A 144,179-nucleotide genomic window follows, 5' to 3' on the forward strand; every position below is an offset into this window, starting at 1 on the left:
TCCAGGCTTTGCATTCATGTGATGCTGTGAGGGTCTCAGATCACATGGTTCAAAAGGAAGCTTCTTAGTCCATGCAGCTTTAATGTAAAACTGGAAAAAGTAACACAGAAAAAAATTACAAGGAGTTCCCTTAATGATTGTAGAGAAGGGGCTGGGAATAGAGCCCGAAGAGGATGAGCTGATTTTCCTCTGGAGAAGCACTTCCTGGGACTGCTGCAATGATTTTATCTGGGAATCACCCCTGCAGAAAACTCACTCTGGTCCTTATGAAGCAGGGATGGTGCATGGCCTGTTCAACATCAATCAGGAGAAGTCTGTCCAGCAGACCCAGAAAGGTTTTCCTCCCCATCTCCTCTGCCCTGATGAGACCACACCTGGAATACTGGATCCAGTTTTGGGCTCCCCAGTTCAAGAGAGACAGGGATCTACTGGAGAGAGGCCAAGGGGACTGAGATGAAGAGCATTGAGCTCTCCTATGAAGAAAGAATGAGAGCCCTGAGGCTGTTCAGCTTGGAGAAGAGAAGTCAGAGAGAGGATCTTAGGAATGTCTAAAAATATCTGAGGGATGGGTGTCAAAGATGAGGCCAGTCTCTTTCCAGTGGTGTCCAGGAATACGACAAGGAATAATGGGTTGAAGCCAGAACATAGGAAGTGCCACATCAACATAAAGAGAAACCCTTTGAACTTGAGGGGAAGGGAGCCCTGTCTCAGTCTGCAGAGGGAGGTTGTGGAGTCTCCTTTGGAGGCTTTCCAACTCCCTCTGGATGTGTTCCTGTGTGGCCTGACCTGGGTGATCCTGCTGTGGAAGGGGGGTTGGACTGGATGATCTCTAGAGGTCCCTTCCAACCCCTGATATTCTATGATTCTCTGAATATCTCCCCAGCTTGCAGCCCCACTGCTGTAATACATGCTGCCTGGCTTACTATGGGATGAAACAGGGCAGTCCTGAGCAGATCCTGAGCAGATCCTGAGTAGATCCTGAGTAGATCCTCTCACTGAGCAGCCAAGTGAGAGGAGCAGCGTTCCAATGTGATGCTTTGCAGCACGTAGGGGTGAAGGGAGACGTGCGATGCTCTCACGGTGCCACGTTCCTCACCTGTCAAGAGGCAAACACCTCCATGTGGTCATTTCCAAACAACTGGATTTTAATCCACTGAGGTGCCAGCTCAGATTGGCCTTGACATAAATGCTGAGAGAAGATAAAAGCTTCTAGGAGGACAGGCCAGATGGGAGGATTATCTCCATTGTTTTGGGAAAGCCTCTGACTTTACAAACATTCACTCACAGAAATGAACAAAAACATCTCTTGCGGTAAGTGCTGCCTGCACCCAGCCTTCTCCCCAGCTCACTGATATGCAAATCTCACCACACGCAGCTGGGCTGGAGCTTTGTGGTTGGCAACCTTTCTGTACCAATTTTGGTAATAGCTTTCTACGTGACTCGGGTCTGACTAAGCAGAAAGGAATCAGTGGGGACTCTTTGTTCTTGAAGCTCAGCCGAAATATGAACGTGCTGGCCTGACAAAAGCCAGCTCTTTGCATAAAGAAAATACAGAGGTCTGGAAGGTTAATGAGTGACATAATCAGCTCTCTGGGAAATGGCAAGGAATGAAAACAATGTGCAATGGAGATAATTGATTACCCACAGCCTGCACTCACCTGCAGCAGCCCGGACTCCCCAGCACGCTGGATGAACACAGCCAAACACCAGGCAAAGATCCTCAGCACCTCTGTCCTGCTGGGAGCAGGTGGGAAGTGGTTCTGAAGGTGGGATTTTGCTCTGAAGGTTGGCTTTTGCTCTCAAGGTGGGCTTTTGCAAAGAGGCTGTTGAGGTGCAAAGTCTGCAGGTAGGCAAGGTGGGCAGGAGGAGCAGGGAACGCTGTGCCCTTTTCCCATCCTAGTTTGAACCTAGGTTGTAGGATGCTGTTGGGGATGAAAGAGATGTGAATTGGTTCCTTCTGATCACCAAGTGCTGAAGCAAGTCTTTGAAGCTCTGAGTTACTTCCTAAGGCTGGAAAATAGCTTTTCACTAATTCCTCCGAAATTAGCCCTTGTTCTCTGTTTGAAATAAATCTCTATTTGAAAGAAAAGGTGTTTGCCTAATTTCCTGTAACTTTCCTGCATCCTTATGGTCAGTGAGCAGCAAGAGCTGAGACACACTCTTCAGTTCCCAAGTGGTTGGCTCTAAGCAGTCTCAGCCCCTCAGTTCCATGATGGAAGCCAACACCTGAATGTGTGATGTTACAACACTCAGTGGTTTCAGAGCCTGAATACCATCGCATTACCAGAGCCTGGGATATCTCTGTAGGGTGAACAGAGGTAGAAGGAAGATGACCTGGCAGACCCTGTGTGCAGTGGGATGCTGTGGGATGCATGGAGCTGTCACACAAGGGCATTGAAATTTGGTTCCAGGTCGTATTACTACTCCATGTCATCTCTCTTGAACATGAATGCTTATTTCAGCATGACCATGGTGGATGAATGATTACTGGGACAGATCTTCAGCCTTGCTGCTGAGAGGAGATTGTTGAAGTCCTGTGCATCAACTCCTGAGAGCTCTGCTGAGTGACCTCCTTGAAACAGGTCCTCACAACTCTGGAGCCTCTGCTTGCTCCAGCCAGGCAATATGCATACAGGTCCCTTCCATCCCAGCTGTGGAGTCTGCCAAGGATCAAAGAGGTTTATGGAATTATTTTAGCCTAAATACTTCAATCAGAAAGTGGATTTCGCTGTCAGGAACAATACTTGCTCAAAGGGCCAGGATGATCTCAGTGGATTGCAGAAGACACAGGCCTGTGACTGCATGAAGGACTTGTCTCCACTGCCATGCAATGGGCAGTGCACAAGAACATGAAGAGTCATGTCCCTAACAGCAATAAGTTCCTGGGAGACTGGAAGCAGGACACTATTGTTTTCACCCTGACTTAAAGGTTTTTGTTTTGCTGTTCTCACAAGGAATGAGTAACAGATCAGGCTTGTTTCTTAAAAGGGAATTAATCACTTACGGCTCTTGCCCCACCGTCTGTTCTCTGCCGTCCCTGTAAAATGAGCTTCCAGGTCTGGGAAGTACATAACTGGGCTTTATTTACAGTTATCTCTGCTGACATCAGTTAAAGATTGCCCAGGAAGCCAACCACTAGTTTTCACCTCTCTGATCTGCACAGCACTGCTGGAGAGTGGCTCGCACCCAGCATCAAAGAGCGGGGCAAGGGAGGGTGCTGAGGGTGTCAAATGGAAATACAGCCAAAACAGAAGGGCGAAGTGTCTTCATGGGGTTTGTGTCTGCTGTCTGTAATGAGCTTGATAATTAATCTTTGTGACCAGTTGCAGTGTCAAAGAGGGACATTAAGATGCTCATGTGCCCCTGGAAGCCACCTGTGAAACCCATTCATCGCATCCTGGAAAGCCCAACCCTCCCTCCTGCCCTTCCTGGATGCACAGGTCCCAATGAACATTTCTTGGTAAAGGCTTCAGCTCCTTAAGAAGATGGCTCATTTATGTGAAAATATGTGGCAAGAGTCTGCTCTGGGGACCTGTGGAGATGAGGTTCCCAGCAATACAACCAGCAATTAAACCTTTTAGATGATCAGGCACAGGCAAAAGTTTTAATATGAAGGAAGGAAACAGTGATTCCAGTCCCATTTATTAATGTCAAGAGGAACCATATCATCACCACTGTCCAGCTTTAGGCCTGCTTGCACCAGGTGGCAAATCTCAACCTGATTCTTTATTTCATCCCCTTTTTCCCTTTTTCCTGTTTTGTATGTGGATAATGCCATCTGCAGAAAACACCCTTGCTCTTTGCCTTTGGCTGTGCCTCCTCTTACCTTGATGAGCAGGTTTCCAAGCCCCGACTTCCTTGTGCCTTCCTGTGGCTCTTCAGTTCCAGCAGTGGTCACCTTTATTAATACATCAAAATGTGAAGGTCAGTTAGGTTGGGCAGCATCCCCTTCAGCACAAGATCAGAGCATATCTGCCTTGTCCCTGAGGAGGACTTTCTGTGCCTCTGACAGGCATTCCTCTGACCTACCTCCACTCTCTGAAGATGTCTCCTGCACACCACTGAAGCAAAGGTTGACTTGTGTGGGCACAGACACCTGATTTTCAAAAATCATGCTCAGGTGGGTGAAGCCCAGAGCTGGTAACTCCAGAATGGAGAGGAGAACATCTCTGGGCTCGTGCTCTTCCCATGGCACGAGAAGCCTCTCTGGGAATGTCAGATTTCCCCTTTCCAACAATCAATAGGTGAAAGCTATTTTCCTGCAGATATTCCTGTCTCACGTGGGCATAATCTGGAGGCTTCCCTGCGCCACTGGAATTGCAGACCATGGGGTAGGGATTCCTCTGGGCTGCCCTGAGACACTGTTCCTCTTCACCTCATTGCACCAGTTAGTGGGGAATTCTTTGGAAGCTGATCTAATGAGTCCAAGCCTCATTAATGCCTGAGGTCATGAGAAGCTCAGAACAGCAGCTTTGGCGGAAGAGATCTCATGAAGATAAATATCAGTCCCCAGGAGATGTCTAAAGGAGACATAAACCCACTGGGAGTCTCATAAATGCTTGTCCAATGTTTTCTTGGCTTCTATTTGCATCCTGCTGCTGGGACAGTCACCGTGCCCTGGAATGTGGTCACACTTTGTTCCTCAAGGGAGCCTTCTTGCCAAGATCCTGATGGGCACACTGCTCTCCTCCACCTGGTCAGTCAGGTGTGGAAGTGTGAGGGACCAGACAGGAGAGAAAACGTGCATGTTGCAACTCTGAACCCAAATCATCTGTCACGATCTGGGAAATGTATTGGCAAAGGGTCAGAGAAAACAACATTCAACCCAGTGGCCTCTCCCATGGCTCCTTGGAGTAGCTCCAGCCTCACACCTTTGTGAGGCTCTGAACAGATTTCAGTTTTGTCTCTGTCAACACTTCCTTTCTCTCCAGCATTGCCCTCATCACCTCAATCGATCACACTCAGCATCTCCTCTCACCTGCACAGGGGCTGGCACCGTCCTCATTCCCCAAATCAGCACCTCAGAGAAGTTATGGCCATGTCTGTAAACAAGGCACAGGGCTTGTGGAGAGAGGCAAGGTCTCCCTGGAACACTGCAGTAGGGAAAAGTTGGCTTGCCATCACTTGGCATCCACAAATGAAGCCAGAGTGAATCCTTTGGGGTGGTTTGGAGCCATGGACAATGGAGAAAAACAGCAGAGCAGAAGAGTCTTCAACCTCCTACTCACACAGCACACTGCACCCACGTCCTCCACTCCAGCTAGCCTGGGCAGCTGCCTTTCAGGAGGTTAAACCACGACTTGTCTTGAGGTTGGACTGCATCATCTTGCCTTGTCTTTCCATGTAGGAGTTGGAAAACAATCTCTGCTTGGAGGAGATTAACCATCACAGACTCCAGGAGATCTTAATTGCATCTGCTTTGTCATACATGACATGACATGACATGACATGACATGACATGACATGACATGACAACCAGCTTGAGCCCTGCACTGACGTTTCCAGAAGTCCCCATGGGGAACACAGTTTGTGTAGAACTCGAATGGGTCTATTTTTGTTAAATCAGTCTCAAACATTCCTTCACTACCAATCAACTGCAGGAAGCTGTTATCATAGAATCATAGAATGGTTTGGGTTGGAAGGGAAATGAAAGACCAACCTGTCCCACTCTGTCATGGTCACACATCCCCTTTTCTGACATCAGTAGCACTTTTCAGCATTTAGTTAACGTGCAGCTTGTTGCTGGGGTTATCTCACTGCTGGTCACCTTTGCCAAGGAGCCTGTGGAGTCTGACAAGCAAAGGGATCTCCAAAACCAAAGGTAAATTATCTTCTCCATGCCAGCTTCTGCTAGAGCCAGACAACCTGGGGGTCTTGATGCCAGGTTGGAAGGATGGAGGTGTCAGATGCTGGGTTTGAAGCTGTAGCATGACCTTGGTTCAGCAGTTTCCCTGGATGGAGTAAGGGATTTGTTCAACGTGCATGAGATGGGGTAGTGAAGGCTGCACTGGAGGCTGTGGCTGAGAGTGACTGACTCAGATGGCAACAAGTTGGCAGTCCTTCAAAGAGGCTTTCTTTGTCTTCTTTGTGGGAGGTGTAAATGAATGGAGACACTGCAGGCTTTCCCGTGCCAGTTATTAGCAATCTCACTTCTATATATAGCTTCTGCCTGCCTTACTCCAGGGTGAGCAAGCAGAGTGGCATGTGAGTTATCACTCCTGTCACGTTCACCTCTCTTGATTACATGCATTTTGTTTGCTTGCTCTGTCGTGGTGATGTAAGGAGAGCCAGAAGAAGCTGCAACACCACAGAGCTTCACCGGGCTGGAGCTACAGGATGGAGCTGGGAGCTACCTGGAGTGTTGGTACTTGGGGGCATCACAGCCTCTGGACAGGGAGCTGAGCTCCAGCTCATCCTCCATGGGAAGCTGGACAGTTTCCAAGCTGTTTCCCCTTGCAGGGGGTGGACTGGCAAAAGTGGCCTGGAGGAAAGCAGTGAGACTTCTTCTTGTGCCCCCCCCCCCCCGCAAAAGCCTATCAATCTGAGGTTTGGGTGAATTTCTGCACTCTTTTTCATTTCTCTGCATTCTGGACTGGCACCAGAATCAAGATGACAAAATAATTAATAATTAATAATACAAAATTAAACATCTTTCACGGGGGGGGGGGGGGGGGAAGCACATCACAAAAAAGAGAATTTGGGGGGAGGGGGGAGTCACAAACACGAGGCGGGGTCGTGTCATCAAGATGACACGATGATGACAAGATGGTGCTGTTCAGGTAGCACCATCAAGCTCACCAGATACCAGCTTTCTCAGGGGAGATGGGGAGACTGGGGAAAAATATCCTCTGCTCAGATTCTGCTCTTATTATTCCTGCCCAGTACAACGGTGCCCACTGCACACAGATAGCAATACCTGTCTGCCCTCTGAGCTGGTTCATTCCCTCCACCAAGATCCCTGGGGTGAAGGTCCTTTCCTTCTGGGCTTTTTGAGGTGCAGCAAGTGCAGCAGCAGCCGTGAGAGCAGGGATGAGCCAAGGAAGTTGATCACAGAGAGTGAGCCTTGGGACCTGAGCCCCATTTCTCAATTGGAAGAGAGTCCCAGGCAGCCTGAGGGTTGATCCTTCTCTGGGCCATCTGTGCCATTGTGAAATGGCCACAAAATGTTTCCGTGCTGAGCTCAGGGTACCAGGTCCCTGTTTGCACTCACAGGGTCCTGAGGATGCTGGTGTAAAAGAGCCAGGGATGTTGATTAGCCACATCTGGTGATTTCATCTTCTGTAGGTCTGGGAACAGCTTTCCCCAGGCAGTTGGCCCGTGGCTCTGGGCCACCACTCCCACAGAGGCAAAGCCAACAGCATCCCCACCATGGCCATTCTCTGCAGATCCCACCCAGATGCTCTGCTCGTTAGATGGGAGCAGTCACAGGCATCTGGTGCCAAGCAGGGTCCCTCCACCATGGTCCCACCTAAACCCTGGTGCTGGGTGCTGAGCATGCCAACAGTTCACAACATTATCAGTCCCCCAGGGCAAGATTTCATGCACGTGGGCCAACACTGAGCCCCTTTGAGGGCTGAGGGTGTGTGTGTGTGTTGGCAGAATCAATTAAAATTCTTGGATCCCCACCAACAGCTTCGACTCTGTTTGGGCCAAATTCCCAAAGGGGCCCCTTCCCTGCTTCCATGTTGGCTGCAGCCACGGCCTCTTGAGAACAGACTGGTCCAAGTTGGAATATGTTTTAGATAAACAGCGTGTCAAGTTATGGCATGTGCCCAACAGCCTGAGCCAGCCTCAACTGCAAACCCTACCCTCAAGCCCAACTCTCCTGGAGAGACAGCAGTGGACCAGGAAGATGTCTCGTGCCTCATCATGGATGGGGTACACCAGCAAGTCCTTTAATCCCAAAAGAAACCTCAACGGCCAGGATATTCTCCCCTTGATTGTGGCATCCCACTGGGTGTAATTTTAAGAAGAGGCAGGATAACTTCAGGTGCTGACCTTTGGAAGCACAGCTGGCATGTCCCAAAGCAGTGGGCATGAGAGGTGACTCAGAGCTGCAGTACGTGGCTCTGCACTGCTTCATGGTGTTGTTATCATCAGCCTCATTGAGAAGGTGAACTCACTTGGAATAAATTAAACAACCACTCTTTTCTTCCCCTACAAGAGAAACATGATCAGGAATTGCCTGAGTGGAGCAACAGGCTGATCCAGTGAATAAACACGGAGCCTTTTCACAGCGAGGTTCCTCCAGGCATCAGGACTATCTGAGGATGAATTACAAATAAGCTGAGGTTGTTAGAGAGGTTCCTAGCAGCCAGAACTACAGAGACAACAACCAAGCTGAATGTTTCCAAGCCCAGGGATCCCACTTGGGAATCCACTTGGGTCTGAGATTCAATGGAGCCTTTTTCTCTCTGCCATGCACGGGGCCATCCTGGGTTGGGGGCACAACAGAGAAATGCCACAGAAAACACATCTCAGGTTGACCTGGATCAACCCTCCAAAGCCTCACCGAGCTACACTGGGGGCAGCCCTTGTCCATACCTTGGGTCCAAAGCTGGAGACAGGTGTTCAGTGTGCAGTAATCCTACAAATGTAGGGGGTTTTGGGGATATCCTGATGGTGGGTGTGCAGATAAGGCCAGGGAGATAGCTGGGGATCTGCCCTTTTACACTGACAACTTCTCAGGGCTTTACTCAGCTCTACCTCAGACAAGTCAGGTAGTGATTTGAGTAAAGGATGAGTAAAATAGGATTAATGTTCTCTAGGGCTGGCACCCTGACAGAGAGACTCACTGGGCCCACAAAAGGGAGCATCCATAACACCACTCTGACAGTCCCACTTTTAGCTGTTTATTTAAAATAAATAAATAAATTTGGGGATAAATTTGACAATATGTATCAATACATGGTTTTGATTTTTTTTTTTTCAGATTCTTAAGACTTCAGTCAAACAGACCATCTACACAAATAGGGGGTGAAAGGAGGAACACCTTTTTTGCCAACTCTGATCCCCCTCAACAGCCACCTACCATACTGCTAGAACAGGCAGAATAACTCAGTGTAGAAGTTATTCTGCTATATATTTTTTTAAATATCAGAAAAAATACTATGTATATGCATGTCTGAGCCTCTGGGTGGTGTCTCTATGTGCTATATATGTGTGTATATGCATCACATGTGTGTGGATACATATACTTATATATGCATTCAGTGCTGAGACCACTGTTCCCTGCTTTCTACTGAATGCATGAGGATGCTGGAGCTGCCATGGCTTCCCCTCCTTATTCACCCACAAAAAGAAATGTTTTTCAAACCCAGGGATTTTTCAGCACACGAAGCCTCTCCCCACTGCTCTGTGACATTTTGTTTCAAGAAAATCCCAGCACAAGTGAGTTCATTCCGTGGTCACTCAGATGCAAAGAGCATCAGAGATCTCTGCTCTGGGGGCTGATCCCTGGCAGGTGCATTCCCTACATCCCTTCTCCAGCATTTCTTTGAAGGAACATTCTCACAAACACACACTCACACACACACACACACACACACGTGTGATGGGAATTTGCACCAATTGGTTTTCTTCTCTCAGACATGCATCAAACCTATGCACAACGCCGTATTTATTTATTTATTTTTTTTTTAAAGGAAATGCAGCTTTCTAAAAGGCAATAGGGATGATAAAACCAAACCCCACTAGGTGGCACTCCGTGGCCGTGTATAATCCACTCTCCCGCCAGCTCGGAGCCCAGTGCCAGCTCCTTGCCGCAGAGCTGATGCAACCCTGGGACTGCTGTACCCCCAGCCTGGTCCTGAGCACCCCAAAGCTCTCTTCCCCCCACCTCTCCGGATCAATCACCTGGGGGCTCTGCTACCCCCTCTGGAGCCAGGGAGGATGCGTTTGTGGTTGGTGGGTGGGAAACTGAGGCCCGGGGCAAGGAAGGGAAGGGCAGGAATGAAGGGGGCAGCGTGCTGGGGGTGGCATCCCCAGGGTGTCCTCTGTAGCGTGACCAGCACCCGACAGCCTTGTGTAAGGACAATGGAAAACTTGCTCTGACCCTTGGATCTGTAGCTCACACCAGGGCTGTGTAGGACAGAGCCAGGGAAAAGGAGAATGTTCCTCCTCCTGTCCCCCCTGGGCCACCAGCTCCCAGCCTGTCCTTCCCAGGGAGGTGACCCATGTGGGGCACTTATCCCGAGCAAGACCAGGCTGAGCACAGCCGGGGATCACTGCTTGGGCTAAAGGGAGCTGAAAAAGGTCTTGTTTTTCATGGAGGAATAGAATTAACAATGAGGAGCAGGGCTAGGGGCTTCCAAACTCACAGAGCTGCAGGCAAGGGCAGCCAGGAGAAGCAGAGCCCATTAGAGAACTCTGCTGAGTGCTGTGAAGACGTGGCTTAGGCTAAAGGAACACCAAGCAAAACCCAATCCTTTCTTCCATCTGGCCTCACACCCCTTGCTCTGTGTGTGCCAGGCTCAGGGATGTCCATGGGAGCAGCTGAACCCACGAGGGTCTTTTCCTCCCCAGGGTGATGCTGCTCTTCCTCATGGGCACCTCTCCCAGCCCCAGCACTGAGGTGTGGGGACACATCCAGACAGCTCTGCTCCTCCTGCCACCCCCGTGGGGGCTGATGGTGATTCTGGCTCCTTCACAAGCATCACGAGCACAAAACATTCATTTGACTGAATGGCTGCTTGGCAGCAGGATTGAGTCTTGCATGGCTTGACTGACAGCTTCCCCGGGCAAATTAATTAGAGACAAGAGGCTGAAGGAAAAAAAAGAACAAAACAAAACAAAACATTAATTTCTCTTAAAGAGAAATCTTCACCCACCACACCTGCCTGATGTGGGGCTGTGAGGAGCAGGGTTGCACTCCGAGAGGAATTGGCACCAGCACCCACCCCTGTGCTAATCCCATCTTTTCATGTTTGGTTCCTGCAAGCTCATTTTAATACCATCTGTCAGCAATCTGATCCCCTCTTATCACCACTCCAAGCCCATCCAGCCATCAGACAGGCAGCGCTGATGGGGCTGGAGGGTACAGGCAGCCACCTCCACGCAGGCTTCAATCCCTGCTGAGCCCTCCAGGATCCCTTGGGGCTGGGACAGCAGCAGCCAGCCCCAGGACACAGAATTATCAGGGCTGGAAAGGAGCTCTGAGCTCACTGAGTCAACCATAGGCAGAGGCAACAAGCAAGCAAGCAAAACTCCTACAGTCTCAGTCCCTGGAGCGTGCCCTGAAGTGCCACAGCTACACATTTCTTAAATACCTCCAGAGATGGTGACTCAAGCACCTCCCTGGGACATGCTGGCTTTTGAGGTGACAATGGTCCCAACTCCATCACCACTGCTCTGCAGAAACCAAGGCAAGTATGTCCAGTACTTAAGGAGCTGGATGGACACTGGTGGCACTGGGATGGCCGTGACTGGTTTGATTTCAGCTGTTCCAAGTGCACGGCTGGTGGGAAAATGGAATTTATTGCTAAGGTGATGCTGCCCAAGGGCTGGCTGAAGGTGAGAGCAGGGCCAGCAGCTGCTCTGAGCTCTCGGTGGTTTCACAGCAACAGTGGGAAGGGTTCAGAGCAAGCTGGGTTCAGCCACAGCCTCTGGGGTTCTGGGGAACAGAGCTTTAATGTCTGCAAAAGTGCTTTGAAAGCCAGGAAGGAGAAACGTGGAAGGGGAAGGCTTGGTGGTTATTGCTGACACAGTGGGTTGTGCTCCACGTGTACCCAAATGAAACAGGGGAGAGAAATTGTGCCTGAAGAGCATCAGAGGGAGACAGACTGGATTGGATTTCTCCCGACTGAGAGAGCTGAGAAATATCCAAGGAGACCCCGTGAGCTGCATGACCCAAAGGATGCTGCAGGTGGGATGAAGCCAGCCACAAAGCAAAGAGGCAATTCCTGAGAGCCCAGCAGTGCTGTCAGTGCAATGCAAGGGAAGAAAAACCTCTTAATTATCTCACTTGCTGAGCAGAAGGAGGTTAAGAACAGTAATGTGCTTTAGGCTCCATACATCACACCCTGTACGTCCCCAGAATCATAGAATCCTAGAATGTCAGGTTGGAAGGGACCTCAAGGATCATCCAAGGGTCATCCCCTTCTCATATTCTTGATTATATGACATCCCCAGAAACTTCTGTCCCCATCATCCCCCCAAAAAAGTCCCCCAGACCTCTAGCCATCACCTTCTGGTATTTTTGCCTCAGCTTTTCTGGAAAGCAGAGTGGGTTTTGTGGCCATAATTTTAACTCACAGGAAGAATCTGGGTTAGGACAAGGTCATTGCTCCCTCGTGCACAATCCTGGATTGGGAGGTGGAGAGATGAAAGGCCAGCAATGATCCACACTGCCTGGATGGGATGAACTCTGCCATCCTCAGAGCTTCTGTGGCTCCGTCCCCCTGGATGCTCAGCACCTCCCAGGGCTGCATCCTAGAAACCTGCAGGAAAAGACCCAGTGGTGCCATCCTTCTGTTCCAGCAGCTGCTGGTACCGTTTGGAAGTGGAGCCTGGCTGACAATACACAGTGCTCCACTGCTCTTACTTGACAGTGGCATAAAGGGCTGAAAATGTTATAATGGGACCTCTGGTATCCACCCCAGCACTTCATTGGAGGGACTGTAGGATTTCACAGTTTCTCCTCCTTCCTGAAGCAGTACCCCTGGGTTATTGCACTTATTAAATTAGGATCTGTAAAGCAACTGAGTAAATAATAAATCACTAGAAGGAAATAAAAAAAAAAAAAAAGAAAAAAATGCCACCCATTTCAGTTATTAGGCCAGATGAGTGAATTAGGTGTTGAAACAGCAGCTTTGAAGTTCGACTCATTAAATCACACACCAATTCAGCACTTATTAGGTCTCCAGTCAGATACATAAAAGCACCAGGAAGATTGGGTTGTTGTTAACCATAGCCATTTACTTTTTCTGCTGTGAGCAGCCTGTGAGTCTCAGGCTGTTTGCTGGGCTGGGAGAGAAGAATTTAAAGCCCCAGCTCCTTGTGCTGCCTGGGAGTTTAGGGACTGTGGGGTTTGTTTCTGAAGATGGAGTTCAGAAAGCAGGAGAGAACCACCCAAACATTCACAGAGTCAGGCTGGGAGAGAAGAATTTAAATCCCCAGCTCCTTGTGCTGCCTGGGAGTTTGGGAAATGTGGGGTTTGTTTCTGAAGATGGAGTTCAGAAAGCAGGAGAGAACTACCCAAACATTCACAGAGTCAGGAATTTGTATCTTGATGGGTCACAGAGATCTTAAAATTGGAGCTCTCCTCCATGGGATCTCAGTGTTTTCAGACATGGCACTGCTGGCACCATGTATGGTGAAGTCCTAACTGAGGTTTACAAAGTTAGAGGTTAAAAGAATAATGCATTTTGCATTCTTCATATTTGCCTTATGCTAGGAAATATCAGGTCACAGTTTCTAGCTTTTTCCACAGTCTTTAGAAAGCTATTTTTATACTTGTAAATTTGGATTCTCAGTTAATAACCTGATTCCAGGAGCAAAAAGCTGAAAGTGAACTAAATTGCAGGACTGAAGAATCTGGAGCTAGTGATGGCATGTGAGTGCCTGGGAATTCCCAGTGCTCACACTTATAGGACCAAAGGTTTAACCAAATGTTCAGACCATGAATCCAACCTTGCTCTCTCTGGGAGTTTAGGATTTCATCTCCTAACCCAAATGTTCCAGCTAAAATGCATTTCCAGCTACAATGTTCCATAGGTCTGGAGCAAATGGGCATCTCTGTGGCCTAAGCTGCCTTTCAGCTTGCAGCAAACATGGGGAAGGACCTTCTGAGGTCAGGAATCCATAGAACATGCTCTCACTGACAGCCCCCTCTTGCCAAAACAATGTCCTTCCTGGAGCTGATCTGTAATCCAAGGAAGAATAAAGCTAATTCATCTCTTGGGCTTTTTTCTTTTGAGGTTTAAAGTGGTTGCTGGTTACCTGGTTAAAGATATGCCCTAAGGTAAGTTAGTTGTGTCCTTTGGACACTTGGAGAGGGCAGGAGCTGTAGGATGGGGCTGACTCTCAAATCCCAGGGGAACAGGAGCCAAATCTGGCTGGTGTTGCCTTCACCATAGTTTCTGAGCACGTGGAAGGCTTTTACCCATTCGTCACACATTGAGGTACACACTTAGGACCACAAGGTAGTTCAGATTGGGCTGAAGTTGAGAGCAGGGCCAACTATCAGCTCAGACCAGGTCACTCTGGTCTTTATCTACTCTGGTCTTGAAAATTATTGTGCTTATGCTCTGTTGGGAAATGTCAGGGCCACACTCACAAAATCCTAAAACCATGGAATCATTGTGGCTGGAAAGGACCTTCAAGATCATCAAGTCCTACACCACCTTAACCCCTAAATCATCTCCTAAAGAGCCATTCCTAGGGGTTGTGACCAGGTCTCACAGGAAGGCAGTGACAGAGCCATGGATGTCCCATGGTTGTTAATCCCCCTTGGCCAGCACACAGGTGCCACAATTTCCCTCTATGGTGTCATGAGCAAGGTGGCCAAGAAGGCCACCAGCCCCCTGGCTTGTGTCAGCAGCAGCGTGGGCAGCAGGAGCAGGGCAGGAATCATCCTCCCCCTGTGCTCCCAAGGAACAAGGGATGGGACAAGAGGAACTTTTGGCACAACTCAAGTTGTGCCAGGGGAGGTTTAGGTTGGAGCTGGGGAAGAATTTCTCCCTGGAAAGGGTTGTCAGGGCCTGGCCGAGGCTGCCCAGGGCTGGGCTGGAGTCCCCATCATCCCTGGAGGGGTTTCAGAGCCCGGGAGATGTGGGGATGAGGGACATGGGGCATTGGTGACCCGGGCAGTGCTGGATCAGCTATTGGACTTGATAAGGTCTTTTCAAGCCAAAATAATGCTGTGATTCCATGGGAGAAGGTGCAAAGCCCAACCCCTCCTAATGCCACATCCCTGGTCCTCCACACCTACACCAGGAATGCTAACTCGTGCCTCTGCCTGAATCCTTTCTGGTTAAGACTTTCTCCACTGTCATCCCTTTCCCTTCCCTCCCTCCCCTGCTCTGCTCACAGCAGCCTCCTCCTGTTGTCATAACAACAAGCATCAGCCCGTGGCAGCCATGCCAACCCTTCCAGCAAAAACATCTCCTTGTGGGATAGAGCACCAGCTCCTGGCCCCAGCCCATCTGTGACCCAGCCCTACCACAGCTCCCTGGAAGCATTACTTCATCCCCAGTCCTTTACCTTTTTCTTCCTCCTTTTGGTGCAGCTTTGTGCTGATTTTTTTTTTTTTGGTTACACCCATCCAGCTCCCCTCTCCTCATCAACTCTTCCTGGTGCTGGGCACACAGTGCAGCTACAGCCACCTCTCAGCTGGGTAATTTGCCTCCGTCTTCAGCCTATAAAAGGTTGAGGAGTGAAGATTTCCAAGGGTGTTTTATGCCTGTAAAGCATCCAGAGGTTTAGCTTTAATAGGAATTCATCTTTCCAGAAGGATAGAAAAAAATTCAGTCTCCTAAAGCAAGGTATTGCTCTGAACTTCCTACAGTGCTGTCCCCACCTCCCCCAGAGGGAAATAGTCTCTGACACCAGCTGAAGGATTCTTACTATTTTGATACTATGTTTGGCTTCCCAGTGGAGGAAATGTCTGGTGTCTGTGTCTAGAAAACAAAGACTCTTCAGGGGGGAAAGGAATTTCTTGGGACACCTGATTAATGGGAGCCACTCTGGAGATGGGTGTAAACCAAATTGGTTCCAGGTTTGGGAGCTCAGCAGAGCTGCAGTGCTCTCCAGATGATAGCTCTGGCTGCCTCTAAAGATCCTCTGGCTTTAAGCATTGGAGAAACAATTATTATTTTTTTTTAGTTTAAAATAAAGGAAAAATTATTCCTCCCCTCAGTGGCTCAAGAACACAGCGGAGGGGCTGGCAGCAGCTCTGGAACAAACCTCCCCATCCTGCAGCCTCCAGCCAAACCTCCCTGATGGGCTGGAAACAGGAGGTGTTCCCAGGGCACTGAAGCCTTCCCTGAGCCCAGCTGCTCACCCAGCACCCACAGAGGCTCTTTGGGTGCAGGAACCAAAATGCTGGATCCACAGCACCAAGAAGATCTGTGTGGGTACAGCAATGAAGCTCCTGGAGCAGGGGGGTGTGAAGCATAGCACCCAGCACCCAAAGTTTTCCAATCTTTCCTTCTCATCCCTGGGGACATGCTGTAACCACTGGAGTTTTCTCAGCCTTACGAGGTGCCCAGGATTGTGGTTGGGGAAACCCAGTCACGGAGCACTCACCCTCATAGTGAAGAATTTCTTCCTAATATTTCATCTCAATCTCCCTTTTTCCAGTTTAAAGCCATTCACTTCTGACACCAAACTCAGGGACACATCCTGCAGCTGGGCTCTGAGGTCAGCCAACCACCCACCTTCACAGAATCCTAGAATGGGCTGGGGTGGAAGGGACCTCAGAGATCATCAAGTCCAACCCTTGATCCACTCCTGCTGCAGTTCCCAGCCCATGGCACTCAGTGCCACATCCAGGCTCTTTGGAAAGATCTCCAGACACGGAGAATCCACTACTTCCCTGGGCACTTCCAGAGTAGAAGTGTAGCAGGAAAAGCCTTTCTTGCTCCAGAGGCTCGACGAGCTGCTGACCTCTCCATGCCTCGCACCAGAGTGAGCTGAGGTGCCTTCTGGGGGTGTGTGTCCCACCTTTATTGGCCCCCTGGTCTTGCTCATGCCCAATAGGGGCCTGTCCTGATCAGGCACAGGTGGACTCACACCCACTCTTTGGCAACTCAAGGCACCTGGTTGACAATATTTCTCTACAGTCCCTTTCTGCCACTCTGTGCCCAGCCTGGAGCTCCCCATGGGGTTGTTGTGGCCAAAGTGCAGGACCCGGCACTTGGAATGTTGAACCTCATCCTGTTGGAATCATCCCAACTCTCCAGTCTGTCCAGGTCCCTCTGCAGAGCCCTCCTGCCTTCCAGTTGATCCACACTCCCCCCAGCTTGGTGTCATCTGCACATTTGCTGATGATGGACTCAATCCCCTCATCTAAATCATCAATACAGATATTAAATAGAACTGGGCCCAGAACTTCACACCCTGCTGTGCTGCAAGGAGGAAATAAATACTTTTAAAAATATAAAAAAAAAATTGAAATATTTGGGGCATTTCTGTTCTGGCAGCACTTGACGTGGAAGGGGGGTTCTGGGCAGTGGGGGTTTGGGAGGGTTTGGAGCTGACCCCTCCTTGATTGAGGTTTGTCCCTGGCATTTTACAGCCCTGGGCTAAATCCAAGGAAAAGGAAAGACTGCCAGTCATACCAGTTGTAATATGTTGGGACTTTAAAAATTTATTCCAACATGCTGTTTTTTTAAAAATACACCCAGACTGAGCAGACAATCTGAGCTGTAGTAAAGGCAATATTATACTTGTAAAAACTTCTCATTCACAGTACAGATGTCATTTACAATAAGGGTCACAAACATCAAATACTGAGTATTTTTTCTTACTCTTGTAGGTTTTTTTTTTCTTGTTTCACTGTTTTCCCTTTTTTCTGTTTTTTTTATCTTTTTTTTTTCATTTTTTATATCAGACTGTGCTTTTTCCTTTTTTTTTTTTTTTTTTTTTTTTTTTTTGCACTGATATAACCATACAGACATTGCAAGATGCAAGTGTAGAAACTGGAATTAAAATAAAATTACAGGCAAAAACTACCAAATTACATTGTACTCTGTACATATTTACAGTACCTTTTTTTGGAATGTATTGCCATTTTAAGAACATATAGAAACTTTCTACAGACTATTCCACTTACAGGATACATACACCTTTTAGAAAAAAAGGCAAATATTTATCTTACATGAGACCATGTATATTAAATTTGCGTACACATTATTATTATTATTAATTATTATTATTATTATTTTTACATTACATTTACTAAAGTGATCGTAAGTGCCATCATATCTCAGTAATGAAACCAGATTGGCTTTAGGCCATCAGGACTGATTTTTTAAAAGCTTTTTTTTTTTAATTTTTTTTTTTTTTTAATAATTTACAATAGGGTTTTATTTGTAAATACTGTGCAAGAGATGGAAATCTTCAAAAGAAGAAGAAAAAAAAAAAAAAAGATCACATGACGAAACCAAGTCAGCAAATAAAAAACTATCAGAAAGAACAGCAGAAAAGGGCTAGATCAAATTGTCCAGGATTTTGCATGGAAATTGGAATAGTTTTAATGACCAAGTATATTGCTTGTTCAGGTGCTGTTTCCATGGATTCAAACAAAAACCAGGTAAAAATGAAAACTGGCTTGAGGGGAAAAAAAACCAAAACAAAAACTTTTTGCAGATTTTTTTTTTTCCTAGGAATGAAAGAAAAGTGCTGGGGGGAGGTGGTGGATGTGTTGACATGGAGGGTCAGCAGCACCCAGCACCCTGCTGGCATCTCCTGCCACCTCCATCCCTGGGGCTCAGCAAAGCCACCAAGCTGCCACAGCAACCCTGGTGGCTTTGAGAGGGCTGGGGACAGGAGGGTGGCTTTGATCAGCCCCCCCTGAGCACTGGCCAAGGGGTAGAACTTTATAGAGAGCAGGGCTGAAAGTGTCAGCCCTTGGAGCAGGTGGTGAAATACATTTCCCAGTCATCTGCTGTAAAGTCCCAGCTACTCCATCAGTATTTTTAAGAGTTTTCCTGCTGCAGCTCCTGGGTATCCAGCCAACAACCTGTGAATAATTAGAGCCCAAAGGTCTGCTTCAAGGCACGGGGTGATGGGGGAGCCAACTGCCCCCTCTTCTCCCATGGTCTGCAAGCTCTGGAACCTTGGTACAAGAAGCTGGATTCATCCTTAGGACAAAGAAGTTACTGAAACTCCAGAGGTGCTCGAGCTTAAGCCCAGGTCCATGTGTTTAATTAGCTCTGAGTATGAGGGTTGGCACCTGACTGCTTTCAGGAGTTAATGAAGAGCAATGGCCCAGCTCCCCCTTGCAGAATCATTTGCCATTGAGTGGCTGTGTCTACAGGAGCTCCACAAACAGCTCACCAGGGGAGGGGACACCAGAGCAGGGCTTGGGCTGATGGACCAGGTAGATGACAACCAGGAGCAGTCAGTCCCTGGAGGCCACCTGCCTTCCTGGACTATAAATTTAAGAAGCTCTGCCAGAAGAAAAGCAGGGGATTCTATTTCCACCCACTGACGGAAAGGAAAGGCTGGGCTTTGGTTTTTAATTTGCTTATTTGCATTATTAATACATTCTCCTGTAAATAATACTGCTAACTGCTCTGCAGAGCATCTGCACGGGCACAAACATTCCCAGCCCTGCAGCCCCTGGGGAAGGCAACCCAGGATTTATCCCCCCAGCTCTGCAGACAGGACAGACACTCAGAGGAGTAAAAAAAGCTGACATCTACAACCAGGTTCCACTACGTGTGACAGAGAGAAGCCCAGGGCTGCTCCAGAAGGGAAGGGGCTGTGCCTGCAGCCCCCCCACAAACCGCAGGCAGCTCCAGGAGCTGGGTCCTGCTTCTCCTTAGGATTCCAGGATCCATGGAAGATCATGCTGTGGTTCCTCAGCAGAGCTGTGTCCCTCTGCTCCTCGGCCAAGGGGTTCCAGGCTCCACGGGAGGTGATGCTGTGGTTCCTCAGTAGGGACTTTCCCCCCGTGGGGACACCGAGGGAGATGCTGGTGCTGGCGTGGAGGAGGACACCCTTCCCGCAGAGCTCTGAGCTGTCACCATGATAATTAGCCCTTTAATAGATTTATTATTATTATTATTATTATTTTGTGATCCTTTTTGCCTATGGGCTAGGCCACGTTGTGCCCATGACAGCACCAAGCACCATTGCACCCCAGCCAGAGCCTCCTGAACCGGACCCGCAGCCGCTGAGCTGGGTCCAGCCCTGGGGGGGGTGGGGGTGGGGGGTTTATTTTGCCCATCTCCTGAGTTTTCAGCTGTCCCTGCACCCACCCGTTCCGTGGCTGCTGGGGGTGGGGAGCACAGCCCCTGCCCCAACACTCTCCCTGTGTGTTCTTGGCCACAGGTGACAACATTTGTCTGGTCCCCCACCCCGCTGCCAGCCCCGGGTGCTCTGCAGAAGGGGTGCAGAAAGGTTCAACTCATCTTCAGCTGCTGGAAAAGCTTTAAATAATAATAATAACAATAGAAAAAAAATAGACAGCAGTAAGAAAATCATGAAACCAACTTAATGAGTTCTGGGGTTTGTTTGGCTTATTGGTTTTGGGTTTTTTTTTTTTCCCCTCTGTCCAGAAATGACAGAAGGAGAAAAGAAAACCAACCCCAGAATGCCCCATGCAAAGTATCAACAAGTCAAAGACTGAAATCTTGTTATGAAGCTGAGCAAATTTGATCTAGCCCAAAGCTCACGTGATATGCACCTAAGAAAACCAGGACGCTGAGTGCACAACTGCTGCATCGTTTTTATGTACAGTTAATATATATATAAATATATATATATATATATATATAAAATTAAATACAAAAAGCTACCTTGGAATAATGTTAAGAGCGTGACCAGGGTGAAGAGAAAAATCGTGGCAGAAGCCAGGAAAGTCAAACCTGTGGCTAGACTTGGAGGATGGTTTCCAGGGATGCTCACACCCACCAGAGTCACCTTGGGTTTAAGCAGAAGCTTAAATCCTGGGGAGAATTCAAGTTGGTGCTTCAAGACTTTCACTGAAGGAGGTTGCTGAGCTGAACTGAATTCCCAGTCCCTGCTCCTGCCACGGAGCTGGTTGGCTTTGGAAGCAGGACCAGCTCCCAGGCTTGGGGCCAAGGAGAAGGGAAAAAGGGAAACTTGATAAAAGTGCTAATTAAGGTATAAATGGGTTCTGGATGTTGTTTTGGTCAGTGTCACAGCCTTAATGTTATTTCCAGGATATCTTCTTTTGTACTTAATTGCCTTTACAAGAAAATAAAAAATAAAAATAAAAATCACAGAGGATTATTAAAAAATTTATATTATTTGCCCATGAAAGGGGAACAGTTCATAGCTCATCACATCTGGCAAGGAAATAAGGAAATATGTTGTCATTCAAGGTTTTATTTGATTTCTTTTTCTTTTTTTTTCTTTTTTCTTTTTTTTTTTAAATTTATTTTTAGTTTTGTTTTGTTTTGTTTTTTTTAAAAAAAAGTGTATTACGTACCCGATACACTGGAACAGCTCTGAAAGAAGCAAGAACTGGTCCACTGGTTAATTATTATTATTATTATTATTATTTTAAATTATAAAAAAAAAATTAAAAAAAAAAAAAAAAAAAAAAAAGAAAGAAGAGGTTTGTCCAGATTCCATAGACCAGAAAACCCTCTGAAGCAGTCAAGAGCCTGCTGTCTGCTAGGGCAAACATGTATCCAACATTTTTATTTTAAAACCTGTGTTGATGGCTCCATCAGGTCTCTCTGGTTTTGGTGTTGTCTCTATTGGCAGTAGAGGCCACTGCTCTGCTACGGGTGGTCAGAGTTTTAATTTTGCTCTGGAAAAAGTTCCTGTCCACGTGTACCAAGTCGATTTGCAACCATCAAGCACTCAGCATCATAATGTTGGTTGGGGTTTTGGGGGTTTTTTTTGTTTTTTTCTTCCAAGATCCCAACAAAGGGCCCACCTGCACAACCAGGACTACTTCTGCCATTTCTGTTCTGCTTAAATAAATAAATAAACTAAAAAAACAAGACACAGAGTTAGTGGTGAGTTACAGAGCTGGAGGTGTGCAAAGGAACAGACCAGGAGCCGCTCCTGCATCCCCGAGGCCAAAGCAGCCAAAACCCTGCGGGGAGGGGAGAGGGGGAGTGGGATGGAGGGAGTTTGGCCGGAGGAAAAAAAAAACCAAAAAAACCCCCAAAAAAACCCAAAACCGAGATTAAATGGTGGTGAGGCTGAGTTTACTTCCACTGCTACCCCAAGGGAGGGTGGTTACAGAGGGCTTCCAGACCCCAGGTAAAGGGGTGCTCAGGCACAGGCACGGCTCTGCCGGGGCGATGCGGGATGGAAGGGAAGGGGTTAAAGCAAGCAGGAGGCTCGTCCAGCGAGAGACACCAGTGCTGGCCCGGCTCTACATTCGATACATTCCTATGTTCTTGCGGTTAAATCTTTGAAGGAGAACCTTTTTTTGTTGGTTTTTGTTTTTTTTTTTTTTCCTGTCCTTTTTTACAAAAGTGCTTTGACGGGTTCTGCAGGAGGGAGGGATACTCAGGCTGCGTTTTTCTCTCTTGAGTGATAATTTCTCTCCCTGGGAACGAATCTCCCCCTCCTCAAGGAAGTGCTAGTTTCATTTACAAGTTCAGGGTAAACACATTTTGTTCAAATGTAAAGCAGTCTCAAGTGTTTAAAGCACAACCATAAACAGAGGGATGCGAAGGAAAAAAAAACCAAAAACGAGCACTTTGCGAGAATTAAATAAAGCATGTAATAAATACAAATGATAAACTTCTGTACACAGGAGCAAGGGTTTGGTTTCTTTCTTTTTTTTTTTTTTTTTTTCCTTTTTTTTTTTTTAATCATTTAATCAATATAAAAAGAAGTTTTTCTGTTTCGTTTTGTTTTCAGTGCATCTTCTTCCTCTTAAAATGCTCAACCCTTTCCTTTCTGCATCTCTCAGGCCCACAATAACGTCCACCTGAATGGCAAAAAAAACAAAACAAAAAAACAAAAAAAAACAAGGTCTAACAAACCCCCTTTCCAAAAAACTCTAAAAAAATATTCACAGCCTCAAACATTTTTGTACATTTCAAGCAACAAAAGGTATAGAAAAAGGCACAAGTAACTGCATACATGTGGAGATAATACCAGACTGGGACAAAGAAAACCAGGAATCTTCCATGGGTTTGGTCATTCACTGGAGTGCTTCTTACAGCGATGATTATAGCAAAGGGAATAGTGTTGAAAATGTCTGCTGATTTTACAGAGGAAGCCTGAAGGTGGACCAGATGGTGGAGGCTTTAAGTACTTCCCGTGTTTTCATCCACCTTCTTCTGAGTTTGACCTAAATCTGTGTGCTCTAGGTGTGGACTGCTCTTCCTGGAGGTTTGCCCCGGGCAGCCGGGCTCTCCGGAGAGGTTTCTCCTCCTGGCAGGGATGGGTTGGGAGTGCGGGAGGTTGGGGGAGGGCTCCGAGAGGCAGCCGGTGCTGCAGCTCCGGTCCAGCGGCTGGGAGGGGAGATCTGAGATGAAAGTGCAGGGTGATTCAGAAGAAGTGCTGGAGCTGCCGGATTGCTTCTTGCCCGCTTTTTTCGAGGGTTCTTCCCCGCTTCTTGCCGAAGGCTCCGGGGAGCGCTCCTGGGTTGTGCTGGGGCTGGCTGGGGATGCTGAGCAGCCCTCCTGCTCCCCGCAGCTGGGCTCAGCCACCAATTTTACCCTGTATTCCTCCTGGTCTGCCTTTTGCTGAAGCTCACTAGTCCTCGTTTTGTCTTCTAGGTGAGCACTGCTCGGAAGCTCTGGGGACAGTGTGTATTTAGAAACCTTTGCGACCGGGGAGACGGATGCTGAGGATGGCTCCGGGGGGACTTGTGGTTCCTCATCCCTCTCGGGAGCACGGCTCAGCTCCACGAAGCCACTGCCACCAGAGGCAAAGAATTCAGTCTGTAGGGATACAACTGAGCTGGGCACCAAGCTGGGATGGGTGCTGGGCCTTGCCTGGACCATCTGGATGCCCCCAATGGGAATCATTGGGTACGGGGTCCTCGTGAGCTGCTGTGAGTGCAACGGGAGGTGGCTGAAGACATTTTCCTCTCCTCGGCTGGGAGTGTGGAGATGTATTTCATGAGGTGCCTGCAAGGGTCTGGAGCAGATGGGCTGCGTGATGCCAGGTGAGCACGTTGGGCTCCGGGGTTCGATCTTCTGTACCAGAGAGGGAAAAGAAACAGTTCAATGGACAAGGTACAGCACCAGCACCAGGAGTGCTCACTATAAGGATTGGGTTTGCTAGTATTTTATTCTAATTTGAGGGATCAACCAGGGAAGATTTGGACCCCCAAACCTTTAAGGTAGGGAGGAACACAACCCACCATGTTTGCCTTCTGGGTACAAATACACCCATGGTCTGTTGGGGGCACAGATCCAGGGCTTTGGTTCAAGCTGGGATCGTTATAGAACCACAGAATGGTTTAGGTTGGAAGGGACCTCTAAAGGTCATTTAGTTCAACCCTGCTGAAGCAAGCAGGGACACCTTCCACTAGACCAGGTTGCTCAGAGCCCCTTTCAACTTGGCATTGAACACTTCCAGGGATGAGGCATCTACCACCTCTCTGGGCAACTTGTTCCAGAGTCCCAGAATCCTCATTGTAAAAAAAAAAAAAAAAAATTCCTTCTATCTAGTCTGAATTTCCCCTCTTTTAGTTTGAAACCATCAGCCCTTGTGCAATGATCAGAGTTACCTCTGAAAGCCTGGCAGAGGATACCAGTGTTTCCTGCCACCCAAGCTGCACTGGATCCCCTTTTTTACACAGGATTTCTGAGAGCCCAGAATGATGTTTTTTATTTTTCCTCTATTTTGTTAAAGCAGGATCACATCCTTACAGCTGCCAATCGCAAGGACGTTTTGGAATGAGTGAGAGAGAACTCCCCTTGGACACACAGCACACCCATCAGTGTGGTCCCCACCACCACCCTCATGGTGTGGCCTGTAGAAATCAAGGGTTAAGACCCTACCATTTTACCTTTTCCTCTTTCTCTCTTGGTGCTTCACATAGTTTCCTAATGTACATCATGGAGAGATATGTGGCTAAACAGAAATGGATTAATTAGTGATGAGATTATAACTAAATCCCTAAGCAGGACTCCCAAGAAGAGGAAGCAACAGAAACTGAAATCAACTTTCCATCAGGATGGGTTAGATATAAAATTGGAGGATTCACTAGGGGACATATTTCTTTGCAGGGTTATGGAGAATTGCCTGCCCCTGAGAGGTGGATCTCTATGAGTAGGAGAGAGAGGAAAAAGGGAACATAAGAAAGAGAAAGCAAGAGCCATTGAAGACAGTGTACACATGGTCAGCAGTTACAAGGCAAAACATTTGCTGAAGCTCACTTATCCACTTGAAGTCTTGGCAGAATCACTACAGGGATGCTGGGAAACCCCCAAACAAATCATCTCCATGGTGCAATAGCCACCAGGAGACACTTCCCCCTGCAAGAGCTAGAGGGAAGAGGAATGGTCATGGTCAAAGCTGAAGCCAAACTAAGATCATTGCCAGGCTCCTAAGCAGCAGCAGGGGTATCAGTTTTGAGCACAGAGCTCTGTTTGGGATTGGATAAATCCACCTCTGACCTTCCTATCTCCTGTAACCTTACCAGAAATGTAATTTTGCAATGAAAGCCCAGCTGTCCATCTTGCTGATAAATTGAACGTTTCCTGCTCAGGTCATGATCACTGTTTTGAAAGCACATGAGAAGAGCAACAGTGGTGACTTTGGGTGCAGAAAAGGAGAGCAGAAGTTGGTGAATGGGCAGGTAAGGAGAGGTGTATGATATTGTCTTCTTCAGTGGACAAGGGAGCTTGGGGGATTTTCTATGGGAAGTGGGCAGTTTCCTGACAGAGATGCTCTAGAGTTGAAGGATCTGGGTGAGATGCACCCCAAGATGTTAATAGACAGGAGAGGAAAAAAGCATTAAAGTAAGCACAAGTTTGGACCTAAACCAAAGGATAGCCTCTGAGAAGGGAAGACAGACAGTGGAAAGAAGAAGGAGGGTGGCACCAGAAGACGTTATCAGAGACGTGGATGAAACGCACACTGGGCAGCGTGGCTTTTTCTGGAGAAGATCTGGGTCAGCATCTGCCATGACAGATTCTCCAGGGGTTGTATAAAGGCCTCTCTCTTTCCAGTGCAGTCCCTAAGGGCTCGAGTCTCTCCTCACACCAGTTTCACAGCAGAGCAACTCCAGCAACTGAATCTCATGTTCATCAGCACAAATTACAGGAGAGCCAGGCACTTCAGCAGACATGGGAAATGTTCCACCAAACCCGACGTCTAATTTGCCTGCAGCAGTGGGAGGAACAAGCAATTTTCCTTTACCCATAGGATTTGATATGTCCAGCAGAGAGATTAAATATTTTTCTGGACCCAGTGGGGAACACCTCTCTGTGCTGAAGAGAGAAGCGAGATGAAATCAGAGATGTCCAAACAAACATTTCTCAGCAGTTAATCTAACAGAGGAGTCAGCAGTACAATGGCTACTTCAGCTCTGGGTCAGGTCCCTGACCAGTGGAACTGGTCACAGCTTCACCCCAGCTGGTGAAATCTCAGAAATGGGCATGAAATTCCCAGGGAAAAAAATTAAAAGAGGCTCTTAGAGAAAACCAGTCATTATTAAGGGGTCACCCTGACTGCTGGTCTCAGCAGGAGACCAGTTGGGTGACAAGTAAATAATCCCTTGGAGAAGGGCCAACTACTTTTTTATTTTTCCTCACTGAGATGGGCAGGACCAAAATGGGTGGAAAACCCATTGCTGTCCGCTGGCACTTTTCCCTGGGTTACCTGTGACATTGGTCACACTCAGAGTCACTGTTCCCTTCTCCATTGCAACCCTCACTAAAAAAATGTATCAGCAAACATACTGCAGAGACCAGAAGGTAAGAGGGCTTTGAACTTACCAGCTTGGACTCGTAGAGCTGGACATTTTTGCCAAAGAACCTGTGAGGTAGGGGCATCGAAGATAATATCCCATGCTGGGCTTGATATGAGCTTTGAACTTTGTCATCTGCTGCTGATTTGCTAGAGCCAGGCAAGTCCTCTTTCCCAGGGGATGGATACCTCGGTGACTCTGAGCAGCCTGGAGACAAAACCTTCTTCAGCGACAAAAATCTGACTGATGACATCTCTCTGTTTGGTGACGAGTGCCTCACAGGGGAGGCTTCTCCTTCCTGTGGAAGGTATGTTCTTGGGGACAGCTCTCCTCTGGGGGAAAGATGCCTGCTGGGCGACAGCTCGAGCCTCGGTGACACACATCTCAGAGGAGATGCCTCCCTCCTGGGAGAGACACGCTGGCAGGGAGATAACCCTCTCCCTGGAGACAGACACCTCAGAGGAGACAGTTCTCCAGTTGGAGAAAACCGTTTGGGTGAAGTTTCATTTTTGGTTAATAGGTGCTTCCTCGCTAGCATTGGTCTGCTGCTGCCACCACCTCTGCCAGAGTCCTGGCTCGGGGACCATCTTTTTCTTGGGGAGGTGTCTTTTGAGGCTGATAGGTCCTTAACTAAGGACATTTGTGGCCTTGTGACAGATTCTCTTTCAGCAGAGGCCAATTTTTCAGTGGAGGTCAAAGCTGGTCTGTGGAGACTCAAGAAGCTGTGGCACACAGCAATGTCACTGCTGTCTGCTGACCACTTTGTTTCCAGCCCCGAGGAAGAGGCCTGTTGGCCTTCACCTACTTTTTGGCTGCTAGAAAGAGTTTCTTGTCCTAAGGACAATGCTGTGTCAGTGCCTTCCTCTTGAGAAGATGGAGAGCCACCTGAAGAGTGCATCAGGAGGGTGGTATTTTTGCCTTCTGGCAACTTTAAAGGTGGCTCATCTTGGCTCTCCTCTTCCTCCTCGTCTTCCTCATCTTCATTGTCATCATCATCGTCAGATTCCTCTAGGTCTGAAAACTGGTGTTCCTCAATTGGCTCAGATCCCTCCCGCCCCTCAGAGTCCTGGAATAGGTCTTCACTGGTTCCTGAAGGGGTGGGAAAACACAAAGCAGAGTGTGAAACACACATGCAGGGATTAGTTTTGTGCCAAATCTGCTCAAAAGTTGTAAGGGGAACAGCAGACAGAGGGTATGGCTATTTCCTAGATCTGATCACCTCGTGCTCTGAAATCTGCAGCCCTCCCCTCTGGGCCAGCTCCACTCCTGATCACCTCAGTGCATCCCACCCTTGGGACCTCCCATTCTACCCTAATTTTGGTTCCAGCCATTGTTGTCACCACCCACAGTCATCGGTCCCTGTGTCTGCTGTGTTCCCTGTGTCTGCCCTCCTCCAGGAATGCAAAAGGCTCTTCCTGGACGTGGAGAACAGCAGCACTACCACCCCTCTGGTGGCTTTTCATGACTGTTGTGACGGTGCCTACAAAACATCTGCAGCTGCCAAGGTACAGCAGAAAGTTGCTGGGATGACAGGTCCCATCCTCTATGTGTTGGGTCTCTTCCTGCCTAGGTTATGGACAGTTAAACAGCAACAGGACTCTTATTATAAAGCAAACAACAGGGTTGAAAGAACCACTGTGGATTGTCCTCTATTTTAATACATTCTAGCTATGATGGAGATGGTTCTTTTTGGCAGAGGTTTTTGCTGCCTGGCCGTGGAAGGCCTTGCACAGGGACATTTAGTTGATAAGAGCTTGTAAAGAGTGAGGAGTATGCAAAAAACAAAACCTAAAGGATCTGAAATACATCTGCAGGTAAAACAACAGCATCTCCCTTCCACTTTAGGGGCCAGTAGAAGTTTTCTGAGATCCATACCAAGCTCCCAAGCAGACCACTGCTGGCTCACCTGCTACTCTGCTCTGCATTGGGAAAAAATCTGCCTTCCCCTCTCCAGATGTGCAGTGATCCTGCAGGAATGGCAGCTCAGCCTGGAGAGGTCCATCGGGAGCAGCCACTGGATGTCACTGCAGCTCAACCCAACCACGCTCTCGGGAGGGATTTACAAAATCCCAGTTTCTCAAACTCTGTGCCAAGCACCCAGGTGATGGGGGCAGAGCTGCTGGGATGTGCTTGGTCCCTGGCTTTGGAAGGATGCTGGATGCTGCTTTGACACCTGGGCTCTGACCTGGCTTTGACACTACTGGAGGAGGAGGAAGGGAAATGAAATGGAGCTGAGGCTGCTGGAGCACAGATGCCTGCAGTGGGCAGGGTGGCTTTCAGAAGAGGACAAGGCCACACAGTGAGAAGTCACTGTCACCTCTGGATAAAAAGTCTAATTCTATTTACTTGGAATAACAGGGCCTTTCTACTAAATGTTCATAGAATTGTTTTGGTTGGAAAAGACCTTGAAGACCATCCAAGCCCAACCCTTCCCCCAGCCCTGCCAATGCTACCCCCACCCCATGTCCCTCATCCCCACATCTCCAGGGGTTTCTCTGAAACCCCTCCAGGGATGATGGGGACTCCAGCCCTGCCCTGGGCAGCCTGGGCCAGGCCCTGACAACCCTTTCCAGGCAGAAATTCTTCCCCAGCTCCAACCTAAACCTCCCCTGGCACAACTTGAGTTGTGCCCAAAGTTCCTCTTGTCCCATCCCTTGTTCCTTGGGAGCAGAGCCCGACCCCCCCTGGCTCCAACCTCCTCTCAGGGGGTTGCAGAGAGCCACAAGGTCTCCCCTCAGCCTCCTCTGCTCCAGGATCAGCACCCCCAGGGCCCTCATTAAGTATTTGTCACTCCCAGTGAAGGGACACAGCTGTGTCACCATGGCTGATTATCTACCCAAGTGTCAGCCTGAAGTGCATCTCATTTTCTCCCCACCACATTTCAGAATTATCTGGAAACGGGTCCATAAAGCAGGACCTGCTGCCGAGCTCACGTGGCACTGAGCTGAAGTCAGCAGCTCCCCAGCAGGAGCCCTCCCAGCACTGGGAAATGCCTCTGTAATGATGGGGTTTGCTGGACACAGCAGCCAGTGCTGGTTTGTTTGCCAACTCCCAAAGGAACTGAGTTCAGAACAAATATTATTCCAAACCACCCAGTTCTCCCAGCTGCAGGGGGATCTGTGCAGACTTCTTGCTTGGAAAAGGAATGTGTTCCCTCACCAGAGCTGTGATCCAGTCCCTGCCTCTGGTTTCAGGCTTGGACATCTCTGGGCTGTGGGATGGCTCCCAGCCCGCCCTGCATGGCTCCCACAGCCTTGGCCTGGGTGGTCTCTGGTTTTTCTGGCCCAGTCACACAAGGGACAGATTCAAGGGACAGAGAGCAAGGTCAGAAGTGAGGGGGATGTGAAGGCAGCTCCATCCCGGGAATTCTTGGCATTTGCCACCGAGGGAAATGCTGCAGCCAGCCCTGGGCCAGCACAAAGGGAGTTGGATTTGGCCACCTCAGGGCAGAGCTCAGCCCTGGTGCCTTGACATGAAGTTTGCTGAGCTGATGAGCAGAGAAAGGGCAAGTCAGGAGAAGCCAGAGAGGGAGGAAGGAGAAAGGGCTTTTTCCAAGGGCTGCATTTCATTACACGTGTGTTATTCTGAGGTTGTTCTACCAATGCAATCACACCGAGCAAAACCAAAGCAGGAGTGAAGAATTACACTCCCATCTCCTTTTATAGTAACTGCCCTTACTTTCTCCTGCCCCTTAAATAGTAATAAAAACATTCAAGTGAAATATAACTCTAGTTTAAAATAATCCAGGGAGTTTTAGGAACTGCTGCTCCCTCCCTGCCTGCCCCCAGAGGAAAGCACAGCAATCTTCCTGGGCTGGTTCATGTCACATGGAAATAATCTCTCTTTCTTTTTCTTTTTATTTATTTATTTTTTTAAATTAAAATAGTCCTTGTTAGGCTCTGTTCTGAGCCTCTTCACAAAGAAGAGAGAAGTCACTTGGTGGTGACACAGGAGAAGGCTCTTTTCAATCCGTGGCTCTGAGAACAGGGGTGATACAGCTGTGGGCTCAGACTCCTCAGGCACCTTCCTGCCATTTTTATGTTATTTTCTCATCCATCCAAATAGCCCCAAGCATTATGGTACAAAATATGATTTTCTGACCATCTTCTGGCCTGCTTTATTTAGTAGTTACTTGGCATTTGTGAGCAATGGGCCTCCTGACTAATGGGGCAGAAATTTCAGCAGAAGTCCAGGGTTAGCTTTAACCAGGTGAAAAAGAAGCTGGAAGAAAAGAAAGGAAATGTCCTCTGATACCAGGCCTGCCCATTTTCACCTTTCTGCATTCCTGCCTGGCAGACCCTTCCCTTTACACAAACACAAAAGGTCTTCATCAATGGGAGGGAACAGGGACTCTGTATTTTCTGTCATTCTGAAATTACAGAGCCTGCACAGTGCAACCCAGCCCCATGGCCCACAGCCATCAGAAGATGATCTCTAAGGTCCCTTCCAACCTAAGCCATTCTATGATGTTGACCAATGATTTAATGATGGTCAAAACCAAAAGTCCCCCAGCTGGTGGCCCCATCCTTTCCGATGCAAGCCAGACCTTCCCTGGGTTCTTTTTAGATCTTCTCTTTCCATGAAGCCACAGGATGAGACCATCTCCAATTCATCTCTGGTTTTGCAATGGGGTTTCAGGACCTCAGTGCATTAACATTAACCCTGTAGGATGCCAGGGATGAGTGACTGAAGGAAACCATAAATAAGAGCATTGCCCTGGACCAGTGAGGTGAGTCCTTGCTGTTCTGTCCTCAAGCCTGCAATTCCATGTCTGATAACTCAGAACTCTTATGTGCAGGTTTCCAAAAGTGGCACTCAGTATGATTCATTGGTCCTAATTGACTGGAATGGAAAGGTTTAAGATAACAGTTGTTTTCTTCAGAGTCATGCAACCAACTCTGCAGGAGCACTTCCCTTCTTCCCTATCAAGCTCTGACCTGCAGAAGCATCACTGAGAGGTTTAGAACAGCAGGGAGAGATTTTTTTTTTTGGAGTCCACCAGTTAATCGGTTATTTTAAGTTTGTTCACAATCCCACATGGGAGCCACCTCCCCCTGCTCACCCCACGCCAACTTTTTTCCCTTGGGACAGCTACTGCCAAATCCCCATCCAGTTTTCCTTTGGCCATGCCCACTTTTGGAAAGGCCACGGCCAAGTCCAGGATGTCTCCTGCCTGCTCAAAAGGTTCCATTGATGAGCTGGAGAAAAGCCAAGAGGTGGAAGATATTTAAAGGCAGAAAGGCAGCCCGGGTGGCAGGGTACCTGGGCTGGATGGTCATCATTGTCCATTATTGTCCATTCCTGGACACATCAGGAGAGGCTTTGGGAAAGGGGACAGATGGCAATGCCATCGAGATCTTTCTCCCACATCCTCCTCCCCTGACCAACACCTGAGCTGAACCAGAGCCTGAGCTGAAAGAAGGCAGTACAGCTGCACTGAGAGGTGACTGGGGTTTGGGACTGGTTAATTGGTTAACCAGGGGGACTTCCCAGATTGTCTCCTACTGCTGGCAAGTTTAGACCTGGTCTGTTTAGGTCAAGGACAGCCCTTCAAGCCACGCTTGTCCCAAGAGAGTGACATAAGCCCTGCAGCCCCATCAGATGGCTCTGCATCCAAACCTCTGTGCCTACAAACCAGGATGGACACATTCACTCTTTTCCTTGGGAATAATAATCAGGACCATGCTAATCCTGTGCTCAGGATTTTTTTTTCCAGTTCTGGTAGATGGCCTGAACCACAGATCTCCTGTTGACAGCTCCTGCAGTTTAAGCTGGGACAATGGCATGCCAGTGCCTGCAAATGTCCCCAGCACTGTTCAATTAGCCAGATATTCCAAGCTGAGAATTAAAGGCTCTCAGAGGTCGCCACTGGCCAGGGCTGCAGGGGGGCACAGTGTCCCTAGCCCTGAGACCCATCTCCATGGGTAATTCCCTTCATGGCAGGAAGGGCTGCAGCCTGCAGCAGAGCAGATCCCATCCCACCCCACCCATGGGCTCATGGGGAAATACATATCAGGATCATTTGATTCCCTCTGGAGCAGGAAGCCTGGGACACTGCCCATATCCCAAGAACCATCCCCTTTCCCCATCAAGCCAAGGATGGAGCTGACCTCAGCAGGGGAGCAGGGTGACAAGCACTGTTTGTTGTTCCTGCTGAGTTTAACATTCCCTGGCTCCCAGCGCCGTCTCCAGAACTTGCTCAGCTGATGTTCACTTTATAAAAACAACCCTGGCGCCGTGTGTTTTATGAAGTTCATTTTAACCCATTGCCAACAAACCCAGAATGGAGTTTGTCCATTTGGCAGAATGGAGTCCAGGGCTGGGGGAAGCAAAAGTGTTTGGGGTGAGGCAGAGGGGTGAAACTAAAAAAAAAAAAAAAAGGGGGGGGGGAAATGTTAAAGGCAGCTACAGGGGCTGATTTCACTCTGGGATTTCTGGGGTGGCAGCCAGGAAAGGTCAACAGTGTCATGACCAGCCAGCAACACAATGCAAACAGAAACCACCACCCTGCTCTGAGGCACCAAGAGTTATATCTGGGAATAAACACACTGTGACCCAGGCAGCCCTGTGCTCCCAGAGCTGGCATGTGCCATGATTCCTATAAATGCAAACAACCTGCTGAATGCAACTGCAGATGACTCAAAATTTCACCAGGACTTGAGACCTGCAAACCCCAAAGCTTCTTCCCCATCCTTTCCCTGCTGCAACTCCAGCTCTGAACACTCAGGATCTTGCTAAAGGCAACAGAATAACAACCATAAAAACATCTAACTGTTCCCTGGAGACTCATAACCTAAACCTCCACAGCTGTCAGAGCTCAGCCTCCAATAATTTGAGTAAAAATATCTTTGTCGAGCTCAAACAGCAAAGTCTGTATGAGACATCCCCATGTTCCTTCATCTCAGAGCCTGGAGATCTCCCTCACAGAGTGCTTATGGCCACCACGCTCCTGATGCTGCCCAGGCCCCCAGAAGGATTCATCCCTGCTTCTCGGGGTGACTTCAGAGAAATTCAGCTGCAGATACTCTAAACCAGACAGGAAATTACTAAACAGGAGAGTCATGCATCCTCCTGCTCCCAGCACAGGCAGAAGCCTGAATTTGCAGAGCCTTGGACAGTTTTTCTGTCTGTTTGTGCATATGGAGATGAAAGAAATAAGCAGGTGAGTCAGGGGGAACCTGTCTGCTTCTGAAGAAGAATAATGCCATGAAATGTCACAGCACATGGTAATCCTGCTGCCTCCTTCCCTGCTGAGAAACCTTCCAGGTTATTCCTGACCTGGGTGATTCACCTGCACCCAACACACTCAGCAGCCCCTGGGATGGGTGAGGGATGGGGGAAGCAAAATCCCCATCCTGCAGAATCCCCACCCTACAGAATCCACACCCTACAGAGTCCCTACCTTACAGCATCCGCACCCTACAGTATCCCCATCCTGCAGTGTCCCCATGCTGCTCCCCTGAGGTCCCCAGCAGTGGAAAGGGGTCTGGGCTGGGTTGGAAGGAACCTTAAAGCTCCCCCAGTGCCACCCCTGCCATGGTCAGGGACAGCCCAGGGTGTTCCAAGCCCCATCCAACCTTCAACACTGCCAGGCATGGGGCAGCCACAGCTTCTGGGGGCAACCTGGGGCTCAGCACCCTCACCCCAAAGAATTTCTTCCTAATATTTCATGTCAATATCCTCTCTTTCAGCTTGAAACCCTTCCCATTTGTCCAAAGTCCCTCCCCAACTTCCCTGGAGCCCCTTCAGCTACCGCACGATGCTCCAAGGTCCCCCTGGAGCCTCCTCCAGGCTCTACAATTCCAGCTCAGCCTTTTTGTGCGTGCATCCCACACCTGGAGCACTGAGCCAATGCAGGATGCTCCCAACTCATCTGTTTTCCACTGCCTCTGGCTGAATCCAGCCCAAATCCTCAGCCAAGGATGCACAACCCCCAGCAGGGACACAGGGGCTCACAGAGTGTCCTGTGCCCCCTCACCCACCCCGTGCAATCAGAAATCCCCCTTTGGGTGCTGGAAGGAGTCTGGGGTGAACAAAACTGCTCCACATCTTGGAAGGGATGCTCTGCAGAGCACGTCTCCTGCCTAAATTGGGGCTTTCCCTCTCCCAGCAGCAATAGCAGGATTATCACAGGAAAGATTTTACCTTCTTCAGCTTCCGGATCCACCAGTGAAGATACCAACACGCCCATCTCCTGACATTTTTTGCTGTGGGCTTTTGACTTCATATGTTTAGTCAGATTCCCTGAAAAGAAGCAGAAAATAAAAACTTGGTCACTAGCTCCATATGACTTAAAATCATAGAATCCTAGAATGGGCTGGGTTGGAAGGGACCTCAGAGATCATCAAGTCCAACCCTTGATCCACTCCTGCTGCAGTTCCCAGCCCATGGCACTCAGTGCCACATCCAGGCTCTTTGGAAAGATCTCCAGACACGGAGAATCCACTACTTCCCTGGGCAGCCCATTCCAATGCCTGATCACCCTCTCCAGAAAGAAATTCTTTCTCATCTCCAACCTAAACCTCCCCTGGCACAACTTGAGACCCTGCCCTCTTGTCTTGCTTCTTTCTTTTTGTTTTTTAATTTTGTTTACTTATTTATTTCTTTACTTTATTTTCCCCCATTTCACAAGCTCAGCAGTAACAAGTTTATAATTTGGCTCTGAACCCAACAAAGGAAACTTCTAACTCCCCCCAGCTCACTGGCCCTTGCAAATACCCCCTTGCCTCACTCAAAGCCAAAGTTCCCCTTTTCTTCCTTCACTTCTGTACTGGGGTGGAACAGGAGGAGCAGGGAGGGTTTGTGCCCCCTTGCTGGTCCTGTGCCACCTGAAAAAGCAGTTAGGGTACATGTTTGGGACTGGGAGGAGAAAGAAAAGTCCTGGATTAATTTCAGGTGTGATGGTGTAGCAAAGAAAAATGGGAAAGTTGGGAAGAGGCCCATGGAGGTGGCTGAATCACCACCATGATTTAAAAGCCATGGAGATGTGGTGCTCAAGGACATGGTTTAAGCACTGGGCTTGGCAGAGTTGGGTTAATGGTTGGCAGAGCTGGGTTCTATTTGGACTCAATGACCTTAAAGAAGGATTCCCTGACACATCCCAGTGTAGCATCATCAGAGAAGCTGTGGCTGCCCCATCCCTGGCAGTGTTGAAGGCTGGATGGGGCTTGGAGCACCCTGGGCTGGGGGAGGTGTCCCTGCCCATGGCAGGGGTGGCACTGGGTGGGATTTAAGGTCCCTTCAATCCCAAACCAGTCTGGGGTTCTGTGTAGCACAGGGAAGTTATGAACTTGCTGTGAGGATGTGGTAGCACCAAGGTGCCTGCTGGACCTCCCAGCCAAGTTCCTGAGGTGCCACAGACCATGGTCTGACCAACAACCTCCTGAAAAAATGAAATGATGCTGTCCCTATTGAGCTTACTCCATGCTTCCTGCTCCTCCTATGAAATGTGGAGAGTTTAACAAAAAAATACAACAGTAAATGACCAACTGCATGAGCTCAGCCTCCAAGGTGATGTTGGGATATAAACATGCACTGCTTTCCAGGGCTGCAGTATTTTCATATTCCTCTCTTAAAATAATATGGAAGGAGAGCAACAGCTGCTTCACACCCCCACCACAGGACCAGCAACAGGCTCGTGATTATAATTATTATAATACTACATGTATAATATAATACTTTTCATCTCAGACAAACCTTTGAAGCAGGTTTTATGTGTGCATTAAATGATGGACAGACCTTGATTTAGGTCTCTGCATGGATAAAATATTCCCAAGTGGGACTCTACAAGGAGGAAAGCTTAAATGGATCTGATTTATTGGGAAAAGATTTATTTTAAATTTTTTTTTTTTTCGGTATTATTTTTTGTATCTATTGACTTAAAGATTAAAGAAGATAACTGGAACATCAAGCCTGCCTGTCTGTATTGATACAGCCAATAAATTATTACCCATCTTCTGGATCAACTCCATCAGCTTGTGTTAGCCAAAACTTAATCTTCCAGAAAGGTTTTCAGGCTGGATTTGCAGAGTTCAAAATATAGAGAATTAGCATATTTCCCATTGAGTCTTGTACTGAGATTTAATAGCTGTACTGTTTAAAAAAAAAAAAAAACACCTAATATTTCACTTGAGTTTGCCAGGTTTTGACTTCCAGCCCTCAGTCCTTTTTTTTTTTTTTTTTTTTAATTTAATTTATTTTTGCCTTTCCCTGGTAAGTTCAAGAGCCCTTTTGCTCACAGTGTTTCTTCTCCTGCTTGGACCACTGGGCTGTTTTCTGTTCCCAGCCTCCTGCCACATAACCTAATGGAACAAGTGGCAAAGTCCTGAGGATAATTCTGTCCTCCTCCCATCAGAGCTTTGGGACATCCCGAGGAGCTGGGGACCAAAGCCTCTTCCCAGCAGTGGCTCCACGGGGATGCTCGGATCCTTTCCACCTCCCCAGGGCCCCAGCACTGAGACATTTTGCAAATCCATACATCTCAATCTGCCCTGCTCTAACAACAGTTAATTCTGTCCAAGCTTACCAGCAGTTGGACCTGCTGGAGAGTTCCCAGAAGAGGCTTAGGAGAGCACTGAGTCTGTGGGAGCAGTAGTAATAATAATAATAATAATAATAATAATAATAGTATTAATAAACTGTGCAGCCATAACCTTGCCTTTAGGGGTTGAGGGGGTAATGCATTTAATATATTAACATTTTCAACAACCTCAGTGCCTGCCATGTGCTGATTTAAGGAACAGCAAACTAATTTATTAAAGGAGGACTACAGCTGAGGACATGAAGGAGTCTGGTGTCTGGGAAGTGTGAGTGGCCCAGACTATCAAATGGGTATCTTCAGCCACCAGGCACTGATGTCCTTTAAACCAACACCTTTTAAATGAATATGAAGCTCCTTGTCCCTGCTGACCTCCAAGCAAAGGCAGTGGCACAGACACAGTGAGCTGCTCCACACACTTTATCCAGAAATCTTATGAAATCAGGACCTGGGAGTCTGCTGTGGGTCTGAATGAGAGCAGAAAATAGCTGTGGAAAAAGACCACGTCTGCACAGGAGGGGAATGAATGTGTCACCCACGTCCCCATGTCACCCACATCCCCATGTCACCCAAGAGTGAGGCGAGGGGCTGAGCTTCCCTCTGGGTGCTGGGGCTGAGTGCCAAGGGAAGGCTGGGGGGGATCCTGGGGCTCCTCTGGGGAGGTGGTCAAGGGAAAATCTCTCCCTGACCTTCCTGAAAGGCAAAATGGTTAGAATTCAACATTTTCTTCATTTCCTTCCTGGTAAGAAAACACTGAAGAAGCTGCCTAACTTCTTTTAAACAAGCTCTTGGAGGCCAGGGTAAGAAAACCTCTTAGGAGAGAGCTACCACAGAGGAGGTAGAGACACCTCATTAAAGAGGCAAGTCTATATCTGGTCCAGAAACATAAAATCAAATCATTCTTTTCAAACCAAATCTCCAAGACTGCTCTTTCCATCAGCTAAGTGAGCGCACAAAAATCCCATGGATTTGCTTAAAAAAAACTTCCCTGCAGTTCTGCAACCCAAAGGAACAGCTTTGGTAACAGCAACAGAAACACAGTAACAGCAGAAAACCAGAAGAATTAGTGAAAAAAGGGGAGGGTATTGAAGGCTGTTTCTTTTTGAGAAAATCTTTTCAGTTCTTGGAACACAGATATGGGTTTCCAGGGGAGGGGAGTGAGGCAGAGGTACATTTTAACCAGATAAAGATCCTCATTCAAACTAATAATAAAAACAACAACAACAAACAGTTTAACTGCTTCCAGCCTGCTTGAGAGTTTAGAGCATTACATCATGCTAGAGAGATCGACCACAGCCAAAATGTATGAAGACAGCTCCACAGATACATCCCCCTTGAGTTTACACTGACAGCTAAAATTAACTTTGGAAAGATGATTTCAGTTCAGTTTATGTTTTTTTTTTTTTGCAAGTGCAATCCAGCAGTGAGAGCTTCAGCTTCTCCATTCTGCAATTAACCGTGGTTGCAAAACTGCCCACCAGAAAGGAGGATCCCAAGGAATCAGGACACAAAAGAACTTATTCCACATGTCTGCAAAATGAGCTCTGAAACCTCCAGTTCTGCAGACCTCCTGGACCTGGAGCTCGCACTCCATCACCACCAGCAATGATTCTGTCACTGGACTTGAACTGATGATTTTCTCAGCACACAAGGCTGAGCTTTTTCTCACTCTCCAGTAACTCTTCCCAAAGGTCCTTGTGTCCCCATCAGCAAAGCAAACAGTTTTACAAAAGCTCTGTGGATATGAGCATGCCCACAGGACCCAACCAGGCTCTGACTGTCACCTCCCCAGCACTGAGCCATTTTCATGCAATTCCAAGTTACCAGCATGCAACTATTTGTCCTGGAATCACTGCTCTGGAGTCTGCTCCCTCATGCACCCACAGGCAAACAGAGATTTTTGCATGAAAATCCCAGCCCTGGGGTTTTTTTGGAAGGAAGTGTGTCCATGCTGCCTTCCTGGTGCAAGGTTTCTGCAAAGCTGAAGAAGGGAAGTCCCTTGGAAGCAAACATCTGTGTGCAATGTGCAACCAGCACAGCCTGTGCTGACACTTTGGGTGCTTCAGGGGAGCAGAGATGAAGAGCGAAGCAGCTAGAGAGATGGTGAGAAGGATGGTTTGATCTCAGCATCCTGAAGAAAAGCCTAACAGAAGCATGGTGGAAAGCAAAGTGGAGTGAGGGAAGAGGTTGGATGGATTCACCTTTCAAAGGCAAATCTCAGAAGGAAGTAACAAAAGCAAGAAGGAAAGAAAGAAAATGAATCAGAAGTAGCTCCAGGATGGAAGGTACAATAAGAACCATCACTTGGATCTGTTGCATGTGTCTGATGGGAAGCTGGCCTCAAGTTCAGTATCACTTCCCCATGCCCCATCCACCTAGTGACAACCAACACCTTGTTACCCAGGAATCACCTCCCAGTTTCACCAACAAAGCCAACAGCTCCAGGAACAGCCCACCCTACATCCCTCATCTAGCACCCAAGCACAGACACAATGTCCCCACCTCAGCACCCTCAGGTGAGTGGGGGGCTGCACAGCACCCACTGCCCCCTTCCCAGCCCCTCACTGCACCACTTCCTTGAGTAGCAAGAGCTGTGAGGGACAAACACTTTTCTGGAGTAATTAACCCTCCCAACTCTGTCATTTTCTGAGGTTTGCAATGATGGATCTACAGACAATGGATATTTTATATTCATGTCCAACTAGAATCAAGAAACCAAACTCAACATCTTTATTGCAAGACTTGCTGCAACCAAAGAGGGAGGGGAGAGCTGACAAAGCCAAGGTGCCAGACTCCTGTGAGAGGTTGTTAAAGGGACCTGGGCATCTCTGGCACTTTTGAGAACCTCACCCACAGTCCCTCAGAAAATACTTTTTTTCTTTTTTTTTTTTTGCATATGGTTTGGCATGTTCCTGATAGAGGCCACTGAAGCAACGATGCAAGTTGCTCGCAAAGAACATCTGGTGGCTGTGAGGGTGTGGATCACTCAGGGTAAAATGTCCTGGAATGGAGGCCTTTAAAGAAAAAGTCTATTGACATGATATGGAAGATGTCAAAGCTACATGCAGCTGCCAAGGATGGAAAGGTGTAGCACAATCAGAGCTCTGGAGAGCACCAGTACAAAAGCCACCCAAAGACTGTCTCCAGGTGCTCGGTCAGGGCTGTTTGCCTGTACCCAGGAGCTCCTGCTCTCATTCTAGGGTGGTTTTCCTTACAAATCCCTGTTGGTGAGGCTGTATTTCAGGATCATTCCCTTTAAGAAGCAGAAAGAGGATGGTGCCCATGCCCTCCTGGGGCCTGGCACCTGCAGCCAGCGCTCTCCACTGCCAGCATCACGCAGGGCTCATCCTCCTCCAAAAATTTCATCCAGTTTCAAATTCCCTCATCCCCCTCCCTCCAACTCCTGGAGTTTTCCAGACCCTTTGACTCCTGGAGTTTTCCAGACCCTTCGACTCCTGGAGTTTTCCAGACCCTTCGACTCCTGGAGTTTTCCACCAGACCCTGGGAAAGCTTTCCCTTCCCCTTCGACAGTGCCCCCGAGAAGGCTTGGAAGTCAAGATACTAAGCAGAGGAGCCAGGAGCTGACTGTCTCTTACCTTTGGTTTTAAAAGCAAAGTTACAGTACTTGCAGACATATGGCCTGACGTCTGTGTGCGTGCGAATGTGTTTCTTCAGCATGCTGGGTTTCTTGCAGCGAATTCCACACTCCTCACATACATACTTCCCTCTTCCACGGCCTCGCACATACACATACTCTTCGTTTGATTTGTACCTATGAGCAACAGGTGTCATGATAATAAAAAAAAAAAAAAAAAAAAAAAAAAAGAAGATTCCCACCTCAAAAGTAATCACAACTCATCCTGGGTTAATTCAGCATCTTGTTATTGACACCACCGGTCTCGTTGTCTCATTTACCATTTGGCTCGTGCTGGATAATTAGGCTAAGTTCAAAATATCTTCAAAAGCTTTTGCCCAGCTGGCTACCTCCTCTGGAGTATGTTCTTACATCCCATAGCTGCTTCTCTGTACAGAAAAACAGCTCAAAGTCTGAGATCAAGACACAGGGTTGCTCAAATATCCTGATTTTCCCCATTTTCAAGCACAACCTGTGACACTCATAGTCGTCTGAATAAGATGTTCCACAGTCCCTCTGCCTGAATCATCTCTCTCTCTCAGCCTATCTTGTGTTTTAAAATACACCAAGTCTGTCACTGGACCATGCAAAGTACTGAAAAAATACATCCTTGCTAAACCTCCTGTGACCCACGGGGGCAACAGCAAAAACCACCTGAGAAGACTCCTGTGCCACGCTGCAAGTTGTGGCCCCTGCACACAGAATGAGAGACCCAGAATGGACACATAGATTTTTAAAAAAATATATTGTGCTAACCCTAAACATAAACACCACAGGCTCCAGGCCCTTTAGCTATGGCACACACCATGACTTGGGTAACCCAAGAGCTTGAGGTTGCTCATCCTTCCTTCTCATTGTATATTCATTTAATTTCTGTCCATGCATTAGTGCACAGGGAAGGCTACACGATGGGGGGTTGAAAAATATTTCTGTGAGAGTGAGACAAATCCTTCAGCCTCCTGCCATTTATAGCAAATGGAGTCTGGAATTTCCTGTACTTGAAGCACAAGAAGAATAAGGTAACACAAAATTGGTCCCCACAGATTTCTAGGAGTCCAAATTTTTAAAGCATGGTTCTTCTTGTGACTCTTTTTCTTTTTTTTTTTTTTTTTTTTTTCCTATCCAGTATGAATTACATCTGGCCTTCAGAAATCTCAGAACATTCACTTTTGAAAATCAGACCTTCTAAAGCATCTTAATAGGGGACCCAAAGACACACATCACCATCAGTCACCTTCTAATATTTTCCCAATGAAGCTTATTCCAAACCTGAATGGTGAGAAAACAGCAGCCAGCTTAGCAAAGTAACTGAACAGAAACAGCAGCACTAGGGATTTGAGCACCTAAATAACTGAAGATGGAGCTAGACCTAAAAAAAGTATTTAGAATGAAAAAAAACCCAAACAAAAAAACCCATTTAAAACTAAGTAAAAAATACAAAGGCTATGAATTCAGCCCTGAACTGCCAGGATGATAATGGCATGGTCTGCACACAACAAAGTCCATCCTAGCTACTCACAAGTGTGAATTGTAAAGCAGGGAAATTATGAGCTCCTTGATCTCCCACTCAGGCAGATCCCACCTGGCCCTGGCTCCATCCTGTTCCATTCACTTCAGAACTGTGCTGCCTCATTTCCAGTCCACGTGGGGGTTTGAAGGACAACAGCAAGTAGGTGTACCTGCTCCACAGCAAATTCAGAACAATTTTCCTTGTGCTACCAGATAGAGGTGAGTTCTGCACTAACTCTTCTTCCTCTATTGCCAAGTCCAGGGCTTTCTGCCCCAAAATTTTATCTCCAAGAAGCTGAGCCCCTGCTTTGCTTCACAGGAGGGATGTGAGCAGATGCTTGGAAAGATGAGGAGCTGCTCATGCATTAAGGGGATGAAGTTGTAGATCTCCTCTGTAAGTTCAGACAGAGACTAGAGAAAAGAGAGGGAAAATGGGTGTCTAGATAGCCCCAGTCTAGCCTAAAATACCAGTAGCAGCACCAGTATAACCAGGTCTGGGTGTCCAACAGGGAGAACATCTTATATTTCTGTCCTTGAAGTTGTCCAGACCATAACCAGGATCATCTGGTAGCCCAGACACACATTTTACCTCTTGTAACTGAAGCCACAGCAATGCCATCCACACCCCCTCCCTGAAAAAACCACCAACCCAAACCAACCAAACCACAATAAACCCACCCAAACCTCCATCACAGGCTCTCATTATCTGTGAATGGGACTGAGCTGGTGTCTGGAGGGCAGAGTCTGTCTGCCAGCCCCCACCCCAGCAAGCCCAGCTATCCCCAGACACCAGGTACACAGAATTAATTGCTAGGGGCAGCCAAGGTCCCACCTTGAGTCAGTGACTCAATGGGAAAGCAGCAAAAGGAACCCAGGAATTCTGTTTTCTCTTTTCCTGATCAAATTTGTATTTGAGGCTTCCTCCTCCCTCCTTTCTGTCATTATGCTGGTAATCACCGGGTCATTTAAAAAATGAAATTGCTCCTTTATCAGCTTTGTAGCTGCACTACCCTTAATTACACTCTTACATAGAAATCTCTGAGCAGGTTCTTTGTGTCCAACAGTCCCCCTTGTCAGCCTCATTAAAGCCACCAGGCCTGCTTCTCCCTGGAGGAAAAGGGACACATGATTTAATCTGAAATTAAAGCTTGCAGGTTATCTGACACTCTGTGAGGCTCACCCATCCTTCAACACAGATATTTTTCTACAGCTCCCTGAGACTACATGGAAAACACTCAGGGAGGACAGAAACAGAAAAAGAAAGGTAACCTAGAAAGGCACCAAACCAAACAAGCAGAAAGCCAGGGAGGTGACACATAACCTAGAGATGATTGCTGGAAATGCCATCTGCCTGAGTTGAAGGCTCGACTGTGTTTATGGAAATAATTAGTTCTATATGGAGCTGGTTTCTCTGTGGATCTAAGAGGCTCACATGATATGCAGCTGAAAGACAAATCCATGCCAGCTCACTTGACAGGAGGTTTACCCCAGCCAAGGGACCTTTCTGCTCCATAAGGTTTGCTGTAACCAGACCCCTCTAATACCCACAGCTGGAGTTTGTGTCAGCAGATGAGGGCTCCTGTTCCAGAGCATTGTGGAGTTCATACAGCTGGAGTTAGCAGCTCACTCCTCCTACAAAGCCTCAGCTCCCATATAATACCAAGATGATTTGGAGGTTGGCCATTATGAGCTTGAAGACTCATTTTGGAAATAGTTCTTTCAAACAGACAAAAAGGTAAAAATTTGGTCATTTGATGCATTTTTGAAAAGTCATTTGCTGTGTTCTACTAGTTAATGCACAACTGTTGGATTCTGTGCACTTTTCACAGCCCGAGGAGCTGGCACAGCTGTGGCAGCACCAGAGCTACCACAGGCAGAGCCACATTCAGAGACTTGATGGCCCCAAAACTATCCATCACTGTCAGAAGCCAAAAGAAACTCAACAATGAGAAAACGTGAACCTGGAGACAGCTTTGTCTCAGCTCTTTCCCTTAAACCAAAAAAATGAAACCTAAACCCATGAACCACTCTCTCCCCTGCAGGCTTTAGGAAGCTGAGGTCTCACCATGTGCTGTTACCAACACCTGATTGGCATTTTTAGCCACAGACACTTTTTTTTTTTTTCCCTCAGTGCTGTGAGCCACATCTCAAACCTTCATATGGCTGAAAACCACACAATTAAACCTCGGAGACCAGCAGGGGAAGGAAGTTTGGTGGTTGACAGGCAGGAACAGGGCAGGTTTCTGGGGGAGCCATCGCTTTGTTGAGAGACACAATTGGACTGAACCCCCCTTCCCTCCTGCTTGGAGAATCCCCAGGGATTTACCCTGGCTTGGGAAGTCTCTGCCAACCTGACCTTGGGGCTTACAGCCTCAGCACAGCAGCTGCACTTACATTATTTACAAGCCACATGCACTGATTTTGTGCATTTGCAGAATTTGCAAGCTCAGTAATGCCTCTTGCTAAAGAACAGCCCTGCTCAGCTTTGCACTGACTGAACAAGTATTTCCTCGACTGGTTTTGACATTTGTTAACCTCACTTGTTTGTCTTTTGGATTTCTGGTACAAAGTAATAGGAATCAGATACCTGATCCCTTCCTGAGCTGCTGCATTTAGTTCCCAGTTGAGTGAACCCAGCAGCTCCAGTTGTTGCCTTTGGAGAATGTCTGTTGGTTTTATTGATGGCACATTGTACCTGTCAAAAGGCTGCCCATTCATCTGGCTTGGATAAAGCTTTTGCAAGTTCCTGACAGTCTGCCCTGGTACTAAACAAACCTAATTTATGTTTTAAGCCACCTCCAAAATTTGCCAGCTCAATGATAAATGTGGAACTCTTAGAATGTCACTGATTACCAGGAAGTTTATTGCCTTTCTCCCAGTTCCTTGTGAGATGATTGGTACACTTCTTCCCCCAGGATACCTGTGATACCCACTGTGACACCACATGCAGCAGAAGTCCTTGTCCTCACCCACTGCTTGTCCAAGGGTAAACACAGGGTGGGAGACAGGACAGGGCTGCAGCCCATGTTGAGGGTCACCCCAGGCAGAAGTGTGTCCCCAAGGTCAGACAGTTACTCTGAAATCTCCCTTACCTCAAGCCAGGCTACAGTAGAACAAACACAAGGATTTCTTTCCAAAATCCAGACCAGACAATGTCATTTCCAGGCTCATAAAACCTTCTAGTATCCCCATTTACCAGACAGGGTTATTGCACCAACACAAACAAAGGATCTTCTGAAGAATGATACAGCAAGGCAGGGAAAGAGCTGGGGATGGATACGGGGGGGACCTGGCACAGGAACCTAATTCCCTGGCAGCAAGAGTGGATGTTTTGCAAACAGCACTTGACAATCTCCAGTGAAACTGCAGAGGAGAAGTCTGAGCTGGATGAGATGCTGCCACCCACACCAGACCTACACCAAGAAGTCTGCTACGAAGGTGTTACTATGAACATCATCTTGTTCTTCAAACAGAAAGCACAAGCAGCCTCATCAGCATCTCAGATAGGGTTGAACACTGGAAGATTTACACTGTCCAAGACGAGCACCTCACAGGCAGCAAACCCAGGGCTCCTCCTGCTTGGTGGAACACTGGTTAAGGACAATCTTCAGGCAGAGGTACAACACAGTGCCTGCAGCAACAAGACCCTCGTTTGGGGTTGATAATAAATCAGCATAAACCAAAAAATCAATGGCCAAGCTGGCTTGGACTGGGGGACAACCCCACAGGGGCTGAGCCACTGCTCCCATCCCCACGTGTGTGGTGTCTCCAGTGCATGGATCTCTTCACCAGTGCAGGGGAGGGGGATGGAGGTGCCCTAACAAACTCCTCCCTCTTATGCTGAGAGTGGACAGCAGGCTAAAATGTTCCAAACAAGTCACTGCTGCTGGCTGCTAAAACTAAAGAAGGCAAAAGTGCAGAATTGCCTGTGCCAGCACCCACATTACCAAAACAAATAGAATTAAAAGTGTTGCTCAGCTTTTCATGGCAAGGCTCCAGGTGGGATTCAGGTCTTTGCAGAGGACACAACCACCAGATCAAGCAAACCAAAGCCAAAATTTCCCTGTGTGAACCCCTTTCAGCTGGGCTGAACAACTGTAGAAGTGTCTCCTGGACTCTGAAAGTCACCCTGGTGAGACTATGAGCCCACCTGCATGGAACAAGGCATGGTGTAAATAAACCTGCTTGTGAGCTTCTGTTGTCCTTCTCCCAAGCCCTGTCACACTGAGAGGACATCACTCCATGCCCCTGTAAAGCTTTCCAGTAGTTTTCATGCCCTCCAGCCCCCCAGTAGCTTCTTCAGGTGCTGGAAGATGCTCTGAGGTTTCCCCAGAGCAGATCAAACTTTTTCAAAGAAACCCTTTGAAGCATTTTGCACAGGAACATCTTCAGCCTCACCAAAGTGCAGCACTTGGAGGATGAGGGTGTTGCTTATGATGCTCTTCAGATAAAAAGAGTGATCACAGAATCATGGAATCATAAATGTCAGGGGTTGGAAGGAACATCTAGAGATGATCCAGTCCAACCCAGGGCAGCCCACACAGGAACACATCCAGGGGGGTTGGAAAGCCTCCAGAGAAGGAGACTCCAGCACCATTCTGGGCAGCCTGGGCCAGGGCTCCCTCACCCTCACACTCCAGAAGTTTCTCCTCATCCTGATGTGGCACTTCCTATGTTCTGGCTTCAACTCATTATTCCTTGTCCTATTCCTGGACACTACTGGAAAGAGATTGGCCTCATCTTTGACACCCACCCCTCAGATATTTATAGACATTCATCAGATCCCCTCTCAGCCTTCTTTTCCCAAGGCTGAACAGCCCCAGGGCTCTCAGGCTTTCTTCCCAGCAGAGATGCTCAAGTCCCTTCCTCATCCTCTTAGCTCTTATCCTGATCAAAGAACCATCAGGTTTCTTGCAGGTAACTCCCCTCTGTGCTGTGTTCCTGGAGGCTAGGACACCACTCCCACAGTCACTAGGACAGAAGAAGTAATGCCAGCACCTCTGCTCTCATGGAAACAGCTCTGCTGAGGAGCCCCGTGGAGGAAAATGACCCCGTGCCTTCCAGCAACACTGCTCCCCAGGATGACCAAATGCATATTGAGTCCATAAGGAATTCTAAAAGGCAATTTCAGGAATAAACTCATCACCCTTGTTTCCCCTCTGAAGGACTCTGAGTATAGATAGGAGGAATGTTATGGTATTGCAAATAAAAAATAAAAAAAAACCCACAAAAAAAACCCCCACCACACAGGACAGCTCAGGCCTAAGTTACCCTTTCTGCTTTTTATAATATCCCTGGTGGGTCCACTCATCTCAGATTTAACCTAAGGCAAGTTTCCACATTTCTTTGAATGGGAAACAATGAAGTGGGTGTACCCCCACCGTGGGCTTCCTGTGATCCCAGCTCTGTCACCACGACCTTGGTGGCACTGGGGCTGTGCAGGACATGCCAAGTACTTCAGAAGTGATGTGAGCACCATGGGTGGTCAAGGCACTGTCCAAAAGGAGATCAGTGATTGCCCAGCAAAAAAAAGAGCACAGGCAGAGCCCACGGATCATTGCAAAAAGCCACAGGAGTTGCTTCCTATAGCAGTGCCCTGTGACCAGGCAGCCAGACCACCAGGATGTGGGGAGGTCTCTGTAGAAACATCAAGTCAAAGGAAATCTCTCTTGATGTCACCACATCTGGGACATTGTGAGCAGGTTTTTGCAATTCAACATCTGAGGGACGCCAGCAAACCAAAAGGAAAAAAAAAAATGGGAGGAAAAACAACAACTCTGGTTAAGGGGCTGGATGCAAAGCTGACTTTGGGAGGAAAGCATACAAGAAGTGAATGATTCAAACATAGAGAACCATAGAGAGTAAAAGATCTAGGGACAGGCTAACAACCTGGAAAGATACACATGATGGTCAGGATGGAGAGACACATCTTTGCTAGTGACAGTTCTCCTAAGAACTACCAAGAGAAACCAAGAAATGGGAAATTTAAGCAAAATGTGAAAAAGTATGGGCATTGTCTTCAAGTAGGCTTATCCTGCACCCAAGAGTGGTGTGGATGTGAGCAGTGTAACATCTCTTGCATGATCAGCCTTCAAAGCACCTTTCACTGGGCACAGCTTCTTGCTGTGACTTCATTGGAAGAGCTGCCAAAAAAGTTGACACCTCTGTAACACCCAGAGTGGTCTCCAGAGAGCAACCTGAGTGAAAGCAACACAAAAAATATGCATAAACAACCTGAATCCACACAAGAAGCCTTTACTAACACAAAAACACAGAGCAGAGAATGGTGTTTAAAGGCACTTCTCCAAGAGGAAAAGCAAATCCTTTTGCCAGGAGAACCTATTTTGATGGAAGATATGTTGTGGGCTACAGGGACAAGAGGATCTGGAACTGCATGATCTGGTCTGCTCCACCAACAGATGCAGCATCTGATCCCTGACCCTGGAGCTGGCCCTTGAGCAGTGGGGAATGTCCAAGGCAGAGACCATGGGACTTCCTTTGGTTAAATTCATCCAACACAGAGCAAACCAATCCATGGATGTAAAAATGTAAAACCAGCACAGCTTTACATTACTCTTCCAAATGTTACACTTGAGTGAAAGTTTGATTCAATTTTGGGTTGTGGCACCAGGCCTTTTCTAGTCTATTAGGAGAAAAATTACAGTTATGCTCATTATGGCTCTAGCTGCTGTCACACAGCTTCACCCTCCCAAGGATTTAATCATTTAATTCTCATTGCAAGCCACTATAAAAACACATCTATTTCAGAAAACACATCTATTTCAGAAAACACATCTATTTCAGGCTGCCCAGGGCAGGGTTGGAGTCCCCATCATCCCTGGAGGGGTTTCAGAGCCCTGGAGATGTGGGGATGAGGGACATGGGGCAGTGGTGCCCCTGGCAGTGCTGGATTAACTACTGGACTTGATGATCCAGAGGTCGCTTCCAACAAAAACAATTCTATATGATCCTATACAACAGAGCCACAAAACCTGCTCAGACTAAACTTGTTCACTGCTGGATGTCTGCTTTGTGATATCTGTCTTGCACTTCTTGTCTCACGGGGCTTCAGCTCATCTTCTTTAATTGTGCACTTATTTCTGAAAGTCTTTGGCACAGCTGCCTTTACAGAGACCTCTCCATCTCCATTCCCACGGCTCAGTCTGCAGTGGACTTGAGGAGCATCACAGAAAAAACCCATAAGGAGAACAGGAATGGTGAATGAAAGCTTCCTCTCAAGTTCCTTTGCCATTACGTGCTGCAGAAGTTCCTTGGGGAACACCATCTCCCTCTCCAGTTTGGAAAGACACTGGAGCACTCAGCTCTCCACGTAGGTCCATGGGTCTTGGGAGGGGTGTGCATGGGCTGTTTTTATCCCCATCCTTTTGTTACTTAGCAATAGAAACCCAAACACTTCTCCTCCAAGTGTAGAAGGCTTCCAGCAGCTCCAGCAAAGGCCCTGAAGGGAGTATTGGGTTTCATTCACTTCTTCACCAGCGACATGAATACCCATCCATTTGGCACAATAAAAACTGAGTGTCTAAGGCTGCCTGCTGGTAACAATAACACAGCCCCCATCCAAGCAGCAGCCTGGTTACGCTCAGAAATAACAGGAAAGGCCTTGATTTCAAAGAATCTTGGACCTGAACCTGATACCCTGCACATTAGGAAGAACTCCTTGAAGACAAAACCACTTGATTTCCAAATGTCTTCACAAGACAGCCCAGACAACCTCACTGCCAATCCCATGTGAAGCTCCAGGAGAAGCCAGGGAGCTGGTTGGAAGCAGTAAGGTGTTTTGGCAGGAGAAAAGGTCCCTTTGGAGTCTGAAGCCCTTCAGAAACACTCAAACAAGAAGGTGCTATGAATGGTGCTGGTGTCATCTGCCAAGTCCTTCAAGGTTTCTCACCACGTGTGTTTCCCTGGGCTAACTTGCCCACACCTCCAGACATCAGAGGGTCTCTCCTTGCTAGCAGAACCTCGGGGGTTCCAGCCTGCTGACTTCCCAGGTCTGTCCCTCAGCTCTGCTGAGCACAGACTGCTGGGAGGTGGAGTGGAATAGTCTGGTTACACCAAATCTAACACTTACCTAAGTGAGGTCCAGCTCCCCAGTGAAGGCACTTAATAAATAAAACCACTGAATAATAATAATAGACTAGATTTACTTCTATAGCATGGGAGCCAAAAAGCCTCAGGCTATATTGAAATGTAGTAAACAAAAACAAGACAAGCTGCCTTGTCTCTTTTTTCCCCAAAGATAACAAAATCATATATAAAAAAAAAAAAAAGCCATAGTAAAGACAGCCTGAAAACCATTAGCAACAAAAATACTCAGTGAGTATCATTTTCTGGTCTGTTCTTTCCCTTATCATCAGTGGGTATTGATGGTTGATGAATTTCTGGTCTCCAGATATAAATACCACTGACAAAGTACCCAAAGCCACTCAGGTTATTATGACATCTTGACATCCTGGAGGATCCAATGGATTTGGTTTAGATCATCACCTAGGAGCAGACCATTATCAGCCCCCATTCTGCTCTACAAGACATAGGGGTTAATGAAATTCTGTCCACTGTTCTGTGAGACAGAGAAATGCTTCAAGGAAACACAAACCTCAGACTCATCCCAAGCCTTTACCCAGGCTTCAAACTGGATCCGAGACAAACCAATTTGTAAGAAGGGATTTAATTATTTCTCATTTCCCATGCTTCCTGTCTCCTGTCAAGGCCAAGCAAGGAAATGAGGACTAATCCCAAAGAGACCTAAGACACCATCAGTCCAACTGCACAGCAGAAACACCAAGAACTGCTTAAGGAAGTTTTGTCCTACCAAATCTCCAGACAGGTAAGAGATTCCAGATGAACTGGAATGAAGTGTCTTGAGCCCCAGGCACCCATCTGGAGAAGCAGAACCAGAAGATTTTAAGCCCTACTTGTCTCTAAAAGTGATGAGGTATCACTCCCCCCCGAGGGGAGGACCTGTTCTGTGGACCACCTGGCAGGAGGAAGCCATCAGTCCTGCTGAACCCATGAACACCAGGCTGCTGGGGAGATGTTGGTCCAGTGTTTCTATAGCCCAAATCCAGGCTGTAAGCCATCTGTCCTCAAGCCAGTGCAAGAGCTTGGACAGGGGCTGAGAGCAGGGTTGAGCAGAGGGCACGAGCTGGGTCCATGCATCAGAAACAAATCATTGACCAAGGCACTGAGCTCTTGCCAGCCAGGCAGCTCAGTCCTCCAGCCCTGGTGCTCTGAGTTTGGTGATTACTGTTCCCACATCTGTAAGAAATCACAGATCCCTGAGGACCACCCTCCACCAGCCATGCAGCACACAATGTCAGCCATCCCGTGGCTTTCCAGGGCTGCTGACTGCAGGCTGAGGAGTGCCTCTGGAAGTGCCCCTTCCCATCCCACTGCTCCTCCCCAGGGCATCTTCAAAGTCAGAATTTCTGACTTCAGCAACTGAAAAAAAAAATAAAAAAAATTCCCATTTCCTTCTTCTCCTGCTATTACTGCAAAAACCAAGACATCCCAGAGAGAAGGAGCTGGATCCTGTTCTCCCTTGCACATCATCACCACAACAATTTAGGCAGCTCCAATGGCACACACAGAGCAACTGGGGCAGCAGAAGGGTAACTGGGGGTAGAGCCTTCAGTACTCATGATGATGTGTGAGGAGGTAAGCAGAGCCAAAATTGTGCTTGCAGGACCTCCAGTTAAAAATTCTTTTAACTTGGAACCAGAGCACATTAGATACCACAATTATTCAGGAAAAAAATCTGGAAAACCTATAATGCTATTTTCCCAGTCATTTTTCAGAAGAAGAAGGAAGAAGAAGAACGAAGCAGAAAGAAGAAGAAGAAAGAAGAATAAAGAGTAAGAAGAAAGAAGAAGAAAGAAGAAGAATGAAAAGAATGAGGAGAAAAAGAAGAAGAAGAAAGAAAAAAGAAAAGCAGAAAGAGAAAGAAAAAGGAAAAAAACCTCACCTCTCTCTTAGGCATCAGTGTTTAGTCAGTGCATTAGATAACTGCTGTGCAGAAGTTTCAGTGTATAATGATTATAATAAGTACAATTACACCAAAAGCACCCTCTTCTGTAGCTCCAGCAGCATCTGTACACACCCTAAGTAATTTATTTTAGACCTCTCTAAATCTCCTCCAGCCAGGGACAGTCTCACTTCCATCCTGCTACTTGCAGAGCCCCTTTCTACAGCTCCAGTTTTACACCTCCAGATAACAGATCCGTGACATGCAAAATGTTTTGATAAGCCCCAGCAGCAGAGTGGTTCTCATGGGACCACACAGATCTCACTGCTCCAGCCCCCGCTTTCCAAGGATGCAACTCAACCCCCTCCCCAAGTTCTTCCAAGGCCCACAGGATCACCCAGCTCTGGCCATTCCCAGATGTTGTGCCACACTGGTGGGGAGATCAGGGAGATGAGCAGCAAAGCAGCTGGGAAGTGAGGCAGGCAGGGGTAGAGACTTTTACTCCAAAGGATAGGATTTCACTCCAAATGTGAAGCTGGTGGGAGGAGAAGACCAACTCCCAGGTCACTCAAGGAAAATACCACAGGTCTGAGCACCTCCCCTGTGGGTTGAAAGGGACGATGAAATAATCCCTCCTTGGAAAGTTTCCCACGGAAATCTCACATGAGATAAGACACGGAGAGAAAAACAAACAAACAAACGAACATGCCAGTGTTTGTGTGTGGAAACAGTGGAGAGCAGAAGGTTGGGAGGAAGAAACAGAGCCTTTAAACAGGATGAAAAAATATATATTAATAAAAATCCCCTAGGAGCCCCGAGGGCTGCTGATGACTTTACAAGACTTTGAGTCTCCAACGTCCATCCCAAGCAGCACTGTCTGGAAGCTGTCACAGTGAGGATGCTTTCTGGTAGCTCACAAGACACCAGTGACTGCATCTGAGCTCCATGGCTCATGTCCCCAGGCTGCTCTCCTTGCTTTGGCTGCTGGGGGTCTCTCGTGTACAGATTTTTACATGAGACCCTTGGGCTTGCTTCCAGCTCAGCCTCTGCTGGAAGATGTGCTGCTGTCTGCAGACAAGGCAAGGCTAAACCCTGCAAGAATTCATGGTGACTCCTCCTCAAAACCACTCATCTCATCTTCCCCTCTCCTAGATAAACACAGAGTGGTAGGAAGCTGCCAACAACCACCAGCACTTGTGGGATCACCACCCAGCTGGGAGTTCCCTCTCCAGGGCCATCCACAGAGGAACTGGGAGCCAGCAGATTCCAGGCACAGTTCACAAACCCACTGCTCCAGATGTGACCTCAGCTGCTGGAGGCTTTGGAGGTTCTGGTGACACAACTGACACTTCGATGGAGATGGCAAAGCTGCAGAGACTGAGCTGAAATCACTGTCTGCTGTTACTGCTGGCACAGCCTCTGCTCTCCAGCCATTCTGGGCTGTGCAGGAAAAGGACCAAGATGTCCTCTTCTTGAAGGGGGGGGGGGGGGGCAATTAGAAACTATTTTAACTTCACTAGTTAACTATTAGAAACTATTAGAAACAATTAGAAACTATTTTAACTTCAGCAGAGAGACACAAGGATGGTTTATGCTGAGTTCCCCTGAGGAATTGCTGTGGGAGCTGGGGACCAGCAGGCAGGGTCAGAAGTCACTGTGACTGTGATGGTGAAGCTGAGCTACAGGTTGCAGATGTTTACAGATGGGAACTGGCATCTCCCTGAGCTCTTCTGTTTCCACAGGCTGCTCCACTTGCAGTACCCTTTGCAAAGTATCAGCACTTTCTTCACTTACCACCCATGCTAACAGGGCCACAGGTTTCCTGGGTGTTTTGCTTGAGTGAGCTTATTAAACTCCTTGGTAACATCCATTTAAAGGTCCAACTTGCACAAATACCCCCAGCTCTTAATGCCTGCAATGAGCTCTGCCCATTACTCAGCACCTTGGAAGATTAAGTCCTTTGGGTGACACCCTGAATCCCAGCAGAGCACCATAAGAGCTCAGCCTCTCACAACCTGGAAAACCACACACTTCTGCCATCAAACTGTTTGTTTAAATAGGAATGGCAAGCAATTCACAAACACTGAAAACCACTGGGTTAACTGCTGATCTAAACCATCTGCAAGAAACATTTCCTCTTTGAATGTGCTGCTACTGTGCTGCTGTCCCAACCAAGAGTTACACAAATGAGCTCAATCACATCCAGGGTCTACAAGAAGCCAAAGCACCCAACAGACAGAAAGGTTTAGAGAAACTTGGCTGCAGGCATCTAATTATTCCCTCATGTTTAACACACCAACTCGTGAATAAAGTTCAGAACCAGGAGCACCCAAGCATTCAGAGACACATGAACTTCTAAGAAACCAGTCCACAGTGCACAGAACCCCAGTGAAGATCAGCAGCTTAGCCAAGACCTTGCCTGTAACCTCCCCATGGAGTAAACCCTGCTTCCAATTCATACAAATCTTACAGGTCTTCAGTCATATCTCTGCATCAGCACAAGCAGCAAAACAGAGCAGCAAAAAAATCACATTGCCTTTGTCTGAGGCTCTACAAGCCAAGCAGCAGTTACAGTCACTCTGGATTCATATTTTGACATGTAAATCCAAATCTCCCCCTTGGTTCTAAAGAGGGACACTGCATCCTACCCTTCCTCTTCACTCCATAGATTCTGTGGAACTGCTTGAGCAGCAGCAGGTCCTCCAGGACAGGGAAATTACTCTAACCACTTGCAGTGAGTAATCACAGCTTTTCCCCACTCCTCCATCCTGGAGAAACTGAGCTGGGCTGCCAGCAGCCTCATAACACATCATGATCCAGAGATCATGGGACTGGGATTAGCTCTGTGTTTGAGATGCATCCTCCTGCACCACAGAGCCCTAGTGAACTGCTCCTCAAAGAGAGACTCAAACTGAAAAGCAAGAAAACAGGTTTTATCATTAAAAAAAAATCCAACAACCTAGAAGCATCACTTTTAAATGGTGAAAAGCAACTTGGGAGGATGGAATGGTTAAAAATAAGAATGAAGTTAATATGCAGCCCTGCCCATCACGTCCTGCAGTTGGATCCTTGCCTCCAGCAACTCCCTGGCTTTCTGAGCAGCAGCAGACTCTGCCCATGCCCTCTGCTCCCTCTTTCCATCTGCTCCTGCCACGTCCCCCAGGCTCTCAAACCTCTCCCCCCTCAAGCAAGCCCAGCAGCATCCCACAAGGAGGAATGATCTCACCTTCCTTTCCCAGCATTGCACCTCCTCCAGTTGTGCAGATGAACAATGATGTTCATAAGCATCACAGATCCAGTGACATCCTGGGATGGATCAGGACAAAGCACAAAGGCTGAGCTGCTCTTCTTCCAGCAATAAACCAGGAAGAGCTGGGAAATCTTTCTTAAATGTAGAGTCTGGCTTTCACAGTCCCACTACTGCAGGAAGCATCAGGCTCTGCTCAGCTCTTACAAGCATTCTGACCACCAGTACAACTCGTGTGCTCTCTCCCAGATAATGTGAAAAAGGAAATCTTTTCCACAAGTAAAATCTGAAATCCAAACTGGGAGCAGGGAGTGCTTGGTTCCCAGTGCCAGGGACATGGTCCCCCTCCAGCTGAAAGCCAGGGGGAAGATTTCTTAGGATTCATGCTCTTAAATGGATGTAATTTTTCTTTTTTAAATTTGGTTTAGGCACACTTTACTCTCAGACCTCTATCATTTCCATCATGTAAAATGTTCCCAAGAATGTCACATCCCATCTGTCATCAGTGTGATTCTCTGGTGGTTGATAATAAAGAGAACAGAAAATAAGCTGCTACATTTGTGAAGATTAAAAACAAACAAATAATCAATAAAACAAACAACAAATGACCAAGCAGGAATCAGATTCTAGCATCTACCAGAAGAAACTTGCCTCCTCAATAGCAATGTTTTCATCACCAGGAAGGGACAGAAAAGGAAGTCCCAAAAAGCCAGTTCAGAATTATATTCTGAGTTGTCTTCCTGCCATTTACCTCGTGGAATATGAAGTGAGTAATAGGCACTTAGGCCTGGGTCTGTCTGTTTGAACATCAGGTTTCTAATTGATTGCATAGCACTTGGAATCTATTAAAGGGCTTCTATAAATTCCTTTTCTCCATAGGAGAGGCTGCCTAGATATGCAGATGTTAAGAACTGGCTAATCCTCAGTAAACCTGGTAAAAACGTTTGCCTTCTCACATTTTCCACTCGATTAACTGTAGAGATTGTGTCACCAAATCAGTAAAGTGAAACCCCCATAATCCTGATGTTTGCCACAAGCTCATAAATAGTCTGCTAACATGGAGAGCTCACTATTCCAGACACTTGGCACATGTCAGGGAGTGGCTCAGAATAAGACATTGTGTCATCCCTGGGAATCTGAGATGCAGGAGGACAGCCCAGGTGACCATGGACTCACTTCAGCATTTCACACAAATTATTTTACATCATTATTTTCAAACTCTTGAGAAACTAAAGTGTCCAGCTTGCCTTTTATTAAACTGCCAAGAAATGCTCACACTTATGAAACTGAGAGTTGTACAGCTGCACACACCATGAGGGCTGTGAGCTTGGTGCCTGCATGTACCCACTCCTAGAATTATGCCATTTTCCCCATTCTGAGATACAGTCTGACCTTTATCTTCCCTTTCTCTTTGTTTCTTTGCTGACACCAACTTGTACCATTTTTCTTTTTATCCCACGCCCTCCCTCTTAGTTGTGAGAGCTCAGATCTTCCAGCCTGACCCTCTCCTGCTTAGGTAATTGCAGCCTCTTATCTCCCTACCAATTTCTGCCTCTCTCCATCCCTTCCAATTGCCAAAATTGTCAGATCAAATCACACTCTTCCTTTCCACTGGCTTCCCCTCACCTGTGTGATCAAGGTGCTGTGAAACTCTTGTGTGTCCTCTCATCTGTTCTTGGATGTGATGATTTCTCCCACCTCTCATGAGCAGCTCTGCTCTGCCAACAGCCCAGGAGCTGGAAGATCCCCTGGCACCTTTTGTACCAGGTGTTATTTGTCCATCTTGCTTTGTAATTCTGCCATGCAAAATGTCTGCTAGAGAGCTCCCCAGTGGCACCCTCAGTTTCTGCCCATCTGGGATGGCAGGGTCATCACCCCAGGGTTTATCTTCTACCCCTCAGCCCCCAGACTTTGTGCCCTCCCTGCACAGAATGCCCCCAGAGGTGCAGGGAGCATGGACCAGGCTTAGAAATGAGGTCCAGGCAAGAGGGGGCTGCTTCTCTTTATCCACCTGGCCTGATCCTAGGAGCTGCAAGGTGTTATAAGCAAAGTAATTGCAGAAACAAATGCAATTATTAGCAGGTTTTTAACTCAGTTAGTGCTACAACAGGAGACTGACATGTCTGGCAGCTGGAGCACCCTTCATTCCCCAAATAAAATACAGTCCAACACCACCAGGGCAGGTTGGCCCCAGCCAGGTACCACAGGCACCTCTGCAAGCCATCAAAGACATTCTCTTGCTTGACACTGTCTATTAAGTCTCTATTTTTGATGATCTGAGCTGAAAGCAAGTGGGAATTCTAATCTTTATGTAACATAGAGAAGATAAAAGTCACAGTGAGTGGAATAAAAACCTCAGGAAGAGCATCATCATCACCCAAGGACTACATCCAGCCTCTGTCCCACCATAGCCATGTCACACTGGGGAAGCCCAAGGGTTGGTTGGGTGCTTACTGGAATCTTTACTAAGGAAGGAAGAGATCCCTGTAGAATGTTAAGCAGCCCACACAAGGTCAGAGGGGAAACTGGAAATAACTTTTTTTGTTTAATAGTTGGCTGTGGGAAATCAGCATCAAGCTGCAGTGTCAGGAAAGCAGGCTGGCTGCAACAAGCAAAAATCATTGAGAAAAAATAATAAACAAATCCAGGCAACAACCTAGACTAAATCCTTCTGTGTTTGTCACATTTCCTGGGAAAACAGGAATAAGCTGAAAAATGAATGCAGTTTGTCAAGTGAAGTGAGGAGATGCTCAGGAAAAGAAACTTTACCAGTTCCCCCTGAGGAACACTTTGAAGGTATAAAAGCACAGCAGGAGATGGGTTTGGGTGTCCCCTCTCACTAACCAGGAAACCAAAGAGTCACGAGTCCTCCATCCCCAAGTCACCCAGCTCTGCTCCAGCCACCACCACTCGCTGTCTCTGGGCTGTGTTTGGAGGCTGGGGAACAGAGTGTTCAGGAACTGCTCAGCACAAAGACAGCCAGGAGCAAAGGAAAGCTCTGAGCTGTGGGCAATTGGGGATATTCTGCTTTTTGGAGCCAAGGTGGAGGCACTTGCCCCCACAGAATCACAGAATGCTTGGGGTTGGAAGGGACCTTAAAGGTTATGAAGATCCAACACCTCCTGCCAGCCCAGGCTGCACAAGGCTTCATCTGACCTGGCCTGAGACACTGTGGAAAAGAACCAGGATAGAAACTGAGAGTGGTACGTGATTAATAGACCAGAAAATATGCAGGTTTTCTTCTTTTTTCCTTGTATCTGCATCACCAGGGGACACCAAAGGAGGCAGCAAAGAGTACACTGAATGTGAATGATGCTGATCTGTACTGTACAGAGACTTGAGAAAATTTTTTTGGGGGGGGGGATGTCAACTCACAGGTTTCATGTACTGTCATAAAACTGAGGCAAATATAGAGTGCTTCAAGCCCTGAGCTCTGTCCCAGAGACACAGCATTTGGCACCTTGTATGAAGCTCCAGTGCTGGTTATACAACCAGAAGCTGCTCTTGACAGAAATTAATAACCTGTTTAAAGTTAATAACCCGAGGTTACTTCTACATTATACAAGGTTACTTATACAAGAGCTCTTGGCAGGCACCCCAGCTGCTGAGTGGCAGGTCCAGGAACTGGCACTGGTTCAGATCCGGCCCCCACTTCCCTCCAAAGTGAAATCTGCCAACTCTGCCAGACACCCCAGCTCTTATCTAACACATCTCAGCAGCAGATAGAAGCTAGCAGGTAGGTTGGGGTATCCAAAGTCCAAGAGAAGCAAGTGACCCCTTGGCTTTGCTGCCCTCTGCACTGACTCCACCTGCAGCCTTCTCCCTTTCCTCCTTTCTCATGGCCCCTGTCCTGCTGCTCACCTCACTGCTGCTGATGAAAGAAAAGATTTCCTGAACAGATCACTGAAAACAACTGATTGTTTTCTAGCTACTCCCTGAATTATCAGGGATGGGGTTTTTTTGCTTCCTTGAAAAGAAAAAAAGACTAATCCAAATTTACATGCAGACATATTGTGTGAAGGAAAAGCATTTGTTTCAAGTTGAATTGAACCTTTTCTTCATATTAGTTTTTAAAGAGATTTCCAAGTAAGAATGCCATGATTTTCAAAGCAAAAAGTATATATTCCTTTCAATTTGAAAATATTTTTTCCTCCAGTTGCTGCTTTTCTCTGCTGCTCCTCCTGAATCTCTCTCTCTCAAGCAGCTTTTCTCCCTGCCTGCAAACCTGTCTCTCCAAACAATTTCTCCTTTCATCTTGTCAGCATCAGTAAAATTCACAAATCCATCCTGCCTTCAGTTGCCACCCCATGCCTTGTCTCCTTTGGATTGTTAGCTTTTTAAGCAGAAAATGTGCTTTGTTTAAAAAAAAGAGTATAAATGTATGGTGCTAAAAGGAGACCTTCTGTTCTTTTAACATGCATGAGGACTGAGGCTGATCCTTGCCCTGCAGGCTGCAGGTGCCTGGGTGCTGCTCCACCCCATGAGGATGAATCCTGTTGAGCACGAGCATCCTCACCCTTAGGGCTGGACCCCAACCCTGAGGGTGGCACCCCAGGAATCCAGGCTCTCAGAGGAACATGGAGCTGGGGATGCCCAGAGAGCTGCCAGTGCTCCACACAAACATCAGGCATTTCCACAACTGGGAGATGCTCTGCCCTTCCCTGATCCCAGCATCCCCAGCACAAACTGGTTAATGGTTGCTCCTGCCAGGCAACACACTTTTTCCTTTTTTCTTTTTTTTTTAAACAAATAAAAAACTCCTTTACCAAGGCAGCATGAACACCTGTGCACAAGCTGATGTTGGGGACCTGTAAATCATGTTTCAGAGAGCAGCTTGACACATGCAAGACCACATGGAGCCCAGCAATGCTCATTCAGCACCTCTCAAGAAAATCCAGCAACCAAACCCCACAAAGTGCTGCAATGAAGGGCGAGTGGTCAGCCTGACCCCAACAGCCCTAACAGGAAAGTTTTAACACCAACTCCTGACTTCCACACAAGGCAGCCAGTCTCAGGAAAACTCCTTTCACCTAAAAATGCAGACGATGGGAATTCTTTGCTAGGAACTTAGCAAACAGGAAGAGAGTAAGGAGTAAAATGGTGCTCTGTGACACCAGCCCTGCTTGGAAGAGCCCAGGGGATGAGGAGGGAGCCCTTCTCTAGGACTGGAGCAGGTCTGCAGGTAACTAGAGGAGCATCAGCTGGATGTGCACATCTTGCTGGATGTGCTGCAGACACGAGATAGCTCGGATTCCTCCTCTGCTGTTAACGTGTGTGCTCCAGTTGGTATCTTTGGGATAAATGACTCCTTTCAAAATAAACCCGGCGAATTCTCAGAACTCATCTAAGCAGCAAAGGAAATCCCCTGGATGAACCTGGTCCGAGGCAGGGGTTTGGAGTTACACACTGAGAAACTTTGCTTGGTTAACAGAGAGGCTTTCTCTGGGGTAATAAAACTCTTGCAGTGCTGTGCCAGGGATTTTCCATGAGGTGTGTGTCAGCGGGGGGTGGGAGCTGCAGTTTCTGTGGTCAGTCATAGAAACAGAGTGAGATCACCCCAGAGGAGCTGACCACAGATCCCAGTGAGTCCACAACAGCAAGAACTGGGAAGAGAACTGGGGGAAAGGAGGTTTGCATCCAGCTAATGGGTCCCTCAAAAGTTGTTTGGTTTTGGTTTTATTTTTTTTACCATCTGAAGCCACTAGTTAGCAGTCATGTTTGAGTCTGAAAAAAAACTCCCAAGGCTTCTCCATTTTCCTTCAGCCCAGGGGAGAGCCTCTCACCAGAAAGGGGCAGATATTCAGCTCCATCTTCTAAGATCCCACGAGCATCCCCAGAGCATGGAGCCAGGCCAGTGGCCACAGCAGCCTCTGCTTCTCCAGCCCCACCACTCCCTAGGGAAAGCAAAGTCAAACCTGTGACAATCTCCCAGTTATTTGTACTGGACTGGACAGAGAGGACTTCACCCAGGCTCAAGGCAGCAGTGATTTAAGGTGGGTCATGACCCAGGTTCAGGGGACCCTGAGGCTGGTGAATCTTCAACTCTCCATTACTTATGGATGAAGGATCTGGCTTCCTATCTGAGTCAGACCAAAGAGAGGTCTAGAGAAGACTGGGTGCCAGCAGTTTTAGGAGCATCTCCATGCTTAAAGACCCACTCCTTTGTATTACTGTGGGTTCTTCCCCCTCACGTGTGGATTTGTACACAGGGGGTGGGGTAAAGAGGAGGTTTTTGGGGTTTTTTTAAGGTATGAATGCAAGGCTACTCAGCTCTGCAAACATCAGGTTGCAGGTACAGGCTTTGTTCTGTAAAGAGGGGAAAAAAAATGGAAAAGTTTTCCATAGACAGCATTTCCTTTTGACATAGTATTCATTTACGTGACACTGCTTTAAGTTAATGTTCACGGTCTTTAATTTTTTATATCTTGGTATTCCTCCCTCTTCTAGACACAATCAACCAGTGCAATAAGCCAGCTCATGGGGCCTGTAAAAGCAGAGAGAGTTTGATTATGAAACAGAAGAACGTGTATTGACTGGAACTGCCCCACTAGTATCAGATTTCATCGTGGCAATGCTAATGCACACTGAACAGGCAACATTTCCCTCACAAGACCATGATACCATCACAGACCTCACTCTCAAATCAGGTCGATATCAATCTACAGTTTCATGATGTAAGATTTCAGAATGGTGCCTGGTGCCTCCAAAGTACCAGAGTGGATTGATGAAGGTGACACAGAGCCACTGAGGAATCGTGGCACTCCTCCTGAGGCACTGCTGGCCAGCTTGACCTTCAAAGATCACTTTCACTACTCAAACCCACCACAATATCCCTCAGGACAAGTCCAAGGGATATTTTCATTAGTACAGGAGTACAAACTTTGACCTGGCTGCTTCATGGTGTGGTTCTCCTACACCCACCCTAACACAAATGGGCAGCCCCTGGGCTGTGGGGGATGATAAATGATTCCCACCCCCTTGGCCATCAAGTGCAACGGGTGTGTTGGTGGCTGGGGGGTGAATCCTGGTTGCAATGGAGCTCCCCCCAGTCTTAGGGAATTTCTGAACTGCAAGTAAAAGTCACGGTTGAAATTACACAGGGAATGATCTTAAGGCTTAATCCCAAAGAGGAATTTGCTATTTAAGCAGGAGCCCATAAGAAAACTATGCAGCCCATCTACAGAGAACTGTGAAAAAGTCAAGGCAGAACTGGACATGTCCCTCCCTTCAGTCCCCATGGAACCTGGGACACTCACAGGAGGCCAAGGGAGGGAGATGCTGAAATGGGTGGGAAGCTCAATGACCTGAAGACCTTCACCCACCCAGGTCCTCCTGAAAGGCCCAGAGGCCACCTTCCCACATCCTGAGTGGCATAAGAGTGGCTGCCTGACCTCTCTCATGGAAAGAGTGATGGAGGAAGAAACCCAGCTGGAGCACACCCCGTGCATGGCATTGCTGAACCTGAATCTTAAAGACCTAAAGGTATCAGTGGCTCACAGGCTCTAGGAACCTGCAAGCTGCTGTTTCCAAAACACTTCCCAGTGGGTAAACACAAGGAAAAAAAGCATCCTCTTCCATAGGTGGGGAGGAGACACCTTCAAATGAGAGAGATTTGGGAGGGAAGCCAAGTGACCCCCCCCATGGCTCTGCTGGGTTCATCAGTCCACTCCTTATAAGTGGGCAGTGGGGATGATGGAAGTAGGGAAGCTGCTTTTTTGATCTTCCCTGAGAGCCCAGGGATGTGATTCCAGCTGGCAGGCTGGGATCTGACAGAGCTGTAAGCAAGGCAGCTCTGGGACTGGGGAAGCCACAGAACTGGACAGAGAAAAAAACCAAGTGTAGAAATGGCAGTGAGAAAGGCAAAAAGCTCTAAAGAAGTAAAAGTTGAAGGGAAGAAAGAGCTTAAAGAGCTGCAACAAGTTCACCTTTTTGTAACAACACTTGAATCTCTTTATAATCCACCTCCTTTGTTGAGACAACAAAGCATGGGATGTCTCCAAAAGGTCTGAGACCAGCTGTGTCCTACTGGAAGGATGGGTCTAGCCAGCAGCAGACCATGTGAAACCAATAAAGAAGGAGAAAAGGAGGGAATTTTTACAGGGGAGGGAAAAAGAAAGATGGTGAAATAATGTCTTGAGAATGGATGCCCTTTTTGTAAAACATTTTCCAGAGATGGCCAGGAAAGGAGTCTGATCCATTTAGTATCTTACACAGAGCACCAGGCACCCTGTGGATTAACCTGCAGGCTTGTTCCTTCACTGCAAGAAAAATATCCTTGCAGACACAGACTGCTGAGGCTGAAGGATTTGACATCAGAAACCTCGTGGGAAGCAGGCACAGACCCAGCAGGTAGGCACTGAGAGCTGTAGGGGAACAGCCAGTCCTGCCTGACCTCAGCAGTGTCTGTGCCCTGCAATTTAAATACAAAATTTCCTTCTGGGCCCTGGTGTGTTACATTAGTGCCTGTGCTTGGCATTAAACAGCTCCTCTATTCTGCCTCCCATCCAGGAGGGATGCTGTAAGCCAGGGCTACAGGAACTTTAAAATAAAACACAACCTAGGTTCAGGATGACTGACACAGCCCCTGATGCTGGCTGATACACAACATGCTGGGGAAGTTGCTTTATTTTGTGTCTGTCATTGAGAAAATGTCCCTCTGCCTCTGTTAGGCTGGGCTGGGGACACTGCCAGCCCCTTGGGGAACACAAGGATGTGGGGATGTGTCTGTGGGGGCAGCCAGGGAGCAGCCAGCACTGAGCATCCCTGCATCTCACCCCAAAAAACCTTCCCAGAGCTGCTCTGTGAAGGGCATTTCATTCATGGTAACTCTGAGCCTCCTTAATCACAGCTAGGAAGGAGTCCAAGAGTAAAAAATGAAACTGCTGCAGCTCCAGGAGAACCCAGCCAAGAGGAACAGAGGCTTCTCGTGGGCTTCAAAGGCAACAAGCCCCAGTGCTCAGATAGTCCCATGGGCCCTCTCTACTCCAGGAGGGTGATGGCAACAACCAAACCCATTAAATTCCTCTGTCTGTTGCTTTCTTGCCATTCCCTGGCTCCCTGCCTGACTCACAAAGTCCCAGACCGGTTTGGGTTGGAAGGGACCTTAAAGCCCCCCCAGTGCCACCCCTGCCATGGTCAGGGACACCTCCCCCAGCCCAGGGTGCTCCAAGCCCCATCCAACCTTGGACACTGCCAGGGATGGGGCAGCCACAGCTTCTGGAGCTCAGCACCTTCACACCAAACAATTTCTTCCCAAGATCTCGTCTCAATCTCCCCTCTGCCAGACTGAAACCCTTCCTCCTCGTCCCATCCCTCCATACCCTTGTTCAGGGTCTCCATGTCAGGCCCATTACAGGTTGTGCCTGACAAGAATGTAGTGGGGAATGGTTCCTGCTTCCCTGGGTGAGCTCTTTGCAGGGGTCTAAGCTGAGCTGAGCACACAGCCCCTGTGTCTGGGGGAGAGGTGAGCTGTCCTGAACTAACAAGCAGGTTTCCTTTCCCAAAGCATTATTTTACTCTTTTGGTTAGCTAAGTTTGATCACCTGCTAATTAAATATTCATAAAGAATAGCTAACTTCAACTGGTAAGAGCAGAGAGACACAACCACTGACTAATTGCAGCCTTTTTCTAACACACAAACACAAGACCACCCAAAGGCAAGAGCAGAAGTGGTGAATCCTGCTGGGGATTTCTTACATCTCTTTGGCCTCCTCTGCAACTGGCAGGAAGGATGATCTCCAAGTATGAACTTTAACTATACCCCACAGATGTGCTGCTTATTAACTGATTTTTTTTTTTTTTTTTCATGTTTCAGAAGATAAACAATAATTTTAGACCTGTGCTGAATTACTGAAGAGTACTTTGAATTACCTGGAGCCAAGAGTTAAGATACACATCGAATTTAGATCTTGCATCCATTCTGGTTGGAGCTACTTTCCTTGGGTGGGATTCAAATCTCATAAATACAATGCTGCTTTTCTCCTCCACCCAAATCAAGACAAGATCTCCCCATCTCCTCATTATGATGGTAACCACCACTGAGAACATTATTTTCAGGAGAAGGTTCTGGCAAGGTTTAGATAACACAGAGTACAGCCCCAGCACATTAGAGACAGCTACATGAGGGATTTGTGCTCTTCAGCCATCTTGGCTCAACCATCCACTCAGAAAAGAGATCCAAGTGCTGGCTAACTTGAAGAAAACTCAGAAAAAGAATATTAAGGCAGTCTGGAGTATCTACTGATATCCAGGGTCAGGTTTTTACAGTGGGTCTACAAAGCAAAATGAAATCCAACTTTATGTGGCCTTCTCCTCACCTCCACGTGGTACCTTCACTGACTTGCCATGATTGTTATCAGCAGCTCCTACACAATATGACAGAAATTGAGAAATAAAATGAGACACTTACCCTCCTTCAAAGATCTTGATCCGGACTGGCTCCCCTCTTTTGGTTACAAGAGCCTCTTCTTCTGCTTTTCCTCTTTTATCCTCTTCCTTCTCAGCTCTAGTTATGTCTTTTCGACCTTCATTAGAAAGGAGCGAAGGCAAATGAACCTATCTCCCCAAAAGAGTAAAACAATCATTGATTACATACAAAATCACTCTAAAAAAGACACAGACCAAACACTGCAGGCTGCCTCAGAAGGACCCAGCATCCTACTGCACACGTTGCTCCAGTGCAGCAATCAGCACAGCCTCCTAACAAATAGGGGCTCTGCTCCTGGATTTTGAGCCCTGCTGGTTATGATGCATGCACAGTGACCACTTTTTTAAATCCTCACAGTTTTAAAATCCCCCTGCATACAGTGGCTCAGTATTATCCAGCTCTTGCCAACTGGAAAATGGAGGCACAGAAAGAAGTGTCTTGATTGGGTGACTTTGGGAGTGTGGTGTAGCCATGGATCTCTGCTCCCAGCTCCACTCCTCTGTCCTTGTATAATCTTCCCTTTAATACATGCATCTACAAAGTTCAGCAACAGTAGAACTCATACTTAACCTCAGCCTTTGGGCTTCCCCCTCGTACACACACATGCACACAAATTTGGACTTTAGCCATCTCAACTTGATATAAATCACTTGGCAGTCAAAGCTCTCGGGTGATTTCCTGTCACTGCAACCCTGTTGCCAAGGGCACAGTACAGAGAAAGCCACAAAACCAATGGGAGAAAATAATCCTCAACCTCCCCAGATGTTCTCATGGTGAAACTTGTTTTTTCACTGTTAAACTTGTCACCCCTTGCTTAGAGCCAGGTTGAAGTCATGCACTGACATCTCATCCAGCATGCTTAATGTCCTTTGTTATAGCACATGGACCTCAACATTAGAGTTGTCTCTTCAGCTCCGTCCCATGCAGGGGGAGCTGCCCACACCTGGAATGAAACCATGGGATGCAGATCTCCTACAACCTAACAGTACAGATAACAAGGGTGTCCAAAGCTCTGGAAGAGGACACTGGGTTGCTTTTCACACAAATACAAGAGTATCTTTGAAGTTCAACTGAATTACTCAGATCCTCACTTTATATATAATTCATGGGAAAGGCTACAGTGTTTGAGAGACCGGGGTTATTAGAGGGATTTTGGACTGACCATAGCCAATGAACTGGCAGAAGTCTAGAGCAGAGCTGATCACCCTTGGCTCTACAGTTGCTGGGAAGAGTGGAGCTCTCAAGGGTGATTCACCTGCCCTACTTCAGACACATCTTCGGGAGGAAGGGATCAACCCAGAGCTGCCTCTTTGTCTCTCATGGTTATTCAGGAAACCGACTGAGTACCTCAAACTGAGACAGGCAAAACCCATCCCAGCATGCTGCTGGTGTGACCACCAGATTTGCAGCAGGAGCAGGCATGGACTCACTAAAAAGTAGCTTTATGAAATTCAGGTTAAGCATTTCAAATCTGCCCAGTAATTTCAGAAGCTCAGAGCATTAAATTCACCAGGGACTGCTCTCTGCCTTGGGTCAGCCCACTTTCACACCGTCAGACCCACATACCCTTCCTAGATGCCTCTTGGGAATGGTCCCTGTCCTGTCCTATCTTCCTAACTGTGCCAGGGAATTGCTTGGGAAAGGGCTGTCAGCCCCAGACAGAACATGCCAGGAACCATCTTAATAGTTTAGCAGTAAAAATGGTCTTTAGCTGGTGTCTCTGGCCATGGAGACATCTGTGGTCAGAGGAAATCAGTGGCAGGAGACACACTGAACACCTTCAAAAACGAAACCTTGGGCGTTACAACTTCACCTCCTGATGGGAGCTACATGCCTGTGAGAATTCCAGTGACAACCTTCCCAGTTCAGCTCCTTATTTGCTGAGGAATACAAAACAATTGACTTTCTAGATGTAGCATGAGGTTTATTTATTGCAACTTTTGAAAGCACAAAACATAGACAGATGAAAGGCACCAGGGAGAGCCACAATCATACAGTCACTACCATCCCCTTGTACAATCTTGTTTAATTTACAAAGTGTGCAAGCCCGATACAGTGTCATTAGCCATCCCTACATGCATGCTGGAGCCTACAGTCACTTCAGAATTGATCTGCTCAGTAAATCCCACTGGGAATTTATAAACCAAGCCAAGTACCTAGACAGTATATACAGTACTACTGCTTGCTAGGAGCTTGCTGCATGCATAATTGTACAAAATATTAGAGCTGTTTTACATTTTCTGTTGTGTTGACTGACAACTAGTTACATAAAGAAGAAAATATTTAGAAGAAAATATAAAGGGAAAGAGCTAGAGCAGAGTTAACTGCAGGCTGAACTTTCAACCTTTGATTGACACCACTGCCAGGCAGCTCCTGCTAATCACATCCTCCCCAGTTACCAGCCACCCAACTTCCTAATCTCTGCCTGCCACATGTATCTTAAAACCTCAGCTGAGGATTTCACTCCCACTGATCAGCTAATCAAAAATTTATTTCTCTGCTTGGCATGAAGCCAATTTATGTCCACTGAAATTAACATAACTTCTGCAAACTGCACTCCTTTAAGCAGCAGCAGCAACTATTAATTTCAGATCCAGGCTACACACCCTTTTCTAGGTGAATTTGGTAGGACAAACCCTTACTTTTGCAAATTGTACCATGAAAACTTGGACTTTCACCACCGCTGAACTTATAGGGTTTGGTCTAAAAGAGTTTTGAGCCTCTTCATCAAATGCATGCAGTGAAATATGTATTTTGATGACTAAGGGCTGAACCATTCCTGTCTGGAACATTTAACTCCAGGATATAGGTTGTCTCTTATTTCCAAAACACACCTTTAGTGTGCATTGTAGCACCACGACAAAGAGCAAAGCTCAGAGAGGCACAGGCACTTCTACTCGAGACTGAAATAAAGGATGGTACGACCCCATTCAGATAAAATCCTTTCAAAAAAGAGTGCACAAATATCAAGTGCATGAATATCAAGCGTTACCGTGGTTATTGCACTGCACAGGTAATAATTATCTGCCCCTATGTCTCCATCACTTCTGTTGTTTGTACTTCTGAAGAAGAATGATGGAAATGATGAACAAAGATCTCTTGAACCAAAAGCAACACTACTGGGTATTTTAAGACATATTTGTAAGCAGCAGCTGCAGCAGTGATTATGATAAATTTAATATTCAGAGTCCATTTCATGATACAGAAAGAAAATGAACAATCCATCAATACAAATTGACTGAAGATGAAGATCAAATTGCAAAATGTTTAGAGCAATTCTGTTTACTAACCTACATGACCATGATATGGATTAAATGGATCCATATGGTTCAGCATTAACCGAGAGAGGAAAAATCTGGCCTCAAAATGAGATAACAGTGGGCAGCTCCCACAAGTGTGGTAAAGACTTCTGTGACAATGCCTTTGGTGACCTCTGCCCCCTGTGAAGCTGCTTGCCCTGCTCCCCTTAGCTCTAAAGCCCAAGCATAAAATATCCTTAGCTGCCTGGGCAAGCAGGTGGACAGCAAAGGACATGAATTAAATGGGCCAAACGACACGGGTGTTTTGCCAAGACTCCATGTCTAACTGACTGAGGCACTTTTATAAATGTCACTGCATGCCTTCATGCCTCTTTGGAGGCCTCAATATACTTGCAAATCTCCCTTTAATATTTTTAAGCATGCCTCTCCATGTTCATTAATGCAAGATCAGTAGATGCACAACCAGACAGAATCCCATTTCCCCAAGGTAATCCTTTTTCATTTATAACATGCAAAATGTAGGGAATTATAACAGCATTTATTTATATATTTTAAAAAAAAATTAAAAAAAAGAAAAAAAAGGTTGTAAAGCTATTTGAAATATCAAGACAAATGCAAATCAAGTCTAATCCTTTGTGCTTGAGCAGTGGCAGTTCATGGTGCGGTGGTGATTCCTACATTGCTCTTTTGATTACAAGGCAAGTAGAAACTGGAGAACAGAAATATGGCACATTGCCTTGGAGCAGGTTTGCCTTTCTTTTCATTTGATTTTATTAGAGTGGGTTTTAGCTTCTTCACTCTACAAGTTTCACTGAGAACAACTGCTTACCCAGCTGAGACAGGGATGAATAAACTCCTATGAAACTAAGGACAGCAATTCCCCGGCCCTCGTCCCCCTCTTCCCATGTATCCAAATGGATGAGGAGAAATATATAGGATTGCATTACCTCGGTCATTTTTGGCTTCCTGGAGCTGGACGGGACAAGCCTGCCTGCCTCTGGACGTGGAGCAGTAGCCATGGTGTAGGTTTCCTTGCTCACCTTCTGCTTGGACCTCAGGAGGGAGAGGGCTGCTTTAGTGGATATCCCCGGCAGGTTGGGGTTGTACAAGCTGATACACCAGCTGGCATAGACTGAAGACCTTCGGTCAGCTTGCTGGATATGATTTGGCTTTATGTAGTTTAAATAGCACCAACTGACATTAGTGGTTGTGTGGAGACTGGGGAACTGAAGTACCTTCTTTGTTTCTGTACCTTCTCGAGACTTCATTGCACTACGAGCGGCCTCAGAGAGAGGCGCAGGGCTTGGAGGGTTTGGTGGAGACTGCTCCACCGGTTCTTTGGAGTCTTCTTTCTTCACAGGTTGCAAAGGTGCCTTGGTGAGGAACTGCTTGCCAGTTGGCTGCTTGCACTCATCCGGTGCCTCAAAACTTGGAGAACCTGAATGGGACACAGCTTGCTGCAAAGTACTTGGGGTTTCCTTTGGCTCCGACTGCTCTGAGGACAAACTAGGCGGTGTTTCAACCTCAACCCTTCCTTGGCTTTCTGGAAGAAAGTGAGATTTATCCTGCTTTTTCCCTTCTTCTACTGCACTGGGTGGCTTCACCACTTCCAGCTTCTCTTCTGCTTCCGACACTTCCTCCTCTTTCACTCTCTTCTGCTGTTGTGTTTCCATCGTCAGCTCCAAACTGCCAGCTGGGGAGAGCATCCTCTTGCTTCCCCCAACTGTTGATGGGCCTCCTTCCAGCCCAAGGACGCTGTCTGATGGGGAGGTGAGTGGCATGTAGCCCTTGCGTTCTGGCAGGGGTAAGGGCACCCTCAGATACGGGCTCTGAAAAATGCTTCTCTGATCCTCTGTGATCACCTGTGCCAGATCAAAGCCCAGTCCAGGAACATCAGCACTGCAGACCAGGGTACCTTTGGGTTGGTGGTCATCGAATTTGGGGAGAACGATGGAAGAGGAACTGCACTGGGATTGAGTGACCAGGATCTGGGAGAGCGTGGTATACATGGCGGTCCCGTAGGATGGCATGTTCGTCTGTATGCGGACAGGGACCACGAGGGACACCACTGGGTCTGACCGTGTAGGAACGAGGAGCTGAGATGTAGATATGGACACCGAAGGACTTGTTGTGCGGGTCAGAGGATGCAACCTACTGTCTGAGCTGTATTCTGTGCATGGGGAAAGGCTGGAGGTGCCCGCTGCTGAAAATAAACTGGATTTGATCTGTGGTAAATGTCCGGCTTCACCTGGCAGCTGGAGAGCAAACTGAGACTGAAGAGGCAGAAAAAAGGCTGAAGGGATTGGTGAGGAGCCAGGGTAATGCACAGGAAGGAACGAAGGATGCCTGAAGGGCACCTCGGCAGGGTGAGACATCAGGGGAGGAGCGAGATGAAGAGGAGCTGGGTGGATGAGCGTTTGCGGGAGAGGCAGCGGTGGGGCCTGAAATATGGAAGGAGGAATCTGAGGCATGGTGAACTGAGCAGAGAGGATCTCAGACATGGTGTGTGCAGCAAAGAGCTCTGCCGACTGCCCTGGCTGAGGCAAGAGATGCTGGTAGGGAAAGATAGAAACCTGCGGGGACATGAACTGCTTCTCATGCAGTGTCAGCTGTGGGATGGGATGGTGAAACACCTGCAGAGCTTCTGTGTAGGGCTGGGTGTATGCTGGTGGAGGGCTGTCTTTCGGCTGACTCTTTTCACTTGGGTAAGTACCATGAGAAGGTAAAGGGGATGAAGATGTTGGTTGATGGGGCAAACTTGTCGAAGGAGATTTACTTGAAGAAGGAGCTGTATCTTCTGCCTCTGGCCGAACTGTTGGGGCCGAGTCTGGCTCATGCTCTGGGTGTCTCGTGAGGGAAGCTTGCCGAACCAGAAAGCATTTCCTCCTCTCCTGGGGAGCTGAGGAGGCCGAGGGGCCAGGGCTGGAGGCAGGAGTGGACGACAAGCTCCCATAGTCAAATGATTTACTGCGGGTCTCTGACATCTGGGAAGGATGGGACACGTTGGGTGTCTGCTCCGAAGCAGATCTCCGCATTTCTCTGGAATGATGATGATGATGGCTCGGCACCATCAACATATGTGATCCAACACCGGGAGGCTTTGGGTGGGTTTCTGAGGGCTGGCTGGTTGACTCTGACTTGCTGTGATCTTCACGATCAAAGGAGACAGAGTGGCTGGAGCTGTGGGATACGCTGCTTTCCTGACTCGGGCTTCGAGTGAGGGAGACTGATTCAAAACTGGACTCCCCAGAGGACTGAGCCATCTCTGCCAGCCGCAGCCTCTTCTTTTTTGGTGGGAGTTTCTCTGCAGGGAGCTGAGAGAGTGTCTGGCTCCTCTGTGGCCACTGAAATTCATCTGTTTTCTCTGGCTCTTTTGGAGGAGGCTCTGGCTCTGTTTCAGGTCTGTCAGGCTCTTCTGTGACTAGAATCTCTGGGACCTGGATGTTGGGCTGGCGCACCAGCTTGGGCTGCAGGGAGTGAGAGGGCCGGCTGTGCTGGGGGGTTGGCTGAGAAGGGTATTGTGACAAGGGCTTGTCTTCTGCTTCCAAGCTGCTCACCTGCTCGATGGAGTCAGACTTTTCAAAGGAGCTTGTGTGCTGGATGACAGAGATCTCCTTTGAGGTTGTTCTTCTCTCTTTGCCCTCTGTACTCGCAGCCGGCTTGGTATTCCTGGAATGAAAGCTGGCGCTGACATCAGAAGGTGCAGATTTACCCGGATCTGCTGATGACTTAATGGATTCACGGGTTAGGTTCAAAGCAACATCAGATGATGCTGGGTTTGCAAACTGAGTCCCTGGCCCAGTGCTGGAGGAGGGAGTGTCAGACAACTCAAAAGCTGGAGGCTCCTCATCGTCACCAAGACTCTTCTCCTTTCGTCTTTTCCGGAGAGGGGTGAGCTCCAAACTGCTCCCCAGCTTGTAATGCATCATCTGGGGCCACGTGTCAGGATCTGCAACGCTTTTCTCAGTCTCTGAAGAGGTATGGGAAGTGGAAGAACGAGGCTTGGAGAGCTGCAGTTCTGAACAGTAATATTTCTTGTGGGCTTCGTAATTGTCTCTCTTCTTATACCGAGCGCCACACACGTTGCACTCGTACATGAACCCTTTCACTTTCGGACCCTTCCGTGACTTTTTGGTAAGATCGCTTTCCTTGGTTTCAGGCTCCTCAGGAGGTTTGGGAACAGTTTCTTTGTTGGCAGAGCTAACCTCCTCCGAGACATATTCTACTCCCAAAGGTAGCTCGATAGCTGGTTGTCGTTTGAGCATTCGAGGATGGGAAGAAAACGCTTGACTGCGGCTTAAGACTTCAGGCTCCATGATGTGATCATCAAATGAATAGCTACCTCTAAAGGTATGTGGGGAGCTTATAGTGCATGCAGCAGAAGGCATTGAGTGGCTTCTTAGGAGAGGCACTGTCTCTGTGGCACTGTGGGATTGCTGAAGTGACAACAATGATTGTTCGGGCTTCATTTTTTCACCGTGGGATGTCAACACTTTTGAGGCATCCAACTGGCTACTGGAACCAGATTTGATATCGAACTGAAACGGTTCTCTATATACACCAGACTTTGGAGATTCAATGCTGCTACGTCTAGATAAAGAGCTTCTTCTAGGCTTAACGCTATCTATTTCACTGGTATCTACAACAGCTTCATTAATTGTAATTAGCTTAGTGATGTGTTCAATAACCTGTGTTCTAGGCACAGATAATGGTACCATACTGGGTTTTTCTTCGGTAGACAGGTGCGGAAGCCCCTGGGTTGTGTTTGCAGCCAACGCCGCAGTCCTTTGCCCAATTCTACCACATTTCCCAAAAATAATTTCTGCGTAAGATTTTGCGTTCGTATTTGGAGGGCTGATCTGCTGCTCTGCACTTTCTGATCTGGAGAAGTAGCCTGACTCGGTGCTGCCTTTGCTCCCAGGGCTGAGGAAAGCTTGTTCATCTATGATCTTCTTCCGTTCGCTCAAGCGGAGGGCGAGCTTCTGCTTTATGGTGTGAGTATCTTCAGATTTATGGCTCAGAGCATGGTCTGATGATGGCTCCGCAAACTGGGTGCTGTCCTCGAGAGACTGGGACATACTGGAATGAGACAATGAACACCGGTCATGGCTGGAGCCTTGGCTGCCCCCACTCAGCAAACTGCTGGACAACAGGGTGTGCTTCTGCCTGGGGGAGAGCTCCACCGGATGGCCCATTGCGCCCGTCTCCTCCTCTGAATCTGTGCTTTCTCCTTCAGTTGGCTCTTCAAAGTCCTCCCCACCGATCCTTTCCATTTCCAGACTCGATGGGTACATCTCTGCTCCAATCCCTGAGGCCAGCCCAGCTTTTATTCGGTGAGCATGAGACTTCCTATGTTTATACAAATTGCTCTTAGTCTTAAAAGAAAAGCCACATGGAATGCAAGGGTAGGGCCTCTCACCCGTGTGTGACCTGATGTGTTTTTGGAGCACACTTGGCTTTGCACAAGGCCTGCTGCAGTACTGGCAAATGTATTTCCCTGGCTTCTGAGGTTTCTTTTCCTTCTTGTGCACTTCCTCAGCTTGCTTTAAGGAAACCTGTGAAGGGCGAGGGATGTAGACCTTTTGAACGGCCGGCATGTCCTCTCCAGGAATGATTTGTGAATGGGAAGGTAAGAGCTGGCCATGGTGAGAGTGAAGCCCGGGTGATGAGAAGGACCCAGAGGGACCTGGTCTTACTGGATCAACTAGCTGCCATGTGGGACTTTCAAGGACGTGCTCTGGTTTCCCAGGAGACATAAATGCTGGTGACAGTGCGTGCTGCTGAAGCTGGGAAACGTGGGGAGGATGTTCAAAAGAGGAAGGTTTAGGTTGCTTCTGATGTCCAGTCTTCTCCTGAGACTCCTCTCTTGGAATCGCCAAAGAACCAGAAAAGTGCTGCTGCGGTACGGGGTCTCGGAGAGGGGTTCCTTGTGAAGGAGCAGAGCTGCCCTGGTACGTAGCTGTGGATGAAATATTGGCTTGGAAAGCCTCTCCTTTGGGAAGCCTCTTTCTTGGACTTTCCTCAGCCTTTTTTGTGCTCTTCTGGCTTTGTTCAGGATCCATGACCTTAAAAGGGTCTTTGAATGCTATTTCGGGAAGGTTTTGGCAGGCTTCATTTACAAATAATAAAGGTCTCCTCTGTAGATTCCCTGTTTTGCCTGCATTTGCTACAAAGCTGGAGCCGCCAGGAGATGGTTGTTGATTTAAGATTTTACTAAAGTGTCACTAGTTGCTATTTGATTAAAAAAAAAAAAAAATGTTTCAAGGTCAATAAAGTTCACATTGGTAACACATGACAAACTACTTCAAAGAGAGAAAACTTTCCAAAACTTTTAGTCCAAATATTTTCCTTGTGAACTTGGTTAAGGCTTTAAACCTTGCCATTTTATTTCAGTTGACAGTGGCAAGCCTTCAAAGTCAAGATGCAACCCACAATGTGTCTCTTGTTTGTTATGCAAACCTTTGAAAACTTGAGACTTTAGCACTCATCTCATAATGATCTTTTTTTCCTGCGCAAGGAAAATAACACTGAACGGTGCACGTCCCCCTGTGTCTTCCTTCTGTTCCACTTTTGAGTTCAAAAGCCTTGGAAAAGTATTTCCCACATTTCTGTAATTACATCCAAAAGAAAACAAACAGGAAAAAATTACTTTAGCATTTGGATTTAAGTAATTAAATGCTGTTACTTCTGTAGAGGAGAACAGTAAATATTTTGCAGAAAAGCAATTCAGAAGGACTGACTGAATGCCTGCCATTCAGGACACATTACTTCTAATAATAATCTAAACATACATTGTAGGAAGTCAAACCGCAGGGACTCACACTCAGTTGAAGGCACCCGCAGCCTGGCTGTGGTGCAGTAACCAAACACAGAGACTTGAAACACAGAGAGATTTGAAACAAATGTATTACAATGGTTTCAAACTTCAATTCCTTCTAATCTCCTGCAAACATTTCTGGCTTTACAATTTTTATCAGTATTTTCTCTTCCAAACAGGTTACACAGTAAAGCTGACTACTTACAAAGCACTGCCTAACACAGCACAGATCCTCCCTGGCACACAAAAAGAAAAGCTTTTCTGCATAAAATCCACTCTTAAGCTGGCACTAATCTTGGATTTCATTGACAACAATAGCAGGTGAAGAGAAAGCACACGTGCCCTCCTACTGAAATGTTGCCTCTTTCATTTCCTGCCTGTGGCTACTAAACAATGGTGCCAAGCCAGCTCCTAAAGCATGTATGAATTTCATCCAGGTGGGATGCTGAAGGGGAACTCTCTAAAGGGGAAATCTCCTTACACTGAATGAGAATGGGACACTCTATGCAACCTGTCAGCATTTACCTCTTTTTAATGTACAGATGAATCAATCTGGAGAGACACATCTGTGGGAAAGCAGATCCCTTTTTTTCAGCAGCTCAAGCTGTTCCTCAGTTTTTACAAAGAACCCTGCAAGCCCACACTTCACAAAAAACCAGAGAGGGTGATGGGCGAAGCCCAGGGTGGTGGTGGTGGTGGTGATGGGGGGCATTCTGCTAACTGGAGGTCATGGCCTCTGCCATGATCCCAACTGGGACTTTGAACAAAAGGGCAGGTGCTACCTTAGACATTCAAAGTCATTTACTGATGAGAGGGGTTCACAATGCAGCATTAGTAGATTTCCTCTCATTACCTCTTGTAAGAGCCTCAGTAATGGGAAATGCAACCGTGGCACTGGGAAGACTCCCCAGGCAAAAGGTTCTCAAGTGTACTGAAGAAAAAGCAAAGCAAAGCAGGCAGACAGAAAACAAGTCCTGTTCCCAGGTTGAGTCCACTGCAAAGGGCAGGACACACAGCCAGGAGGAGTCCCCAGGGAAAAAAAAAATCAGCTTACTTACAGTGGAGTTGGCAGGCTGGGGTTTTGACGGTCTCTCTCTTTTGTTTGCCCCACGATTTAATTCCGTCTGTAAAAGAAAGAGCCCGTTGGGATGGCAGTGTGTGCACACTGAAACACTGCCTGTGCTGCCAGCACAGGGGCCTTGCAGCAGCTGCCCTGATGGAGAGGATTGCTTGGTAACCAAAACAGTACACAAACTCAGTCCCAACAGCTGGAGAAGCTCTTGGTGACTGCACTCACCTCCTGCAGCATGTTTACCCTGAGGGTGATGTGCACCTTGGGAGAAAACAAGTGGCCACAAGGTATCCCTCCTCCTGGGCCAGGATGCAAGGGAAACCATGGCTTGGTTGGTGTCCACCTTGGGCAGATGTAGAGCAAATAATACTAAAGCTCCACACCTAACCTCCACACCTTGCTGTGGATTTCAGGGCTGCCCAGATATTGAGTATTCAGACCAGCACACAGGTCCTGCAGCCCTGCCTCTAAAGCTCGTATTTGGTCCTGAGTTTTGCATTCCAGGACCTGAAGCTTTAAATAAACCATTCAGTTCCTCCATACTTACATTCCACAAAACTGCTAGCGTGGATGCAGAGGTCTATGCACAGGTCAGGTTTAGATAAAGGAGCACAACATTCCAAATGAAGCTGTACTTTTAAAATGACACAGAATATGGTGCATGCTTGGGATATACTTTATATGCAAAGAAAAAGACATTTTCTTCACATACACAAGCATTGCAATGCTATGGGAGAACAGATGGTTCCTCCAAGTTGATGTCCCCAACACCAGATCCTGTGTCCCTCTGCAGCAGAGGGGTCTGAACCCATCACCAGAGCTCAGCACGTGGATTAACACCCTCAGGAATAAACACCTCTCCCTTTCCCACACAGTCCCAGAGTTTCCAAACCTCCGAAGGAGCAGAGGGGGGAAGCACATTGCTTTCTGAAGCACCTCCAGAACACTGACTGCACAGAAACCCTGGTGTCATGAGTATTTTTAGGTCCTTCAGGCTGAATAATGAATTTATGAAAGGGGCTTGTTCAAGGACACTAACTCCTTCCACAACTGGCTGTGACAGGACAAGCTCTGACTTTATGGCTCACACTGCCCAAAGACTGCTGGAATTTTGACCTTCTTCAACCTGCCTTCAGCCCCAGCTTGCTCCCACCTTACCTTTTGTCAGGTGTCAGCACCACTAGGAAGAAAAAGCAAATCCTCCACTGCTCAGAGCAACATCAGGATTGACAGAAGATCCCTCCTTTGGGCTCCTCTGTCTTGGTGATAAAATTAATGTATCCACATGGGTGTGAATATTGCTCAGGCCACTTCTCTCCATCACCTCTCCAGCATCTCCAGCACCTCCTCTCAGCTGACCCCAGTGCCCCAGCTCATCATGCACAGGGTGAGCTTTATTCTTCCTCAGTAGCAGCTGATTGTTACAAAAATACAGATTTTTCTTTTAAAAGGATCTTTTTTTAATATGAAGCAGCAGCTTTTTGTTTTAAAGCCACAAGCTACTCTTTCAATTTTGACAGGGGTCTGCTGGAGAGAGGTCAAGGGAGAGCTACAAGGCTGAGGAAGGGACTTGAGCATCTCTGCTGGGAAGAAAGCCTGAGAGCCCTGGGGCTGTTCAGCCTTGAGAAAAGAAGGCTGAGAGGGGATCTGATGAATGTCTAGAAATATCTGAGGGGTGGGTGTCCAAAGGATAAGGCCAATCTCTTTCTAGTGGTGCCTAGGAATAGGACAAGGAATAATGAGTTGAAGCCAGAACATAGGAAGTGCCACCTCCAGCCCCTGACATTCTATGATTCTGTGAAACTCAGGGATTTACCACCACTCTTGTACAGTTTTTAAACCAAACCAATTTCACACAACATCTGCTGGGGGGAGAAGGCAATCCAGTGCTAACCTTGAGTGACTCGGGTTCAATTCCCACCCCAGTGACACATTTCCTGTGTGAAACTGGGCAAGTCATCCCATCGACAGCCCCTGTTAGTCCCCAGTTCTAAACTGGGGTGGTTCCTCCTTTCACAGATGTGTTCTGAGTCATCCAGCAGTGGCTGTGAGGCCCTCAGGTCCAACGGGAAGGGAGAGACCCACAGAGAGAAACAGGGAAGACATCCAGGAAAATTTTTCTGCTCACTAAATGTCTAGGGTTGAATGATGTGTTCATTAATTTGTGCCTAAACCTCACGTTTCAGTGAGATCCCTTCTCACCTCTCCTGAGGACACCGGTTCATGCCCAATGAGGGAAATGGACAAACAAAACTCTGCATTCTGCCAGCAAGGCATGTGCAAAGGGTTAATGTACCCTCAGAGCTTAAAAGAGTTTTTCCAGAAAACGGAGCAGAGTAATTATTGCAAAATCTGCATATTTTGGAGCCAAATATTCTGAGAAATCTCACCACTGAAACTTGAAGGGAAAAAAAATAAATTACCAAGCCCTGTGCAGCCTTGTGAGTATCACCACCAGAGCTGGAGATGGAGCAAAGCTCTCTGCACCCTCCAGGCATGGGAAAGAGCAACTCAGTGCCTTCTTAGAAACATAGAATTATAGAACTGGCTGGGTTGGAAGGGACCTCAGAGATCATCAAGTCCAACCCTTGATCCACTCCTGCTGCAGTTCCCAGCCCATGGCACCCAGTGCCACATCCAGGCTCTTTAAATATCTCCAGACACGGAGAATCCACTACTTCCCTGGGCAGCCCATTCCAATGCCTGATCACCCTCTCCAGAAAGAAATTCTTTCTCATCTCCAACCTAAACCTCATCTGGCACAACTTGAGACCCTGCCCTCTTGTCTTGCTGAGAGTTGCCTGGCAAAAGAGCCCAACACCCCCCTGGCTCCAACCTCCTTTCAGGGAGTTGTAGAGAGTGATGAGGTCTCCCCTGAGCCGCCTCTTCTTCAGGCTGAACAGCCTTCCTCCCACTCCCAAAACACAGCAGACAAGCCAATGTCATCCCAGGCCAACTCTCAGCCATGCCCCAGCCAAGGCAAACCTTTGGTAGAGTTTCAGGACAGCCCAACTCCAGCACAGAGCCTCACGTGTCCTGCCCAGCCCAACTCCTGGCTGTCCCATTCCACTGCAGGCAAACACTTGCTTGGGAGCAGGAGATTTCACTAAGATCATTTCTATCCTGAATAGCAACTTGGATTTGAAGCCAGGCTCCTGCAGGGAGACAGGGCATGCCAATTTCCATTCATTTTCCTTAGGGTTTGTTGGTTTTTCTTGTTTTGTTACATTTGTGATGAGCCCCATCCTGTTTTCTTGCAAACAAAACTCAAGAAAACCCAGTTCTCTTGCAATGGCTAAGGGGACCCTCAAGAGCCATTGTGACTGTGAAGAGGGATTGTGTGCATCACCACTGTGGTTCCTCCAGAGGACTCTACAAATCTCTGCTACTTTCACTTCTCACATGCCTATTGGTGCAGGAAAGTCATTAGTAAACTAATATTTTGAAGCAACTGCTGTGTAATGATTCTTTCAAAGTTCATCTGAATTGAATGCTCCAACCATGCCAAACCAAGAGTAGGAAGCCAGCTCTTGGCGAGATGGGGATTCCTTTCAAGGTAATGTCTTGCAGGCAGCTAAAGCAGTAATTGCCTCTCCCTGATAATATGTTCCCCCTGCTGAGACTTATGGTTAAACTTGTGTATTGAGAAACCTTCCAAACTGTTTCTACAGAGTTTCAAACCACAGGAGTGGGAAACAAAAAAAAAAAAAAAAAAAAAAAAAAGGGACAACTACAGTTCAGATGGAGTTTATGATTTCTGCTCAATCTCATAATTACTGGGTGAATCAGTGGGGAATGAGGTTTCAGTCAATATACCACAGTCCCTGGTCTCCCAGCCAGCAAGTTTGTAGAGATCAGCTGAATATGGTTTTGCTTGACCCTCCCCTGATTTATTGGTGAAGCTCACCTGGGAGGCTGCCTTGCCTTTGCCCCAGGGCCATGCCTGGACACTTCAGTCTTGCTGAGCCCAAGAATCACTGCCCACCCCCTGCTCACCTCTCCCTTGGCCTCCTGCAAACACCAACAGGCTGGTGGGCAAGGGAGGTATAATGCAAACCCCAGGCAGGTATAAAGAGTGTCCCAGGTTATATTGCTGGGTGAGAAGCAGAATTTGGCTTCAAGACAAAGCTTGTCCTTCAGAAAGCACACACAAAGCCTTGACACTGAGATGGACTGAGGTCATTTTGTGTCACTGGCCCTCAGGGTCAGAAAACTGATCCTGGGTCCTTCTATTTAGGGGTGTAGGAGTTGCCTGACTTGCTCCAAAGTTGGATTGTGAAGGTTTGTACCTGCAGGCAGTCACTGCTCTGCTCCTCCTGCTCGGAGGAACTGAGTCCTCTCACTGTCTGGTGATCTCCAGGGCTGGGATGGAGCAGAAGGAAGTGCAGGAGGGGAAGTTAAACAAAGAGATGAACCACAGTGGAGGTCAGGCTGCCAAAATGTTAAAAAACTGCTAAGAGGCCAACTCTCAGACACCTTCTTCACTGCTGCCTGAGAGCGTGGGGCTCCAGTCTGAAAAGCCCTGCAAGCAGCCACCAGGACAAAGGGGTCCCAGCCAGATCCATTGCATCCTTGCAGCCAGGTTGCCCTGCAGACCTGCAGCCAGTCAGATGGAACACAGGTCACATGAAGTTGCTGTTTTGCATGTGTAGGAGGCTGAGCTCACTGCACACATCTTGTCAAGCCCTATGCAAATCCATAGCAGACCCAGGAGGCAGCTGTGCTGCAGGCAGGCAGCAGCAGCTGGATATGAGGACCAAAACTAACACTGCAGTCAACAACAACAACAAAAAAAACAGACCCCAAAGCAACCACCAAATTGGAAACAAGCTCATCCCAGCATTTTTCCTGTACCATTTTTCCCTGCAATGACACACAGCAATCCCAGGTCCTGGCTCCTGCTCCCACATCTGCTCTGTGCTGTCTGTCAGGGACCAGGCTTGGAACCTCTTCTCTGATGGACTTCAGGAGAGCCAGGAAGGGAGCAGGGGACTGCCCAGCAGGCAAGCCTGCAGCTACAGGAATGAGATGTTCAGGTGCTATGAAAATCAGAGCAATACAGCCCTGCCTGCCAGGGAAGAAGCAGCAGCAGCTCCTGACTCTGCAAGAAAGAGCTGAACTCCTGTTCCTGGCTGAGTATTCTGCAGTGTTTTACACACACGGGTTTTGCCACTCCTGTTTAGACCCCACGCCAGATCTATGCCACTCCTAGAGGGTTCTGCTCCATAAGGACACAGAGAAATGTCTGCAAAAAGGTTTCAACTTCACTCTTTTCAGACTGAAGCTAGAAATACCTCATTGAGCCTTCCACAGCTCTTCCCAGCCTGCATGCCCTAGCTTCTTGCATGATGCTCACCAACTGAATTAATATGATTTCCTATCTAGCTGATTTTGCATTTCATGGGCTTTCTGAGAGCAGATTTTCCCTCAGGCTTTATTAAAGAAAAAAAAAATTACAAAGGAAAAAAAAAAAAGCAACATGTGTCATGGGCTTATTAGCTGTACTGTTTAACTCAGCCTCAGGTTGCCTGACATTTGGTTACTGCTGGAGCTGAAGTCATTTCACAGTAAGGAAATTGAGGAATTTTGGTGTCTCTCATAAATATAAGGAGAAAGGCTTGCTTGGGGCTGATTGGAGAATTGAGCAGAAATGAAGGACTGGAGGAGGGCTGGGGCAGGGAGCAGGTGTGAGTCTGGGCTCTGCTCCATCCTGCCCCACAGAGAACTCATCCTCTGCCAGGGTCTGGACAAGTTTGCCCTAAGGATGTACCTGCAGGACACAGATGGGTCAGTGGTGTTGCCTGCAGGGCACAGCAGGTTTGTAGGACTGAACAAACCCAAATGAGGAATTTAAAAGGCAATGAAAGCAATAAGAAGAAACTTTTAGCATACAAATTCCATCTCCACTCCTTGATAGTTTTACTCTTTGAGATATTACACAAACTGCTTTTGTCCCATTAACAACAAAGTAGAAGCAATTAAGCAAAATGCAAGAAAAAGTAAGCAATATAAAATTACACCAGACTCTGGGGTTTTTGTACAACCTCACTAAAATGAAACACTGATCTTTCAAGCTGACATCACAAAAAGCTTTCAGTTCACTTTGGGTACAGAAGCATGGAGAAGAAATGCTACAGAAGGTATCTCTGTACCAACAACACCTCTCCCTGGGGGTGAAGAAGGAGGGGGACGGGGTCATTGATGGCTGTGAGCTGCAGTCCAAGCCCAGATCCAGGCTCCCTCTTCCCCCCCAGCACAGCCACATGGGCACTGAAACACCTGAGAGCATCTGCACCTCTGTGTAGTTCTGCATGCACTGCAAACCATGCAACAACTCACAATGTGCAATCAACTCATTGCTTTAATTGACAAAACAGGAAGAACTGCTCAGTTTGGGTGGGTTTGGTGAGCTGACCCTGCCATGCCAGCACGCATCAACACCCAGGCTGATGCCTTTTTCTCTGATGCCCTGTTTTTCCTAAAGTACTCATTCCTGCAAGCTTCCATAGGAGTTTGGTGTCCTTCAGACACATATTAGGTCTAGAGAAATTAGGATATTCAAGTAACATGTCCAGGATATGGTAGGACTGGGCAGCAAGCAGTGCTTTGGAAGTTCCTGCAAGGTGAGCAGCTAAAAGGTGGCCAACAGAAACCCTGATCCAACACCTGAAGACAACGTGATGGTCTGCCTTGTGACCCAGCCACCTCCATCCCTCTCCCTGCCCACACAGAGATCTCCAAGGCCCTGCAGACAGAAGGGAACCATCCCCTGGGATCCTGCAGCCCATCACTGTCTGCAGATGAAGCTGCTCTGATGGCAAAGCCCCATCACTGCTGGCAGCCCCTGGTGTTCCTCAGAGGGAACCCTCATGTTTTAGAGCTCTTGTACTCCTAGGGAAGGCCAAGCCAAGCCATTAAAAGCAGAAATAATTCTAAATCAAGATATGAATTTGTTTAACAGGAAGGAAAGAAAAAAACATGACCGGGTTTGGAGGGAATGTTGTTAGCTTTGTAGGAAGAAAAGAATCAAGTCTGGACAGTGTTTGCTTCCTTGTCATCACAAGCTCTACAAAACTCCCTTGTATGCACACACAAAAATACACCTTGTGCCAGGGAAAGGAAGGAGCATTTAATGGGAACCAGAGTGTGTTTTGGTTAATTTCCAGGTGATTGGTCTCTTCTTAACAGATACTTCTTGTAGATGAATGTAAATATTTACATAGGGACCCCACTGCCTGGCTCTCCATCTATTCTGGTTTTTCCCCTCATAAACCTGTTCCTCAGGAATCCACAGCACCAGCACTCACAGGGGAACGAGAGAAAACTCAGAGCAGGATTTTCCACATCTTCACTATGCCAGACAGGATCTCCTCCAGATCAGAGAGTCTCTATTATAAATCTGACTGGAATAAAATATCCATCAAAAATTCCCCATCTCTGACTCCTAGGCAAGGATGCAGCTGGACCAAATATTGGCTCCAGCATCTGCTGCTTCCAGTGGATTTCTGTGGAGAGCTGAGGTGGTTAGAGATGAGGAAGCTGCTCTCCTCTCTGGTGGGACAAAATTGATTGAGCATATAGCAATGAAAAGAGCAATTCATTACCAAAATGAAGACTTGGGAGAATTCTGCTGGTGTCTGAGATATAACAGGTGTCCTAAAAGCCAATTTAAAACCCAAGAAGCCAATTTAAAACCCAAGAAGCCTGGTGCTACCTTGCACTTTCCTTGCTCTGAGTCTCCAGGCTGCTTCAGACAGTGCCACTTCCTTACACTTTCCCTTTACCTCCATAAAAGTCTGAGAGCTCCAAAGAAGAACACACTTCTGGGTACGTATCCTGCTCCTCCAGGATGCAGACCTGGAGTACAAAGTCATCTGAGTCCACCACAACACCTTATCCAGGGGCTGTAGGTCATACATGGACTTAAACTGAAGGACCCAGAAGAATCTGCTCTAGAGGACTTCAAGCCTCATCCCACTCCCAACCAAGAGTGCAAAAAAAATCCACAGCATTGCAATGGCCTCAATGTTCTTCATTTGGGGCCACCTTAATACATCAACAGAAGAACTAATGAGTGAGACTTGTGTTTGCTACATCCACCTGTCTAGTTGTGATGGGTAGATACTTAGACAGCAGGTATTCATGAGAAGCAACTCAATTTTTGTGACAGCACTGAACCTTAACCAGCAACTCTTTTGCTACCAGGCTCCTGAGAAGCAGCCATGACCACCTCCACCTTACCAGAATGCTCAATTATTCAGAGCAAGGGCTTTTTGTAGTGTCCAGGGATGGGTGACTATCAGGTGACAACTACCCTGTACAGAAGCACCAAGTGTTGAAACAAGACTTCTGTCTTGCCCTTCCCTTTAATGTGCAAAACGATGTTTGCAGACCAGGCAAGTCTGAAATTGCCTCCAGCCACTTCAGGAAAGGTTAAGAAAAATATATTAAAAAAAAAAAAAATCTATTAAGAGGCCAGCATTCCTGCTATGAGTCTGAGCTTTAGCAGGGAAAAAAAAATTAAAAATTTAAAAAAAAGAATAGCTAACAGGCTTTGACAGGAATGAAACAAACCTTCATTTACTGGTGTAGGTCTGGTTTATGGCTGCTCTGCAGACCCTGCTGGCTCTAGCAGAGAGCAGAGACTGCCTTTCATCTGCTCGACAGCTGAGCAGGACAGCTATGTCAGTACAAGTATAAAACAGTGGGGGACAGGTTCAAAAAAGGTGTTGGACAAGGTTTGTACATGCCCTGAACAGCTGCCTCCAGTCACACCTTGTTAAGGACGAGAAATGGGAGATTTCTCCTTAAGGAACCCAACAGCCAGGCCAGGTCTGGAGCAAGAGTTCCCTTCTTTAAATAAACCAACTAGAGAGTGGGAAACACCCAGGCAAGCTTGCAGCTACACCAGCCCTCTGTCAGATCAATAACTTTAAAAATTTTGTGAGACAGTCATTGAAAGAAAGGAGAGCAGTGGGGGACTCCTAGGGAAGCAGGAGAAATGTCCCCCAGGACAGCATGGAAAGGAGCTCCAAGATCTGCAGCTCTCCTGCTGCTCAGACCTTGCTCAGCATCAGTACAAGCTCAGTAATTCTCTCCCCACCTTTCCTCCCAGCAGTGGTGGTGCTGGGGTTCTGCCCCACACTGGGGCAGGATGTGGTCCCACACCTCCTGGCTCACCCAGGACCCACAGCACCCCAGCCCAGCACCCTGAGAGCTCAGAAACCCTGCAGAAAAAACACAGCAGAAGGGTTGCTGAGGTTTCCCCCAAGCTCCTCCACCTCCTTGCCTGCTGGCCAGCAGCCACACAGGAGTTTCACTTCTCCACTTGCAGGCTGCAGGTGCTGGGGAGCATCTCCCTCCAAACCTCTCAGCATCTTGCATTGCCCCGGGCTCCTCCACCCTGCAGGGCTGCAGACCAGAAGGTGGAGCTGGAAGAATGGTGGAGACCCAACCTCCTGACCTGAGCTGGGGTGGAAGATGCTGAATCATCCTTCAGGCTTCATAAAGCCCCATCACCTACCAGACCTGCTCACCCGAAACCAACAGGGTCCAAAGCTGAAGGAGGCCAAGCAATTAATTGGCATCTGTGCAGGAGCCCTCTTCTGAGGAACCTGGAATTATGACCCTGGTTTCTGCTTTGCAAAATTTTTCCTCTTTGAGCCTTTTGAATTCATTCATGAACAGCAGAATTGTGAGGGAGGAGAGCTGTAAACGTGTCCCAGCTCTGGCTGCAGAGAGAGGATGCTTGGGCAGACAAGTAGCAATCTGACACACACCTAAAAATAGAGAAATAAGCCCATCTGGAAGATATTTTTCATTCCCTTAGGAAGAGTAAGTAGCATTCATACAACCAACTCTGGAGTATAAGAGAAGAAAGACAGAAAATAAAAAATTATCATCGAAGAAAGAAGGAAGTCCAGGCCTGGGTACAAAAGTGTTAAATTAAAAATACAAGGACTGTGTGATAATTGCACAAGAGCTTGTTTGTTTTCACAGTGAGCTTCTGCACAGCTCACAAACCAAATGCTGTGACCTGCGGGGCTCCAGGGGTTGTTCTGTGATGCCAAAGCCTTACAGCAACAAACTGGTGAGCAGGTAGCCCAGCATCTGCCTTGAGAAGTCCTATTCTGACTCACAAAGGGCACTACAGGTACAGAACTTCAGGAAAACAAACACACTGGAGTTAAGAGCCTTGATTTTTTGGATTAAGCATTTTCAGGATGATCAAAAGGTTGATTTTCAAAATGTGATGCCAGAGTTTCACGGGGTTTTCAGAGATCCTCAAATATTAACACCAGGAGACAGAATGACAGATGAGAAAGCCTGACCCCCTGCTAAACACAGGCTGCAGAATACCTCAGACATTTCTGCATCCAGCTCATCTCTTGCCCTTGAGCTTCAATATCTCTTATGAAAACAGCAAACAGCCTTGATTTAAAGACTATAAATAGTGGTAGAAGAAGCAGTTCTCTAGTTAAGATGTTCCAGTGATCGATTTCTTCTAAGATTCTGTTCCTTTTTTCTAGGCTTACTTTGTTTAGCTTTGTAGCCCAAACCCTACATCTATAAAATTAAATACCAATTTTTTGGTTGTTGTTTTTGCTCTTCGAGGAAAAATGTCCTGACTACCACAAGCCATGAACAGATCTTTGTGGGCCTTTCCTAAAACCAGCCATATATGTTGTAATTCCCCACCTACAATTACTGCTTGAGATCTATTTGGGAGAAGAGAAACATATTTTACATTTCAGACCTTACACAAACCAAAACATCAAGAATTTTTGGAAACATGCTTCGTTTCAATCAGCCTTCTATACATCTTACACAAACTTTCCAGCAGCAACTGGTTTTGTGGTCTGCAGAGGCTGACAGTGACATTGTGGAACGGCTTTCGATGAGCAGCAAAGGTCAGGAGCCAGAAACCATCATCATTTTCTCTGGTCATTGAGATTTTATGCTGCTTAAGGTTAAATGGAAAAAAAACAAAAAAAAAAAAAAAAAAAGGAAGAGATTTCTATTCTTTGCTGTCTCTTTAACATTCCAGTTCTGACATCTTGCAGCAAAATTCCTACTACTTTTTCTGTAGCACCAAGGATTTTTAAATACTATTCTTAAATACTGCAGAGAAGAAAAGAAAAGATTTTTATTTTTTTTCCTTAACAACTTAATAGACACAGAACTGGCAGTACCTAAGACTCAGAGTTGAACACAACACCACCATCAGCCCCTGCACTTTACCCCTTAGCATCCCAGGGCACGGCTTGAGGATGGGGACTGCTGTTTTTAAAGCTACTTTCCAGGGACTTAAAGCAACAATAAAACTGCAGGGCTATTACAGCAATCTAAAAAAGTAAAGCTAACAGGGGAGCAAAGGCAGGAGCTGTTCCATCTGGCTGGCAGATTGCATGGAGCTGAGCTGTGCTCACTATTTTTGGAGGGATTGGGAGCAAGGTCAGCCCTTCAGAAGAGCTCCAGAGCCACTTCTCCCTGTGGCATGGAGGAACTGGTTTACTAGATGACACTGTATAAATATTTTGCTGAGCTGCAAAAGGAGGAAGCTTCCCCAGCCCAGGGCTGACACGTGTCATGATGAGTTCCCAGGCACAATGCTCAATGAAGGCTATTATCCAAAAGGGTGTTTATTTCACACTGCAAAGCTCTTGCCAGAACACACAATCATGCATTTTACCCCACGGAGAAACTCCTCTCCCAGAGAGAATGGGATTATTATGTTGGGATTAACTCCTTGGTGGTGGCAGTGGGATTTCCCCTGCTCCCTACACAGCTCCAGCCCCTGACAGAGCAGCACTGGGGGCACAAACGTGACTTCTGACACCTCCCCCCATCCCAGTGAGCTAATTAAAACCCTTAATTTCAGTTCAGACAAGTGAGATTTGGGCTCCTTCCACTTCTTCACTGGTTTCATTATCTCACCTGCTTTGATGCTCTGCATATGAGCCCTTCCCCTCCACCGTGAGGCAAGGAGCAAACTTATCTGAAAGGGTTGCACTGGACTGCAGGGCAGAGGACATCAGCACCTGAAGGATTTTACTTCCCTGGGGTATTTCATTTTCACTCTGATTGTCATTTTCTTAATGAAGACAGAGGAAGGAAACAGCAGGGTAAAAAGCCTCTATCTTTGCAATTAAAACCAAAACCCTTCTGCCCAGCCCCAGCACGCTGCTGCCTCAAGAACAATTCTGATTGTCTTTTACTGTCACTGCACTGGGGTGACCACTGTCCCTGAAGCAGCCATTCCTGAAATGCACAGTAAGTAAGGGCAGGATTAGGCCTTACTGACCTTCTGCTCCTCTCCCTGCTGCCAGCTGGGAAGGTAACAAATTTCCCAAGCATAATGTTTTACCCCAACAGCCCAACTCCACCACCAGCCAATCCTTAGACAGCCTCACAAAAATAGAAATCCATCATTCCTGTACTACAGGGTCCTGGTGAAGTGCTGCATGCCAAGCTGGTCTCAGAGCCCAGACGTCCTGTTTTGCCCCCTCTTATCATGAAAAGCTTCTCTTTTTCCACTCTCAAGAACCACGCTGCAAGCAAGCAATGATAATTTCCTCCCACTTCCCACGCAGCAATCTTCCCCCTGAATTGAGTGCTGGAGCTTCATTGCCTCTTCCAGAAGAGCAAAAAAATCCTGACTTCACTGCATCGTGCTGAGGGTTTGGGCCACCACAGGGAGCTCTGGGAAGCCAGAGGCCAGGAGGATGCTGTCATGGTCTGAAGGGCTTATTCATATGAGAAGGAGAGGAGAAGAAATATTACAGACTAGCATCCAACCCTCTGACACCAAGAGGGTTTGAACTTAAGGAAAACAGGATCAGGCCCTAGGTTTGTGGCATAGAACCTTTCATTTCTGTGAGCAGCTTTCCTGTTGTTCAGCAGGGAGATGTGCACACCTCCATATGGCCAGGACTTTCTGGCCATCTGTGGTACACAGAGATACCACTGAACTCAGCACTCAAATAACTTTCCTCTGTGTCTTCCCATGAAGTCTTCACCTTCTGTAATGCATTTCACAGAATCACTGAGGCTGGAAAGGACCCTGAGTTCATCAAGCCCAGCCCATGGCCTGACACCATCCCATCAGCCAGACCATGGCACTCAGTGCCCCATCAGCCTTTCCTTAAACACATCCAGAAATGGTGACTCCAGCACTCCCTGGGCATTCCATTCTACTGCCTGATCATGCTCTCCATGAGGAAATGCTTCCTGATATCCACCCCAGACCTCTCCTGGCACAGTTTCAGGCCATGCTCTCTCATCCTGACACTCAAGTGCTCAACCCCCACCTGACTACAACTTCCCTTCAGGTACCTGGAGAGTGATCAGGTCCCCCCTGAATCTCTTCTCCTCCAGCCTAAACAACCCCAGCTCCCTCCTCAGCCTCTCCTCATCAGACTTTCCCCCTGGTCCCTTCACAGCCTCCTTGCTCTCCTCTGGACCTGTTCCAGCACCTCAATAGTTTTCTTGAAGTGAGTGGCCCAGAACTTGGACACAGCACTTGAGCTGAGGCCCCACCAATGCTGGGTACAAAGGGAGAATTCCATCCCTAGCCCTGTTAGCCACACTATTCCGGAGACAAGCCAGGTGCCATGGGCCTTCTGGGCCACCTGAGCACAGTGCTGGCTCATGTTTGGTTCTCAACCAGGTCCCTCTCTGCTGTGCCTCTCTCCAGCCACTATTCACACCACAGCAGAGGTCAGGAGGAGGAGAAAAATCAAGTTTGTAGTTTCTATGGATCAGGCTCCTCTCCTGTTCACACCACGTTTGGTACAATGTCACCCAGAAACACAACTGGGGTGCAAAGAAAGCCTTCTTCCACTTGTGTTTCCCTTTGCTGATCTGTACCAGCAGGAGCACAGGACACACTGCCTGGTTCTTGCAAGGGGAAGGAGCCAAATAAAACCTGGCTTCTATCAGGCAGCCTGGAGAGATGTCTTGTTAGCACTGGGAGCACTGCTGGCAGCAGGAAAGCAAGTTATCTGGCTGGAGTAATGTAATGTAAACCTTACACCATGTCACTAGAAACATTCAAGGTCAGTTTGGACAGGACTCTGAGCAACCTGATCCAGGTGAAGATGTCCCTGCTCACTGCAGAAGGGATAGAACTAGATGAGCTTTAAAGGTCCCCTCCAACCCAAACTATTCTATGATTCTATGATCACAATTCTCAAGGTATTTGGCCTTTAAAAGATACTTGACTTGAAGTGAACAACCTTGAGATCTTGCTACTCACCTGGACATACAAGAACTGCTGTTATTGACAGTGATGTGGACACCTGAGGGGACATTTCTGTTATTTGGTCCTTTCCCCTGCTTTTGAGATACTCCTGCAATGCCTACCTCCCCCTCACTCAGTATCTCTGGCTCCTGTACTTCTTCTCTGTAGCTCTGAGAGCATCCAACAAGTTTTAAATCTCCATCCTGCCTCCCAGAGGAACCATCATCTCTTTCCTCATTACTCCCCTTAGCCACTAGTTATCATTCGGTGCAACGATGCCATCAGGTCCCCAAAGCACAGTGGGACACTGCCCACATACAGAATGTGTTGTGTGAGCTATCAGACACTTCCAGTAGAAAAACCTTGTCCTGATTTTAATGTGACACTTGAGGCCTAGGGGAAAAGCCAGCAGACCTAATGAGAAAAGTCCTCGTGGCTGCCTTGACTTTCAGGTCTGATCAGCAGCTCACCTACGTTGTTTCACTCCAGGGTAAGACTAGGAAAGCTCATCTTCTTTCTATGAATCATCAAGAAAAGAGTCCCAATTCAAATATTGCTGTCACAACACCAACTTGTGCTGGAATTTATTTTTAGAGGCAGCTTAAAATAGAGTGTGTGTTACCTTGCTGAAAAACATCACCTCTAGCTGGGTAAAGGGTAACCCAGGAGCTGTGATTCACTCTCCTGGGCGAAGAAAGGACTTGTGCAGATCACCAGCCTGAGAGAAAACACTGGAAAAACAGAAGGGAAGGGTCCAAAATTGGTCATAGCACCCCTCTGCCAATGGAAAGAAAAATTCCAGGGTTTAAAAAGAGGAATGAGACAAAGAAGATTTTGGAAGTAACAGTGGGCTTCCTGATAAAAAGTGAAAAGAAAAAGCTACATGTAACTTAGGGGAAGGGATGTGGTTCCCAAGAGCTGACCCCAGGTCTGAAACAGACTCTGTGGGCTCTGGGTGTGAAACCTCATTGCTGCTGGGGAGCCAGATCCTAATGCAAAGCCTTGAGGATGTACCCTGAGCTGACACCTCTGGTACCCCATCTGCACCAGTAAAGTAAGAGAAAAGGAAAACATTCCTTGGATGCAGAATGGACCAACCCTGCAGACAGGCACCTCTGAGGCTGAGAAACCTGGGTTTGTTCAGCCTGGAGAGAAGAAGGCTCAGAGGAGACCTTCTGACCATGTTCCAGTAATTCAAGGGGGCTACAAAGAAGATGGAGACTCCTGATTTCCAAGGAATCCCATGGACAAGACAAGGGGCAATGGGCACAAATTGCTTCTGGGGAGATTCCCATTGGACACAAGAGGAAAACTTTTCACCCTGAGGACAGTCAGACCTTGGAATGGTCTCCCAGGGGCAGGGGTGGATTCCCCCACTTGGGAAAGTTTGGAGTCTCAGCTCAATGGGTGCTGGGACATCTCAGATCAACAATAAGATGAGAAGGGTTGAACCAGGTGTTCCTTGAGGTCCCTTCCAACCTGACATTCTGTGATTCTATGACCTTAATATTTTGGCTGAACCTTCCTGAGGAAGCTCACTTTTTGCATGGTGACTAAATAGGAAACGAGAATAGAAGGATGAATCTGATGGAAAATTACCTCCTTTGCCAGATCCTGTTCTGCAGCCTTCTCTATATGAGGATACATATGGGCAAGCACATATGCAATGCCCCACAGTTTTGTTTTGGGAAATATCTGAACAGCTTTTCAGAAATGGAAAACTGCAAGAGAAAGAAGAAGTAAAAAAAAAAAAAAAAAAGGGATGGGATGTCAGTGGCATATGCAAGTGAGAAAAGATATGGCTTTTGGTGAGACACACAAGTGGAAAATTACAGCAGGATCATTCCAGAGGGAAAAGGCCACGTGTAGGATGGGGCAAGGATGCTTTGCAGATGGAGTTTTGCCATAGCAGAAGGTCAGGAGCAGAACTAGGATGCTGCCAGAGGGGAGATTTGGTACAATTCTCAAAAAAAGCTGTGAGAAGAAATGTATTTAAAGACATTAGCACAGGGGCCACCTACAGACAGGCAACATGGGGAAGGTGACAAGAGAGGGATTGACTGACAACAGAAGACAGAAGGGGAGATGGATGGTTTTAGATGCTGGACATGATACAATCCTCCCTAAAAGCCCAAACAGCCAGAGATTTATATATTGCACCACCAGAACCAAGGAAAAAATATTGCTAAAACTCCTACAGGTTTCCAACAAAATTCTTCAGACATGTTTTTATTTCACTTAAATAAAAGCCAGACAAATAAATGAATCCTAATTAATCTGATTATTGCAGCAGTAATCATCACTTACTCATACTGTAAGCTTTTCTACCCTCTCTTCAAGATTAATTACTTTTGTGCACCTGCTTTTAACACCACACTACCAGATAGTACATCACTCACATGATGTACTCTCTACAGTGGTATTTAAGGCTTTTCCCCCCAAGAATAAATCAGTTTTATGTAGTCCAGAGGCCTTGAAAAGATCAAATTGCAAATCTTTGTTCACAGAAATGAATTTCTTCTCAAATTCTTGTAATTTTGGGAAAGACATACAGGTGACAGAGGAAGGGTCCAGAAATCATACTTCTTAAGTGATTACCTGTGGGCTCCATCCACCTCTTCCATTGTCATTTCTTGTTTAACACCAACATTTTAACACAAACAGTGACTCTCCACTATATTTCTGTCTCCATGGGCAGCATCTGGCTTTGCCCATTGTGTTATAAGTATCAGCTTGGTCTATAAAGCCTCATCTATCAGACCCCAAGGAAATTCAGACACCATGGAATAATGCACCCTTCACCATCTCCACCAAAACTGGGTAGTCCTGTGCTACAGAAACGTGGTGCCTGAGCCAGAGGGCTAAAAAGTCCAAGCAAAGGACAAACAAAAAGACCATCTAGATGGACACACAGCTGCTGCCACCCCAAGCAGGTCCCCACCATCACCCACCCCTGCCTGGAAGTCATGAAACAAACTGTGTTTGCTTTCCTTCCCTCTGGATCACAGCCCCAAGCACTCCTTAACATTTTCTCCCAAGGAACAAGGGATGGGACAAGAGGAACTTTGGGCACAACTCAAGTTGTGCCAGGGGAGGTTTAGGTTGGAGCTGGGGAAGAATTTCTCCCTGGAAAGGGTTGTCAGGGCCTGGCCCAGGCTGCCCAGGGCAGGGCTGGAGTCCCCATCATCCCTGGAGGGGTTTCAGAGAAACCCCTGGAGATGTGGGGATGAGGGACATGGGGTGGGGGTGGCCTTGGTCAGCAGTGGGGTCATGGTTGGACTTGAGGATCTTGAAGGGCTTTCCCAGCCTGAGGGATTCTGTGGTGGAGTCCCCATCATCCCTGGAGGGGTTTCAGACCTCTTCTCCCAAGCAAATAACAACAGGACAAGAAGAAATAAATGGTGTGAAGTTGCACCAGAACAGGTTTAGCCCAGGTGTTGGAAGGGGCTGTCCAGGGAGGTGGTGGAGTCAGCATCCCTGGAAGTGTTAAAAAAAAATGTGTAGCTGAGGCACTTCAGGACGTGCTCCAGTGGGCATGGTGGGATTTTCTGGGTTGATGTCTGGACATGCTGATCTTAGAGGTCTTTGCCAACCGTGACAATTCTGTGATTCTATGAAAAAACTTTAACAAAAACATAGGAAAAAGTGGACTTGCTGACTTCCCAAGAAAGGATAGTTTCTATTCTTTCAGACCCCTGGTCTTGTTCAGGAACTGGCATGGTAAATAAACTTAATTCTCATTCCAAAACTTCCAAGGGGTTGATGAAATCTCTTGCTTTGGGACACTCATCATATTGCCTTTTGCACTGCAGGATGCTGCCCCAGAGCCCACTGCCAAAGGGAAATACCTTTTGGCTGGGTGGCCAAGTGTCCCAGCTTTAGTCTGTATTTTTATGATTTATCTGAATGATGAAACATGGTATGCTTACTAAAACTGCTGCTGATACCAGGCTGGGATGGGCTGCAAGTACTTCGGAGGCCAGGATTAGGATTCAAAATGATCTTGATAAATTGTAGAATTGGTCTGGAAAAAAAAAAAAAAGAAAAAAAAAAGAAAAAGACAGTTCAGGAATGATGGGTGAATAGTGCTAAGGCAGGAATAATTAATGGCATGGACACAAGGGAAATAAATATCAATTCACAAGGGTGGGGTTTTTTAAAAGCATCTCAGGATAACTGGAAATCACAAACTACACAGGGGATGAACAGTCATATTTCTGTAAGAAAACCCAACACAGAATCACAGAAAGCTTTGGGTTGGAAGGGACCTTTAAATATCATTTAGTCCAACCCCCCCTGCAGAGAGCAGGAACAACTACAACAAGCTCAGGTTGCTCAGTGCCCCATCCAGCCTGACAATAAATCTTTCCAGGGATGAAACATCTACAACCTCTCTGGGCAGCCTGGGGCAGCCTTCCAGCACCCTCAGCACAACTAATTTCTTCCCTCATCACACATACATGGAGAAGGGCACCAGGGGCACAAAGGGAACTTTGGGGTTCTGTAGCACTACTAGACTTAAAAAAAAAAATTCTAGAGAAAGCTCCAGTGCAGAAAGCAAGAATAATCAGAGACTGAGAAAGCACAGACTAGGAAAACAATGAAAAAAATAGCATTTATCTAGACTATAGAGTAAAGGTGACAGGGAGGCATCATCATGGTCCTCAGACACTTCAAGAAGATCACAACATAAGGGAATGAACTTGTCAAGATTATTATCATAGAATGATTTGGGTTGGAAGGGACCTCTCACGGTCCCCCAGTCCAACCCCTGCAGTATCAGGGACACCCTCACCCAGATCAGGGTGCTCAGAGCATCCTCAAGCCTCACCTTGAACATCTCTTGCCCCTCATCCAGACCCATGCACACAGTCCCTCTCCATCACTATGAGGTCTCCCTGGAGCCTTCTCCAGGCTGAACACCCCCAGTTCCCTCAGCCTGGCTTCCTAGGAGAGGTTTTCCAGCCTACTGAGCATTTCCATGCTCCATCAGGTCCATGTCCTTCCTGTGCTGAGGGCTCCAGAGCTGGAGAGAAGCTTAGCACAAGATGTCATAGTCCTAAATTTCACCAGCAGCCAAGAGAAGAAAATGTAGCAGGAGGAGCCTTTCTTGCTCCTGAGGCTCCACGAGCTGCTGGCCTCTCCCTTGCCTTGCACCAGAGTGAGCTTCTCTCTGTGGGTGTGTGTCCCACCTTTATTGGCCCCCTGGTAATAGGGGCCTGCCCTAACCAGGCACAAGTGGACTCACACCCACTCTTTGGCAACTCGAGGCACCTGGTTTATCTTGTTTCTCTACAAGAAAAGTACTAAAAAAAATGAAGGAGAGCTGTGGGGGCTCACCCCAACCCAACAGAAAAGTGAAGACACCATCCATCAGGTGTCTGATGGAGGAGATGGGTCTACTTGAAGTCTTAATTTTGTTTCAAGGGGTGAAGCAACCCAGTAATTGACCAGCTGAACCCCCACAAGCCAACCCAACCATTGCTAATTAATTCCATGATGAGAATTGAGGCCACGGACCCATCCAGCACCTGAGCCACCCAGGCAGCCCCATCCTCCCAGCTCCTGTCTATCTGTGCCAGCCAGGTAGGGGAAAGAACTTATTATAATCATCTCAATATTGTGGATAGAAGAGTTGAGGAGACCAAATCACATGCCAATGTCATGCAGATCTTCCACGTTAAAAGAAAAACCTTGTCCTGGTGTCATCTCAGAATAATCTCTGGGAAATATTAAAGTGTATTCCACAGAGGGCTGGCTCAAACGTTTGCAAATGCCCTGCTTGTGGCAGTATATAATAGGAGGAGAAAGCAGTTGTATTTTTTAACAAATCTGCCTTCCCACACACAGGAAATATTTGATGGCAAGTGGAAGACTGCAGCAGCACTGATTTCTCATTAGAAGTAACCTGCACAGAATAAGGACAGGGCTGGAGGGCAGGAGGCTGATGGCTGCTGAATGAAAACAATATTTTTAGTCACATTTACTGAGTGCAAAACCAGATTTAAAATAAGCTGGAATTTATTTATTTTTTAAAATAGGTTTAAAATAAGCTCCCAGTCTGGCAGGTGGAAGCTGCAACAGAGCATCTCACCTGGCCTGGCAAAGAGCCTTGCAATGGCCTTGGTGTGGCTGGGGCCAGGTTGGTCCAGGCAAACCAGCAAGCCACAGAATCTTCCCTTTGCTCACCCAATGAAGGGACAGTCCCTGGGCTGTGCACAGATCCTCACCAACCACCTCCAGAAGCCAAAAGGGGCTTCCAGCAGCCCTTGCTACTCCCCCAGCAGCACCAAAGCCCTGCTGGCACCAGGCTGGAGATGAGCCAGGAAAATTCAGTGCCAGAAGAGGCATCACTTTGAACTGGAGAGAATTTTCATTTTAAAGGGAAAGTTAAAAAAAAAAAAAAATAAAACAAAAGAAAAATCAGCACTTCAGAAGCACACAGTGATGCCAGCCAGCACAAAACTGCCTTGGCTTGGGGACAGTATTACTGTCACATCACTCCTCTACTGCTGAGGCTTCTCCAGGGCATCTCTAATCACAAAGAGCAGCTGAAATGCCAGTGGGAATGAATTCTGCCCTTGCTGATGCATAAACATCTGCACAGATTTCCTTTCACATCACCTTTGACAAGCTGGGTCTCCAGCCCTTACCCCAACATAGCTGGGGAACATCCTATGAAACAGGAGGCAGACTTCTGCCAGTAAGTTACACCAGTCTGAACTGGGAGGCATCTGCCCCATCTGGGTTTTGAACAAAGAACATCAGATCAAAAGGAAAAAGAAAAGGAGGGGGAAAAAAGCAGCAGTCCAGGCACTGGAGCTCAAGTGGCTGCTCTCACCCTCACTAACAAGGCTGCCTGCTTTCTGTCTCCAGGCAATAACTGTGGCATCAGTGTGAACAAAAGTTTAAAATTCCTACACCAGAGGAGGGTTGGGGCTTCTACGACCTTTCCCTGGGCATTTCTGGAAGATGGTGGCACCACCACGTCCACCAGGCAGCTCATCACCCCAGCATCCCCTCAGCAGATGCCTTCAGACAGGGAAGAGCCACGCTGCTTCTCCATTCCTGTTGAATAAAAGCTTGCAAAAACATTTAGATGGAAAATAATCTATTTCAGGTTGACAACAGCTATGTAAATCACAGAAACACAGAATGTCAGGTTGGAAGGGACCTCAAGGAACACCTGGTTCAACCCTTCCCAAATTATTGTTGATCTGAGATGTCCCAGCACCCATTGAGCTGAGAATCCAAACTTTCCCAAGTGGGGGAATCCACCCCTGCCCCTGGGAGACCATTCCAATCTCTGACTGTCCTCAGGGTGAAAAGTTTTCCTCTTGTGCCCAATGGGAATCTCCCCAGGAGTGATTTGTGCCCATTGCCCCTTGTCTTGTCCATGGGACTCCTTGGAAATCAGGAGTCTCCATCTTCTTTGTAGACCCTTTGAATTACTGGAACATGGTCAGAAGGTCTCCCCTGAGCCTTCTCCTCTCCAGGCTGAACAAACCCAGGTTTCTCAGCCTCTCCTCATATGGTAGATGCTCCAATCCTCTGATCATCCTCATGGCTCTTCTCTGGACCCTCTCCAGCCTGTCCACACCCTTTTTGTCCAGCAGAGACCAAAACTGAACAAAATACTCAAAAAAAGCAAACAAAAAAACCCCACAACTAGTATAACAAGGAGATGTCTGGAAAGTTTCCTTTGCAGTGACTCTGTCTGGAGATGGTCACACGTGGGCAGCTCTGCTCTCTGACCAAGCTGTGGGCTTTGCACTACTGCTGGCAGGGCTTCAGCCCCCATGTCCCCACCAGGTCTGTGCCCCAAGCAGATCTGCACAAGATGCTGCCACTGAAAATGCAACTGAAAGCATCCAGGCTCTTGATTCAGAAGGTGAGAACAGGTACTAACACAGCTGTGGTGCTCAGGAGGTTGCCCAGCACCAAGGAACTCAATTTCTGGACTGGCCATTCACCCCCTGAGAAGAAAGAAAAGTAAAATCCACCATTTATGTGCTATTCCACCCTGCTGACAGGAAAGAGCTGGAAAGAGCCATTGCTTCTGAGCTTAATTACATCCGATGCTTCTAAGGGTGAGGGAAAAGAGCACTTCATGAGCCAAAACCAAAAAAGTTAATCTATTATACTGCAGCAAGGACTCAGCATCTTCAAAGCTTTCCCTCCCCACACCCTGAAGTGTGAGATCAGAGATATTTTTTTCTCTCTTATTTTTTTTTCTCATTTCCTGCCTGGCCTCATACTCTCCTAACAATGGATCAGGATTAATTAACATCAATGTCAAAATTAAAATCCAGGACTTTCTTGTCATCATCTCGGGAATTCAACTAAAGCCCCTGTAGGGATGGACTGACCATGCTGCCAGCTTGGGTAACACCCTTCACCCATGGGGAGCTGTCGGGTGAAACCCACCTGGTACTTGGCACAAAGCTCCTGCTTTGGGGGAACTCCTGACAGTCTCCTCAAGTTGGGTCTTTGTTCTCCATGCACCTCTTCTAGACCCACCATCACCATTTCTTTTTACATTCCCAAGTAGGAAGCAAGAAGCCTGAAACTGTGGCCTGAGGGGAAGAAGAGGCACTCTCAGCAGCAGATACTGCAAGCCACAAACAAGTAAAAAAAGGAAAAACGAGTCCTGCAGTCTATGGTGCTCTGAAACAAGTGATTAGCAAGGAAATACCTCTGGATTCTTCTTCAAATATAAACCTTTAGCACTATCAGGCTCCACGTTCTCAGGAGGTCACTTTTTGTAGGCTGCAAATGACCAGAAGTCTTCTCTTTCTCATCTACTGGGCATCTGCTCAGCAGGCAACACAGCTTCAACCCAAGTGTTTCAATGAAAATGTGGTGTGAAAGGGTGGGATACAACCCCCCCCCCCAGCCACCTCCCTCCCTGCAGGGGCCAGGACATGACCCCTCAGACAGGCAGCTCCAACTTCTCCATCCTGGCAGGGATCCATGGAAGTCCCTCCAGCCCTGAGCAGGCAGCAGGCAGCTGCAGCCTCACAGCCACGGTGATGTCTTGATGGAAGACCCTCAGGAGATCTGCAAACCCCCCTCCTTCCCACGTTTTGTATACCTATTAGACACACAATCTTCTCTGAGGAAACCTGCTGCCAAGCATGCCACAGTGTCTGTGGCAATTTCTGCAGCTGATGCTCGCTGGGTTTATTTTACTTCTGTGTGGTAATTCATAGATTTTTCAAGGTGTCAAAAACATTGCCTCTGCCTTTAGAAGTCATCAAGAGAAGCAAAGAGAGTCACAGGCGTGGGGAAGTGTTTGGGACTTTTAACTTTTTGACACTTCTGCAGAAAATACTCTACTGAACCAAAGGAAGAGAGCAAGGCTGTGAACTGAGATTGAACCAGGCACTCATGAGACCTGAGCCCAGGATGAAATCAGTTTGAGAAAACAGTGTAAAAAAGAAAGCAGAATCTCTTTGCTGAACACTGACCTCCATCTCTGAGCAGAAAGCATCATATAGGCAGTTCTTTCAGTACAAAATAAGATGGCCAAACATATGCACTAATGACTCATTAAGCAACAAATCTTTGCTTTGTCTTCCTGGCAATGCCAAATAAAGAGCTTCACTTTCCAGCCTCAAAACACAAACATCCAGGTTCCTCTCAAGGGAGAGTGACCAGAAAGCTCTCCCCACCCTACCCTGCAGCACGGGGGGAGATGAAACCCCCTGCACCACTCTGTGCAGGCATGCTGAGCTCCAAAGCAGAAACCAGAACCTTCCAGGGGTTTTAAGGTTTTAGCAGTCTGCTAAAGCAACCCCAGGGCAAGATGAGCTCTAGTTGGTGGCCAACAGATGCCCATCTCTGCACTGCATGTGCTGAATCCCACAGTATTTTCATCTCCCCGGACAAGAAGCTCCCACACTGCAGCAATTTTTATGCTACAACTCTTCTTCATCAACCTCCTCATCTGACAGATGACACAAAAGTGCTTTGCTTGAGCACAGCATCCAAGATCTTTTGTCATTTTTAAACTCCACTCATGTCACAAACCCACTTTGCAAGGTGCAGCTGGGTTGGGTTAGTTTTTTTTTTTTTCTCTGCCTTCTGACAAAAAAATAAAATAAAATAAAATAAAAAATTAGCAATTCTCTGCTGTGGAGAGAAGTTCTGCTGTACTTTTGCTGGATGACACACCAAAGAACCACAACTGCACAGCCCAAAGGAGACAAACGGCTGATGCAAACGGAAAACAATGCAGCAAAAGGAAGTTAATCTGAAAGGCTTTGTTCTCTCAGGGGCTTTTTGGGGTATCTCCTTTCCATAGAAAGTTTCCACTACAGTTATTTAAATGAAACTTGTATATTTTTGTCCTCAAACCTGTGAGGCTGCACAGCAGAAGCTCTGATGAAAATCAGTAAAACAACACAGAATTGTGCACAGGTTCTTTGGGCAGAAACACAAAGAAAGCATGAGATGATTTGAGGGCACACAACTGCCTGCAAGAACATGAGAAGTGAGAGCCCAAAGGTGCATAGGCATCTATATAGAATCATAGAATGGTTTGGGTTGGAAGGGACCTCAAATCCCACCCAGTGCCACCCCTGCCATGGGCAGGGACACCTCCCCCAGCCCAGGGTGCTCCAAGCCCCATCCAACCTTGGACACTGCCAGGGATGGGGCAGCCACAGCTTCTGGGGGCAGCCTGGGCCAGGGGCTCCCCACCATCATACTGAAGAATTTCCTCCTAATGTCCAACCTAAATCTCCTCTCTTCAAGTTTTAAACTATTTCCCCTTGTCCTCTCGCTCCATTCCCGTGCAAAAAGCCAAACCCCAGCTTTCTTGTTGACCCCTTTCAGATACTGGAAAGGGATGGGGCAAAACAGGGAAAGGGAAGAGCTGAATGAACACTAGGAAAACCCTCCACCAAGAGTCACCTCCCCATTACTTGAAACATCAAGGCTGGACAAACATCCTCCCGCTATCAGGTTGGAAACGTTCCACTTCAGGATGCAGATTTTCATTATTATCATCTCTATTTGGGGTTTGGAGGATTCAGACACAGGAGAAAAACGTGCCCCTGCATGAGGAGTGCAGCCTGGGTCAGATCTCAGACCCGAGCCTGGGCCTCTGAATGATTTTGGGACATCTGTGTGCTGCTGGCCTCTCCTCACCGTGCAGATGGATGAATATTAAAGCAGCTTTTGCTTCCTGGCACTGAGCAGCAATGCAGTGGCACAAACACAGCATATAAAAGACCAGTTCTGCAAAAAAGATTTACAATCCACCTTTAAACCCTCCAAAGGGGTTAAATAACGTGGTGAGCACGGGTTTCTGGTGGAAAATGACTCACAGGAAGGATGGCAACAACGCACTGCTATGAAATATTAAACATAATAGGTCTCTCTGCCATGGACTGAAAGAATAATAAAAAAAAAAAAGGAGGTAAGTGGATCTGTGTTTTTTTTCCTGGTTCTCCAAGTCACTAATGGCCCTGTGGGTCTGTGAGCAGATATCAACAGCATGCTGCAGGTACCACAATTTACTTGCTGCAAATTCTTGCCTGGCATTTAATTAAATTTTTATTGTGGCGATTCCCATCAGCACACTTCCCAGCACCAAACAGAACAGGCTAAGTGGATCTTTTGGAGCAAATGAGGCCAGTTTATCAATAAAATACCAGGGCTCTGAGAGGGGAAAAGAAAGTGTGTGGTAAGAGGTTTGGTTCTCTGATGGTTTTTTCCCTGCATGGGGGCCCTATGGTGCTGTTCCCAGCACTGATCTGAACCAGCCTGAAGTCAGCTGTGGGACAAGTCCAGCACATGGATCATGTTTTTCTGCCTGGGTTACACAGGATTTCTTTAGAAGCAGAGGACAGAAGAGCTGGACTCAATAGTTTACTTGTCCAGCTTGGGAGAAAAGCATATTTACTCCCAAAAGCTCTTTATTTGCTGTTTCATCTCCCACATCACAGACCTTTTAGGAACAATCCTGACCTGCTGGGAAGATCTGGACACCTAATGAAGACTCCTCATTAAATTTCTTGGTTTTTTGGTTTTTTTTGCCTAAAATGATGAATTCCTGCAGCTGCCAGGGAGATGGAGGGACACCAGGCTTTGGTGGATGCAGCCAAGGGACTGGCTCTGCTCAACCTCAGACTCCACTGCCCAGACCTTGCATGGCTTCACCTGGGGCACAAGATCCCCTTGCTCCTGTCCTGGGTGTTTTTCTGGTGGGTTCTATAAAAACTGCTAAGTATAAGCATGAATGTAGGAGACCTGGCAGCTCTGGGGTTCTCATACAAGCTGCCACCTATCCCAGAGGCTCTGGCAATGGTCAGGTTTGCAGAGGTCCCCCCCCAGATGCAAAGAGAGAAGAAAAACCCACAGGTACCTCAACAGATACCTCCTCCTGAATCACAGATGGAGTGATCCCAAATCTGTGAGTAGAACAACACAACCAAGGAAGGAAACAGCCACATCCATGAGAGCTGATGCTGGATAGCACCAGATTATCCTAAACCTCAGTGTCCTTCTACCAGCTGAGGCCAAAAAAGAGGGGAGGAAAGTGGAAAAAAAAAAAACAAAACCCAAGACCAAACCTCCTCAGCTGCTTGTATATTTAGAAAGACTGAAGCAGGAGAGCTGTGATCTCAGACCAAGCTGCAGGTGATATGGGGTTGCTAAGAAAAACAATGGCAACCCCTCACTGTCCTCAGCTGGAGGAGAAAGAGGCTTATGCACACACCAGCTCCAGGGCCAGGAGGGATTAACACTGTCATCTGTCCTACAGCTCACAGGATCAAGGAAAAGAAGCTCAAAAAGAAGCTTAAAAATACTGGTCTCTAGAAGATCTAAAATATGCAGAGAGAAAGTAGATATTAGCACCTTTCCAGAGTCCCTGGGGTTAACAGGGGCAGAGCTGAGCTGCTCTGCACAAAGCTGCAAACCTCCTCCCCAAAGGTATCTGAGGATGCTTTACCTCCCTGTGCAACTACTCTGGGAAGTCAGGAGAGACAGAGCTAGAATGATGGATGCAAAATTAAAAGCTCAATAAATAATTAATTGCTGAGGTCATCAAATTGTACGAATCTGTCCATCTCACTCCCTGCTCTCTGGTTAACCAGAGGAGCCTCTGTTTCAAAGGGAGTGAAGTGGTCCTGTAAGAACCACGATGTCTGCATGCTGCTGCCATGGAGCTTGTACTGGGTGCCATATAAATCAATAGCATTAAATCATTTGCTAAATGCTGTAAAGACTTTCAGTGTGTTAAGCAAACAGAATGCCTCCAGAGATCCCAAAATAAAGTGAGAGGCGAGTTGGAGTAACTTATTAAAGTAATTATTAAAATGCACATAATCACTAACCATCAAATATGTATAGCAGAGACAAGACCTCTTTTCCTCTTTCCGGTATCAGCCTCTCCACAAATGCCAAGGAAAAAGAAAACTCTTAAGCACCACAAATAAAATAGCCAGCACACATGAAAGCCAGCAAAGCCACCCCACTGCCCAGCCACTGAAACCTTTTCTCTTCCCCTCCCTGAGTTTTGCCTCCATGGGTGATCTCTCTCAAGCTGGGACCACACACCCAGTTTTTCCCATACATGCAATTTCTAGCACATGATGGTGATAATTCTAATTGTAAATAAGTGGCTAATGACAGTGGACATGAATGCCCAGAATGGAAGATGCTTTTCCCACAGCTGATGGACTGCAAAGCTTGTTGCATTCTCCAGAGACAAATGCTGACCCTGGTGACCTGATGTGACCCAGCATCTCAGGTCCCCACCAGCAGCAGTGACAGGACCCAGTCTCTGCATTGGGTTGGATCACCTGCTTGATAAGAAATAATTACACCCTCCCAAGTGTTTGAAACACCAACAGAAGAAAAATCAGGTTTATTTCTACAGCTAAGGAGGAACTGGGACAATGTAGCTGCTCACACTGCACTTTAGTGAGAGTTAACAGGTAATTTTTGCACCAAATGCCAGTGCTTCACAGCCTCACCCATGCACTCCCAGGACAGGCAGACACATTCCTGACACTCAGTGAAGACTTCCTGCCAGCTCAGAAGGAATGGGATCTGAGGATTTCTGTCCTGTTCACACACTTCAATTTTTTTCTTCACACCTGTTCAGTTCAAAGAACTTCAGCTGCTGGTTTACCATTTTGCCATCCCATCTCCTACCTGCTGAATAATTCCAAATTCTGATGAATGCAAATCCAAATGCAAAGTATTTTCTAACTTTGCAGCAAATCCCCACTGGTAGGGGACAGATCAAACCAGGGAGGCAGCAGACCATGTCCACGGCAATGAATTACAGGCAGAACCTAAAAGCAACTCTTCCATGGAGACCAGGACTAGAAGGCAACTAGCACCTCATCTGGGACTTTCCCTTAACTTCTTTAAAGACCTGAATCCTGCATAATGCATAATAAAACCAACACTGCAGGCTTTTTTTTTTTTCTTTCTTTCTTTCTTCCAGCAGAAAACCAGCACAGAGCTGCCTTAGGGTTATGAAAAAAATCTTCACTTTGGCAGCTAATGGCTTTCACCTTCCTCACTTTGCTGTTTCTGAATGCAAAAGGAGCCATTCAAAGCTGGCTTTGCAAAAGCAGCAAGGTTTTAATAAAGGCTCCTTGAATTAAAAAGGATTACCTCAGTAATGATCCAAACCATGGCAGTAAACTCATTAGCCAGTGAGTCATTACCAGAGGATGCTCTCAGATGTGAAGATCCAGCCTGTGCTGCTGCCGGCTCTGGTTTATGGTGTGAGCAAGATCTTAAGTGATTCTTGGATCTATTTTACCCATTTTGGCAGTTTTTAAAGTGGCTGCTGGACTATCAGTGATGAATTTATCTTGCTGTAGCAGAGGGGTTGGTCTAGATGATCTCTAGAGGTCCTTTCCCACCCCTAACATTCCTTGATTCTGTGAAAAGCCATCATTTCCCCAACCTCGAGTGCTCGTGAGCCCTAACTATGAATCTTGACCATAATATGTTTTCTTAGTTATTCATAGTCATTCTCTGGAGCATGAAGCACTTAGGATATTATTTAAAATAGTATCACTTTACTTGTATTTAGCATTTTTCACATTGGTGGAAAAAACTCTGCTGTGTTTTACAAACTGCTGTGGAGGGAGTGTGGCAATGCTCCTGGGAGGGAGGGAGAATATTTTTAACCCCATTTTACAGAAGTGGGAACTGAGGCACGTATTTTTCCACAGAAGGAGATTGGCCAGAAAGACTTTTGAATCCTTGCAGGGTAGTTTCCAGCAGAGATCCTCACTTCCAGAAGAAACGTCCACTTATTGCAGACTACAGTGGTCACACTGTGGTGTCCAGGGCAATTTTCTCACGTAAACAGAATGGTGAATCGGTGGGGAAGAGTGGTTTCTCTTCAGATTTTGTTAATTTTAGCCTGTGAAAGTCATGAAGGAAATACCTGAGCACTATGAGCAAATTTGTGGGAGATAATTAAACACCCAGCTCAACTTCCCTTCCAACTCAGAAAAGCTTCACATTCTTCTGTAGATATCTACAGCTCTATTTTTGCACTTGGTTCTAGCCTGACCTTTCATTGCACTGTTTTGTTCCAAAGTCAAACACTACACATCTTCAAAAAACCTTTAAACATGACCAAAACTCCCCCCACACACATCTCTTTCAAACATGCAGAGACCCAACAACCTGTTAGTGGGTTCAAATACACACAAGAACACTTTGTCCTGCCCCTACCAGCCCTGACATCCCCCAGGACAGAAACCTCCCAGTTCAGACCAGCACTCCGGATGGGATGCCAGAAGACCTCAAATTTGAGTAAAGAAATCCCTTTGCTGTTTTCACATGTACAAAGAGCAACTGCTGTGAACAAACAGCTCTTCTGAGAAGAGCCACCCCAGAAACACCCCTCAGTGCTCACCTGGGAGGAGGATCCATCCCCATAACCACCAGGCACTACTTCTCCATCCTTCCTCACACCCAGCTCATCTCCTTCAACCTGGTTCCTCTGCAGCTGATATCACAGAATCACAGATTCACACATACCACCCAAGGAGGGCTGTAGTCCCTCCCAGAGGGTTTATCAGATTGACACCCCACAACAACAGGATGGAAACTGCAAATTACCAACCCCTTCCAGAGCCCTGGGCTAACCCAGCCCAGCAGCCGCTCTTGCTTCACAGGTGGCAGGTGCCATCCCAGAGCTTCCCAAAACTTTATGAAACATTTTTGGTTTGAATTTCTACTCGACTCATTTTAGCCCCATCTTAAGGTTTCCTATAGCTTTAATTTATGTTGGTAAATCTCCTCAGAAAGGAACAAACCCAAAAAAACCTGAACACAGGAAACCCGTGGGCAGCTATTTACAGAGTCAGCGATGCCTCATGGAAAACTCTGAAACACATTCCCGTTAGTGACAACCCCACTGCTTTGGCCCCGGGTCACTCCCTGTGTCCCCTGTGGTCCTCAGTGTCACACCAGGACCAGCAGGGCCTGAGGAGGGCCCTTCTATCCAACATCTTCTCCTTGGCATCTCCCAGCAGCATGGGGCAGGAGGAACCAGCCAGAAATCTGGGGCCCATGGTTTTCTTCTTGTAAGCTCCTAGAAGCTCTCTAAGTTTCACAACCTGTTTTGTGAACCCTGTACCCCACTACCCAAACAACAACCACTCATTCTCCTTCACCAGCTGCAACAGCTTCCAACCATTGCTGCCAGCAGCAACACAGATCTCTAAAACATGCAACCCACAACTTACCTGACTACCTATAACTTGTTGGAAGCACATGCTCCCCCCACAAACACTCATAGAGTTGGCCTTTTACCCCAAGTCCATACTCTACCTTGAATTAGGAATGCAACCAGCTCACAATAAAAAACCCCTTGGGTCCCTTTGTCACCACTGGCTCCTGGTTCATTATGATACTGATGATAGATGGGGCTATCAAGAGAATAATCATACACCTAAGGATGAAGGCAGCCAGTCCATGTTCACCTGAGACTTAAAGCTACAGGAAATTCTTATCAAAAGTGACAGTGGGTGGTTGTAGAATTAATGATTGTGTCTATTTTGTGACTTTTGAGTTCCACATTGTAGTGAGATGCCCCTCAGGAAAAACCATCTGAACAATGCAGAAGTTGGATTGCAATCTGGACGTAGCTGTGTGGCAGGAAAGACATCAGGGAACTACTACACTGAAAACCAGGTTTGCTGGGAAGAAGGCCAGGCTCAATTTTATTGGATTCTGAGGTTTTCCCTCTAAACTGCACCACCAAATGAGGGTTTAGCAAACCCCTCCAGCTCTCAGTGCATCTGAGAGCAACATTAGTGAAGAAACCCAAACTTTCTGTCTGAATTCATCTGGATCTAGCCAATTTCTGACACACCTTGCTTTCCTGCCTGAAATCTGCAATTCAAATGGAGAAGCAGAGCAAAATAACCCCAAGGCTTCCCAGGGCTGCAAATCCTGAATAACTTCCAATGAGCAGGCGACCCTTGAAAGTCTAAAGAAGGAACAAGGGTGGATGAGTGGTGTGGAAAAGATAGCTTAGGATTTGGAGACTGAGGAGCTGTTGAGACTGAAAACCTCATTTGCACACAGTAGATTATGTTATTAATATTTAATAAGGTTCCTCACAAAGCTGAAGATGCCCTGTGAGAAGGTACCAGTGGCTGACCCTCCTGCTGGCTCCTGCCTGTGTGAGGAGATGGGGCACAGGATTCACAACAAGGAGGAAAAGGAGCTCTTGCTTACAGCAATTCCATTTTGGGCAGGCAGGAAAACTTGATCTCACTCGATTTTCCTCTTTCTTATCCCTGCTGCTGAGCAGTTCCCAGAAGAAAAGTGCCCCCAAATCAAAATTTCCATACAACTGAAGAAAAAATAAAAATAATAATAAAAAAAAAATTGAAAAAAAGGTTACAAAAATACCATCTAGGTGTTTTTAAATGGGTGAGTTACTGTTCCTCTTAGGGTAAAGGCTTCCCAGAAGGTTTCCACACAGTAAACACTCAGGGGTGGCTCTGCTCATCTCACTCAGCTCCTCGTGGCTCAAATCCTCACCTTGCCTGCTGCACGGGCAGCCCCTTGTCACCTTCTCAGAAAGCTCAGAATGTGGGCAGTTGGCAAAAACCAGAAAACCAGTGCTGCAAAACCCACTCAGAGCCTGGGCTACCTCGGGAGGAGGGGCCCAGCTTGGCTCAGGGCTTTGCAAAGAGAAGGAGGCAATGTAAAGGATAAGGAAAATTTATAGCACATTTACTTTCAGCAAATGTTTTTTGAATGACTGAATAAACCCCCACTCTCTTTAACACGAGGCCTCCCTGGCACACAATGCAGCTTTTGATGCTCATTAAAAGGTTTACCTTATGCAGGCATGTAATTAGAGCCAGGCAGGATAAAAATCTCCCTTCTGATTACTGCATCACCTATAGAGATCGAGATCCCAGCTGAGGGTGCAGAGCCAGTCTAGGAAATACCATTTTTCTTGAATTCAAGTCATGGCACGCACAGCAGGATCACAACTCTTGCAAGGTGGTCTCGGCAAAGCCCAGGAGAGGGAGCACCAGTGAGAAATCGGTCGGGATTAACAAGTGAAAGGTGGGAAGAATTCAGCAAGTGTAATGGGCAGTGTGGAAACAGAATAAATATTTCCCTGCATCCCAACTGGTCCGGTGACTGCAGATCCCAGCAGAGCTATAAAGATCTACTAACAAGCAGTCTTTTTAAAATCAAAGACAATGGTGTTGAATGTATATTTTAAATAAATTGCTTTCCTTTTCAGAGGACTTCCCCTCCCTTCTCCCCCCCCCCTTGAAGTTTGAACCTCCTTGCCAAGAAACCAAACGCCTTAAAGCGCCTTCGAAACGGCGAGTCTGCCGAAACCCTTTTCACATTCAAAGTGTGCAGCCAAACGTGGCCAGAAGTTGTGACAGCAGAGCTCCTCCGAGCACAGAGTCAGCATGAACCTGGGTGATCATAGAATCATAGAATTGGCTGGGTTGGAAGGGACCTCAGAGATCATCAAGTCCAACCCTTGATCCACTCCTGCTGCAGTTCCCAGCCCATGGCACTCAGTGCCACATCCAGGCTCTTTGGAAAGATCTCCAGACACGGAGAATCCACTACTTCCCTGGGCAGCCCATTCCAATGCCTGATCACCCTCTCCAGAAAGAAATTCTTTCTCATCTCCAACCTAAACCTCCCCTGGCACAACTTGAGACCCTGCCCTCTTGTCTTGCTGAGAGTTGCCTGGGAAAAGAGCCCAACCCCCCCTGGCTCCAACCTCCTTTCAGGGAGTTGGAGAGAGTGATGAGGTCTCCCCTGAGCCTCCTCTTCTCCAGCCTCAACACCCCCAGCTCTCTCAGCCTCTCCTGATGGGGGGAGAGAGGAGGCAGCCGGAGGAGAGGCAGCTTTCCTACCGCCACAGAGCCACCCGACGTGGCCCTGGGACTTTGCCAGTGACGTAGGGCAAGGGAGTTCCCAGGAGCCCCTCATTAATGAGCAGTCACCCAATCACCGGGGTGGCCGAGGTGATTTCCCCAGCCGGGATGCACTTCCCTCCTTTCTCCGATTACTGCTAAACCACCCGTGGCAGCGATGCCTTAGCCCCGCAGCTCAGGAAAGGTTTCTCAACAGGGCTTTTGTTGTTAACTTCAGCAGAAATATTATTTTCGAAACCATTTCTCCGGGGACTCACCCCACCGGATCCCCTCAGTAGTCCCCCACATCCGATCCCGCTCACACACGCTGCACACCACGCAAGCTGAACACTGAGCTATTCTGTCGATGGCTGCTGTATATTTTTCAAGAGAAAACTCCAAACATTTCAGAGTTTACTCGCCCCCCCTCCTCGGGGCTCCTCACTCCTCCGCCCCGGGTTGTGAGAACAGGATTCTGCTCAGATGGGAAAACCAAACCAGCAGAGTCTGAGGCCCCAGCTCTGCTTTTTGAGCCACATTTGCACCTGGGCAGGCACTCATCGGGGTAGGGGGAAAAGAAATCTTGTGAGGGTCCCTTGTTAGGATGCTAAAAGCACAGTGGAGAAGCTGCAGTGGGAGATACAAACGTTTCTGATCTGGATGCTGTTTGACAAGAAGAAATGAATGGTGCCCATTGTGGATTAGGATGACAATGGTCACAGTGAAAGGTTCCCCTTCCTGCTGCCAGAGCTTCCCTAGGAGAGGAGAGGAGAGGGCTCCTCTAGGGAATTTCTCAGGGGCTGCACCACACCTCTACGTGTCCTGAATGTGTCCCAGAGGACACAAAGCCCAGACCTGCTGCAAGCAGTTTGGTGGTAATACATTCATTAAATAGTCAACTAATAACTTCTGGAAGTTTTCCCTTTTACACACAGTTTACACAAGACCTCTACAGGTTTTGTTTTCCCGTACCTTAATAAGGACTGCAGTCAATCCTTCCCCAGTCTGAGAAGCCTGACAGCAAGCCTTGGAGACAGAAGACTTTTCTTCTCAGAAGCAAGTCAGGGCAGCACAGCAATCCCCCCAATCTCCTAGACCAGTATCTCTGCATCCTCCACTGAGGGATACTTCTCCAGGGATGGAAAGAATCCTGTTCCCAGGACCCCTTCAACTAGACCTGTCCACTAAGAAGGGGAAGGCAGGAAGGAGATGGGGACAACGAGACTCACAAAATGGGCTCTGGAGCCTCCTGATACCTGTGAACCAAGTGAGAGCCACAACATCCCACCCCACATAAATCCCACCTACTCTTACTGAGAAAACACTCTCTGATTTCATAGTGAACTTCCTCCTGCAAGAATCAGAATGAAGAGTTCCTGAGACTGTGAGAAAAACCCGATGGCCCCAAAAAAGCATAAACAGCTCCCCACAGGATGGCTGAAGCCAAATAAGAGAAGGGGGAGTCCAGCTGACAGGGCTATCAGGACATCCAGACTGTGAAGGTTAATGTTGGCTCTGCACACTGACACTAATAATGTCCCAACACCAAGGCAACTAAACACCTGTAAGCTACAGGTTACCCTCCAGCAGCAGAGCAGGGTTTGGATTGTATTGCTCACACCATAAATCACTGTGTCAGCTGCCCCAGCCATTTCCCCTCGCCAGAGGGTAACTGGGTAAAAGTGCTGGGTGCTTGCACGATGGTTGGGGCCAATTAGCTTAAAAAAATATATAATAATGAGGAGGGGGTGGTGGGAAATAAAAGAATGCACAGTGCCTTTTTCCAAAATAACACTCCATATATTTGCATGGAGCAGTTCAGCACGTTTCTGCATTTCTGATCACACCTCTGGGTGCATCAAAAGCGTTATTAATTTCCATCGAGGAGGATTAAGAAGCTTAAATCGTTAGCACTCATTTACTCAGACTTAATGCATTTTTAACGCTGTCTCGTTTTCTGGTGATGTGCTAATCAGCAGCAATAAAATCCTTAAAAGGGATAAAACACCCAAAGGGTCAGCCTTAGGTAGAGGGTGTCCTTCTATGCAGCCAACAGGTTCAACCCCCTCGCCTGCCTCCAGAAGCCCAGCAGATAATCTGGGACTCTGGGCTGGGGTTGTCAGCTTGTGGGAGCTCCCGCAGGGATTTTCCCAGCGCAGCTTCTCGCTGCCATCACGTGTCGTCCACGAACAACCCCTCCAGCTCCCCACTTGCTTTCCTGTACAAGTGATAAGGAGGAAATCCGTCCCAGACAGACAGAGAGGCAGTTTACCCCGGCTGCAGGCAGTGCAAAGCCCGCAGCTGGCAGGGCATTAATTAGAGGTGGCCGCCAATTAAGAGCCGAGCTGCAGTTGCCAGGGCAGGCACCGGGCTGGCTGGCGGCGGGTCAAGAGCAACAACCCCTCGGAGCGTAGAGGAGAAAGGAGCTCAGCATCCCGTAACTCCTGGTTACTCACTGCAGTGACCTCAGCTGCCAGACCTGCCCGGCTGTTACCGGGGCTTTTCATGACACCTCATCGGCTTAACACTGACCGCAGCCGATACAAGGAAGAAAAAAAAAATAATAACAAAAAAATCTATATATTATATAGATATTTTTAAAGCACATTCCCCCAGAGCAGTGGAATAGAGCCATCAGCCCTTACCTGCACTTGCCCCCCTTGCTGCAGCCGCGGCTCTCCCATGACTCTGCCCGCAGCGAGGCTGGGACCCTGGGGCTCCAGGGGGATCTTCTGCCGGGCTGCAATAGAAAAAGGTTAGTTTAAAGCTCCTTATTTGGGCAGTGATGTAAAGGGAAGTTGTTCAGGCAGCACCACCCCCTTTTTCCATTCACTACACATTGTTTCCTGTTGTCAACCAGCTGCTGGGGCTTTCGGCACAGACAAGGGAATCCTTCAGCCCCGCCTGGCTCCGGGCGCTGCCCGCTCCCGCCTGCCCCCGCGGGGGGGTTGGGGGGAGCAAAACTCCCCCGGGCTGGAGCACAGGAGAGGGGCGGAGATGGGGAGGGTGTCCCCTCCTCGCCCTGACAAGGTTTTCCACCCCTCCAGCGGTTTGTTGGCTGCCGGGGTGGTGGAAGGAGGGGAGCGGACCCAGGGATCCGGCTGCCGGGAGGATGGAGGGGGGGGACCTGGCCCGGGGTGGGGTTCGGCGGTGCCAGAGCGGCTCGTCCACCCCACCGCCTCCTTTCTCTCGCCATCCCTCCCTCGCCGCCTTCCTCTCTGACCTCCTCCTCCTCCTCGTCCCCTCTCCATCTGTCCCTGCTCTTCCCTTTCCGCCGGGTTCAGGAGCGGGAGGGGGGGCCGGGACTCCGAACCCACGGAAGAAACCAACCCCTCCCCCCCCAAAAAAAAACCACAAACAAACAAACCAAAAAACAACCAACCAAACAAAAAACCAACCAAACAAAAAAACCCCAACAAACAACAACAAAAAATCAACAAAAAAACCCCAAACAAACAAAAAACCCAACCCACCCAACAAAAAAAACCCCAAAACACCAACCCCCCAGTCATACCCCGTGGGGTTGTGTGGGGTTTTTTCCTTTTTTTTTTTTTTTTAATTCCTTGCTCAATGATCGCTGCTGTAACAAGCCGAAAGGCCGAGCCCTTGCACTAAAAAAGGGGGAGACAAAGTGCTCCTTCATTCGGTCAAAAGCAAAACCAACAGGCCGGGCAAGCCCTGTGTCCCTCTTCCTCGGGGGATGGGAAAAGGACTCCAGGGGTGTTTGTCCCGGTTCCGAGGACAGCGGGAGAACCCCGTGGTTCCAGGCAGACAGCTGGCATGGACTGAGCTGGGGGGGGAAGGGGGGAAGGGGGAAGAATATCCTTGTATCCCAGGCTGTGTTTACATTTAAAATAGATTCGCACATTCAGCAAAATGTTTCGAGTTTCTTCTGTAGCTGATAGAAGTGCGACTGTAGGTAGGGGTTTTACTGGCAAAAACCCGAGAACTCTTGCCAAGGTTACTTACTTTGCTCTGCTCATCAGTGTATTACTTGATAACTAATGGCCACTCCAGGGTGAAACCCGGTAAAACATTCTGTGGTGAGAGAAGCTACACCCCAGCAAAGCTGGAACTCAGCTCCCCTTTTCTAGTGCAGCACAAAAAAAAAAAAAAAATTAAAAAAAAATCACTATTTAAAAAGAAAAACAAAGAAAGCACCCTCAACCCCTACTATTACCAAGCCTGTTGCTCCTATCTGACTCCAGACCTTAAAAAGTCAGAGTTGTAACTTAAAGATGAAATAACAAAGATGGGAGGGCTCTGTTATGGGAAGAAATGCAGCTGGATGTGTTTTTTGGGGTGAACAGAGTGGTTATTTCACTCAGAAAACAGCATGTTGCTCTTCAGGAAAATTAGGGATTGGAGACCTGTTATTGAAACATCAGCCTGGCCACAGAGCAAACTCCATGTCACCTGCATCCCCGAACTGTTCTTAGTGCCAAAAATAAGAAGAAAATCCCCTGTAACACATGCTCCAAGAAACTTGGAGCGTGTTATTGCCTCAATAGCCCAGTTTCACACCCAATTTCAGCTTCTCTCACTCCGGGCAGAAATGAGAATTAGGAGCGTGATGTAAAAACACTTCATGGTTTTATTTGCTTAATTTTGCTCCCATGCTCCCCCCCTTCTCCCTCAGCCTGAGTCACTTTGGTGTCAGCAGGTGCAGTTGCTTAAGGTCCTCCAGGAATTGCACGGATGGAGTCAGACACGGGAGAGGCTGATGGGCCCACGAGGACTCTCAAGCAGTGCACGTGGAGTGGCCTCTGCCCTGCCAAACCTCCCTCAATAAACACTGGAATTGGGTGTGTTTTCCCCTCGAGCTGTGATGAAAAAGCCACTCTGTCCCCTCGGTGGGGTCACAGCCCCAGCTGCACATCCTGGCCACAGCAAGCAGACTGCAGCTGGAGCTCTGCACCAACTCACTGATGGGCCAAGAGCAGTAAAAGCAGCTTGTCACCTAAAGGCCACCCAGGTGGAGCAAGGGGGACTGTGGTGATGGAAGGGATAGGATGTGGCAAAGCATTCCCTTTCTTCATCAAACTGGACCTCGAGTGTTTGGGACAGACACGTAAGGAATGAAAAAGAGCACACCAGAGCATGGACAGAAGTGCAAGGAGCCCTAATTAGAAGTTAAGCAGCCACCACCCTGGTCTCATTTACACCACACCACAGTGAGCAAAAATCAGTTACACATCTCAGTAACTTTGTAAGCCTCAGACTCCTGATGGTTGGGATTTTACCAGGCCAGACAGATAGATCATCTCCTCTGCATACATCTACCATCTTCCTTCATTTTTTTTTTTTTTTTTTAAACATGGACATGAACGGGTGGCTCGTCAAGCTGTGAGAAGCAGTAATTAAAACACCACCTTCCAGTCTGGAAGGCTGAGGGAAGCTGTGTGCCTGGGAGAGGCTTCAGCATCTCTGCCATGATAAATTTGCTCTCCTTGGAAGACAAAGCCCCAGAAATTCATGAAAAGAGCAGCAAGGTGCTAGAGTTGCTTTTCAAGTGGCCCACACAGTACCAAATGTGGACACATTTTAGATTTTCCTTTTAAAAAAACAAAATTAAAGATTTTTAAAATTTCTTTTTAACCAGCATCCTTGACTGCCTCTCACACCAAACACCCAAACCCTCTCTTTCCAGTTATGGAGATCCATCTCTGTGCTCCAACACCCAAAAACCTTGAGGTATTTTTCCCCTGAACAGTACAAACATGGCCATTCAAGGCAATTAACACAAAGGTGTTTTTTGGGGGGTGGTTTTGCTTAGGTGGAAGAGTGTGGTTTGGCTTAAATGAGAAAACGAAGGAAGGGGCAGGTTCCCCTGAGACTCCTCTCCCCACTGCAGGGGCAGGGGGTTAAGTTCAGGCCACGGTGGGCAATTCTGTGGAAATCCCTTGTTAGAAATCAGCATTTAGTCAGGAAAGGGTGGTCTGGTCTGCAGGTACAGGATGGTTCAAACAACCACATCTCCCTCAAAGGTCAGGCTCTTTTCCTCCCTTGAGTGTTCAGCCTGGTTCTGCTCACCCACCCCTCCTCACCTCACCGTGGCCCATGGTGTGCCAAAAAGCTCCAAATTACTGGCTGCCAGAAAAGGCTTCTCTGGAACTATTCTCATGGCTTTTTGTTTGTTTGGTTTTTAGCTCTGTTAGTTTTTCCATCATCCCTGCTCTGTGCTGGAGGGTGCTCCAGAGGAGCCTCAGTGCTCACACACTTCCAGTAGGTCCCTAACTCCCCCCTAAAATGCATTAACAGAAGCTGAAAGCACAGCCAGGACTCTCAGCTTTTCCACATACATGAGAGCTGCTGTTTGAGGAACCTGATGGGAAAGAAGGTTCCTCAGAAGTGGGAAATCAGGGAGTTTGATCTCAGTTCTCCCACGGATTTGCTACACAGCTATCAACAAGTCTCTTCACCTTCTGTGTTAAAATCTTCCCATCCACAGAAACTGTCTGAGGACCTAAAATGCTGCTCTGTGCTTTGTCTTTTTTTTTTTAAAGCCCCCGTGCCCAAGTATGAGCACTTGTGCTACTAATTGAAGAGGGGACCAGGACGAGGGTTTATGTCATCCTTCCCCTGGGAAAGATGGAGCAGCAGAAACCTATGAATCAAATATGTTTCAGACACATTTAACAGCTTTTTACAACCTGAACTGTAAATCCCTAAAAGTGAAATGAGATCTTCAGACCTTTGAGACTCAGTCAGCATCACCACCAAGCCCTGAGCTCCCCTCACTTTTGGAAATCCCACCAGGCACCTTCCCTGAGGTGTGTTATTTGCAACAATCTGACCCCAGAAGCCCACATCCCTTTTCAGCCACCACATCAGCAGATGCCCAGGGAAAGGCAGCATCCACCCAGCTGCCTGGGTTCCCCTCACCAGGGCTCAGCTCTCCCCAGCTCCCCTCAGCCCTGGAGCTCAGGCACCACAGGAGCTCTGCATCTCACTTTTCCACATCTGCAACTGGGAATAACAGCGTTCCTTAACCCAAAAGGTCCTTCTGCTCATTAAACATTTCAAAAGCACGCAGCATAAGCTTCAATTACCAAAAAAATCACAGCAAAGTTTCATTATTATTCCAATACTTACATTAAAGACACATGTCCTGGTAAGTAGCAACCATGAGGAATCATTATGCTAATTTTAGACAACGCATCTGCTCAACGTTAAATCTGAAAACTTCGTCTTGAAGAAATACTTTAAATTATTTTCCTTCAGAATTGACATTTGTCAAACAATATGTTGTGAACAGGAACCACAGCCAAGGATGAGTAATGGGTGGGAGCACATGAATCCCACCACAGCCAAAAGCACCCAGGGACAGAGGCTGCAGCATTTTGGCAGGGCAGGAATTAATGAGTCAAACAGCCAGGCTGAGCTGCTGCCTGCCTCCCAGATGTCCCTACCAGTGGCACAAACCCTGGCACAAACCCTGTGTTCTTCCTCTGCCCATGCACCTTCCTTCCACCTTCTCTCCAGCAGCTCCCCCCCTGTCCTCTGCTCCTGCTGGAGGCCAGAGGAGGTCATGGAGATGATCCAAGGGCTGGAGCAGCTCTGATCTGGAGCCAGGCTGAGAGAGTTTGGGGTGTTCAGCCTGGAGAAGAGAAGGCTGCAATGGGGAGACCTTAGAGCACCTTTCAGTGCCTGAAGGGGCTCCAGGAAAGCTGGGGAGGGACCTGGGACAAGGGCCTGGAGGGATGGGACAAGAGGTGATGGCTTTAAACTGGCAGAGGGGAGACATTAGGAAGAAATTCTTTGGTGTGAGGGTGCTGAGCCCCTGGCTGCCTCCAGAAGCTGTGGCTGCCCCATCCCTGGCAGTGTTGAAGGTTGGATGAGGCTTGGAGCACCCTGGGCTGGTGGGAGGTGTTCCTGACCATGGCAGGGAGGTTTGAATTAGATGATCTTTAAGGTTCTTTCCACCACAAACTCGTCTGGGATTCTGTGATTCTATGGTTTATAGTCCCACATCCCAGCCCTAGGTGCTCAGACACAGACACTGGGAGCTCCCATGCCTTCGTGGGTCTCAGCAGACTGCCAGTGTGCTGCATGTCATTGCAGTGGTGTCACTACAGCCAGGATTACCCCAAGTGCTGCCAACACTTGGGCTTTAGAGGAAAACCCCAGGCAAGGTAATAGCTGGCTGCTTCTCCCACCCCCAGGGCAGCATTCCTGTCCTGCAGCAGAGGAGGAGGTGGTGGCTGTGGGCAGGGTGCCCTGGCTTGGACCTTTGGCCCTTGCTCACAGCCTGCTCTCAGGTTACTCTGCTCAGCTCAGGTCTCCTCACAGAGGGAAAGCCAGGACACTGCCTGTGGGGTCAGGGACTCTGAGATGAACTGGCAGGTCCACTTACTGCTTTTAGAAATTTCCCTTGAGCACCCAGACCATTGGAGAGATCCTCTTCTCAGGATCAGTAGGATGTACACAGAGAAACTTTCTCTAATAACGTTGCCCATTTGTTTCAATAGAGTAATTCCAAGGTTGAATTCAGCCCCAGATTCTTGGTGGTGTTTAGGTAGGACAGCTGGTGCTGGACATGGCCATTGACTTACCCAGAACAAGTAAAATAACAAATGACACAAGAAACATAGAATAATACACCCTCACTAGAGAAAAACCAGATAAATCTTGAAGTTCAGTCGTAAAGGGGGGATACATCATGAGATGGATGAGTACAAAGCCTGGATGGGGATGGACAGTGACAGCTCTTTTCTTCCAGAGGGAAACCCCTCAAGCATTCCCCAAACCTCCCTCCCCTCCTTGGATCTCAGGACAAGCAAACAACTCATCCACTTCTTCCACATCCAGTCTACTGAGCAGCAATCAGCAACTCTTAAGGCAGGAGCAGCAGAGCAGCAGCAGCCTGTATTTGGGCTGAAACTCCCCAAATCCCAGGGGGCTGTGATACCAGGTGCTAACACACCTGTGAGTGTTCTTGGAAAGATGATTTCCTCTGAGGATTTTCCTATGAGAAGCTTCTGCTTCTCTTTGCAGCAGGGCCATTACCTCATCTCTGCCACAAGAAACTCGCAACATTTCATCAGCTCAGATTCTCTCTTTCAAGTCTGAATTAGCAATAGGAAATCAGAATAGTTTTATTAGTGGAGGATGGACTTTTTTGAACAAACTTTAAGAATTAAACATAAGTTCTGCATCTGTGGCTAAATGCAAAAGGACTTGGGGGGGCTGTGTGTGGTGTGCATTTGGGCACTAACAGACAACATCTTTTGATGGCAGCTCATGGGAGCAGCCCAGGACAGCACCCAAAAAAGGAAAAAAACCCAAAACTAAACCATCATTCGGGCAAGAAACACAACCTTATAGTTAAGAGTTGATTTTTCTGCATTTGTAGAACAGGGATTTCTGTTCTTTGGTGTCTGAGCAAATGCACACAGCACAGCTTCTCCAATTCACAGCATTTGCTCTTGAAGTGGAGAAATATGCATCCATTAAATAATAATACTAATACCAGAACTGCTGCAAAACTAATTTCTGTGCTCTTGTCTTTCACCTAAGGGACCTCACAGCACAGTGACCGTGGCTCTGAAATATTTTGTGTAGAGTTAAAATTCAGACAAATCTTCAAACACAGGTAAGGGGCAGGGACGTGGGGGTCTGACAGGAGCTCTCACTGCTCACTTGCCAGCACTTGTCCCAAATGTTGTGGCTACTCAGCAGCTTGAACATCGAGGACTTCAAGGCTCCCAGCCAGCAGCCTTTACCTCTTTATTTGGCATCTCCATGTGCTGCTGCCTAGCACAAAGGAAGCCTTTAAAATACAGAGAAAAAGGGGGCTGGGGCTTTTAACCTTGCACACCTTTTCCCAATCTGCTATTCTTGGCAGCACAGGACTCTAAGCTATTGCTAATAAAAATATATTAATGTCTGTCTTCTGCAGCATGCTTCCTGGCTGGAATTTATCTCACCCAGCTTTGGATTTCTACAAAGTAAATACCTCCACACCTTCTTTTATGGAGGAAGTCCTAGAGTTGATTCACTTTGTTGTAAGATACACATCTCAAGTGGAGATGAATCATGCCCTGGAACATTTTTTTTTTCTCTCTACTGCCTGCAAAGTGAGAGCGGATGGCTTCCCAACTGGAGAGAGATGAGAGGAATCCCAACCCTGTTGCTCAAACTACCCCAAAACTCCAGAAAAGTGCTTCTAAAAGGATGTGTGTGGATGTGAGTGCATGAGTGTGCATGATTTTACACTTCATCAAATCACTAGGAACATCACCTGACTGCCCTCACTGCGGATATTATGCATTATTCATATGTTCAGTTGTATAGAATTCACTGAGCTCCATGAAAAAATATAAATGCAATGTAGATGAGGAAATTCATCAAAAGAACCCTTCCAAATAAGTTATAGTAACTTATAACTTCAAAACTTAGGAAATTAAGGCTTTGGATCACAGAGTAAAATACATCCAAATAAACATGAAGGTATCAAAAAAAAATCTCAACACCCCAAACAAATGCACTGCAAGAACTCATAAAATATCCCCTGCAGTGTTTGTGGTTCCAGGACCTGAGCTGTAATTCTTGATCCAATCAAGGTCTATCCACTCCTGAATCCCTTCTCCAGAGGAAGCCAGAAGTTACGTGGCTGTTCCATCAGAATGCACCCAGGAAGATTCAGCGAGGGAAGAGAAGGACAAAGGCTCTGCCCTGCTGGACTGAAATTCATCACTGTCAGGATGAAAATCCAGACCTGCAAACAGCTTGCACAAACAACAGCTGCAAAGTGCTTGAACCACTTGGAAGTCTACCTGCAGCCAGTAATTAGCTGACAATTAGTTGACAACAACCAGCAAGAAGATCCCCATGTAGGACCCAACCAACGCTGACTCTGCTGGGGGCTTCCCCTGAACCCCTGGTATGGATTTCTTTCCAGATCTGAGAAAATCATTTAGAACTGAGCTATTCCTGCCCAAAATCTCTGTTGTGTGGATCTCAGTCTTCCTAACAGATGAGTGCCCAAGGCTGGGGACAGAGGAGCTGCCGTGACCCCCCCCTTGTCATGGTGCTGGGGAACCAGCAGCTTCATTGGGAACAGGCTCCTCTCCTAACTAATTTGCTTCAGCATTCTCAGCATGGACATTTTCTCTGTATAAAAAGTCAAACGTTCAAGACTGTGATTAAATTTTAAAGAACTTTGGGTTTACAACTACTTGAAGCTCATTCTCCAGCCTAACATCACATTTGGTTATTTGATTGAGCAGAAAAACAGAGATGAAACACTTGGTTATCCTTTCTCTTTGCCTCCTGATTGCCTCTTCTTTCACAAGAGGGACAAACCTTGCTGCATTGCTTTACTTTAGCCTTTTTTTTTTTGTTTGTTTTTTCAGTGAAGTGGAGAGAGAGAGAAAAACTTTTCTGCATCTGAGCCCCCATGCCCTGGGCAAAACCAGAGCCGATCTTGGCCCACACAGCAGCTGGGTGATCCTTCTGCTGTATTACACCAGCTCTTGTGAAATTAGGGACTATGCATCCCCATGCATGTGCTGCTCACTTTGAAAAAAGAAGTTTTTAAAACCCATTAAAGCTCAGCCTTGTTAAGTTCCCCATTACAGCTCCCTGAAACAGCGTTACACTGTGTGGAAAAACCTGCTGCAAACCCCTTCTGCAGCCCCTTAAAGCTCCCAGCCAAGGGAAAAATCACAGAGTCCATGTGTAAAATCAATGCTTCCAATTCAGAGGGGCTTGGAGAAGAAACACAAAGAGGCAAAACTGCCTGAGAAAAGCATGGCTGAGCTGTCAAGTGCATATGGTGGCTGAATAAAAGGCTACATTGCTATGGGTGCGTTTCTGAAGCTGTGGATGATTTATTTCTAGACACAGAGAGACAGGACAGGCAGAGGGTGAATTTCAAGGCAGAGAAGGGCTGCTGTAAATTAGGCTGTCACTCTTTCTGTCTTCTAAAAAGAATGCCAGAGAGGTTAATTTAAACAGTGAGGTATGTTCCCCACTCTCTCAATTTTCTGCTCTCCCTCATGGCTCTATGGCAGGAGTTTGTTCCTGCTCTCCTCCCCATCAGGAGAATAGAAAAGGATTTCTGCTGGAGATCAGCCAATGCTCTGTGCTGAGGATCAGCAGAAGATGAGAAAATCTTTGAGCTTTAGGTGATGTCCAGATGTTTTTGCATCTGCTTTGGCATCTGAGGTGGTGTGTTGCATTCAGGAAAGCCATTCCCACATGCCATGCTGCCAAGCCCTGCAGATGCCTAAACTTGACTGAAAGCCATGTAGCACCTAAAATATCCCTGGGTGCTCAGATGCAGGCACCCACACATGCTCAGAACTGCCTCAGGCTTTGAAGCTGGATGCTTTGCTCAGACCTAGTCTTGATCCAAAGGGAAGACACCTGCTCAACCACCACCCACCAGGCATGGGCAGTCCCCAGGAGGTGCTGTAGGAGAATTGCTGATGGGCACTCACCTCCTTCCTAGAATAAGTCTTAGGAGGTTATCTTGGCCTAGAGGTTTGTCATCCCTCTTTAAGATTTCTGTTCCTGCTCCCTTCACTTTCAACAATGAAAGTTGGGAGACATCACCTTTTGGTGGAGACTGCCATGCAAGGTTGTGCCAGGATGTGGCCATCACTGTCTTGGTCACCTCTGGTGCCTTATTAAATTATAGAGTTAAAGTCTCACCTGCACACCCACAAAAGAGAACAAAGAGACCATGGCAGGCAGGAGAAACAAATAATGCCCTGTTCTGCTACTCCCAGGCCCATCCCAGGAGCCATCAACCCATCCCAGGATTATCTCCACAAGCCCAGAGAAGCACAGAACATAATAGCAGGTGGAGACCCAAATTATGGGGTCAGAGGAAGGGACACCCAGCCTGGCTCCTCAGGGCTGTCCCAGGAGAGCTCCAGACTCAAGAGAAGTTGTGAAACCCACTGAGATGAGACAACTGGAGGTCCTCTGGGACTTATGGGGTGTGGGACACAAGATGCAGGGGAAGGGAATCTGAACATTGCACAAGATGGACAATGAGATGTTCAGGGAAGGAACCACAGCTGGGGAAGGGAGGGATCAAGATGGCTTTGGGAGGAACATATGTGGTAAAAGAGAGGGATAAGGAGATAAAAAGGAACATCCCTTTGTGAGCAGTGTTGAACTGGAGTTGCTCTACAGAACCATGGCCAACTGCAACACCCAAACATTGGGGTTTCCTTGGTACACTGTGCTTTCAGAATGCCAGAACTATTTTGGAACCTCTGTGTCACCCAAAGACCAAAAGCTCTGAGAAAGTGACAGAAAAATTACTCCCTTGGTCATCCATCCAGAAGAACCACAACTCCTCCAGAAAGTGGTATTTTGACATCAACTCAGCAGTGCTAAGCTTCCTTCCCTGACTCTGCTTGGATGTTTAAAAGACTAGCTTGAACTTTTTTTTTTTTTTTTCTTTTAAATATATTATTTTGCTGTTTCAGTTCAGCACAGAAAGCTCCTAAAATTTTCCTTCAAGGGCTTAAATCTAAGTAATTACAGGCTACAGTCACACAGTCTATGCTGGCTGGTAGAGCTCTCTTCACTGCCAGAAAAGCAGGTCAATTATAAGCAATGAACCACATTACCAGGAGAGAAAGCTGGTTTGAATTCTGGTCAATTAGTGCTAAAACTGCCTTGGAAGAGAAAGGTAAATTGAGCTAATAGAGCTATGCAGTGAGACCTCCAGATCCCAGCACCCAGCACAGACAGCCCAGGCTTCAGTTCAGAGCTGGCAGAAATTAATGATGTGTTGGCATGCCATCAGCTTCCAACCTGCAGGCAGTGAGGTTCCCATCCTGCCTCTTCTCACCTCCAGCTTAGGGTCTCCCTTAAAAAACCACATGCTAACTCAGGGAGGATGCTGAAACATGTCAGTAACTCTAAACATCCCTGGGTTCCCTCCCTGATGGAGCCAGGAGAGGCTGGTGGGGGCCAAATCAAGGAAAGCTTGAGGTCAGAGAACAGGAGCACATGTTGGGTCCACCAAATCCCAAGGCTGTCCCACAAATCACCTTCACCACCACCACAGAGAAGGTGCCAGGGTGGCTCTAGGTCCCAGGAGGTGGCTGCAGGCAGAGATGCAGCCAGCATGGCCAGGCTGTGCCCACAGCATCACCCCCAGGCCTCTGCACAGCTCCTCTGCTTACACAGGGCAGGATGGGACCTGGCCAGGCACAACCTCATCAAGCAGGAAAGGTTAATGCCCATAGGGTCACAAACTGGCATGACAGAACCCATCAGCAGGACCTTGCCCATCACCTCACAGATGAACAGTGACATAAAGCTGATTAAGAAAGGAACTGAGCAGTAAAGCTCTGTCTGGACACAAAATGCAGCTACAGGACACCCTTTGGGTTGAATGAGGTTCATTCCCTTTCCCTTCTCCTTCTTGTGTGGGTTAACCCTAGAACAAAGTGGGGATTGTGAAAGCCCAGGAATACTCTGAGGTTCCTGGCAGGCAGTTTTATTGGCCTGCAGCTCCTCCAGCTTTTCTTAAAAAGCTCAGAAGCCAAACAACTGCAACCCAGAGCCCCACGTTCAGCTGTTTACAGGAAAACTGCTACAAAACCACCCCTGGTCCCTGGAGGATTCTTTTTTTCTTTTTTTTTTTTTTTTTCCTTTTACTCTGCTAAATGGTTGGGTGACCTCAAACAGCTGCAGGGCTCTCAGAAGCATGAGCTGACCTGACCTGCTGCTTATCTGAGCCACTCCCTGAGCTCCTGGCTGGAGCTGCAGGACCTTCCCAGGGACCTCACAGCTCTGTGGACATCATCCTGGTCACAGCACCAGCACTCCAAAGGCAGGTGGCACATCACTACATTACAGTGAGCATAAAAAGGGAGGGATGCTTCCTTGCTAGGCAGGCAGTGATTGACTTGCTCATGTAAGACTATTCCTTAAGCAGCTTTGCTTTTTTATACCTATCCCAGAACAGATCCATGCCTAGTGGTATTAATAAGAGCTGTGTCGGTCTCTTTTTTAAATGTTATTCAGATCCACTCAAAGATTTTTTTCCTTGGTAATGAATTCCAGGGTTTAATTATGCACTGTGTTAACAGGCTTGGTGTTTTTAAATGTAATATTTAATCTTGTTAGAGGCCATGTGCTCTTGCATTCTCAGAGCAGGTTGAATAGCAAGACTAGGGGGTCCTGTACACCTTTACAGCATCCCTCTTGTATGGATGGAGTTTCTGTGTGCTGGATACACTGTCACTCTGGTGCATCTTCACCAGGAGTCACTCCTTAATGTTGCTTTGCTTTATAGAAATCCTTCCCCTCCATCTCAATGAATGCCAACAGAACTGAAAACTGAGTTGCTCCATACTCAGTAACTCTCCCAGCAGGATTTGGGGAGAATTTATTTTTTTTTAAAAAAGAGTTTAAGCACTGGCATTCTTGAGGCAAAGATTTCACATTGGCTGTCGTGCTACCCCAGCCAGCAGAGGACAAAACCCTTCCAGATCCCTGCAGCACAAACCATGCCCAGCATCTTCCAGACAAGTTCTCCCTATGGCATGAGCTGGGTTAATACCTGTGCAAGGGGTGAAAGGACAGCCATACCCAGAATCGTAGAATAGAATCATAGAATTAGCCGGGTTGGAAGGGACCTCAGAGATCATCTAGTCCAACCCTTGACCCACCGGAGCAGTTGCTAGACCATGGCACTGAGTGCCACATCCAGTCTTTTTTTAAATGTCTCCAGGGACGGAGAATCTACCACCTCACCGGGCAGTCCATACCATAGCCTGATCACCCTCTCCAGAAAGAAATTCTTTCTAATATCTAACCTAAACCTCCCCTGGCACAACTTAAGACTGTGTCCTCTTGTCTTGTTGAAGGTCGTCTGTGAAAAGACTCCAGTTCCCACCTCGCTACAGCCTCCTTTCAGGGAGTTGTAGACAGCAATGAGGTCTCCCCTGAGCCTCCTCTTCTTCAGGCTGAACAGCCCCAGCTCTCTCAGCCTCTCCTCATAGGGCCTGTGCTCGAGTCCCTTCACCAGCCTGGTTGCCCTCCTTTGGACCTGTTCCAGGACCTCTACATCCTTCTTAAACTGAGGGGCCCAGAACTGGACACAGTACTCGAGGTGTGGCCTAACCAGGGCTGAGTACAGGGGCAGAATCACCTCCCTGGACCTGCTGGTGACGCTGTTTTTGATACAGGCCAGGATGCCATTGGACACAGCTTCCCTGTCAGCCTCTCCCCCATGCTATAACACCAACATTTTCTTATCACCTTCCCCATTGCCATGATATGACAACTGGATCTAATACTGATGAAGATTAAAAATGTGCACAGATTTCAGACTGACTCCTCCAAATGCCACTGGTTGACTTCCCCTCTACACAACCAGTCCATGGTACCCTCCTGTTTTCAACATTCACACCCCAGAGAGGAGGTTTTTTTTTTCCTGTACCCAGAAGAAATAAGAAAATGAACCTACCCACCTCACTGCTGGAAGATGCTGTTTACTCACCTACTTAATTTTGCTTCTGTGGTATAATAATAATAATAATGACATAAGAAAACAACCAAGACAAAATAAAGGCATTTTGTTTATCTGTGTCAACATGAAACTGAGCTAGTAAACATTTCTCTTAAAACCTGGTTATCTTTTTGAGTTAAAAGTTACTTCATCTTCCAGAATTAAATGCCTAACTGTGGTCACATTGGATTTAAGCAAGTCCAAAAAAATATATAAAAAATATATTAATTACCTCCTTGTTTGTGAGAATAATTTTTGTGGGGTTTTTCCATATAAACAACATAAAAACCAAGACCAGGCAAATATCACGACTGCTTCTATAGCTACAGAATAGAGCTAAAGACTGAAATATGCTGTATACTTGAGATATATCTGAAGAGTAAAAGGCTTCAGCAGCTGAGAGTTCCCATGTCAGGAACATTAACAGCAGCACATCATTTCCCACTTCAGGATTTTTGCTCCATAACCCCCGTGTTAGTTTAACACAGGCACAGAGGCAAATCCATCATCCCTCTCACCTCCCGTACAGCAACGTTGCTCACGTTGACTGGAGCTGACCCATTACTCACAGACAGCTGCCCAGCTGGGCTGCTTCCTTTCCTCAAAACTCAGATATGGAAATGGATTAAAAAATTGTGTGCTGACTCTGGGCCCATCTGTCCTCTCCCCCTCTCAGCCCCCTGTGGCTGCCCATACGTTCACAAGGTATAGATAGATTCTACCCCTGTGCTCAGCTCTGGTGAGGCCACAGCTTGAGTCCTGTGTCCAGTTCTGGGCCCCTCAGCTCAGGAAGGAGATCGAGGTGCTGGAGCAGGTCCAGAGAAGAGCAAGGAGGCTGTGAAGGGATCCAGCAGAATTCCTGTGAGGAAGGGCTGAGGGAGCTGGGGGTGTTGAGGCTGGAGAAGAGGAGGCTCAGGGGAGACCTCATCACTCTCTACAACTCCCTGAAAGGAGGTTGGAGCCAGGGGGGGGTTGGGCTCTTTTCCCAGGCAACTCTCAGCAAGACAAGAGGGCAGGGTCTCAAGTTGTGCCAGGGGAGGTTTAGGTTGGAGATGAGAAAGAATTTCTTTCTGGAGAGGGTGATCAGGCATTGGAATGGGCTGCCCAGGGAAGTAGTGGATTCTCCGTGTCTGGAGATCTTTCCAAAGAGCCTGGATGTGGCACTGAGTGCCATGGGCTGGGAACTGCAGCAGGAGTGGATCAAGGGTTGGACTTGGTGATCTCTGAGGTCCCTTCCAACCCAGCCCATTCTAGGATTCTATGATGTAAGGCCACTTTCTCCTCTGGTTCTGACCACAGGCAAACACTCCGCAGATTTTTAGTTATTGCATTTCTAAAATTTCCAAAGGATAACAGAGCCCTTGAGCCAGTGCAAATTGCTCTGGTAAAAAATCCCAGCAAAGGCAGAGGATGGTCTTGAAATGCACATGGAAACACTTTGCCAAACATCTTTGAAAAAAACCCAAGAGAGAAACAATATATCCCATAATACAATGTATTCATGAGCATGCTATGGCTAAAGCGCAATTGCTGTGCTGTTGGGTTTGTTTTTTTTTTTTTCTTTTTGACATCCATGTGAGTGTATTTAAATGATTATGGATGAAAGACAATAAAAGATGAAGAATGACATTTGAAAAAGCAGCTCCCTTTTCTCTGCTGGCATTGCTTGTGGCTTCTTTGAACAGGACTGCTTTTGTTCTTTGTGGATACATATACCTTCCAGAGCATAAAACCCACTTTCCTAAGAAATAAATGCTTCAACCTGAACCTTCTAAATAACTTCCATTTGAAAACCAGAACTGGTAAATAGCCCAGGGTCATCCTAGTAAAATTGGAAGGACTTTTAGATGACCAAGATAGGGTAAAGGTTTCCCCGCAGAGTCACACACAAATGTGGAACTGAATCTGTGGGCTTGCTCTCTTCTGTGACAAATCTTTACAGGAAAACAGAGAGAAAAAGCTGATCTCTGCTAGATGAGACTTCGAGTCACCAGCTGAGGGCCAAACCCACTGTGATTAAAAACACTAACACATGTTTTGGGATTACCCTCACTGCTAAGACAAGTTTGCCAGTCCAGTATCAGTGGTTTAGTGCTGTAATCAGGATGTGGCCAAGTAAAAGAAGACTCTTTCCATACCTACATGCTGGAACTGGATCTCAGAGATGCCCAACATCAAGTCCAGGCAGGCCATGCACTGAGAAAGACCTCACACATAATCTGATCAATTTTGTAGAACATAATCCTTTGGAATCTCTCTGAATTAATACTCATTTTAACTCGAAAACCCTTGGGACAACTTTGTACATCAGCTTCCCAGGCAATTCAGTGTCATATGGAGGAGCATCCTGGGAAAGATTCTAAAAATAAGCCCTCTGGTTACCACAGCAGAGTACCCAAACATGCATGGAAATATTTTAGTATAAACAGAACCTGGATTTCACTTTTTTCTGCCCCATCTCCCAGGATCATAACCTACCATGGTATGTTCCAGGTACCTATAATTAAAATTCAATTTCTTTTTTTTTTCTCTGCACTGAGCTCCATCCATCTCTTACACCCACTTTGAACCTCATTTGCTCGCAGCTGCCTGGGGTTTCTATTCAGTCCAAGAGACCTTTTCCTAACTCTGAATGAAAAAACCATCAACAACTTTCTAATTTTGGATCTGTGAACAAACCTTGGAGCCTGGGCACTCTTCAGGAGACTGAGACAAGTGATGTGAGCAGCTGCACTCTGCTTTTTACAAACCTCCCCAGCCCTGGGATCTTGGTAAGATGCAAACACCAAATAAGCATCTGGATTGCCCGGGGAAAAAGGTTTTACTTAATATCAAAGCAGGAGAAGTAGCCAATGAGCAGTTTCTGAGAGGTGACAGAACACTGACATGTGGCTGGACCAGACTTACAACTTCCTGCCAAATATCTGTAAGAACTTCAGCATCTGTGCTTGATGTTCAGATATAGCTCAAAAAAAAAAAAATCCAAACAACCCCCGAAAAAAAACGAAAAAAACCCCAAACAGACCCAAACCAAGCTATATGCACACTTTGCAACAATTTCTGCTTCTGCAGAGCTCGGGTTGCTCTCTCTGCAGAACCAGGCTCAGCCCCTTCTGTATCTCCAGCAAGACTTTGCTGTGCTGAAGAAGCAGCAGCAACAATGAGCCAGCCCCTGAAGCACACCTCTTGCTTTGGGTGTCTTGTACTTTTCAGGTGATATCAAGCAGAAGCCATCCAAATCAAGATGATTCCAGATGAGAACTGGATCAGTTCTTGAAGATCTTGGTGTCACCAGGTTAATGACCCCAAGGCTGGGGATGGGTGCCATGGCTTTCCTCAGCCAGAGCCCATTGCAGGTCAGAGCTGCAATGCTAAGTTGAAGGAGATCCTGGACCACAACCCACCTCACTACTGGAACATGATCTTTACCCCACTACTTATTTCCATTGCAGTGGTCTGTTAACCCTTCCCTGGTGAGAACTGGATGGTGATTGCTACTGCCAGTGCCCTACAGACCCAGAAGCTGCCAACCTGCCCTTAAAAACCTGTGCAGGAAGGTGCCTGGGAGGAACTCACCAGGAATAATCTCAAAACAAGGCTCCAAAGGCAGCAAAATTTAACCCCAGAAACTGTTGCAACAAAACTTTCAGTGCTTACTTATTTAGCCTTCATGCAGAATTAGAGGCAGGCCAGTAAAAACACAGCCTTATCCTGGTAAGAAATCATCCACACATTTCAGTGTGCCACCTGCACACACTGAACAAATCTACAAGGCCCTAAATATAAATAGACAGCCCTTTCCTGGCTGTTAAAATGAACACTACCTCAGCTTGTTCTCCAAGAAGGCCAAAATTATAGCTTCTTGGAGATCAGAAACATTTTTAGGGTGGGACACTTTCTGCACCACCACCCCCCCCCCTCCACTCTTCTTTTTACATGTTTGTAGTTTTATGAATAAGGCATTCATTGTGCCCAAACCCCAAAGATATCCACCTTGGAGGGAGAGCTAAAATTAGTGTTCAGTATATTCCTGAAACTGACAGAAGAAAAAAAGGGCTGGTGTGGGATGCTAGAGATTCAGCAAGCAAAACAACAGCCCTGGCCAGGCTGGGTCCTGAGCTGCACCTCTTGCTGGAGAGCTGATGGTTTGGCAATCACCCCACACAACACACACACTTGTTTACCTGTCAAAAAACCTTAGTTATTCCTGCAATGTCCAGCAGTATAATGCTGTGCCAGAACACACATGCCTGACCAGGTGGCTCTGGGAGCAGAGCAAGCATCAAGCAGCAACTGAGTGAGCAAAGACCATCCTGAGATTCCATCCCAGAGTCATTTTGCAAGCAGCACGTGTGGCAATTACATCTCCTGCTCTGAAATTACAGGGAGCACAACATGGTTATCAGCACAGGACCAGGGGAAAAGCAAAAGAAACCTCCTCTTTGCTCCAGGTGATGTTAGGGAATCCATGGCCAGAGGTGCCCAGCTGCAGGAGAGAGCCCTGGGTCACTCACCTTGCATGGAAAAATCCAGAGCAAGCAGGTAAGGAAAGCAGAGCCTCCCTGATTGCCCTGGCTGGAGGGAAACTGGTTGGTTTTTGTGTGTATATATAAATGTATGGATGTATATACCTATATATAACCTGAGCACACCCTGGGTGCCCTGCCAGCAAAGGGCAGGAGTGCTGGCAGGCAGCCCTGGGTGGCACATGCCCCTCCTTCCCCTCCCCACCCTTCGCTTACATTTCATCTACTCTACTCTTGATTCCAAGGTTTAATAACATTTAATCCTGGCATGTCTTGAATTAATTAATTAGATCTCATTCCAAGCCACCCTGCCAATTTCTGCAATTACACTCTTACTCACAGCAGAGTCAGAGCCCCGAGCAGAAGCAGCCACAGCCCCCCCAGGGCTGGGTGAGCCCAGGCACTCTGAGCAAAGGGCTGGATTCCCAAGCACATCGATTATTCTCTTCTGTTATTTCCCCACTAGGAAACTCCTACAGGGATGAGCAGCCCCATCATGAGGTTGGCCTCACTCCCCTCACAGCCTGCAGGAGAAGAGTGGGAGTCCCAGCCCTGCAAAGTCACTCTTTACTCATCAAAATTGATGAGTTTGGAATAATTAGCTACCAGGTATCTGATCCATGTGCTCCACCTACAGCTCTTCTACCCCCTCCCTATGCTTCTGAGCTTGCTTCCCTCTTCAACCCATCCTCAGTAAACAACTTTTTTATTCCCCAATACAAAGAAACCACAAAAATTATTTTTTTTTTCCACCAGGAACCAGCTGTGGGAATTCAGGAGAAATGGGTATGTTCTGGCAGGCCAGCTGCATTACTCCCTGTACTGATCTTCCTTGATAGATAATTTCCAGCAAGAATGACATCCCACTGCACATTCCATGGAGCACCCTCAAAGCCCAGCAGCTACACTTTCAGCTCTCTGCCAGAGACAGACATGGACCAGAGAGCAGGAGATCCTTCCCACTGTCCCACTGCTTCCCACCATTCCATGCCCTGTAATGAATTCTGATCTCAGCAGATCCTCTGTCTGCTGCCAGGGTGCTGGGCAGGGACCCTGATGAAGTGCAGTTGTTTACAAACATGTTAAAGCACATTTCGACCCCATTGTTTCTCACTCCAGCTGCCCAAGTACTTTTTACTCAGCTCCTGGATTCGTACCAAAAAAATAAAAATGACAGATTGCCAAAAAGGACAGAGACAGAGGGGTGGATGGAGGGAGGGATGTGAAGTGGCAAGACAGCACAGCAGATGAATGTATTATCCCACTGCCTCTGGGAAGGGAGGTCAGGAGCTGAACCAGGCTGAAGAAACACACTGCAAGAAACACTTGTGAAATGAAAGGTCAGGGAGATAATGAGTTATAAGTGCAGCTAAGCAAGAACTTTTCACTGATGGAGTCAGCCCTGAGCTCTCACCTGCTGCTCCCAGGGTGCAAAATCTGTCCTCCCTTCCATTACTGCCACCAATGTGACAGAAATCCCAGTGATGCTCTCCAGGAAGCTCTGCTCTTCCCTGGCTGCTCTGATGTTATTTCCAAGCCAACAGCTTCTCCCTGAGAAAAAGCTGTGGCTTCTGCAGGGACACAACCACCACCTCCCCAGCTCAATCCCCCTCCCCAGCCCCTTTCTTGCTCCTGTGCTCACACAGGGAACTCTGCTGAGCTGCCCATCCTACACCTCTGTGTTTGGACACTGCAGATATCCCATGGCTGTGGATCTCCAACGTGGCCCCAGCTCTGGGAACCTGGCTGCAGCCAGGAGCAAGCTGCTGTCAGATGTGCAGCTTTGTGTTGTAAAGCAGGGAACAGACAGAGCCATTTCACAGAATGACAGAATAGTTCTGGTTGAAAAACACTTTCAGGATGATCAGGTCCAACTCTTCCCCCAGCACTGCCCAGGCCACCCCCACCCCATGTCCCTCATCCCCACATCCCCAGGGCTCTGAAACCCCTCCAGGGATGATGGGGACTCCAGCCCTGCCCTGGGCAGCCTGGGCCAGGCCCTGACAACCCTTTCCAGGGAGAAATTCTTCCCCAGCTCCAACCTAAACCTCCCCTGGCACAACTTGAGTTGTGCCCAAAGTTTCTCTTGTCCCATCCCTTGTTCCTTGGGAGCACAGGGGGAGGATGATTCCTGCCCTGCTCCTGCTGCCCACGCTGCTGCTGACACAAGCCAGGGGGCTGGTGGCTTTCTTGGTCAGCCAGGCACATGCTGGCTCCTCTTCAGCCACTGTTGACCAACACCCCCACGTCCACAGAATTCCCCAAAGCTGGGCAAATAGCATCTCTAAGGAGGGCAAAACTTCACCAGCAAATGGAGCAGCCTTGTAAAGGATACAAAGGGAAAAAGGTTGCAAAGGGCAGGGAGAGCTGCAAGGAGGACAGGACTTGGGTATCTGCTGCTCATGTCACTCAGATACAAAGGAAAAGACCTGATGCCAGTTTCTGTTTCTAAATATTTTGGATTACTATAAAGAGTCAGAAGGAAAATCATGGCATCAGGAGAGGCAAACTCCAGCCTAGCACTGCAATCCACATTTGCTGGGTTCAAAAAATCCCAGCAAACCCCTGCAGGGGAGCACAGGATGCTGTGGCTGGGCAGCCTGGAATAAAACCACTGGCACACTGTATGCAGAAATGAAATAAAATACCAATACCAGCAGCCCCTCAAAACACCTTTTTACATGCTCAGTCACTGCACATCTGCTCTAGGAATTGCAAACTTCTGCAATCACATCATCTCAGAGGGGCATAAAACCCTCAGAAACCCCATCAGAAAACAAAGCTCCCACCCCAGTGTCAGGCAGCAAGGGCCTGGGCTCCAGCCCCAAAGCATCCCACCAGCCCTGAGGTACCCCAGGCTTCCCCCATCCCTGGAGCAGGCAGGGGAGAGAGGGCTGAGCCTCCTACCTCTGGACAAGGAGCTACAGCTTCATCTTTGAGGAGACTCAGGTGTTCATCCGGTGACCTGGGAGAGGAACCCTGGGGGAGAAAAGATGAGACCTCAATGTATGGAGGCAGCTTTAAATGCCTGACATTTACACCACACACACACTCACATCCTCTCCAGCTGGATAGCAGCTCAAGATGTATTTTCACTTGCATCTCCTTATATCTATAAGGGCTTTTCCTTACTTGTCCTGCAATCCCTGCTGCCACTCATCTGGCCTAAGAGAGCAAATGATTTTTGGAGATCATTGCAGAGATTTTTTCTTTACCTATGAAATGGCCCATTTCTAACTACACAAAGACAAGGCAAAAGGAGTCTCGCCAGTAATGGGTTTTCCAGTTCTTTTAAAAGTGGACCCTGAATGCAAACTGGACCCCATCCTGACTCCTTCAGAACAGAAAAAGAAATATGAGCACTGCTCTGGGCTGCCTACACACCCAGACCTGACCCAGCCACAGCCTGCAACAGGGTGAGCTGCTATGGGCATGGTCAGGGACTGATCATTCCCTTCCCAGTCCTCACCTGGGGATCACCCTTCAGAGAAAACTAAAAATCACATGAGTCATGGGAAGGCCCCAGGGAAAGAAAATGTTGAAAAGACTGAGAATGTCTCAAAGCAAAACTGAAGAGCAAAGTTAGCCATAAAGCATCCTGGATGCAGGCAAAAAAAGGAAGAACAAGGAAGATGCCACTGGACATGGAGTTGCCTTGAGCCCCATGGGCATCCCTGTGGTGCCACAGAGCATCCTCAGTGCCCACCAAGCACCCAGGAGAGCACAAGAGGAGCAACTGCAGCCTGTAAAACAGCAGGGGGAAAAAAAGCAGCTTTGTCCTTGCATGACTCCTAGATGGAGATTTCAGGGCACTTTAGAGTCAACCATTAATTCTCATAATCTCCCACACCAGGAGAGTGATTATCTCCATGTCACCCAGGAGGAACACCCGTGCAGAGCCCATGACCACCCCCAGCACCCCACTCCTGCCAGGGCCTTCAGATACACCCATCTATGACTCCTCTTATTGTCTCTTAAATTGGTTTTTCTCATTATGTGGGAGGAAATAGCTACAGACAGGTCAGACTCTGAGGATTTAATGGAACTAACACTGTTAGGCTGTGCAGCAGCTCCCCAGAACATCCTCCCCACCAGCCTCTGCTGCCAGCAATTAGATTAGATAATTTCAAATCTGTATCCTTGTTAGTGGCTCCTCAAAGCACGTTGGCAAACGTGTGCAGATGTGGAGCTGGTATGAAGTTAAAGAGAACTCCATACAATGTTATTGCTAAAGCATTTACAAATAAATTCAAGGATCACTGGGGATACTTTAAATCATTGTGAACAAAAAGCTAAAAGTATTGGTGAAGATAAAACACCCAACTCAATAATGCTGGACAAAGAAAAAAAAATATTCCTATGTTAATCTTGCAATTGTTTTACAATAAAATGTTGTTTTAATTTAATAAAGGTGAAAGACCAAAAAGTGCTACAAAATCAGTTTAACAATGCATAGAGGCTGTGAGTAAATGTTGGTTTTTAGCATGGCCACAGCTCAACTAATTCCCAAAGCACGTGGCATAAACAAACACTCTATTTTCTGCTGAATTCTGCAAAGGGACTTTGCTGTCCCTTTCTCAAACATCCATTTACACAAGGTTTTGCAGACCTATAAAGTCCCAGCTCAGATCTCTGTTGTGTTCTGCACCTGCCCCCAAGCTGCTCCCGGAGAGGCAGCAGCGTTCATAAAACACCAGAAACCACTCATGGCTCTCTTCCTTCACACAGACAAAACTCCAAGGCAGTAAATACAAAGACAGCTCACAGGTTCTGGTGGTATCATGGAGCCCTGAGTACCTGGCAGCTTCCAGAAGGGAAATGAGGAGACCCCTCTGCCCCTCTGCTTGCTGTGGCCACACATTGCTGTCATACATTGCAAAAATCAACCAAGCTCTGGCTGATCCAGAAAAATTCCAGCCTGAGTGATCTCTATGCAATCCTCAGTTCATGTTTCTGATGTGTTCTCTCCTTCTTTCCCTTTCGTTTCCTCCGAGTTGCAGCACCCAGGAGATGGACAGGGGGTCAGCACCCAGGAGAAGGCAGACAGGTCCATCTCTCCATCAATTTTCCCCCTTGGTTGGGATCACCTTTTCCCTTTTTCTCACACACCCTCCAAAATTACACAGCAGGTTGCCAAACTGGTGGAGCAAGTGGGGATTAAGAGTTCCCCAAGACAGGAGAGGATGAGGAAGAGGTGAAGATACACCTCTAGCTGCAACCCTGGAGAGACAAGTCCTTCTGCTTGGCAGGATTAGCCAGAGCAGGGTGCTCTGTCAAATGGGAACAAGGGTGATCACCTCTGTACTAAGCCCCTTGCAACTGTCCCTTTGTCCCAAAGGATCACATACACAGTGATCCCATGACTTGATGACAGCATCATGAAGCATCCCACAGAGCTCAGCCACACGTGGGTTGCCTCCAGAGCCACAAGCTGTCAGGCCACATTCCTGCAGCACTGTCTTGGGAAGTCCTCCCTCCCCAGAAGAAGCAACCTGCAGCCCAGGCACACAAACCAACAGGCCCCTAAGGAGTCAATTCAGCCCTTGCTCTGTGACACTGTGCTGTACCACACAGATGTGCACTTTGCCTGAAAGCTTTGCCACAGGATCATAGAATCCCAGGCTGGTTTAGGATGGAAGGGACCTTAGAGATCCAGTGCCCCCCCTGCCATGGTCAGGAACACCTCCCACCAGCCCAGGGTGCTCCAAGACCCATCCAGCCTTCAACACTGCCAGGGATGGGGCAGCCACAGCTTCTCTGGGCAGCCAGGGGCTCAGCACTCTCACAATAAAGAATTTCTTCCTAATGTCCATCCTCAATCTCCCCTCTGCCAGTTTAAAGCCATCACCTCTTGTCCCATCCCTCCAGGCCCTTGTCCCAAGTCCCTCCCCAGCTTTCCTGGAGCCCCTTCAGGCACTGGAAGGTGCTTTAAGGTCTCTCCATTGCAGCCTTCTCTTCTCCATGCTGAACCCCCCCAACTCTCTCAGCCTGGCTCCAGAGCTGCTCCAGCCCTCCCAGCATCTCCAGGGTCTCCTCTGGACTCAGTCCAACAGCTCTCTGTCCTTCTGGTGCTGGGGACCCCAGAGCTGGATCCAGCACTGCAGGGGTCTCACCAGTCCCTCACCCTGCTGGTCACACAGCCCAGGACATGGAAATAACAATCCTGAGCCTCTTCCCAAAGATGAGCTGAGATCAAGGGGGTCTCAAAGTGCTGCAGCTGGGACCACCACGTGTCATTGAGTTTTGCTGCTTCCCTCTCCCTGCCATCCACTGTCACCATTCAGCAGTGCCAGCCCTCACCCTGACTGGGCTCTGCTGCCCCAAGCTGGGAGCACCCCTGCTGTCACACCCATGCTGTCACACCCGTGCAGTCACACCCATTCTGTCACACCCCTGCTGTCACACCCCTGCTGTCACACCCATTCTGTCACACCCGTGCTGTCACACCCCTGCTGTCACACCTGTGCTGTCACACCCATTCTGTCACACCCATTGTGCCACCTCCCGCAGCTGCACAGCCCAGGTCCCCACTCCCTCTGCTCCAGCCTTCTGGTGACCCAGGCAGGTAATTCTGCGGCCACCAGTGCACGTGTGGGCTCTGCTCAGGGAACACATGGAAGATCTGGCTCCAGCACAGTGTTGCTCTATTTTACCTTCTTTACTGCTTGAAAAACATTTGGCCGTTGCAGGAGAGCGCTGGGCGAGACGCATACATTACAGCAAGCTCCAGAAATAGCACAACGCTGCCTTGCACAATTTTTGCAGCTAAAAAGCTTCCATTCAGCTCAGCAGCCTCTCCCTGTCTGTGGAGCAGGTCTGGAGAAGGCAAACCAGGGGCTGCAGCTCGGGATGAATCCCAGCAGGTTTCACGATTTGAAGGCAAGTGAACAAAGCGTGAGCGGGTTTGGTTTCCTCTCCCTGGCTGCCAGCTCCCCATGGATCTCATGCAAAGTGGGCAATTTAGAATCATAGAATCATAGAACTGGCTGGGTTGGAAGGGACCTCAGAGATCACCAAGTCCAACCCTTGATCCACTCCTGCTGCAGTTCCCAGCCCATGGCACTCAGTGCCACATCCAGGCTCTCTGGAAAGATCTCCAGACACGGAGAATCCACTACTTCCCTGGGCAGCCCATTCCAATGCCTGATCACCCTCTCCAGAAAGAAATTCTTTCTCATCTCCAACCTAAACCTCCCCTGGCACAACTTGAGACCCTGCCCTCTTGTCTTGCTGAGAGTTTTGCATGTTGGAAAAGTTGTATGGCAAAGCTGAGCTGAGCTTTGTCCTGGCAAATGGAGCTGAGGACAAAGCTCCCACCAGAGCTGCTGGGCCAGAACATCACAGTGCCCACCCCAAAGGGAGGTCAGAACCAGCCCGGGTCAAGGATTTTCCCTGTAAGCCTCCTCTCCAGCACAAACTTTTTCAATTAAATCAACAAATGAAGACCTGTAAGTCACTTTTAGGAGTGACAGGACATGCCTTTTGCTATCAAATTCAACAAGTGTTGATGAAACAGCACCTCACACCTCACACCTGATCGCTGAAGATTCCACACAGCCCCAAGGAGCCAACACAGAGCACTTTGGTGGCTGTGCTGAGGTGAAGCAGGGAGCAAGGGGACATCAAAATGTGCCATGTGAGATCCTGGGCTCCATCCTGAGCAACCTCTGCAACCTCAGTGTCACCTCATTTTTGGGGTGTGTGGCAGGATGAGACCCCAGCAGCACAAACTGTATGGAGAGACCAAGCTCTGCCTCTAAGGGGAAAGCAGAATTCCCTCCCCAAGCTCCCTCCCCTCCATCAGGACACGTTGTGTGGGCAAGGCTTACTCCCAAACACACATGAGATGAAGACCAGCACAGCAGGACACATGCTGTCTGGTAGCTCTGCCTCCCGTTTCCCCCTTTCCCTCCTTTTTTTCAGAGTCTCACCATCACTCAGGAAAAAAGGGGAAAATATGGAGTATTGGTATTGCATCTGCTACAAGAGACAAAGAACACTGCCCAGATCTGACAGGTACCTGAGGCAGAGCCTGCAGCTCCAGGGCAGGGTTTCCCCAGCTAACACAGACTCTTTGCCATCCACATCCCCTGCTCCCCCCCTGCTCTCTTTGCTGTCTTGCAGGTTACAGCATTACTTTGGATCACGTTGGGTCAGAGGCTGCTGCTCATAATCTTCATGTCCCTTCATAATCTTCAGGTGATTTGTGATTCCCTGGTGACACCAGTGGCTTTACTGGTGGCATTACTGAGCTGTGATGTGCTGGGGACACCAAAACCAGCATTTACATTTCAAGCCTTACCACCAGGAACTGGTTGTGCTGTTTCAAGCAGCCAGAGCCCCTCATGCCTCTCCTTCCCTCCTAAGTCATTCCAGACTCTTTTACATAATTAACCCACGGGGTTTGCCTAGCCTACTTCACTTAGTGCTTTTTTAGGGGGAAAAAAAAAGAAAGAAAAAAAAAGAAAGGAAAAAAAGAGACTGAAGACAGCTGTTTGCCTCCTGGGTTGCAGCAAAAACCGAGGTGCTTTTGCAACCTGGAAAAGAGAGCCCAAGATTTTTTAGAAGTCCTGGGTGGTTGTTATAGCAACAGATGCACGTGTGTGTGTGTGTGTGTGCATGTAAAATAGACTCAAACCCAGGTTGTCACGGGCAACACGAGTCAGCTTTGAAGTCACACCAAACTTGCTGTCTTGCCTGGTGTCATCTAAAAGCACGAGCCAGCTCTGACAGGGACTGGGAAATATCCTGATATTTCACTGCTGGTGCCAGGTGCTGGCTGGGAGCTCAGCACTGTCTCACAGCTGATTCAGCTCCTTAAGAAGAGGGTAATTTTCTTTATCCTGTTTGCTTCCTTCTCCCTTGCAGGCTGCCACAGCACCTTAACCCAGCTGGGTAAGACAAGCTCATGGCTCCCTCCCAAACAGATGGCTGCAAGGAAGGTCCAAAAATAATTCAACCCATTTGCCTGTAAGTTTTGAGCCTGCTTTGCTGATTGGCAGACCCTCCGGAGACCACCAGAAGAAGCAGATGGTCAAGACAGGAGATCAGAGCTGGAGGCAGAGATGTCAATCAATAGGTTGGAGTGCCAGGCTCTGGGATGTGGCACAGAGCAGGCAGCTACAGCAGGCAAGGTGTATGATCCCAAAAGGTCCTTGAGTAATAAGGCTGGCTGCAAAGTCTGGTTTTCACTTAAAAGAAATAGTGAAAAATCCCAGCCTTGTCTTGCTGCAAGATTCAGCCCTTACATCTCTCCACCCCGGGAAGGATGTGCTGAACCTCTGTCAATCCCCTCATCAAACTCCCAGGCAGAAGTAGGCAAAAAAAAAAACAAAAAAACCAGAAGTGAAAGAGCAACCAGACAGCTGTTGCAGAAACAAACATGGGGTAAAATCATAGGAAACTGAAACAGTTGTGGATGCCTCTGGTGGCAGGTTCCATAATGGGATTTCAGGATAAAAAAAATTGTTTAGTTTCCCTTTTTGGATGTTCAGCCTTCACTGGTACCCTGCATCAGGGCATCAAAGTCAATGCAGCAGCAAAATTGTCTCCTTCATCCCTTTACACAGTTTTTTGGTTTTTTTTTTCCCCCAAATGTCTCAGGGTGATGCTGCTCATAGCATCTTCTGCTGTAACAAAAAACTCCAGCTAGGGCCAGAGCCCTCTGAGAGTGACAAAAAATGTGGACAAACTTCTACACATCCAGCAATCAGCAACACAGTCCCTGGAGTCTGGAAACACTGATCCCATTAGAGTAAAGGAGCCAGATCTGCCAGTCTCATTTAAGTTAAAAAAAAAAAAAAAAAAGAAAAAGGAAAAAAAAAAAAAAAGGAAAATGAGGGAAAATACAAGTCTGCAAATAATTAATGTGTATACACACCAGAATGAAAAGAGTGTGTTTTCCTAAGGGGGCAGATTAAGAAAAGGAGAACCAAGCCTGAGTGGTACAAAAAGAAGATACCAGAGAGAAGAGGCAAGGACAGAGGCAGCAGACCCAGTGCCACATCAGGGCTGGACCAAGCCCTGGGAGATGTGCTGGGGCTCTGCCAAGCACCCACTTCTAGGCAGAGGAGTAAATCTGATCTAAGCTGCCTCTCCCCCCTTTGATTCCTGGAATTCTAGCAGCTCGCTTTCCCAGCATATTCCTCATATTTTCTCCAGCAGGACTTTCCCAACTTTGCTTTCTGAGGCACAGCAGAAGCAGCAGCAGCTCCTGGCTGCACAGATCAGGCTCAGCATCAGCTGCCCTGGCTACCCCTAAGCAAGTCACAAGACACAGTTTGCAAATCCCTGTTCTAATGAGACCCTCATCAAAGACTGCAGACAAAGCCCAAAGACAGCACATTCTTCATCTGCCATTTGGAGCTGTCATCCTTTTTCTAACAGCAACTCTCTCACCTACAGCATCCATGAACTCACAGCTACACGGGGAGCCCAGAGGTGTTTGTGTGCAGCTGGAGCTCAGCTGCAGTCAGTCCAGATCTTTTTAATTCTCTTCCTTCCTTCATACACTTGCTGTTGATGCAAAGTGCTGCTTTAACAAACTTAGAAGCAGAAGGCCTTTTTGCCATAACGTTCAACTTTACGGAAAGGAAAAGCACCAGAAATCCTCTACACTCCCCAAACCCTTGTAACAAATTCTCAGGCTGTAGCAATCTTTCAGCATTATTCCAAAAGCCTGGAAGCTTCACACAGATCTCTGCAAAAAAAAAAATGAGAGGGGCTCCACACACCTCCTGGCACCAGCTCACAGGTGGCAATTTGCAGCAGTGACCAGAGAAGCAAAACAACATCATTGCTGTTTCAAAGGCTGATGCTCACCCTTCTGTCTCAGCAAGACAAGAGGGCAGGGTCTCAAGTTGTGCCAGGGGAGGTTTAGGTTGGAGATGAGAAAGAATTTCTTTCTGGAGAGGGTGATCAGGCATTGGAATGGGCTGCCCAGGGAAGTAGTGGATTCTCCGTGTCTGGAGATCTTTCCAAAGAGCCTGGATGTGGCACTGAGTGCCATGGGCTGGGAACTGCAGCAGGAGTGGATCAAGGGTTGGACTTGATGAGCTCTGAGGTCCCTTCCAACCCAGCCCATTCTATGATTCTATGAAAAAGCAAAAAAAAGGGGGATGCATCAGGCACCCTTGTGCCCATCTCCTATAAACCAGAACCCCCTGACCACACACTCCTCATTAGGAGCCAGAACACTGCTGCCCACAGCTGCCCCCAGAGAATTGCAGCTCTCTGGAAAGTGCCAGAAGATGACAGCATCTCTGGAGGAGCATCTGGAGAGAGCAGGAGCAGGGGCAGAGCTCCCATCAACCCCCCCACAACAGGACAGGGTGGAGGGAACACCACTAATTGCTCTGTACCCCCAAACTATGATCCCTCCAGGCACTTGGAAAGGCACTTTCCAAATCAAATCATCATGACTGTAGACTTTGTTAGCCCACAGCTTTAGTGTTTAAGCAGCAGTGCAACGGTGCTGTAAGAAACTGAATACTTGAGCATGAAGTATGTGTTACAGGGCTGCCTTATACAGCAGCAAAGTGATTAATTAAAATTTACAAGAGTAATCCAAATGCCTAAACATGTTTCTTGGCAGTAACCCTATAACCTGCTGCCAATAACATCTCAAACTAATGACAACCCTAAAGTCAACCTTTGGGAGCCACGAAGAGTCTCTCCACACTGAGCCAACTGGTAATGGGAGAAGACCAGAGAGATACATGATTCTCCAGGAAAAATGAAGCACGTGAATCCAATACTGTCTGGGATGTCTGGCTCACACTGGGAATACCCCAACTCACAGACACTGGCTAGAGCCCAGTTTTGTTAACTATCCACAGACAATACCATATAAACCACTGCAACAGCCAAGTTCACATCCAGCTCCAGGATTCACTAACACTGAGCTGGGCCAAACACCTCACAAAACCAAAGGCTCAATTACTCCCTAGGAGGATTTCTTCAGCAAACTCCAGAGGACAAAGATTTTGATCTTCCCTGCTCCCCCTCAGACCTGCTCACAGAATATACTCCCAGAACTTGATACTTTGGGTTAACATCAAACACAAAACCTGAAACTGAAATTTTCCAGGGGCAATACTCAGGGCTAAACGAGAGTTGGGGGGGTAAAACTGGGATTAAAGCTGTTGATTTAAATAGAAAAAAGACTCCCAGTTGACTACGGGGAGTGTGTGGGCCCCATCAGAGCTGCTCTGGCCACTGGAAGCTCATTGCATACATCAAAGGAAGGAGAGGAGAGAGACTCTCCAAAAGCTGATCTCCTGGTGCTGTTCTCCACACAACACATTCCCCCTGCAATGTTTAAATAAATGCAAAACGTTCAGAGTACTGACCTAATAATCTATACAAGCTGTTAGAGCAACTCCTTCTATTTAATTGTCATGGCTAAACGATTGCAGGGGTTTCAAAGCACACTGGTTGCTTACTGGTAATGATTTCATTGCCATGAACCAAACCTTCCACAATGAATGGGAATCTTATTCATGGA

General features: G+C 47.5%; 1 protein-coding gene and 1 long non-coding RNA gene across 2 annotated transcripts; both read right to left on the reverse strand.

The window, feature by feature from the left end:
- Positions 1-22,473: 22,473 nt before the first annotated feature.
- HIVEP3 (HIVEP zinc finger 3) lies at positions 22,474-75,310 on the reverse strand. Its single transcript, XM_030464446.1, has 6 exons — positions 70,073-75,310; positions 65,848-65,993; positions 40,664-40,839; positions 34,676-34,774; positions 26,559-27,619; positions 22,474-23,807 (listed from the first exon to the last, which is right to left on the reverse strand). Exons 1-6 carry the CDS (start codon positions 75,185-75,187, stop codon positions 22,911-22,913), a joined length of 7,494 nt encoding a protein of 2,497 aa, XP_030320306.1. The 5' UTR covers positions 75,188-75,310; the 3' UTR covers positions 22,474-22,910.
- Positions 75,311-75,418: 108 nt separating this feature from the next.
- LOC115599579 lies at positions 75,419-114,713 on the reverse strand. The gene is made up of 5 exons (XR_003988510.1): positions 114,629-114,713; positions 113,305-113,399; positions 95,186-95,280; positions 77,001-77,066; positions 75,419-75,733 (listed from the first exon to the last, which is right to left on the reverse strand). It is a non-coding gene; the product is annotated as an uncharacterized LOC115599579 (long non-coding RNA).
- Between the last annotated feature and the right edge of the window lie 29,466 nt (positions 114,714-144,179).

This window comes from Calypte anna, chromosome 23 (assembly GCF_003957555.1).
Source record: "Calypte anna isolate BGI_N300 chromosome 23, bCalAnn1_v1.p, whole genome shotgun sequence".
In the NCBI taxonomy this organism is placed as follows: domain Eukaryota; kingdom Metazoa; phylum Chordata; class Aves; order Apodiformes; family Trochilidae; genus Calypte; species Calypte anna.

What these genes read in the sequence shown, in the direction of transcription:
- HIVEP3 (XM_030464446.1), bottom strand. Translation starts at nt 75,187, where the DNA reads ATGGATCCTGAACAAAGCCAGAAGAGCACAAAAAAGGCTGAGGAAAGT. An exon ending in GGAAGCCAAAAATGACCGAG is followed by an intron (nt 65,994 to 70,072) that starts GTAATGCAATCC and finishes TTGGGGAGATAG; the next exon opens with GTTCATTTGCCTTCGCTCCT. An exon ending in AGCTCTACGAGTCCAAGCTG is followed by an intron (nt 23,808 to 26,558) that starts GTAAGTTCAAAG and finishes TCTCTGGTACAG; the next exon opens with AAGATCGAACCCCGGAGCCC.